Source organism: Anticarsia gemmatalis, chromosome 5, assembly GCF_050436995.1.
Source record: "Anticarsia gemmatalis isolate Benzon Research Colony breed Stoneville strain chromosome 5, ilAntGemm2 primary, whole genome shotgun sequence".
NCBI classification, from domain to species: Eukaryota; Metazoa; Arthropoda; class Insecta; order Lepidoptera; family Erebidae; genus Anticarsia; species Anticarsia gemmatalis.
The window spans coordinates 7001879-7124076 of NC_134749.1; the positions used below are offsets into that span (position 1 = coordinate 7001879).

General features: G+C 35.2%; 9 protein-coding genes across 17 annotated transcripts; 4 read left to right on the plus strand and 5 right to left on the minus strand.

The window, feature by feature from the left end:
• Window positions 1-3394: 3394 nt before the first annotated feature.
• Window positions 3395-9712, minus strand: Orc3 (origin recognition complex subunit 3). The gene is made up of 12 exons (XM_076114447.1): window positions 9580-9712; window positions 8977-9126; window positions 8374-8543; window positions 7889-7997; window positions 7299-7525; window positions 6564-6711; window positions 6227-6352; window positions 5364-5678; window positions 4905-5282; window positions 4462-4695; window positions 4018-4202; window positions 3395-3535 (listed from the first exon to the last, which is right to left on the minus strand). Exons 1-12 carry the CDS (start codon window positions 9604-9606, stop codon window positions 3439-3441), a joined length of 2166 nt encoding a protein of 721 aa, XP_075970562.1. The 5' UTR covers window positions 9607-9712; the 3' UTR covers window positions 3395-3438.
• Window positions 9713-11289: 1577 nt separating this feature from the next.
• Window positions 11290-26146, minus strand: byn (T-domain transcriptional activator brachyenteron). Its single transcript, XM_076114448.1, has 8 exons — window positions 25876-26146; window positions 16806-16967; window positions 14871-14991; window positions 14649-14792; window positions 13290-13566; window positions 13062-13178; window positions 12540-12879; window positions 11290-12111 (listed from the first exon to the last, which is right to left on the minus strand). Exons 2-8 carry the CDS (start codon window positions 16964-16966, stop codon window positions 11865-11867), a joined length of 1407 nt encoding a protein of 468 aa, XP_075970563.1. The 5' UTR covers window position 16967; window positions 25876-26146; the 3' UTR covers window positions 11290-11864.
• Window positions 26147-33017: 6871 nt separating this feature from the next.
• Window positions 33018-38019, minus strand: LOC142972983 (coiled-coil domain-containing protein 6-like). 2 transcript variants are annotated; one of them, XM_076114450.1, is made up of 10 exons: window positions 37774-38019; window positions 37567-37696; window positions 37200-37290; window positions 36804-36953; window positions 36130-36273; window positions 35806-35945; window positions 35426-35494; window positions 34575-34782; window positions 34197-34319; window positions 33018-34109 (listed from the first exon to the last, which is right to left on the minus strand). In XM_076114450.1, exons 1-10 carry the CDS (start codon window positions 37796-37798, stop codon window positions 33918-33920), a joined length of 1272 nt encoding a protein of 423 aa, XP_075970565.1. In that variant the 5' UTR covers window positions 37799-38019; the 3' UTR covers window positions 33018-33917. The 2 variants fall into 2 exon arrangements, with proteins under 2 accessions (XP_075970565.1, XP_075970564.1); XM_076114449.1 differs by having other exon boundaries at window positions 35426-35503.
• A 529-nt stretch (window positions 38020-38548) lies between these two features.
• On the plus strand, window positions 38549-54969 carry LOC142972987 (uncharacterized). 5 transcript variants are annotated; one of them, XM_076114453.1, is made up of 29 exons: window positions 38549-38682; window positions 40446-40594; window positions 40680-40907; window positions 41084-41194; window positions 42278-42394; window positions 42592-42813; window positions 43167-43337; window positions 43736-43864; window positions 44171-44323; window positions 44572-45179; window positions 46227-46324; window positions 46758-46903; window positions 46982-47104; window positions 47189-47291; window positions 47473-47590; window positions 47679-47768; window positions 47951-48017; window positions 48096-48221; window positions 48329-48416; window positions 50418-50521; window positions 51115-51316; window positions 51405-51642; window positions 51721-52190; window positions 52244-52386; window positions 52712-52821; window positions 53415-53511; window positions 53682-53804; window positions 53890-54061; window positions 54137-54969. In XM_076114453.1, the coding sequence occupies exons 2-29, from the start codon at window positions 40460-40462 to the stop codon at window positions 54664-54666; spliced, it is 5022 nt and encodes a 1673-aa protein (XP_075970568.1). In that variant the 5' UTR covers window positions 38549-38682; window positions 40446-40459; the 3' UTR covers window positions 54667-54969. The 5 variants fall into 5 exon arrangements, with proteins under 5 accessions (XP_075970568.1, XP_075970571.1, XP_075970570.1 ...); XM_076114456.1 differs by having other exon boundaries at window positions 52268-52386; XM_076114455.1 differs by having other exon boundaries at window positions 42281-42394.
• Window positions 54970-56414: 1445 nt separating this feature from the next.
• Window positions 56415-58411, plus strand: Zfrp8 (Zinc finger protein RP-8). The gene is made up of 6 exons (XM_076114451.1): window positions 56415-56748; window positions 56995-57174; window positions 57248-57403; window positions 57660-57758; window positions 57834-58133; window positions 58211-58411. Exons 1-6 carry the CDS (start codon window positions 56569-56571, stop codon window positions 58361-58363), a joined length of 1068 nt encoding a protein of 355 aa, XP_075970566.1. The 5' UTR covers window positions 56415-56568; the 3' UTR covers window positions 58364-58411.
• A 7-nt stretch (window positions 58412-58418) lies between these two features.
• Window positions 58419-59488, minus strand: LOC142972986 (transmembrane protein 242). Its single transcript, XM_076114452.1, has 4 exons — window positions 59295-59488; window positions 59058-59159; window positions 58852-58988; window positions 58419-58568 (listed from the first exon to the last, which is right to left on the minus strand). Exons 1-4 carry the CDS (start codon window positions 59347-59349, stop codon window positions 58419-58421), a joined length of 444 nt encoding a protein of 147 aa, XP_075970567.1. The 5' UTR covers window positions 59350-59488.
• Window positions 59489-59776: 288 nt separating this feature from the next.
• Window positions 59777-61426, plus strand: Dus4 (Dihydrouridine synthase 4). The gene is made up of 2 exons (XM_076114459.1): window positions 59777-60006; window positions 60235-61426. Exons 1-2 carry the CDS (start codon window positions 59882-59884, stop codon window positions 61274-61276), a joined length of 1167 nt encoding a protein of 388 aa, XP_075970574.1. The 5' UTR covers window positions 59777-59881; the 3' UTR covers window positions 61277-61426.
• A 1871-nt stretch (window positions 61427-63297) lies between these two features.
• Window positions 63298-71569, plus strand: LOC142973363 (uncharacterized). Its single transcript, XM_076115017.1, has 8 exons — window positions 63298-63502; window positions 66748-66858; window positions 66947-68134; window positions 68487-68651; window positions 69460-69680; window positions 70086-70171; window positions 70473-70640; window positions 71056-71569. Exons 2-8 carry the CDS (start codon window positions 66748-66750, stop codon window positions 71268-71270), a joined length of 2154 nt encoding a protein of 717 aa, XP_075971132.1. The 5' UTR covers window positions 63298-63502; the 3' UTR covers window positions 71271-71569.
• A 1954-nt stretch (window positions 71570-73523) lies between these two features.
• On the minus strand, window positions 73524-92462 carry Blimp-1 (PR domain zinc finger protein 1). 4 transcript variants are annotated; one of them, XM_076114461.1, is made up of 9 exons: window positions 92123-92462; window positions 79876-79956; window positions 79098-79352; window positions 78873-78989; window positions 78565-78606; window positions 77657-77805; window positions 77466-77566; window positions 75163-77376; window positions 73524-74912 (listed from the first exon to the last, which is right to left on the minus strand). In XM_076114461.1, exons 2-9 carry the CDS (start codon window positions 79882-79884, stop codon window positions 74584-74586), a joined length of 3216 nt encoding a protein of 1071 aa, XP_075970576.1. In that variant the 5' UTR covers window positions 79885-79956; window positions 92123-92462; the 3' UTR covers window positions 73524-74583. The 4 variants fall into 4 exon arrangements, with proteins under 4 accessions (XP_075970576.1, XP_075970575.1, XP_075970577.1 ...); XM_076114460.1 differs by lacking the exon at window positions 92123-92462 and adding an exon at window positions 83395-83519; XM_076114462.1 differs by lacking the exons at window positions 78565-78606; window positions 92123-92462 and adding an exon at window positions 83395-83519.
• Window positions 92463-122198: the final 29736 nt, after the last annotated feature.

Below are 122198 nucleotides of genomic sequence, written 5' to 3' on the forward strand. Positions count from 1 at the left end.
CTCGTAGAACAAGTCGTTGTTTATGATATTAGCTATCTAGTGTTGTGAGGTTATTGGATTAACTAAAAAAATAAGTGAGTACATGCAAAATGTAGCAAACGTTTTGTTTCAAAGGTCTAGTAGATGATTCGATCACACAATTCACACATATCGTTTTGCAACACATTTACACACTCATGCGATGGTAACACACCACAACTACACACAAAAATACATTACCAGTGGTGTTTTTTTTTTCTTTTAAAATATCATTAATTAACGCTCACATAAAATAACGTAATCATTATGAATACAAAATTAGATAAACTTTGAACTTTTAGTTCCAGGCAACATACCTACAAGTATTCGACACGGTCAAGCAGGTAGATTTTAGCAAGACATGCTGAACGCTAAGAACCTATTAAGACTTATTCATGTTAATTATGTATATCAACTTATTTGAATTCTATTATAGGTAATATTTTTTAAATCTAGGCCAATTTTCAGCAGCCATTTAATTCAATAATACTTTTAAGGCTTGGTGGCTATTGGTTATTATCGTTAACTCACAAGGTGACCATTTAGCATACCTAGACAGTTCTGGAGCAAATTGGTGATTCAGTTCCTTCATAGTTACTAAATCGTAGTTGTAACTATGAATGCATCCATAAATATATTTAAAAGAACACGTTAGTCTTAAAAACATAGATTATACTAACGAATTTGACTGATTTTATTATTGCACAGCTCACAAGAACCTATTTAATTATGTATGCATACTATTATAACACAAAAATGCAAATCGATTACCCATCTGATAAGTGACCCGATACTCATTTTATGACCAGGAATAAAACAAAACAAGACACAGGTCTCGGTTGCGAGAGGATTCTATCGAATTAATTTTGAAAAGGTCAAACTACAAAAAAATTGGCTGGATTATAAAAGCATACTAATAGACAAAAAATAAAAACAGGTGCAAATAGGCTAGAACTTGTCCCAAGTCGAAGACACGAATAAAAGTGATGTGCTCTTAACCTTTCCAGAGGTCGGATCCAAACTTAATATCGTGAAATTATAATTCAAGGTCGGCTTGTTTTTATGACAGATAGGTAGGTAGGAGGATGTGTATATTGCTGGTGTTTTATTAACTACTAATTAAACGACAAGGTCTTCTATGACCAATAGTACAACCAACAACCTCACCAACATACAATATTTTCAGATATCGTCCTCAATATAGACATGAAGCTCTTCAGTAATAATTACGTAAGCTGACGTTGATGTCTAAAAAAGTGGTTCTTGTTCATCTCAGTAAAAACCGTCCAAGTGAATACCGCATTTAAAAAAATACCATTCTTGTCCTACCTCCTGATTCTAACTCAAGCATAAGTTTAGTCTTTCGATGGATCCTAGAGTATTATTGCCAAAACAAGTACTACTTCTCTTACTAGTTTCACGGCTTATAGTTAATTTTTTTATGACGGTTAATTTTTTTATGACGTTTGAAACTTAATTTTATTTTGGTCTGCTAATTACAAATATTAGTGTGATGTTATTCAGCAAATTATTATGTTTAAAACTTTAACGTATAGGCACATTCAACGCAAAGAAAGCTGGAATTTTAATATATTTTATGGGAGAAATAAAAAAGGGGTTCCTAAAGTTGCTACGGCAAGGGAATATCGGATTTTATTAATAGATAGACGAATTTCAGGTACTTAAGCAAGAAGTTACCAACCGACATACCTACATACTGTTTTTAAAAGAACCGGCCAAATACGAGTTGGACTCGCGCTCAAACAGTTTCATACCATTATTTACAAAAACATCAAAAATAAACACGTTTGTTGTATGGAACCCCCTTCAATATTTATTAAATTCTGTTTTTTAGTATTTGTTGTTATAGCGGCAACAGAAATATGTAGATAGGTACCTACAGCATCTGTGAAAACTATCTAGGTTTATGAGACTAAACTCTGGCAGACAGACAGACAAACATCGAAGTCTACGTAATAAGGTCCCGTTTTCACCCTTTAGGTACGAGACCCTAAAACTGGAAATGTCACTTAATGACTTGACCATGACTCTATAACATGAGCAGTTCTACTATGTGCAATATTTCATACAAACTGGCTAATTAATTGAAACAATATCATAGAAAATACGTTATTGCAGATATACCTACTGTGAAGGCATATTTTATGTAATCATATTATGTAAAAACGGTAACTGAAATAGTAACCAGATAGAAAACTGAACGACAATAACGATTAATTATATAATTAATCGTCAAAGAATAATTTATTTTATAGTATATTTCCAATATTATTGTTTTCCATTTAAGAGTATCATAAAGACAAACTAAATATATTCAGTAAGTTTCATATTAACTTAAATACTTACATTTCTAAAATAGAGCTTACTTAGGCCGTTAGGTTCATAAAAATTCAACAAATTTGCATGGGCGATCGTCATTAGCATATACGCGACCAAACGACCACACCTGCCAATAGTCGATTCTACTGTTCTGTGACCACGCTGCATATAACGACTAACTTAAAGCGCCCATGTGCCCGGCGTCTTTCCGCCGTCGACAAGTTTTCTGTAGTTTTCATACAAATTTAAATGGAGGCTCGTAGTTGACACCGGTGGTCGCCATAAGATGCAGGTCGTCGTAAAAAGAAATAAGCCGGTGGTGACGTGACGACCCCATATCGATGATCATGAATCCCGGTCTAGCTAAATTTTTAATATACGAAACAGGTGCTAATATAAATGTTTTATACCTATTATGTGTCTATTCAAACAAGTAAGTACCTAAAAAATATTACACCATCTATCAAAACATTGTTCGCGATGTTGCTGAATATTTATTTTTTGCAATGCGTCAACAACTTAAGTGTCACGCAATATAAGATCCCACTTGTAATTGTGTTGTAATTTAACATTCATGACCACTAAGTTAGTATAAAAGGTACTTATATAGACAGTTACTCATAAATTAATGAGACCATCGTTTACTTTACGAGCCGCGACACGGGAAATCCTTACGGATTTTTCTTATAGAGGTTAGGTGGTCCAAAGCACGTGGGGTTTAGGACCACTGAACTGTCTTAAGAAAAAAACTATTTCCTAAATTTCTCATCGACACTCACTCGGCACTCGGGTTCGTTTCCCGAGTCGGGCAAAGTGGTATTAGTATTTTTTTCTTATTTATATGACAATATTTTTTAACAGATGCCTAAACTTTACTAACTTTCCCGGCATTTGGATGCATTTCACAGCAGTGTGTTATGTTAATAAATATTCAGGTACTTTCTGAAAACATAAAAATACGTTAAAGCATCAATGGGAATCTATAAAAATATCTATGTTTGGTTAATGAATATTTGTTAAGAAATACAACATTAAATATGTAAAATCGTTTAATAAATTACACACACGGAGAATACAGAATCACCAAGTGAGTCGCATGACGTGGTCAGTTTTTCTTTTGGACGACTTTATGAATCCTAGAAATTGTAGCTCAGCAACAGCTCGCGTGAATCTCAGTCTGGGAACAATAACGAGTCGTATGAATATTAGTTACACATTAAAATTTTAATATCAACACAGACGCGCGTGACAGGTATAATAAAACGTGCAATTTACAGAAAGGTCATACAATACGAACATTTTATTTTAATATCCAATTTAAAAAAAGTTACCATGTCCATCTATACCTATACTAAACAAATAGGTATTTAGAATAATGATCATTATGTTAATTAACGTACTTTACAAATCGAAACAAGTCTCATGAATTTAAAGAAGCCGAAATAATATATTCGACGCCGACTGGTATTATTAATATTTAGTTATAATGACAAAATCTAATAACTAGTAGTGTATCTATGAGCGCTTCGTGGCCGTGAAGAAGACATTGTACAAAACAAATAAATGTGTGTACGGTTTCCGTCCACACGCTAAGTGCGTGGCAAGTGTGGCTTCAAACTGGTTCACCAAGCAAAGTAATTCTTGAAGGCAAATACTCACTGTATATTAGGATCTTGGTGTCGTTGTTCATCTTCGTCATCGGGACGGATAACAGCTGCGAATGCTTGTAACCAGTCGTACAAGTTGATATGCTTTCCACACTCGCGATGTAGTTTATACGCCAAGCAGACGTCCGGTAATGTGTCTATAACACTGTCTGATGCCGGTAGGTAGCAACAGGAGCACTGTGAACAACAATTGTATGAGTAACCCTTGAGTATTAGTTGTAGCAATAACGCAATTTAACAATAAGTTTAAGTAAGCCAGAAAAGGTTTGTCTTTTTCTTAGTGCTGCGAATATTACTCAACTGCAAGATGCTTTCAAAAAAAACTAAATGAGTACACCTTACACGACACTACCTTACTTGAAAAAATACAGACCTTAACGTACAGGTGACGTAGTAGATACTAACTCTTTAAAATATATGTTTTTATAATTCTTACCTGCAAGTAGTGAACGGGGTTGCTGAGCGCTGTGTGAACAGCTCCACGTGGCGAGCCAATAATGTGCTTCTTTACATTGGATACTTCACTAAAAAACAGTATCTCATAGAAGGTTTGCGTGTGCGCCGGTTGCAGGCCCTTATGAAACACCTCCTCCAAGTAACTTACGAACCTACAACGAACCATCTCGAATTCCGATTGAACCTTATCTACTCTAGTAGCTTTTAGTAATTTCTGAAACAATTATATTTTATATGAATATAATTCATCAATTTGCTTAATATTCATTTGTTATAAGTCTAGCAGTCGTCTCGTTTCTTGTTTCCCAAAGAAAACAAAAAATAAACAATACTTTTAAAAAACCATTACCAACAAAAGACAGAACTATTTAGAACAGAGTCCATGCAAGATATCATTATTATTAATGCTGTATTAAGTCTTACCTCCTTCAGTTTGTATCGATTTCCCGGAACATTTTCATTAATACTATCAGTCTCTGGAATTACATTAGTGGTAGCCTCTGTATTGGCATTCTCGATTTGTCTCAAAAAAGTGAGTAAGTGAACTCTTAATGTTTTAGCAAAACTGTCACCCAAATCATTGTTAAGACATATGTTGTTCACATTATTTTTCATTGGTGACGACCTCAAAGGTTTGACTGGGGATGCAGATTGTGTGTAAGAGTTAATAAGCTTCAAAGCGTTTTTAACAGTTTCGACCAATTTAACCTGCGACTGGAAGTTTATTAGCTGCATACATTCTTTGAAGGGCTGAGTGTCAGTGATCCATTCCACTGCACATCTTGTGTAAATTTCACGTACCTTTAAAAAATAGAAGTTATTATTTCAACTGGGAATTAGATAAGTGTTATGTTGCTTCGTCGCGTAGTTGTAAATACTCACAGATCTCCCGAGCATATTTTTTGGTAAATCTTTAACAAGGATATTTAAAAGTCTTACACACATATAGAAACTGTGTAAGTAATCATGAAGTTTAATCATTTGTCTGTAAAGAGCATCTCTGAAGTAATCATCGTCTTCGAACAGACTGATTTTAGTTCTACAATCTTGTTGTTCTAAAAACGGCCTGAACGACATTAAATGTCGTATATTCTCTAGATCATCGGAGCTCAAATCCATAATCACTTCCTCGAGCATTTCCCTCTGACAACATAGCGCTTTTATGTTATCTCCATAAAAGTGTTCCATCATACAATACTGAAAATAAAAATTAAAACCATAAGTTGTCAAATATTATAAGATGCGGTCAGTTGCTACTCAATAATGTAGATATGTGTAATATAGCTCACACAATTTCAGCAGGGTCGAACAAGTTTGTCAACTGTTAAGAACTGTAACACTTTTCTATATCACAGAGCGCCAAAAATCGGAGCAGACGGCGTTTTAGGAAGAGACAATTTATAAATGACACCAAGGAATTATTAGATATATAATACTATAGATGCGCCTAAGTTATTATGATATACAGATACGTTATTTTCTTACCATCATTACCCTAAAGCAAATGATTCGAATAAAATAAATATAATTGGGCAATGGGCAACTCACACACGGTATTTTGATCCCAAACTAAGCAGAGCTTTTATGGTAGCCAGATAACTGATAAACGTACTTATATAAAACTAAATACATAGGTACTTATATAGACAAATTAAAATTCAGGCTCAGAAAAAATACTCGTGCTCATAACAAAAATAATCTAAATATTTACTTTTAGTTAAAAAATAATCATATTTTTTCATTACCTTAATACTTTGAATGAGACCTGTAACAGAAAAGTCGTAGAATAGAAACACATCAGTCAACAACTCAAATGCTTTCCCAGATAAATGAAATGGACTTGTATGTGTCAGAAATATATCCTCCAGCACCTAAAATAAATATGAAATACTTTAATAATTTTAATAAGCATGCCAAAGGAGAAAACAATTAAATCCTAATTTAAGTAGTTCCAGTATTTCGGCTCCGGCATCCATTTTAATTGAAACCAACTGAGCAGTTATTTTTTCTTTTAATGACAAAGTGTGTGCACAACTTATTACATTACATGTATAAATATTTAAGAACGAATTCTAATGTTACCTGATTCATGTACACTGGTGAAGAATGTGAGTGAAATACTTTAATCAGTAGCTTTGACGATACGTGATAAGGGAACGACTTGTGTAGTGCTGACACTGATGTCGCCACGCCAAACACAAACACTATTGGCAGTGTTGACACATATGAACTGAAAACAAAAACATGGTGTTAATATTTATACAATATGCATATAATGCTAGCGACTGTTGGTCCCATGTAATTGGGATGTACCTATTGCTATAAGGATCTTATCTTGTGTTATCTTAGGGGGTTGCAGTTAATGCCTGGCTGACACTTGGATCATTCCTGATCCTTTGTGTCATCATCCCCTCCTTCACTACTCTAGACGTTGGGCTCCTATGCTATATACTATCATACTATTGTTACTACTGTTACTGTTATTGTACCAAAATAAAGCATGTAAACAAACTAGAGACTAACATCTTTTGATTATGAATTCTGATTATCTGCTTATATGGTCAGCTAGCATTACTATGCTGATAATGCAGGGCTTAGGTTGGTTTCTGTACATGGGCTTTTATAAATTTTACATAATTGTACACAATAGTATTGGAGTTTGGTAACCTGCCCAGTGCCCGGTATCTGGTGATGGTCTCGCCGCCTATAATATAAGCCTATGTAACATGGCTGTACTTCATGCCTTCATCTTTCGTTATAACAGATGTGAAGTTATTTGTATGTTTAAATTAAATACCAATAAGGTTTTTACATTACCTCACAATCATGACAAAGTCTTGCAGCACATTGCAGTTAAAACTTTCGAAATCAGGTATTATTATGACCAATGTTTTAACTGATGGTAATCCTCTCTGTTTTGTAGGAGATCTTGATAAATACTTTGAGTGATACCAATTTTTAAGGGTCTTCATGGTGCATTGATTCTTTTTAATTTTTTTCATTGTACAATCATTCTCTTCTTCATCTTCATCATATGTAGTGTCCTGTAAATGAGATGTTATTACATTGAATACAATTTTTGAAAGGAAGGCTGTCCCCACCAACATATGGGATGAATAGCCAGGAAGAGAGAGATACAAAAATTGTATTTAGTGATGTTTTTTCAAATATTTTGTTTAGTTTCATGTGGATCCTTTCTACCAATAAAACGGTGTCAAGAATAAAATAATCCAAATATATTATAAGCTTGTTTTATGTCGGCTCAGCAAAGATATTACATATTGGTAAGTTGCAACACTTTTTTGAAGATTACAAAGTTAAGATTACATTGACATTAAATGTCTATGCTTTAATCTTTATCTTAAGAGTTACTATAGAAAAGGTGAAAAATAACTAGTGATACTCACTAGAGCTTGACTCCCATTTATAAGTTGCCAGACAGCATTTTCAACAAGGTGTTTAATAGTGGCTGCATCTTGTGAGTTCACCAGAGCAACATGTGGAGTCACCTCTTCTCTGTAATGTTAATACAAAAATATGTATTAATGAAACTGGATTACTAACTTAATTATTATTCGACTGCATGTTTGGTGCAACAGTTAACATGATCAGCTGACTGCAATTTTTGTATGTATTGTTGTAATTGAAATGTGGTGTATTCAAGTACCACCCTGGCAAAAAAATGTGTAATGATAAGCTTTACTTAGCCCGGAATCAAATGACCAAGTGAGAGTTGTCCAATTATATTTATATACTTATAATGTAATTTTCTCAGTAGTCTTACACTAGCTGGCTCCTTGATTTGTCCCTTATTCTGTTACTCTAAAATTAAGTTTGCAGTTTATTAAAGGTATATTAATATATTACAATAATATGATTAATGTGTATTTACCTTATAATATTAATAAGCGATGTGAACTGTGAGACATGGTCAGGCTGACTGACTCCAGTCAAGAGTGTGGCACTAGGTATAACTCCTAGTGAGGCAGATTCATGACCACAATTCTTTATGTGACTCACTACATCATTTAGGAGTAGGCTGAATGTACTGTTGTGTAAATTCTGAAAAGCAAAATAGAAACTATTTTGTTTATTTTATAACATAGTTACAGGTACAGGAGGTGAGATTTTTCTGGTATCTCTTTTTGTATGCTGTTTTTTTGGTTAGTTGGCACCTAGCAAGCTTATTGAAATATTGGTCTTATCTTCTTGTCTGCCACTGTGGCACAGAAGTGTATCTGACTACTGATCATGAGGTTCAATTCCCGGATCAGGCAAAGTAGTAGTGGTCTTTTGTTGCGTTTTTTGTTTCTCAATATTAGCTTACAGTTTTGCAACATGCCTTATAACATTAATTGGCTCTCCCCCTCTAATATGCAACAAACATTGCTAATGGCAAAATGTGAGTATACTATACCTCTGCCTACACCTATGGGTATGTATGTGCATCTTCAGCTGAATAAGATTTGTTACAATTTTATAGATTAAAACTTACTTGCAATTCTGTCTCAATCAGATTCCAATTTGCTGTATATGTTTTGTACCAAAGTTCCTTCATGAATATCTTTTCAAACAAGACCTGCTGACTCTTCTTTCTATTAACACTCTTGCCTTTCTTGAATCCATTAGGAAAAAGGAACACCCCCTATAAAAGAATTGAAAAAACATATTTTATTTTATTACATTCTCATACCAAATCGATTCTGGCCACTAAGACTCTAATTTTTGTGAATCTGTGAGATAACTACATCCATATCAAAGTTCTAAAGTTAAATAAATTTCTTAACTTTTTAGTATTGTCAGTTATTTAAACTGATGGTGGTGGTTGGTGAATATAATATTTTGAGCATTTGAATATAACCTGTGTGGCTTCTTAAAGGTACAGAAAGTCAAAGTAAATTAGAGAATCTGCAGTCAGTACCTACATGGGTAGCTTAGAAAATAAAATTATCAAATTCAATATATTATTATAACAAGTACAAATAACTTTGGTCAGATAAAATCGTTTTATTGTTTTGTTTATTTAAAACGCAGATAACTATTTATTTTATAGCTTGAATCACAATGTTATGGAATAAAGTATACAAATATAGAATACCTTCGAAACTGATACAGTAGACTCCATTTTTCGCGCGTCCTGCACAAATAGGATACTTTATTGATACACAAATCACAAATACACGCGCAGACGCAGGCTGCATCAATCATTAAAATTGACAGTGACATTGACAGTAATTTAACCGACTTAAATGACATTAATGACAGCTAACAGCTGAATTAAATGTTGCCAGGCCCGATATTTCGATTGCCGTACATTCGTACAATTAAAAAAATCTGTACCTACTGAATATGAGATTAATTGACATTTAATTCTTTTTTATTATTATTTTTATTTAGACTGGTTAATGAACAAATTAAATTAAAATAAAAAATAATAAACCTGTAGAATATTTTTTTGTTTGGCTGCCTGTCTCTCAGACAGTCTGTCTGTATGTTCAACTCTATGTATATTTGTCTGTATGTTCAAGTGTCACGTAAAAACTATTGGATGGATTATAAACTTTGATAATGCAAGCACTAAATCATTTCTTTATAGCCAAGTGGCTAAAATAGAGTAGAAGTGTATTGTATTTATTTTTGTGCGTTTAAACAGATAATTGAATTAAAGATAAGCAGGTAGGATTCATCCCGGAGTATCCAATTGGAGGTACCGTGTCCTGGCCACTTTATGGTGACTATTGAAGGAACACCGTCAGGTTTTTAGTCGGTATGCCCAAATTTTAAGCCGAAACGCCTAGCCGGCGGGAGAGCCCGACAGACCCCCGCTTCCTCCCTGGAGCGGGACATGCAGTAATGCATTTTCCTGACGAAAAAAAAAGAAAAAGTTAGGATTCATCCGAAATATTTGAGCCGATCTACCGCGATTGCGGTGCAGTTGGCATCAACTCGTTATCGCAGAACAATGCCATGTCTTACACATAATCAGATTAAACTCTTATAAAAATTGCATTGCAAAAATAATAAAGAGATTTAGATACACGTATTTTAAATAAAAATATGTAGGTAGCTACCTACTTATTACCTTAGAAAAGTGTTGCCTAACAAATCTGGAATACTCAGTCACCAGTTTGTTTGCTGTGTCTCGTTTTTTATGCATTGCGTATGATAATCGGGAACATAAATAGAGTGCTTAGCGGGGCAGAGGTGTTCCCGCAATTTTGGATACCCTATCGAAGTATTTCGTAGCAGTAGTAGCACTGATACAAAATCTGCATTTATTTTAGTTCAGTAATTGCTAATATGTTGTTATATTGAATATTTTCAAAATTATTGAAAAAGAAAAACAGTATAGTCATAACAGAAACGTGTATTTATTAAAATATGCCTGACATTTAGTACAAAATACTTATTTAATTTTTATAGGTAGGTGTAGCCAGATATTTTTTTTATTAGCTGTACCTATGATGTATTATGATATCACTTATCTATCAAATACCACCTGTATTTATGTACATTTAATACGATTTAATATGTAAAATGCCACTGACCTTCTTAATGTAATAGGTTGTGGCTATGTTTGAACACTGATAATTTTATCAACATGTCTTAGGTACAATTACAAGCGCAAATTAATCAGAGCATCAGTAACCACACTAACCACATAGGGCACATAGAAACCTGAAGTCAAAATACTAAAATATAAGCTCTAGCTCATCAATTACCTATGTATCATTTAGTGACGTCATGCGTATCAATATGAAAATAAAACATTTTATTTCTAGCTTCCCAAAAGGTTCGATTTTATTTTCATTGTGTATCAGATGTAGTGACATTTTAGGTAATAGAAAACACTTCCAACTTAAACTTACGTCCCCTTTATTACAAAACATGTTTTATCTATATATCAGAAAATGTATGAGAAACTAAGTACATAAGTATTGAATAGGTACCTTTAACGATATTAAACACGAGTTTATTTTAAAGTAATTTATTAAAACCTCTGATCTGGCGTCACTCCTAAAATTGTAGGAACGTACATAAAATGTTATCTAGGAAACATGTTACTGAGTATAAAACTGAGTGCAAAGGAGTGTACTAAGTAGACTACTTACTAAATTAATACTATTCAATAGAAATGTTTTTATTACATAAGTACTTATTATTGATTGTATTAGGAGCATCCATTAATATTTACAAAAGGCAATACAAATATAGTAAACAAGACAGTGTACAACATAATAATCCCAAGCTAGCCGATATATATTTCAGAAATGTCAATCTTATCCTAAAATATTTTTTACATTTTATTATTATAAAGACCTCGCAGCCCCGTAATAATTTAATATAAGTACAACTTTGTGCCTAAAATGAATAGGAATTTCGTCACTGTGTAGGTGAACGTGGTGGTAGAGCAGAATCTTCGCAAGGTGATTGTCGCTCTTCTTCAGTACTAAACTTATACTCTCTGTCGGCTTGTGGGTGTTCTTGACCTGGGGGCGTGGCACGACCCTCACCAGTAGTAGCTGCCTCTAACGTCGGCCCGGTAGGTCCAAATGACATGCCTTCTGGTCCGTAAGCTACCTCTCCCGTTCCGACGTATTCAGACGGCTGATAACCGTAACTATTCAAACTGAAAAGGTACATAATTTTGTATTTATTTTTAAGCAAGTATGTAACTTTTAGAACATAAAAAATGATAACCAATTGCGTCATAACATGATTGTTTTTTACTTTAATTTACTAACTCAACAAAACGAATGTTTTATAGTAAACTAAGTATGTTACACATCGAGATTCGAGACTCTTTCTTAAATCTTTCTTAAAAAGACAACTCCCGCACTAAGAATTGCTCTTGTGTCGCGGGGACTTTTACAAACATACAAACAACGGACACAAAGCACAACCAGACCCGAAACAATGATTTGTGGATCGCACAAATAATTGCTCCGTGTGGGAATCGAACCCACGACCTCCCGTTGCAGTGGTATCGGCGTGGCGACCTAAACCACTGCGCCACGGAGGCAGTCAAAACTTATGTAATTGGTTTTAAAGTATTACCTATTGGGCCAGTATGAGATATCTTCTATAGCATGATGAGCGTACGGTGCGTAGGCATGCTGATAATAGGGAGAGTGATGCTGCGTAGGAGTTTCATACTGCAGGGGGTACAGTGGTGCAGGGGCTGATGACGGCGCGGAGGTACTCGTCGGAGGAGCGGGCGCGTACTCGAGGGGCGCTGGGTAAGCATGAGGAGGGGTACGATATGGAGCCGGCGAAGTATTCGGTTGCGGTGAGCTGCTCCCTTGTGTAGAGCTCCAATAACCACTGCTACTAGCCCATGTGTAACTGCCGCTGCCATTCGGTGCCGTAGTTGTCCTCTCCGAGTTACTATAAGTAGCTGTAATACAAAAATATATTTTAATCGTAAGATTTTTTTCTGCATACTTATAGAATAGGAATATATTATTATCTACGTTAGAATGAAAATATGCGTAAGTTAAAGGTTGGAAATCTCTGTCATACTGGGAATAATAAAAATATATCGGGTATTTCATGCCAATAAATAGTTAGCTAACTTACACGGTGGTGATAAAGTCCTGGGTCGCGACGGCGGCCGCGGCGGGTATGGAGCTGGCCTCCGAGAAGCAGCATTGCTGCCTCCATAGAGTGACTGCGATGTCACAAACCATCCACCGACTAAAAAGTAAAATAGTAATAAATGTTAGTAGGTACCTTTATTAGGAATATTAGTCAGCTGTCCCTAATAAGTGTGGACACCGAAAATAATAATTAATCAATTTTGCTTACATTGTGGATATTGATGAGGTGACGAGCTCTGCTGAGGATAATGAGTACCCACGAAATCCCTTTGATAGTAACCTTCAGGTCTTTCCTTTGCATCCAAAAAAGCTTTCGCAAATGGATTGTATTTGATCTTCAGTGAGGTTACCTCCTCGTTCTGATAGGCGGTCACGGCTATGAATTGTGTTTCAGGGAACGGATACGTCATGATCCGTCGAAGATCTGTGCCGACTTTTACCAAGTGTACTCGAGGTTCATATTTATGTAAACTGTTCAACATTATCTGCAAAGCCCAGAGAAAATTCAGGTTACTGAAACAATCTTCAATCAAAACATAACTAGGTACTTATTTAGTTTTAATTTAATCTTTTGTGTTCACCGACGGAGGCTGAGAAATAATGTTTATGTAGATCACAGCTACGTCTAAGAATTAGTCCTTATGATAGCTTATGGCAAGCTGCTTCTACTCTAGTTCTTTAGTAGTGGTAAAATTTGGAATAGTTTACTAAACTAAAATAATATAATAATATGATTACGATTAAACGTCAAATCTCGGCATTGGCATACACGATTCAAGTAGACCATAATTAGTAGATCTATATATTTCCAAAATAACGTACGATGTATCAAATAGACCACTGTCAGCTCCGCTAGCCACGATCCTTGCATACAAGGGTCTCAACAAAGTTATTGGACTATAAAATGCAGTTGCAAATATTCAACTCACAAATGCTGCCTTCAAACTAAAATTTAAGATGTCAAGTTTTATTTTATTTTGTATGTACCTATAGATTATGTTATCGAATACAAAGAGAGCACCTATAAAATAAATAATGTCTCATCAGGCCATCCAACTTGTTTCTTAAATATTATGTGTAATGTAAACATAGCGCTGAGACAATAATTATTACAAATGATAGTGCGTACAGCACCCGCTAAACAGTTGGTAAAGCTACAGATTTCACACCGAGCCGTCAACATATGGATCTAGATGTATCAGATGTTTGCTTTCATATTCATTCGCACCACATACAACCGTGAGAACTGGCTTCTATGAACTAGCGGTAGCCACGAAATTGTGGCATACTCGCACCTCACAATCGAAACCTATCTGTCATAAAATTATTATTCTGACAATACTGTGAACTAATTATGCTCGGTCAGGCACATAATCAGCCGTGGACACCGCTATAAATATTGAATTAGTAATTTGTGTTTACTCCGCTTCTAATCATTTATGCTCAAAATATACAATGTAAATGTAACGTTTGTAGCCTTTCAAAGGTTATGAAATTGGACTATTGGTGGACTAAGACTATAACATTCTCAATAGGGCCTGCATAATAAACTAACAAGAATTATTACCTGTCCATTTCCATTGGTTTTATTAGTTAGTTTGACTTTAGCAAATGATATTGGCTCTTTCATCCAGTGCGCTCCAAAGTTGGGACTTTCAGGGTGAATGTAAATAGCATTTGAAGGCGGTACTTCTGCTTTTCCGCCAGGAACCTAAAAAAGAAAATAAAAAGTATAGCTTGCAATGCCGAAATGGTAATATAAGTATTTTATTTGAAGTACAATACCTACCCATTCTCCGTTAACATACTTCCAGCGATGAGAATCGACTTGAACAAACTCTAACAAGACGGTGTACATTGCCGTCGGATCCAAACCACTCGCTGTTACTTTGACTACGGGAAACATACGTCTGTAACAAAATAAAACGTTTTACAGCTACAATACGAATAATCATCGTGAATTTGTGGAACACGTAACGTGGTACAAAATGACATGATTGGTGATACATATCCATCATCCGATACCTCTCCTAAATCGGCTTGCGGCTATATTTATAGACACTCAAAGTTATTTGGCACGCGCTAAAATAGAAAAGTCAGGATCTTGATTTAAACAAGTAATTTAACGCACTTCGAGATTACATGTTTTGTAAATGGACATTGATGGTTCTACCATGTCCACCTTATTTAATTATTTTACAACTTTTCTTTTATTCAGTGCTATGGGCTGGGTTTGAATGTTGATAAGAAACATTAGAAAGATAAAAGATAACCCTTATTGTTATCTTATCTAAGAAATAGCCTGCGTCTCGCGGACAGGTAGTGGTCAAATAGTATTAAATAAAACGAGCAAATACGACTAAGTTTAGTAGAGTTCTCTATTATCCACTTCACGTAACTGATATGGTATGGCCCCTCGTACGTTTATAGACGTAGAAAGATCGTGAGCAGTATTCATTTCTAATTTTAAAGTAAATAAACATTTCGGATATCTATTACAATTAATTATCACATATTTAATTGAGATAGTCTATATTTTGTTATCAATAGCACTATTGAAAACAAATGAAGGGTGACGCGTGTTATATTCCCGTCGCCTCGAACGCTAAGATACCCAAAATAGCGAGGGCAAAAAATTAGGTAAAACTTAGTTTTTAACCTAACGTAACGCTTTGCACGTTTTTAATAATATCTAAAGACTAACTACTTAGTAGAAAGCCTTGTATGCAAAGTTCGCGGCAAGGTAAACAAAAATAAGTTAACATCAGAATATCAACGAGTAGACTTATGAAGCCGATGGTGACCTATTTGATGCAGCTACTTTAATTTTGAAAAACATAAGAATTATTCATTGTTATCTAGATAAACCGTGCAAAGGCTCTCTACTAAGTTATCACTGCGTAATTATCACAACATATCAAACATGCAGCGGACAACAAACAGCATTCACAGTAGTATTTATCACCATGCTCTAGAACTAAACGTCACATCGACAAGGGTAAGGGTTCCGTCATTGGTTCGGCATCGGGCGGTATCAGTTAGCCACCCAGCGTTAATGAGTAAGACCTACCGCGTTAATAGCTGAAAACTAGCCGCCGGTCGGCAAATTAGCACTGGCAAAATGCGACTGGATAAGTACCATCATCATTTTTAACGCTATTCAGACTTAGGACAACAATAGACGAAAACAACTATTGAATTAATGAATCCAGTTAGAGAACTTTAATACAAACATGTGTGTTATTGAAAATCTTTAGGAATTTGGAAAGCCTTTCTATGTTACTCGTAATACTATTTTCTACAATTTTCGTGCCTTGTTTTGGTGAACAATGTATGAGCTTGGGTCTCGCACTTTTATTTCTTCAATTGGTGTAAATTCTTTAGGAGTTAAAAACTCTGTTTACAATTATGGGAATGCCATGCAACTGAAAATATTATGTAATCAAAATAACCTCTTTGTTAAAGAATGTTTTTTAATCAAGTCTGACTAATAACGTAGACAAAAAAAAGTGTATTCCGGCGCATAACAACCGTCAGCCACATCTTACTTCCTTATACTTAGGTATGTCTTCGGTTAAAGGGTTAACTTATGGGTAAAACAGAGGAAGGTCTTAGAGTTTGTGACAAGTCGTGAAAGGAGGTAGTTCGAATTTATAGAAAAATCTTGATACTGTTATTAATTAAATACAAATAATACAATAGTTAAGATATCATATATCCTTACCGTCCATTCTTAGTGACGATCATTTCATTGGTGAGTGTCTGGAACCGGACCCATAGTTCTCTATCATCGAGTGCTACGTTGACTTCTCTCTCGCGGCCGCTGCGAGAGCCGCCGCCGCCGACCGTCGGCTCCACGGCACTCAGGATGTGCGAAGCTGCCATCCTGTTCAAGAAACCATATTATTATAAATAAGCGTCCGGCTGCCTGTTGGGCCTAAAAAATATTTAATTGTTGAGCAACTAATTAAAGTTACAGTTAGTGTAATTGTAGTAGTTGTTAGTTGAAAAATTAATGAAACCGCGCGATTAAGCTATTTTTCATACAAAATATTGAGAGATATTAAATATACAAATTTTAATACCTTTATTTATAAACTTGACAAGTAATTTACTTTCTGATGCAAAAAAAAACAATATTATTTTGAATACCTACTACTAAAGTTTAATGGAAAATCTACACATTACGACATAAAGCTCTACTGGAAAACTGAGCATGCAACGGCGACCGCGACGGTTTAAAGGAGTGGCAGCGGACTTTGACCCAATTTTACTTGATATAATTTGATGTGCAAACGTACTCGTAATTAACACAAACTGCATTTGAGAATTTACAGAGTTTTTTTCTTATTCGCATCCGCATGATCTAGGTACTTAATTTTAGTATCATTTTGTTCTTTGCACTCCATTAGAGATAGTTATGAAAACAAAACATGTAATAATTACATAGGTTAAACTTATCTGATAGCTAAATAGCAAACTTGTCGAGGTCTCACAAATTAGTTAAGATTAAATCTTAATCAATTTTGGGAAAAAGACAAAATATTTTTGTATTGTTCTATAAATCGCATCTTAGTTATTTGAGTAATATATGTGTTACTGCAAAAGCCCGAACGATGGTAAATCCTAAGATTTTCCGGTATAACCTAAGATTTACCAACTCGCAATGGTAAAAGTCCGAACAATTCTTTTAATTCGAACTTTTACCTATACTCACTTGATGATGTCGAGATGTCGCCGGAGCCCCGCTTCGCGGGGCTCCTCCTTCTGGGTGATTAAAAAAAAATAACCACGAAGGCTAAGGTGGGAGCTTCGCTTCGCTCGCTCCCACCTTAGCCTTCTAACCTAACCTACCCATGTCGCTTTGCCCAAAACTCCTTCTTTATAACTATGTCACAGTATATAATTATACCGTGAAATAGTTATAAACATAGTTATGAAGGAGGATTTTTTTATATATCGTAACATAGTTTTTAAACTCTGGCTTGTTCGGACTTTTACCATTGAGAGTTGGTAAATCTTAGGTTTTACCGGAAAATCTTAGGATTTACCACAGGTCGGGCTTTTACAGTAACATATGCAACAATTATTGCAAAATAACGATTAACTGAATATATTTAAAGCTCACTGTAACACAAATACTGCTTTTATAATAAAACTACACTTGTACCTATGTGTAATACTTGAAATCGAATCATGTATCGAATATGACGGTGATATTCCATTACGACATCAATGTTAGGTATCTATACCTACGCAAACAAATTGGCAACATTTGTCTTATGTAGCTACCAATGCTAACAAACATACTCATTATTTGACTTTGGTTTTTTCGAGTACATTGATTCGATGAACAAATAATTACGTCTCACGTTACGTTTGTAAAACGACATTTATTATGAAGAGTTTTTTAGATACTATAATAATATATTCGAAATTATAACGTACCTATTCCTGAATATGTGTTTCATGTCATCTATTGAAATCCTTTCAACTTTATTAAAACCAAGTCAATATACCACTTAACAGTCACGATCTATGTTTGAATTTGACATATTTTTGTCGAAAAAATTGTCTATTCAATTCGTTACGAAACTTAGTAAGGTGCTATAGAACGGAAGACATCACGAAAACCATTGGCAATAGCAAATAAGCCGGATATTTCATTGCGAGTTTGTCTCGAGCACGATCTCCTCGGCCAATGTTTATTGTACCTATTATCACCGGCTACGTCGGTTCAACGTCCCAATCCTTCACTTGGTATTTTTGACAAATTCAACTTCTCATTTATTATATACTTTTGTAAAATTTTAAACTCGTAATGCATTGTATTTAAATTGTTAAATTATATTATGATCGATCTTACTACACGCACATTTGATTTTCTTATTCTCAAACAAAATAAGGAGCAGTTTCTTATTAAGGAAAGCTTTAAATCTGAAAAGTATTAACTGAGATGTGAGAGTGCGTTGAAACAAAATAATACGATCTTTTCAGCTACTTCATCATGTATTTGAGGTAAAATGAGCTAAGTATATTTTCTTGCAAAATACTCCATTCAAATATTATTTCCAATCCGGGTGTCAAATTCTGAATTAGATTATATGATTCAACGGTTCTTTAGATGTAATAGTCATTATTTAATTTTGCTTTATTAAGTGAGCTAAAGTCCCCAAACCTCGCTTGGCCAGAGTGGAGGACTTAAACCCCACTCTCATTACGTTAGGTTTGCCCAGCAGTGGGACAGAAATGGGTAAAATTTATTTTTTATTTTTAAGGGAGCTTATTGTATATCTAATTTTTTCCTCAATACCTCAATAGATCCCAATTATTTATATAGGTAATCAATCACTTAAACATCTAACAATAACAAGTCTAATAATGTTGAAATGAAATACGAATGTTGCACAATTACAAGGAATGAATAATTAAAACAATATTATTTAGGTATAAAGTTTGCTCATAAACATGAAACAAAACATTTTGTTTCTAATATTATAATTATACAAAAACGTTATGCATTGCGAGATTCTCGAGACAGTTAAGCGAGATTTCTGCGTACAGTTTACTGCCAAAGTGCCAACGTAAAGTTTGATGTTTGTTTTAATACCAATGAATATTTAGAGTTATTATAAAGTAAAACGTAGGTAAGTACCACTAACGGATCCTTTATATTGTTCTCTATTAAGAAATTAGTACCTATTATAGAAATAAGTGTCAATTATTTTATATTATCCAAAATCTCAGAAGTTTTGCTTTAAATTTTAATTAAATAAATGAAATTGCTAGTTGATAATTCTTACTTGTTTTGCCGATGGATGTCTATCAAAAAAATTGGTAAGTCTTAGTCTATTGTAGGAATAGTGGACTTTACTCCTGATCCAAAACGTTGTGTATTTTTTTCTTCAATTCAAATAACAAGTTATTTTTTATAAATATAATATTATTCGTTACATTTGCTGTGACTGTTAAAATAAACTGACATCACCTTTCTCTTATGACACACCTAATTAGGGGTTCGAATAAAAGACATCAACGCGTGCCGCTTTCAACATTTAAGGAAACAACAACGACGTTGTTGCATTTTTAATCACTAACTCTATATTCAATAAGTAAATATTTAAATAAATAATATAAATATAAATAACCCAAATAATTTTAAAGTTTCGGTAGACTATTTGCTACAAATAGGGATTAGCTAATATATTATTTCTTAATTTTAAGATGAAATGAATATTGTATGATTTCCCTTTGTAAAGGTTTCCTATTTTTTTTTATTAAATATGCTTAATTGAGAGTTACTCTCAAATATTATATTATTTTTTATATAAGTTGGACGGATATTGTTTATATACGTTTAGAATTTTGTAGAGTTATACTACTCAGGCATAAGGCTAATAAACGTAGAGCAATAGTACCAAGACATCATAAATAAACTTTTATCTTGAGAGCCGACAAAGAACCTTCTTTAAACTCAAAACGAACATTATATAAAGTTAGACGCGACTTTTTTAACTACTTACTTCTTACATATTTCTATTTCAATTTTGATGAAATACGTTTTCTATAAACTTTTCATTAGAATTTGTCTTGTTTTGCCAAACACTTTTATGGACAAAGGCATGAAAATTTATTTTGAATTGTCTGTTCTAATTGTAACTAAACCTATTCCAGCATTTAGCTACAGAACAGTGTCTAGTAATTAAGGCGGACTAGTTTAATATTGTGTAATTTGTAAATGGCTCCCACTTACCATAAACAGACGTAGAAGGTAGTTACTTATGCATACGTTGAAAGGATCTTTTGTCGCTCACGTCAAAGTGAAGTTAAACTTTATTGAAAATTATATATTTATCATAAAGCCTCGGCAAAGGAGAAAGAACTCGTAATTTGTTTTACGTGCACATCACAGAATAGATCCGAAGGTTCGTATCGTATTCCTTCAACATTTAAGCATTAAACAACAAGAAAGCAACCAACGGGCATGTATAAAGCGAAGTAATTACAGCGTTAGCCCACTCGACTGCAGCGTCATTATTCATCGTTTTACGACTCCATGAGTTATAAATATTAAACTTAGTCGTATAGATGTACTGCGAACATTTTCTTTTTAATGGCGAGGTTAAATAATATGATGCGCGATGCGAATATTGGCCCCGGTTTCGGTGTCGGCCATCATAGACGCTCGCAACAAAATGTACCTTCGGAGCGCACCGAACAATGTGAATAGTTATCGCCTTTTAATTATCTGTAATAACGTTTTTATCTGTTGGCGCGTTGCTTCATCCCCGGAGCGGACGCAGCGAGCGCTAGGCGCGTGGAATGTCGCTTAATCGCGTCGCAGCGCCGACGTTTTACAGATCCCTATAAAATATCAAAGATAACAACGAGTGGCTCTGAAGGCTGTTCCGAGAGGAGCCTGTGTCCAGTGATTGGACGTTTATGGCATTCGCTTCGATAAATGTACGTATTATGTGTGCGGGCGGCGGTGTCGAGGCGCAATTGTCCCGCGCCGAGCTGTGCGCAGAGCTCCGCGCCCGAGCCCCAGCAGAGCAGAGGTGCTAATTATCAAATGCAAGACCGACCAAACCGATATTGAAACCATTGAAACAATACCTCTCGTGTTGTCTTTTCCAATTTCAAAGTTTGCAGAATAGCTGTGTAATGAAGGCCGAGAAGGCTATGCAAATGGAACGATGCCGAAAACTCAAGTATTTTAATGGTCTTGCGTCATCCGTGTTTCAAACTTGAATTTTCATTATCACTTTGCGTGTATACCTACTACCATCAACCTTGATATGTTAGTCAAACAATAGACTAAAATCAAATAACCGCAAGCCATGATAAATAAGATTTGAGCATACAAATAAAATTATACATATTTTTCAACTGTTGACCAATCGTTGACATTATATGTACATACATTTGTATCTGATTTCTACAGTGCTAATGGTCCTTTGAATGTTTTTTAAGTTGAAAGTATTCATTAAACTTATCTTGGGTACAACGAATTTCAGATTCTACTAATGAATCAATATCAATGATAATATTTGCTGAATAGTTTCGGTCCGAAGCCCAGTATGTATTTCAATTAAATAAAAATTTCGTAAGTGTAGAGACAAAGTTACGTAAAATACTAGAGACGAGACATATAAAATGTGTGTAGGTGTGTATTGTTGTTGATTAACATGAAACACACACTTCGCATTCACAAATGAAATCCAGTTTTACCACATTTTGATTTATAACGTTTGTCATTTTATTAAATTTTATTTGTTCAGCGCTATTACATATTTCGTATGCGATAAATAAACACATTTTATGCATCGCTGTATTTTTTATTAAACATTCATAATTATGTGGTGTATAAAAAATATACTTATATTTTATGTAAACAATGTAAATCAACATCCAAAACTTTTTATATTAATTTCTTTTACTGAACAGTTGTGGGCGGTAGCATGTAATATTCCTATACCTGAATACTAGGAAACTTTTTTGTTATTTGTATTCAGTGTAAATATTCAAATTCGGAAGCTGATAACCGCAATCAAACTTTTTTCGAGCTACATTTCAATTAAATTTTATTCCTCAATTCTGTGGTTGTCATAAAACTTTAAAGTTTGACGAGTAAAGCCCATTGAGGAACTCCGAATTGATATTAATTCAAATAACTCGGGTTAAAAAGTCAGGGTTTTATGCGTGTTGTAAAAGTTTATTGTAGGGCTTTGTGGCGAGCCGGACGCGCCGATAGGCCTCGCGGCCGATGACGGAACCTCCGCCGACGTCGTCGTCCACCGTCCGCCACCGCCGCACCGCCTTTGTGCCGCTCCGCGCCGGCCCTCGGCCACAATAACGCACGCGTGTCCTCACTATAAATCCCGACATCAGGTGCTACCTAACGCCGCATAGTGCACCTTTTATAGCTCACTAACTAAAAATCAAAGACAACCACCAACTCGGGCGGTTAAATTAATAGTCATGTAGCGAACCCTTATGATGAAAAACCTACTGTTAAATGTTGGCATTGCTAAGCAAAATTTAAACCACTTAACTATAGCAAGTGGCCGAAAATAGTTTTATATGTTATCAAAACATATCATAGTCACGACGTGTCACGATCGTGTTAGTCAATAAATAGACTTATTAGAGCAATTTTTTATGAAGTACATGAGAAGGTGTGGCTTGTGTTGTTTTCACAAAGTTGTTAGAGTAATGCCTTTAGTAAAATAACCATTTGGTATAGGTATCTAGTGACGATTGCGGAATATGAGAGTAACGAAACTTATCAAAACTTAACACCATTTGCTAACTTGTACTGTAATTAAAGTTTATTAGAGTGATGAAATGGGCAGAAATTTTAATAACTTCATCTCTAATTTAGCTGCAGTTTTAATAAAAACACAAGAGGCAAGAATTATACGTTTTGTATTAAACACATAACTCTACGTCTTTGAATGGAGAGCTGTAATGTAAGAACAGATTAATCGATCCTTCTGTTCCAAAAAAGATGATACTTCTATCGATAAGGAGAAATGTCATATATTTATTTTGTAATGGTATGTATCTATTTAAGTATGAATGTACGAGGTAAATTTATCACCACCTGACAACAGAAAACTGATCTCGACTAAAGATTTTAGGTGGGTGTAATGTTCATTCAGACATAATTGTCTACGATTAATTAATTCTAACATATATCATCTAGCTTAGAAGAAGCATTATTCTGATACTGTAATGAATCAAAATAAGACAAACTTATCGAAGTCACGAGAAGGTTCATTGATTTCCCTTTTTGATTTGATTATTTATCAAACTCAAACACTTGTTCAGTCTTTTGATTCCCTTATTCTTTCATTTAGAAACACATATTTGTAAATAAATTCTAAACTTAACTTTAGTATTACTTTGCTTGAATGATTGAAGATGTCAACAGCACTTAAATCTAAATGTTTCGTTGCCTAACCTCCATGGCGAAGGAAGGAACTCCAGCCAAAATCTCCAAAGTGACATTTTACCCAACAGCAGCGAGATGCAACGCAACCGTATAAGTACTTGTATAAGTCAATTGATGGTCACAAGGATATCCCGCCTAATTGACTCTTAAAACGAAACCTTTTTATGAGGAGCTAGCCCCTTAATAATATGCAATGTATTCATTTCAAGAATACTTAGGCATCCACAAAGTAGGTTCGTAATATTTGCCTACATTTTGATACATTGTAATCAATATAGCTAGTAAGTGTGTTAAGGATATACGACAAAAAACAATCAGACATAATCGACGTCTGCGATTGAAACTTATGTTTTGAACTAAAAAAAAATACCAATTGTTATATTATTAAGATAGTTTAGCAACTTGTAGTATGCATATAATATGGTATTAAGAAGAACACCCTACGTTCTAGAAAGAGAAGACCCCGCATTAGTAAGAGATTCAGAATATTACCCAAAGCATAGTACTTATTTCTTTATTTCTGAAAAATGTAGTCGCTACGTATTCTTTAGTTAAATTAGTTCAGCAGTGTTGCCTTTAGAGCGTAACAAACAAGCTGATACAGGTTTTTTCGCATTGTTATTGAATATAAGTGATTGCTGAGTAGATAGAGGGTTCATGGTCTATGTTTTAGTTCAGACCAGAACCGTCGTAAGGGTCAAATTTCCCACAACTCATATCGCCGTTAAAGTCGGGTGAAGTTGTGTTATATTTAAAGACTTTTTTCGACATCCTAACGACTACGACATTTGTCATATATTGTATCCTTGGCTTAATAGAGACTAGCAGAACATTTTTATAATGGATGGAATGGAAGTAACATCCTCAAACCAGTAAGTATCTGCAATAATTTACTGTTTGTGTTTCCGTTCATCTTTTCTTACTATTCTTTTACTGCCAATATCGTGAAAACAAATGTGAGAGAAATAAATTGAACAGATTTTCTCAAAAGAACAATTTCTCAAAAGAACAATTTTAGTCATCTTTTAATATGATAATGTCGTTTTTTATTGGTTATTTGAGTGTGGAGTATAAGAGTGTACACTGAACATTATAAAACACAACCTTTATGATCCCCTCTAATTCGCTGTAAGATATTTTATATTCCTGAAACGGACTCTACGTGTGCTTTCGCATCGGTGGAAACTATTCGATTACGTACTTCATTTAAAAACCACTACCGCATTAAACTGATTATTAATTCCTTAGATACTAGGGAATCAGCTTATCAGTTTACATTAACCAATCTCAACTAAAACTAAGATTAACCAGAAAACATTCTCCGACATGGAAATCAAACACAAACTCTATTATCAGAACTGGTGTCTCCGCCGGCCGTAATACAAAACGCAGTAAAAGTAATTTTGTAAAATTGCAACATAAAGAGAAAATATGATTTTCAAATGAGCCCCAGAGCCGTGTATTTAAACTGTCAATGCAAGAAGCTAATACGTTGTTCGATAGAGCAGGTCTGTAGTAAGTGGGTCTCTTTCATTGTTATCTACTACACCCAGTTATTACAGCAGGCTTTTATAGCTAATAATTTATTATATTATTGACAGTGTACATGACGCTTGTTAGGATTATTACATATTGTTTTGTATGACGAACAAATGAATGTGCACGCTCGTACGTCAGTCTGTTACAAAATGTACGAGCGTAAAAGTACACAATGTTACAAACAAATATTGGTATGCTAACAGAAAAATATATTTAACATGTGATTGAATTTAGATTATTTCCAGTCTTATAATACTTAATGTATTGGTGAATTATTACAATAAATATAATTTCTCACCTGTCGTCACCTGTTACTTTGTCCTCAATTTCGGCGGTTCAGACAAACACATTTAAAACTGAAAAATCCTGAAATCACTTTAGTTTACACTACACGATTTCGTCACAAATTCATTAAATACGCATAGTTGACACCGCTCTGTATCTGTTTAAGGAAATAATTGTCGAGATAATAGTCAATATAATAAAAATTGTCAGCTGTGTGACGAAAATTAGTTCCTGTTTTGTCACAAATCACAAATCAGTGCTGGCGTGCCAACTGCATGAGCAACTACCGCAAACTCGACCACACTACACTTCATTAGCGTGTATACAGAACATACATACCCACTACAATTTTACTTCATCATTCAATTATCACTCATATAGCAGCGAAGTAGAACATCATTTGGAGTAAAACGCTTAGATCTTCGACAATGCCTGGACAAACAATAATGAACCTTATGAACTAACGTTAGGGTTTAAAATAAGATGGGTTTAGGAGGATGATGGCAACAGGCAAACTGCACGAAGCCCCGCCTCTGACGTATTGACAAACAAACCGATTGGTGGTGAGCTGAGCGCTAGCGAGGCACTCCTGCGCAACATTGAGGCGGTCACTTAGATAACACTTGTATTTCCATTAAAAAAAACCTCCAATTACAGCTCTATTAAAATTATTTTAAACTAGCTGACCCGCGCAGCTTCGCTTGCGTCACATAAGAGATTGGGTCAAAATTTTCCCCGTTTTTGTAACATTTTTTATTGCTACTCTGCTCCTATTAGTCGTACCGTGATGATATATAGCCTATAACCTTCCTCGATAAATGGTCTATCTAATACTGAAAGAATTTTTCAAATCGGACTAGTAGTTCCTGAGATTAGCGCGTTCAAACAAACAAACAAACAAACAAACAAACTCTTCAGCTTTATAATATTAGTATAGATTACGTTACAGAATCAATACAGTTCCTATTGGTGATTCACATAGGTACCTAGTACCTACTTCCGTTATTATTACCCGACATGCATGCAATCTTACTAAATAACTAAAGTTGGAGATTTCTTTTGAAAAATAAACAATTAACCATACTTAAGTACTTACATTAATTCAAATCTTAAGTCAATTGTAAAACTAAGACTAAGACAGCAATAAAATTGAGGAACGCTGCACCTAAACTTGATCAACAAACAGTCTTCAAAATCTTCAAAATACAAATAATCTTGCTCTACATTATTGTTGCTATGACCATATTACCCGCTGAAATGACCTACGTAAGTTTCCAGACTTATTTTACAGAAACTTACTTAAAAGTTTCTATCTCTATATTTAAGTCAGGAGCACGTTGAGGTATCATTCAAGAAGCTATTAAAAATTTACGAGTATGTCCTAAAATACTTATCAGCGAAATTTCTTAATCCATTATTATCATCATATTTCTTGTCACACAGGTATGATATGCTAATATGACCATCAATGTGAGATGTATGGGAAAGTGACGTGAATGAGGCAAGGGAAGTTTGTAAGGATTGTACTAAGTTTCGTTCTTTGGTCTCTGCCCAACCCTACGGGGAAAAGGCGTGAATTTATGTATGTGTATTGTGTATGTAAATGCTCCTATAATATTTTTTTAATACATCTCTACTTTTTCATTAAAGACAACCACTGAGTTGTTATAGACTAATAAGTACATACATTAATTAGTACGAAACTGTAAGTGTACGAAGCACTGTAACAATCATAGATGAAGATATGTTTCAAACATTAAAACGATGTTTCATTTCAATCTGTCTAGGCTATCAAAAATTTGATCTCTTGAAACTCTATCACTAACATGAGGCAAGAGAAAAACAAATAAGAAAAATTTCAATTCTATGATCAGATAATTTCCCTATACATATAAGGAGCTAAGGAATTTTTGATGTTATCCTTTTGTAACAATAAACAAGGGGTATTTCATGTGTGATCTGAATGAACATATCGATGAATACGCATCAGCTTTCACAAAACGATATGATAGTTGCACGTCATGTGTACGTAAGAATATACCTCCCGTGAGGAGCTGCTGTAGACACCTAGTCAGCATTCCAATGCATTGGGCCCGCCTCACCCAGTTACGGTCTGCCGGCCGACCAAGTGCTAATTGGAAAAGGAAACCTCAAACAACGACCCAGCTCAATGCTCTCCACAGAAATGTTTCATTTTTAAACAGCTCAGTGACCGTTATAAGTGTTATAGTCGATAGATAGGTACACTCATTGCAGCGCAACAGAGTTCACTCGATGTTCATGTTATACATCTAGGTTAGTTCGACACACAATATTTGAGTTTGTAATTTTCTGTCTGCCTAACTCATGGATTCAACTAAAATTATCTTGAGGCTATAATGCTGTTTTTTATGTACTAAATTTTGCACTGACAGCTGTAAAAAAAAGGAAGAAAGAGAGGATATATTTTTACGAGATTCTATATTGTAATACTTCTAAGCACGCATCATCTGTTAGAATGCTTAAAAAAGGACTAAATCTTATTACAATATGTTCTCAACTCTTTATAAAGCGGGTCACGACTTGAAACTTGAACAAAATAATGAAAAGTTCGGAAAATAGACGTTTTCCTTTAAAATTCAATTCTTAACCTTCTGCAGTACATAGTTGGCTAATTGTCATACTGATATGCTATCACAATAGCTTTAGCTGGGTATATTAAAAATATCATGTTTGATTACGCTGAATGAGATCGAGGTACTTACCTATATACTTTTACCTGTTTACTCAGCGAATGTGCTTTAAAGAAAAACTTGTTTCCAAAACTAGCCGCAGTTGGGTTTAGCTCTGATCCTTTCTAAGAAACTACTGAACCGAAATTCTCGCGCGCCTGCCGCACCGGTTGTTTGCTTAGGGATACAAAGTGGACAATTTCCGAACATTAGTAGGATAACACAGACCTAGGTACTCATATAACTCATATAACATTGTACGATTTACCACGCATTTCTCAATCAATTAATATGTTGTCAAATTTGGTGTAAAGAAAAATCACTCTATTTCATTTCTCTAATCTAAAAATCCATTAACTATAAAAAGGAATAAGACATTTCAAATAAAAAATATCAATTGTTCTAATATTTTTAGCATTGTTGATTCGGTTTATTTTAGCCAAATTTTATCACTAAAATTTGGCTAAAATAAATATATAATGGCCTAAACATGTTCGTTGTCTATTTCTTGCAACTTTTTAAATATTGCCAATTAGGATACAGTGATACCTATGCGTCATAAATATTTTTTTGAATGATTTAGCGTCCGCTGCGTCAATAAAAATCATAAATTGGTGTTATCTGCAACTCTACTTCCTATAACAGTTTAAAACTTTGGTGTTTATTTATAATCTAAAATCGTGTAAGCAGTGAGTCTTACAAGGATTCATCACATTAGTACTCGTTTGTTAGACGAGCAGCGAAGAATAAGCTTGGAGCGTGTGTCGCTTGCAAGTCCACTCCGGCGCAGTGTTTACTCGGAGCCCCGTGCTAACTCTACCGTTTAAACACTACGTGCTAGCAGGGCATGAATTAACTTTTCATATAAATAAAATTCACGCTACTCTAACCTCCTGAAATTAACACCTTGGCGTAAATACTATTTAGTCTCGTCATCTCGTGCCATATCTGTCTTCTGTGGATTGTTGAATGGTCGTGCCTCGTTTATGGTTTACGAGATTACGTTGGCGGCTCTGTTTAATTGCCAGTTAATACGTATAAAGCCAATTAGACACCTATCCGACAAGCGTGACTGTGACCGCACGAGCTACTTTACGATTCTACACTCATTGTTGATTTTATTGATTCTAGATTTGTTACATATTTATGTATAGTCACCCGACGTCTCTAAAAATACAGAATTCTATATTTTTAGTGGTCTTTAACTTGCTATTTTTAATTGTTAGAAATTTGCTCACTTTAAGAAAACAGAATTTGGTAAATTAGCCGTTATTGTACATAGGTATCTAGTCTACATATTATACATACCTACGTTTTATTTTAAATACAGTTTGTAAGTAAAGCCAAATTTCTTTATTTGCCCGTTTAACTCAGACACGTTGCTCCTAAAAATTTTAATGACATTTCAAGCGTTAACAAAACGCTAAAGATAGCAGTTTCGGACTGTCATGATAGAAAATCAACATTTGCATAGCTCCATTTTGAATTCTCGACTTCCCAGATGTGCGTACATAACTACAGCCAATAGTTAGGGTTCCGTATTTAATATAATAAAATTAGGTACCTACCTATCTATCAAATATCTATCTTCCCAAATGGGTATTGATCCCTCGAAACTGCACATGATATTACTCAAATTTAGACTTCACGAACTCTACTATGTATTTGTAATTATTTCTTATTTGATAATTACTTTCGTTCATTTGGTAAGTATTTACCTACCTACTAACTTAGTCCTACTTGCAGCTTACGTTTACCTGAATTGTGTTCAACTTTATCCCTGATAGAGTTTAATTTACCACGTAGGTATTATCTATGTTGTTGTAACTGAGATTTTAGTTTCCAACAATACCAAATAAGCCCTAGTAAGATTCGACTTTTTTTATAGAATACATAAAAACATACTGAACCGCAAAAGAATGAAATCAGTCGCTTAAGTTTATTGAACCAAACGCTCGCTCTCACTGTCTCTGATTTTCTGTTAGCTCTACCTACTGCCTACCTCTACTTTACGATTCCGTGCGTAAACTTACAAACAAGAGTCTCGCCGTGTATCCGCCATACTCGTCCACTTTTGTGTTTGTACATGATGACATGAAACGTGTTCGATAATTATTGGAAGGATCAATAACGCTACAAGTATTCGTCTCTCTGTAAATATGTTTTATGAGTCTCGCCCGACTGCTTCGTACCTACGTTTCTATTTGAATGTTAATTTGAAACTCCGTTTATTTTAAACAATAATACGAGTATTAACGTGAGTGAACGTTGAGAGTTATCAGGCGATCGTTAAATGTATTTTAGCATGTTTTAACAGTCTGTTTACTACAATTACAAGACTAGATTACAATAGCTCGAAAGATGCCTTTTTAACGTCGTGTGTATATATTGCTGAATATTCTGATACTTTAGTGAAATGTTAAGGGCATATAGATACTTAGTTAAACTCTATTTTCTCAGAGCGACTACTGAACGCAAAATGAATGAAAACTCTACCTTTTTGAAAAGTAAAAATAATACTTAATAATTAATGTAGGTACAGTCTCAAGAAAATTGGAACATCTAATTCCAATTTTCCCACCCAATGGCGTGTTATTACGATATATTATTTAAATAGGCAAAAACTGTTGCCAATTGGTTAAGAATTATTTTTGATTCAAAACATAGTACCTACATATGAAGTTAAGTAGGAAGGGAAAATTTTTTGTTTATTTATATAGTAGTTTATTTACTTTAGGTATAGAGAAATACTGAAATACCCATAGATCTAAAATTTTAACGAACGGTAGGTAATCTAGGATTTTGTTTTTCTTCATGACATTTATTTTATTCAAGTAAATTGTTACTAAGCTTAAAAATTATCAAATTTGTAATGAGCAAAAACATCGCCGTGGGAGGTATTATGCAAATCAGTTTACCTGTAACCCTAGCAGCGTCCAACACAAATAGAAATATAATGCGTTATCCTAGTTTGCTTAGGTTTACGATGCGACTGTAAAATGCGATTATTTCTTTGACCATTCAACGCCGCATGATAAGACGAGTACGTATCAATAGCGCCGACTAGTCTTGTTACATTTACTTCTCCGGTAACCAATGTTTGCGGTTTAGAGGGTCTAAAACTAAAATGCAAATTGCGTTTACTAAATATGTTTTTGTTATGATTTTTTCTCTGGAAATATTAGTAGGTATATCGTATCTATGTCGTAAAGCAGGTCATAGGTATGCATAAAATATAAACTCGTAAAAGCCTGAAAAAATCTCAAGGAAACCTTACGTAATTGCGAGCTATTTAAAAAGTTCTCCAAAGAATGCAAAAATGTCTGCTGCATTATCATATCACTTATATTTATCAAAACTTTGAAAGATTAGGTTGATGTAAAAATAAAAATCCCAAGCATGAATAAGGGAATAAGCTCATAACTTTCTTAAAGTAGGCCCGCGGTAATGTAATATCGTAATTTTTCACCCCGTGAACTGAGTATTAAAATAAAATAAAAAAATTGCGAATAAAATGATGTCTATTTCCAAGTTGATTTGAATGTGCGATTTAGACATTCTAGTATTGACTGCACGAAACGTTTTCAGTTCGCTATAGCTTTTGCAAGCCGAGCCGGCAAACGTTCTGTCGTAAGAACACGATTCCAGCTCTTTTACTTTCATCAGAACCTTTAACAATCATCGTCATATTTTAGTTCATTAACATAAAACTTCCTCTAAGTACCTACCTATTGAAGATTAGTAAAATAATAGTAATTAACTAAGACGGACGCCAGAGTTAACTGCATTTTTTCTTGCATCTGGTACCAACAATTTGGATATAAAAAGCATGGAAGAACATATTTTTTAACTCGGTGTTTTAAACTATCCCCAAGCTTAAATTCATCAAAATTGATTCAGCGGTTTAGCCAAAAAACATAACAGACAGACGGACTTGCGCCATTCTAAGTAATACCTACATAGTGACAATTTTTACCCGCGACTCAGTATTGTCCAAATTTTTTACTTATACCTACTTTCCATAAGTATAATATTATTATGTCAACTTGCCCTAGCTCCTACTAATAAATAAAATAACAATAAAACTTATAACATGTCGCGAGGGTCTTCACAGCATTTCATTTTATATTCACGGGGACATTACACAAACGCCTAAGAACTGCATTTCGTAGATTTGTACTTACAGGTTTTTTATGTAAAATAATGGTGAAGCCACAGAATTTACGATACTGAGTTTGTACCGGCCACTAACAGCTTATGATTTATGGCTAGTCAACAAAAATATTAATTTGCAGAATTTAATACATCTAAGACCCGACCACCAAAAATCCGCGCGGACTAGTAGGACGATAAGACCCATGGAATAATTGCCAAATCATAGCGCTACTCAACTTTTGAGTCTGCAGTCTAAACAGTGCGAGGGGGTAAGAAATGAAAGCCTTCATAATAGTAATGCGTATATTTTGTTTTATTATAACATGAAAAAAAAAAGTTATGTGACAATTTGCATAATTGAATTGAGTCCGAGGACGGTCACTCACTACTCCTACTAGCATATATCGAACACAACAACTTGCCCTGCGGGCACAACACAACATTCGTAACATATTATACATTCCTTCACAAAAACATTGAGTAGGAGTAGTATTGCTAGACCCCGTGTGATATATCAAATAGCTTACAATCTTTTATCTCCTTCTCCTCAACTAACTTTACTCACAAGTGAATTTTATACACAGCCTTATGATAAAATAAATCCCACTGCCGTTAAATTTGAAGCCCGGTTATAGGTATATTTAAAAATGATTTATAATCAGAACTAGCTATAACTATCCTAATCGAAATTACAACGTAGCTCGCATAATTCTCCTTCGGATCACGAATACGTTCGTATTCCAGCGTTTCGTTCACCACCAATTTGATCGGTGAATGAACCTCGACCGTGTCGGAGGTACGAAAGTAATATTTCGGGAGCGTGCCGACTCGAGAGGGCAGTGAGCGGAGTGCGCGGGAGGGTCGGGTGAACGATTAAATAGTGACATCGCCGTCGGCGAGCGTGGGTCCGAACGATCGTCGGTCCCGCGCGGTCCGGCGGGACGAACGAAACGGTAGCCTGCCGACGAAACGCCGCGCCACCGCGACGCGGGCCAACGTTCGGCGCCGACGGGGAAGGGAGGACTAATTTTCAATCGAACGTGCGCGCCGCGAATCCGCGCCCAGCGATCGGGACTTCGACCTTCACCGTCGGCCGGCGCCCCGCGGACGGCGGTGAAGCTCGAGAGAGGGTCCGTCGGCGACGCTCGGGCTCGGCCTCGAGACGGGGCGGGGCGGACGGTGGCGGCGCCTAGTCCTTGGAGGAGGTGTCCATGGGGCTGGCGGGCTGCAGCAGCGCGGACTGCGCGGGCGGCGCGGCGGGCGCGGGCGGCGCGGGAGGCGCGAGCACGGGCGCGGCGGGCGGCTCCAGCGGCGCCACGCGCGCGCCCAGCGCCGCGCCGGGCAGCGCCGGCTTCACGAACCTGTCGCTGGTGCGCCGCGCCTGCGGAAACACACCATGAAGATCACATTTAGTCGGTTAATTTTTCTACATGGAACGCTATAACATGTCGATTTTTGTAACGCTCACCTGCGAGTTGAGATGGAGCGAAGGTCGCGACAGTGGCAGGCCGGACGCGTTGGGCAACAGCGGTGACGCGTACGGCGAGAGTGGCCGTGACCCGCCCGGTGACGACACGCTCCGCGATCGTGCCTGCGAAGTGGACGCGACGGTTCCTTTCGTAACTCACGTTATTTGTAGAAAATTTTCTAATTTTTGTAAACATGATTTTAACAGACTTCTACTTTATAGGTCTCAAATAAAGAACATGTTTATGAAAATCCCTTGTGGAAAACAGACAACAGACATTTCTTTTTCCGCCATGAGGTAAAAAGGTTATTATCTCCAAACTATACTTAATTCGATGACTAAGATTAGTATAAAAGGGAATTTCGATAAAGAACTTACACTCAAAGCTTCATTGAACTGCCTCTCCTCCTCCATTTCGAGCGAAGATTCACTCTCGGAGAGATGTCGACACAGCGCCTCACGTCGCTCCACCTCTTGTTGCAATTTCCTTTGCAAGCGTATATTCTCCTCCCGAATGTGTTTCTCTTCTAAAGCAAATCGGTGCATCTTCTCCTTGTTTTCATTTTGCGACACTGCCAGTTGATTCCTATAAAGATAATAATGTCAATAATATCCAAACACATGGCAGAAATAGTATGAAATGTTGAAAATCCAACAGATAACATGAAAACTTAATCAAGTTAAAGAAATATTTTAAATGAAGGCTTACTCTCATCTACAGTGACTTTTTATGCGGTATGTACAATCTACTGGTGGCTTGAGAAAAAAAAAGATCTATACCTCAAATGATGTATGTAGGTAGTGAAAGGTACTTACATTCATTTACAAAACAACAAAATATTCTTTTTGATGCTGCATTTGCTGGCCAGTTATAATAATACATATTATATCTTAGGTCAAGGGCAGGCCTATTAGAATTTGGTGATATTTTAAATCATATCAATCTCTTACAAATACTGCTAGTAGGTATACAAATATTTGTTTTGCCTAGTTACAAAATAATGAGAATATCTTATAATCACTGTCTGGCTCTATCTGAAGATGTGTTATTTATGACAATCACATTGGTTAGGCATAAAAAGTATAACAACATTTCGGCACACAAGTTAGATACTAAGAAAGAATGTTATTGTTAAATAAATAAATATCACTGGAACCTGTTATTATCGGGATATCACAGGATCATACTTAAACAGTTAAGGCTTATGGCTAAATAACATTTTACTCACCTTAATTTAACGACCTCAGAACGCAGGGTCTGAATATGATTGCTTAAATTGGATGCTGTATCACCATTACTAATGTCCCTAGCAAGAAAAATCTTCATTAATAATAAAACAATGAAATATTAAAATTGTAATCCACAGCATGCCTTACAATTAATTAATCATGCAGGAAATTTACAAACTTGTATCTTAACTGAATTTCAGAGACCTGATATATTATTCAATTAATAATATATAGAAGTGTGTTAATATTATTCAGAAATCTTTGTATGTCAAGCAAAGCAATATTTGCCAAATCTTTTGTTATAAAAAGTCATACAAAAAATTAAACAATAATTTAAAATAAAAACAATATATTTGTAAAATAAATATAAGATTTTCACCTAGGACTAGCTGGATCAGACACTGGTTGGTCAAGTCTTATTTGCAGTGAACGTTTTTCTGCCTCCAGCTTGTCCATGCGCTTCCACAGCCTGTTCACCAACGCCTCTTGTTCTTGTTCCAATGTGTTCTCCAATTCCACCTGGAATTAAAACAATTTAATTAAAAAGTGTAACGCAGTCATCAAGTGCCAGATATCATTTCGTTTGAGACTGTCAACATAATTTTACCGTTTTTTTTAGGAGATATAATGTAAGCATATAAATAATGACAAAAGCTACAAAAATATACTAAGAAAATTTTTGAATAACATAATGGTACATTACTTTTTCTCTGCGGAGCCTCTCTAAATTCATTTGCTTTGCAAGTGTCTCAGCTTCAAGTTTTTCTATTTTTCTCATCAATTTGTTGACCAGACATTCCTGTTCTTGTTCTAAAGTCTGCTCCAACCGACATTTTTCTTGGCGTAACTGTAAAACAATAGCACACTTCATTATAAATATGTAAGGACAAACAATGGTTTGAAGTACAAGTTAGGTAGAGCACAACATAATTGTTTATACAACACAAAAGGAGAAATTCATATATAATGCAAACAATGCAATCAGTTGGCAAATATCTCATTTATCCATCATTTCATATTCAAATAGCATTGATAACAGTATTATATAACTATTACTACCAACCATACAAGTGATTTTATTACTGAACACAACACAGTGATTGAAGATGAAGAAATGGATGAAAAACATAAAATTCGTATCTTAAAGATATTATTAAGCTAGAACCTCAATGTTTGTTTATCATATTTCAGAAAAGCTACACATAACTTTTTGAGAGCTATACATGAACACCTTCCTTGACAACCACTTTGCTTATCAATGAAACTTTCATGAAAATCCATTCAGTACTCTCAGATTTATTGCATATTGACCAACATGACAATGGACCACCAAGTAATAATAGATAAACAATTATAATATTAGATTGTAATACATGCCTGGTTCAATTTTCTGGAGAGATCATTTGTAAGGCACTCCTCTTCCCTTTCATAATGATGTGCCAAAGTCTCTTTTTCCTTCTTCAATGCCTGAATTTTCTTCAATAATGTGTTAGAAATGTACTCTTCCTCTTGTTCAGCCTTCGCTTGCTGAAAATATATAATTATATATTTTCAAATCTATATAAAACATAATAATCCATTAATCAATCACAATAAAAAATATAATGAGATTATGTAATATGTAAGTTAAAATAACTTTTATCATAATCATGTCTTTATCTTTTGACTAAGGTGAGCAGTATTAAAATAAGTTCTGGAAAATTGATTTATAAACAATATTATAAAAAAATAAAAATATGATATTCCATTGCAGACATGATATTGAGGACTTACAATTGAAACAGATGCTTGTCTCAAGGCACGATTTTCTTCCTGTAGAGCCTTCACACGGAGCTTGTAAGTGTCTAGCTCCACTTTCAGAACCCTGAAATAATAAATGACAAAACATTTTACATAATGATATTGTTTGTTACCTTAAATACTTAAACACTTTGGTGCAACTGCAGTAGATAGTTTTCTCTATATCATACTACATAGAGATACAACTATGCACACATGTAAGTGATACCTCTTCATGGAGTTCTGATATTAAGTTTTATCTTTACAAAAATACTTCAAAATACAACACAATGACTCATACAAAAATAACAAACACAAAAGATTCCAATGAGAATAATTTTCCAATACGATAAAAACATACCTATTTTGCTGCTGTAGAGATTCAATTCGTTTTTGTAGCTGGTCTCGAGAAACTGTGCTGGGAGGCAACATAGCTCCGCCATCCAGCGAGCTGGAGTCACTTTCGGAGGCCGAGTCCCCCATTTTATTACCTGCAAATAGTCTCCGTGAATATAACGAAATAAAATAGCCATATGAAAACTTCTAGTAAATTTTATCTGCAGTGTACCTGGCGAAATCACTGTATCATCCATTTGCACGAGTGATGAGGACGGCAACAAAATGTCATATAAGTTGGATTTTACTCCGTAATTCTTGGTTTGGACAAAGTAAATCTATTTTATACGACTTATATCAAAATAATACAGTAAGAATCGAATGAAACCGAATCAAAGTGAAATGTAATAAATTAAAACACATGAAAAACCGTATCGTTGTTGCAGTCTCAACTAGAGATGTGTATTGCCTAAACAGTTTTTTTTATGCAGATAATCTTTAGTAACCGGTTATATTAAAACCCATAACTTCGGTATTTACGGTTTTTCTGTGTAAAATATTTTGTAACAGGTGCATTAACACTTGCAGCAATAAATTGATTAGGTAGGGTACCTACCTATCCTTTTTGTAATTTTTTTCAATGAAATACAATTATGGAAGTCCAATAAAACTATGTAGGTACCTATTTTATTTGAGAAACATAATTATAAAGATCATGGCATTACCTACATATTTATGGCAGCTATCTAATGCAATTTTGCTACACAAAGTGACAACAAAATGTATTTATTGACTGATTTTTATATAATTTTCTATACAGTACATGATTTATATAAAAATTATTTAATACGTGTATGATTTAAATTTGATATTTTTTATTAATATCTGTGTAAGATATTATGTATCCTATTATCACTTGAAATAACGAGAATATCTGCTCACCGTACAGTTTAAAAACTCTTTATTTTTGTGCAGTAGTAACACAAGCCGTAAAAAAAAACATTTATAAAAAAGTGACACACACGCCATAATGTAAATTGCTTCTCGATTTGGCGTTTGAGTTAAAAAATTTACATTTTGATGTTAAAAATTCGTTTGCAATGTATAAATAAGACATTTAAAATGTCCCCAGTAAATATTGGTAAGAAGTAAATCAATGGCTAAGTTATAATCTGTGTACAACAATCTCATACCAAAGTATTTAGGTTGGATCAAAGGAATCGAAGCCATTTCGTTCTTTTCGTGTAAACGGTATTGAAGATAAATTTCTTATTGTTCTTACTGTTTTAATCGCAAGTGATTATGTTGAGCCGATAGGCTAGAAGTTTTATTCTCGAGGTGATGGTTGTGTCGTCGCCATAGTTAAGGTGTTGGTGCGATTTCAGAAGTCATTGCTGCTGTTATTGCACCGTATGTAGTGATCAGGGTGTATGGCATAATAACTGTCAGTAAGAAACCTGTGCTCCTTGCTATTAGAAGTTCTATGCTATATATCTGGCAATAACAATTAAAAATATGTCGAAACTGTACTGATAGATTGCTATTTAGACATGCCTATAAAGTTTTTTTTTACTTGTTACTTGTTGTAAACAAATCCTTCAGTGAATGTTGTAATGTCTTGAGAAACTGATTAAATCTTCAATTCATTGAAATAATTGTGTTAAATTATAATAAATTGGGTGTTCAATAACAATTTTAATTACAAACATGATTTTTGCATCAGATATTACATTTCTTACACTTGTGATATAGATTCAGTGAATCCTCATTTGAGAAACATGTATCCACATTTTTTCCCTTATTTGATCTTAGTATAAATACACTAAAAGTGGGGAAATATTATGATTTGATCTCTATAGCTGGTGATTTTATGGTAATGCAGTGAATTAACATAATATGTCTCATTTTTATGTGGAGACTTTAACATCTTAGTGAAGTTTAATGAAGCTAAAGTTATTGAATGATGTAGGTATTTTTTCTGCTTCACAGTTAAGATTTTGTCCATATTTATATGTATTGCAGTTCATATGAATGTCATATTAAGGGTTAAATCTATATAATAATGTCATGTGATAGTTTATACTGTATTAAGTTGTTGGTGTTTCATAAAAATATACCATTACAACTCTTAACTCTGTAAATGTGTGGATTTTAATGTGCTACTGAAACTGTGATAAAGTAATTGCAACAGACTTGAAAGAAATATTGCTAGTGTTTTCTTTCACACCTTTTATTAGAATTATGATAAAATTAAAACAATGTACAAAGCAGGCATTTAGATTGCCCAAAATTACATGAAATGAAAATAATTACTCTTTTGAAACTCATGTTCTATTTGATAAACACAGTAACTAGTTTTTCTTTACATCTATATTACCATAAAATCAAAGTTCTCTGTAACTTATCTTAATCTTAAATTATTCACAAGTTTTTAAGTCACTAGTGGTTTTGCAAGTTTTAATGGCCCAGTTTCAAAATACCATAGCAAGTTCCTCATCTTCCACCACAGAAAATGAGAAATCAAAATGAGATTGATAAGCACTTGAAATCATTTGGACTTTCAGTATTATTTTACAGTCATTATTTTTGCTCAATAGTATTTTCACCTTCTTGTGAATTCTAATCATTGAAAAGATTTTCAAATCAAAATATTGATTATTTAATATCATCTATGGATTAAAAAAGGGATTCACTTAGTCAAAGTAAACATGCAACATACTTGGAATATCAATGTTGACATTATGTTTTCCTCTTTTAATTCTCTTATTTAGTTATTAATTGTTTGTTGTCTTCACCAAACAATTTCAATGCATAATAGTTTGTGTAAATACAAAGAAATATAGAGTTGTTCTTATGTAAAAGAGTAGCAGCAATAAAATATTTTTAAAGATTTTGTAATTTCAGGCTAAGCGTAAGCAATGGCTCAGTATTACCAGATAGTTGGACAAGGACATTCATTAACACTTGAGGATCTACAAAGATATTGTCCAAACATATGCTTGGATGGCATTATAGTGAACCAAGATGACCAACAACAGTATGCACAACAACAAGTAATTTATCATTCCCTTATTTTTTACAATAACTGTACATTAGACTTCAATTATGTTTATAATATTTATTGTTGTTTATTATTAGGTGGTGGTACAGCAAGCTGATCCAGCACCAAGTGATATTATAGTTAGTGAAGGGGTGCAGCCTCAGCTGGTTGTGAGTGATGGCTTGCAGTACCAACAACAATATATCATTCGTCATGACTCATCTCAGCCGCCGCGCGCCGACTTCCAGCAGCAACAACAACAACAGCAGCAGCAACAACAACAGCAACAGCAGCAGCAGCAACAACAAGCATTACACAGACATCAAGTGGGTATTGTGCAAATGTTATAACAGTTTACAATGTCAATTTAATACACCACCTTAAGCTTCCTGTACAAAGATTAAGCTTTATTCTATTAAAGTCACTGCATCTATTAGTGACTGAGTATACATTCTATTCATAACAAATGTAGTGTAAGTTATGTCATAAAATTTATTTGTAGGTTTACTACACATCTGATTTACCTCTGGATGCTCAAGTTGTGTTGCAACAGGCACAACAGATCATTGATGCATCTATGATGCCACAGTCATCTCCCCAGCGCCCACAACATGTATGTCTCCTGACTAAATCATTGTGTACATTGCACTTTAGGAAATATGCATTATGGTTGTAGATCTCTTTAATATAATGTGCTTGGCATGTTATCACTTTTCATTGGATTATAATTTCCTATTTAGTTTTCTTGATCAGATCTTTTTAATTTACTGGTTTCATTTAATTTATGATTTAAAATTTAGTAGCCAAATATGTTGGAAAATAATTATTGTACAACAGACTTGAGTAAGTTAGGTACAGAATATTTTTGCCACCAGTACAAGCATTAGATGTAAAATTCTGTATGTATTTTGTACCCATTCACCCCTATCTGGTGGCAACTATTCGCAAAACTAGATGTTATATTATTTACGATTACAGGATAATAAGTAAGAGAACTCTTATTTATTTTAAGTGATTCCTTTGATACAGGAAGTAATCTAATACATTTAATTTATAACAAACTCTTTTTACGAAGCATTAGAGTGCTGAAAGTTACTAAAGCTAGCACCATCAGTTGTACATTTGTAATACACAATGTTAAATAGTGTTGATAAAGCTTTTATAAAGTCTGGGTTCACATGTCTAATATTTGGGACTATAACACTCATTTGCCTAACACCTGGATTCAAGCCTACACTAGGCATAAGAGCTTGGTCATTTGTTAACAATATTTTCCCTATTTAGGTAACTGATGTGCATTTTTGGTCTGTGGATGTGGTCATCTTAACAGTAGATGTAAATGTACCTTCTTTAAAGTTGAATGCTTTGCTTGTCTAACAGTATAATATAATCATTTCTCCATTGAAATTATTACATTTAACCTATTCTCAAATAGGATTAAAACACTGATCTATGTCTCACTTTAATTTTTTCTTTTGACTATAGTGGGTTACAATTTAATTTCAACCTCAGCATAAGTTCTGAATAATGCTTATGTGTTTTAATAATTTGAAACAGTATACATATTGTGTATACAAAGCTATGTTGCAAATAGTTTAGTTAAATATTGTAAAAACTGATACAGTTAGATAAAGGGGCATGAGTACTGTAGTAGTCGTCACATGTTATACTTATGGTAATATTTTTATAACACAAGCAGCTGGTAAGTCCTGCACACGTGCTCTCCCAACCGACTGTGATACATCCAGCTCAACAGCCGCCGCCGCAGCCCCCGCCCCAATCTCAGCCTCCACAGCATGCTCCACAACAAACGGTCGGTATTAACATAATTTCCATCTTGATGTGTAATAATCTTAGACGTATCTTATCATTTCTATAGTCCCAATTCGACTATTATTTCAGTCATTAAAAGTATGAATTTGATGACACTAATAAATTCTTATTGAATAGTAAACAATTTTTTAAATAATATATTAGTTAACTAAAAAATATAATTGTATGGCTTTCCAGCAAGCGCAACAACCGCAGCAGTTGTCGCGAGCGTCTCCACAACTCATTCAGCACCTACAGCAACAACATCAACAACAGATCCATTTACAACAGCTTCAACAACAACAGTTGCAGCACCAACTGCAGCAGCAACAGCAGCAACAACAACACCAACAACATATGCAGCCTCAACAGATTCAACACCAGCAAGTCGTTATGCATGCAGCCTATATCAACCAACAGGTGACTTATATTATTGAAATTTCGATTAATATTTATCTTGGACATTACATACGTAAAACTACGACTTTCTATAAGGGTAGGCAGAGACCAAAGAACTGTACTCGGTACGATATATTATATAAAATAAATACAAAAATAATAAATTTTTAGTTTAGATCTATATTCGGTCTCTAGGTGAAGAAAAAAAAACCATCAAAATAGCAATTTGGTTGTCTAGATTTCTTGTTAATTTCTCAAAGCAAACTTACCGAAAGCGGCCATTCCCAACAAATATCTTTAGTTAAGCTAGTAAATCGGCCTTACCCGTATATTCCGTGGATAAACTCGTTATTAATTAGTCGTTTTGTGTGCAGGGCACGGCGAACCGCGCGGCGGCCCCGCGGCTGCTGAACCAGACGCTGAACAGCAGCGGCGTGACGCTGGTGCGCGCGCCCGCCGTGCGCACCGTGCGGCCGCGCCGCCCCGCCGCCCGCGCCACGCACCCGCACCAGCCCCCGGCACGGATGCTCAATGCCATGCAACCGGTTAGTATTGTACTTTTACTACTAAATTGTAGCAGCTTTGTAGAAACCTACACACAGAACTGGAATGCTATGGCACATTGTTACGTCTATGAACTCGCATGATGCAAATCACTGCTATGTAATTTCTAGTGGCTAAGTGTTTCTTTCCATACACAATGTGAATTTTACAAATTCTTGCGATCCTTTATTCGAGTTCATAGATTATTGATGGGACATCGCATCAAATCGTGTTTCAAATTCTACGGTATTTCTAGTGTAAAAGATCTAGATGTAAATACATCTTAAAAGTAGCATATAAAGGAGGCAATCGTGGAGCTAATATCTAGGTAATTCCTGCACGTTATAGATGTAGATGAGTTTGATTAGTAATGGTAAAGATTGATGTGTTGCTGTCGCAGGGTCAGTCGGTGTCTCCGGTGGGCGCGGGCGTGGTACGGCCCGGTTCGCCGCGCGTGCTCAACCCGCAGGCTCAGCACGCTCAACATCGACCGCCCAGACCTCGCACTCCACTACATCATCCTCTACAGGTAATAAATATACATAGTGGTACCATACCTTTTTAATGCAATATAGTGGTCATAAAGGGCGTCTAAGTGTCGATTTCGTCCCCGCACGCCTTCTAAAAGTCCGCTTGGGTCTTGTGGCGTAGTAGTGTGTATATTTAAATATAAAGTCTACGGATATCAAACCATAAAAGATCGAGGAAACTTATGGTGCATAATTGTTCCCAATTTCTAAGTCAACATGAAAATATGCTTTATGCGCTCAGCTTCTATTAAGATTTTTATAGATTAAGCAGTTTCTTAAATTGCTTGCACATTGTCATACTTTAGCAACAACAACAACAACAGCAGCAGCAACAACAACAGCAGCATCAACAACAGATGCAACAACACCAGCAACATCAACTAGCTCAGCATGTTATCACCAGCAACCCGCAAGTCCATCAACAACATATAAATCAATTGAAACTCTCCACTCAACAAGTAAGTACAATATTATAGCCCTAACTGATACTAGTTAGATCACACATTTTATCCAAGTATGCTGACGGCAAGTAGCCATAACAATTATACATTATCCCATCGAAATAACAGGAAAAATAAAAAATATGACCAGTTATTGTTTTGTCAATATTCTCATGTAAAATTAATGTACCTGTTACCTGTAAAATAAAAGACGATTTTATAAATATTGTTACTTTTGTTAAATAATGTATAATTTATTATTTCAGCTTCTAAATCAACAGAACCAGGCACATGGACAAAGCACACGAATCATCACACCGCAGGGTACTATAGTGACGCAAAATTTAGCACCACAAATGCCCCAGCACACAGTAGTTCAAGCGAACCAGAGCAACGGACCCCTACCTCAAAACACGCTAACAACCATTCCACAAAGATCTTCACCACATCCACAACAGGTACAGCAAGTCAAGAAAGTCGTAGTTCAACCGAACAACGCCAGCGACATGGACGATCTCGAAGAGAGCATAACAGCTGCTATTCTCACCAAACACACAGTCACTGAAAACATGAACGCCTCGCCGCAGCAGTACCACACGCCGCCGGCGGCGATGAGGCAGGCCCAACCCGTACCCCAGACGCACCAGCAACTTAGTTTTAACTCACAGCATGGATACCAACAACAACAAATGAGCTATGAACAACCCCACTTGCAGCAACACCCCCAAACTCTCTCTCAGTTGTTAATGGAAACCGATTCTGAAGAAGACCGACAAGTATTAACGTTAACAAACGGCCAGAGGATAACTTTAGCCGAATATAAGCGTACCATTCAACAACCCTCGCGTACGCCCATCCAGCAACAACAAGCAAGGTAGTGTACAGTTTTACTTTTTATTTTAATTCTTTGTTGTGTAGTCTACATCCAATCAATATTTTTGAGAGTTTTCTGATTATTGTCACCCCCATAACTTATTTTAATCTGTATCCAATCTTGCATTGACAATTTTAATTTGGTCTGTTTTAAAGATATCTCCTGAAAAGATATTATACATTATTTTTTGTTATCTATTAATCAATAATTACATTGAAAGAGACTTATCTATCGGAAATATGTATTTACATTTGTCTTTATGCTCATAATCGATTGTTATCGCTATAAATACTGTAAATACAACTACCTGACCTGCGCTGCTTCGCTCTCGCTTTATAAATACCAGTTTGTGCCCGCGACTTCGACAGCATGAAAACATTTCCCGTAATACAAAAATATCCATGTTGATACAAAATCATCTTATCCGGTTTTGGATAGTAATGGCGAAAAGAGTACAATATTTTGTTATATTTAAACCAGATTCATATGTCCCATTCAGTATTCTCTCCCCATCCGATTGTTAATAAGGAAATGACAATGACATTATTCAATATGCACTCGTTCCTTTCACAGTCCAAAGTTAATATATAACCATATAGCGGCGTATAGGAATAAAACATTTGGCTGAGATTCCATTTCTTTCATTTGTTTTTTTTTTGTCGCTCTGTTAGCGTGAAAATATGAATGCCTCTCCTCGTGCTATTATCTATCACCTTGACAATTTTAAAATCAGTCCTGTTAGTTCCCGCTCACGGCACATACGATTTTAATATCCAGAATCATTATTGTTTGGAATGTTCTGCGGTATCTTATAGTAACTTAGAATAGGAAATAGATCGAAAGATCTCGAGGAATTCTTAGTAGGCTGTGAAGTCGCGGGTAGATGCTTGTAATAAAATAAATTTAATTTAAACACTGCAGTCCCTAGTATAAAATGAACAGATTGTTTTTTTATGGATTCAGCTTTTAATTGTAATACTGTTTATAGCCTGTTTATTGTCACATTAGTGTAGTATTTTCTAATGATTTCATATGACTTTGTTACAGAGAAACAGGCAGACAGACATTAGTGAGAAGTAAAGAACAGCAAAGGCCTGTACAGCGGGTACCTCCGATGCAAACACAACAGCAAACCCCTCAACATGGTATTTATAATTATTAACTGCTTTCTTTTTACGCGGACGTCTGTCGAGCGTACGAATATACACGATGTTCTTTGACCCCTTAGCGACGCTGACATTACGGTTGATTTTTCTAGATGTTATACATAACCAAAAGTGCGCTCGGCCGACGAGACGGCCGGTGCCGATGTCTCGTCTCGTTTGATCAGTTTATCTGTACTATGTCTTGTCACTTCACTGTTGATCAAGTTTGTGACTATATTTGAATGAAAAACCAAAAACTGCAACTAATCTGAACTTCTGGGGCCGTAAATGTTTTTCTGTAGAAGTCTAGTATTAGGATACACTGCAATTTCAATCATATTTCTATTTGCTGTGATGTCGATAAACCCCGCCTTCCAGTATCGTATTTGAACAACACATAACGACCGTTTTTTAGATGTATTATTTGTTGCAGAAAACAACGAAATGTCTGGACCTTCGGAACAGGCATCAGAACCACAGTCAGCTAAAATGTTAATTTTCCTACAAAATGGTGAACAGAGACTTATTACATTTACACTGCCAAAAGAAAGTTGTACCCTTCAAGAAGTTCTAGAACAGGTAAATACATTTTAATATGTTATTTATATAAATAATTTAAAAAGAAAAATCTTAATTTATATTATTATTTTTCCTCAGGTTAATGTTCCCTTTTCGGAGGATACCCATATACAATGTATGCAAAATACAAGTAGTGAAATCGATTATTTCGTATCAGTCGGCTCGACAACTAGGATTGAGGAGATGTTAGAAAATCACCCAGTATGTATACTTTCAAACATTATTATTATAAACGTTTGATTCGTGTTATAAAAGAATTATATCTAATGTCATTGTGTATTTCAGATGCTAGTAGGTGATATTAGTAGTAGGAATTCCCCAACCGTAATGTCCCAACCTCAAAGTAGTGAAATGTCTACACCTGAGAAACCCCAGTGCCCAGACAATGGTATGTAAAAATACAATTTAAATGAATATGTGAATAAGTAAGAAATAATCAAATATAGTTTCGATCCACAAGCAGAAAACGGTATCAAATGAAAAGAAAGACAATTTTGGAATACTAATGTGTGCTAGTGGCTTTCTGCAATCAATGTAGGAGAGAGAGTAATGTAATATTTGTGTTTTAGGTAACAACAGCCCAGAATCTCCCGGACCGCGATCGCCCCCACCTCGACACGTTGATGGCATGTTGGCTGTGTGTAAATTCTGTGGATACACAGGATATGACTTCAGCAGATGTGAACGGTATTAGCACATACATTAATTTACTCTCCCTGTTCTTGATTCCAATACCAAAAGTTTGTTGTACTATTGACAACTGTTTATGTTCTAGGTGTAAACGAGTCTTCACTGAAGAACCTAAAAGTGTACCTAGTAAAAAAGTAGAACAGAAGAAAAAGGAACCTGTAATAGAAAAGCATAAGTGAGTCAACATTTTTAGTACTATAGTCTTTTCATGATCAATACTTACCTGAGCTGTTCAATAAATTCAACTGCTTAAGAAATTAAAAATGAGAAACAACTTTGCAGCACACTGAATGTTTTGCATATTATTATTTTGTACCACTCTATCTATTTGTAGTTAAACATTATTCCTTATTCCAGTTCCTGTGGTGAGGGTATAAAATTAAATTTATTAAAGACCACAATGAAGACGCTAAATAATAAGACTGTGAGTATTACTATTACTTACCTATTTATGACTATACTATAAAGGCTGTTTCAATAAATCTCATTTATCTCTATGTAGCCTGTACAGGAGAAAAAACCGCCTAGAGTCAGAAAGCCCAGGGGGAAGCAACCGGATCCTGAGCCTGTTATCTTGACCTTGAGTTCTGATGAAGAGGATTCAAATAGTTCCATGATGAGTAATCAGGTAAATAGAAAGACAATTAATATACATAGTTTGTTTATAGCTAACTAATAGAGAAACCATAGAAGTGTACTTTTGTTTTTGGTATTTTATAACATCTTTATTTCTAGCATGAACAGTCTATAAGTATGAAAGAACCATCACTAAGTGAAATAGAAGGTGGAACCCCAGATAGCGGCATTGGAATGGATATGGATGGTAAGTAATATTCATTTTATTAACCCTGTATAACTAATAATAATGAACGTTAACTACAACTACGTAATTGAAGGTCATTTATTGGAGTCGTTAGTACTAATGCAGCCAATATCATAAATATTTTAAGGGCGGAAGTTTGAAACTCTACTTCAATTCATACTTACTTATTATCGAACTATCATGTTATAATATCGGATATACCGTAGAGTTATGAGCGTAACGCTCGTCATACCTGCCATATAAGACGAGAGGCCTTCGCTCCAATTTCCAATCAAAATATAATTTTGCTCAGATACAATCATACAAATTTTTGAATTATTTTTAATATCGTCATAACCCTGATGTCGATGATCCTAATAAATGCGCGCGAATAAGACTACGCGGATGTAGTGGGTACCATTCACTTTTTTGACGATAGTCACCAATTTTGAAAAAGTATTTTTTTATTCTTAAAATTTATTAGCAAAACCTTTCGTAATTCCTCATTCGCGTCTGCGTTTACTGCGATTGATTGTAAAAATGTGAAGGTAATTTTATAATAGCGGAATTATAATAATTTCACAAAGAAATCGCAGCGTCGGATTCATGGAAAAACAAATAAGCACACTGTTTCTTTTTATTTATTTTTTGCTTCAATGTAGAAAAATCCTGACGATGTTACACAGTCGCAGTCGCCTTTTGTTTGTTGGGACACATTGACCACCTTAAAAAGAAAACCGGTGTTCATCGAAAGTTTACTTTTAAAGCTGGCAACATTGTTTGTCTTTTAGGAAAACGAGAATGTCTTCATTTTTAGGTTTGACATATAGTCAGTTGTAATCTGTGCTGTGCCATAAGTTTATGAAAAAATATATTTTGCATCTGTGAACGCGAGTTGTTCGCGCAATGCGTCGTGTTCAGCGTACAAAGTTATTATTTTGTAATTTATTGTGATTTTATTTATATAATTAAGCTAAAATGTCTACAATAGCCACAAATCATGACAGAGGTAAATTATTTTCATGAGGTTAACCTTACTGTAATTTCACCGGTCGCTAATTGAGCCCATGACAAACGACCACTTTGACGATCATTCTTTATTTACGTGTGTTAATCAATACTCAATCCATCTCTAAAGAGATCTGATCATGTTTGAATCGTTTTAAACTGTTTCTGTGCATTTTGCATTACTGCATGCTACAGACATAGAAGCTAAGATCAAAATATAGATAGATATATATACATATAACTAGGCATTGCAAGCCTTCCGTCTTCTATGACTAAATAATAAAAATACTGAGCAAATCTTTAAATATAATTGGTTTTCCACGCCGTTTCTTGGCTATAATAATCGACAAGACTTTCTTTGCCTTTGGTATGATGTTAAAAAACTAAAAGTGTAAGTTATAACACATAAATATGTAGTTGATTACTTCTAAACTTTACAGGGTCTGTGAATCATAAAAGTTCAAAATTAAAGCTGTTTATAATATATTTTAGACTAACTAAGAAAGCATTGTCAAAATGCAAGCATGCCTCACAATCTGGCAAACATGTGAGAGATATATCTTTGGTATCGGAAACATATTACTGCAATAAACAACTTTTAATTTAAGTAAATTTTAAGATTAACTGCTCTGGCTTTTTGCAGTACCACTATCATAGGAATTGACCAGCTCTGTGATGTGGTTGGTAGTGTATGTGCTGCATTATTGGGATTAAACCTCTAGTTCAACCATAGAGTTGATTCCGAGTTTTTATCTGATGGATTTCTTAGTAATTGTCCAGAGTTAGAAAGTTGGAGTTCCTAACTCGGCAATTGTTTCTGATCCTGTGCACTCACGGGTTGTGTTAGTTATGCCCACTGTGGGCTATTAGAGTAATAGCATTCATAGCAGATGTGTAATACATATATTAGTCATGTTAACAAAATCTTGTAGATCTGGTTGTATTCAAACTGGCTGTAACCAAATATCAACAAGAAGAGACATTATACTTATCAGCTTTATGTATACTTTATAGATTGCAGTAGAGAAGAAATCATTAGCCAAAACTGTTTGCAAGTCACTTCACTCAACTGTCGTACAATCAGAATTGGATCTTATAGATACTCACCAAAAGAGAAGGTAATGATATTACTATGAATTATTATCTAACTGTAACTAACATTACATAAGTGGTTGCAGACTCGGAGGAAGTACACCAATGACTTTTCGAAGTTATGTGTGTTAGAAATAATTATCATTTGTTCCAACATGCCTGAGAGTTCTTTCAAACAGTTCTTGATAGTATGCAAAGTCCCCAACCCGCACTTGGCCAGAGTTGTGGACTCAAAGCCCAACTCCTGCCCCATGTGGGAGGAGACCCTTGCCCAGCAGTGGGACATTAATGGGTTACATTTATTAATTTTATAACTAACATTACAGTATTCTCAACTGTTGGTTTCAACTTATCGATTCCTATAACCAACATTAAACAAATTTTAGTCATGCAAGGTTTCATCATGATGTTTGCCTTAACTTTCTTAACCAACATAATTATTATGTATAATTTATATGAAGGCTTTGGTCTTAATTTTGGGAATAAGCTTATTAGTAATTAATCAAACTTGTGTTCTATAGTAACATTATTACATTTCCTTTGATGTTACTAAAAAATTGAAGCAGACACATTTCTGTATCCTTTATTGGTTTATATTAAATAACTTATTTCTTCACAGGTATACATATCAGCTAAAGGCATAAAAATTGTTGCACCTTCACTAAAAAATGAATCACGGGATGTAGCCTTACAGATACAGTTGAAAGAAGTTGTTAGAATATTGGTTCACTTTGGTAAAGGATTACCAGTGATTTTTTTATACACCATGAGCAAATGTGGTGTGTATATTAGGAAAGCATTGGATATGTCAGAGGAATCAGGTACTCCAGCTAGTATGATTTGTCTATTGATTTGTGTATTTTACATTTATTCAATCATTTCAATGTATTACATTTTTTATAATTTTAGGTCCTTACTATAATCCAATGTCAAAAATTGATCCTTTCAAGCGAATAACATTGCTGCCAGAGACTATATCGGAAGAGGCGAAATTGACTTTAAAAGCTTTATTTGGGAAAGTGATGGATGAATTGAATGCTCGAGAAGCCAATGATATTTTAGTGAGAACCTGTCCTAAAGAAAGCAATAATGTAACTAGAATGGCAACAAGATTGTCAAGTGCTTCCATTGCTTCTGGAGCTAAGAGGTAGGCTCCACTTATTGCAGCTAAAATATTTACTTCTAAAAGAAAAACTTGAAATAATGTAATTTCATGTGTTTACAGTTCCGGCCCTGCTGAAATTCGGCAAATATTAATTTATCCACCAGGAAAAGGTGGTATACCTATTAACACTGAAGACTACATGTGCCTGGCTCAAGATCAGTTCTTGAATGACGTCATCATAGATTTTTATTTGAAATATTTAGTTCATGATGTTTTAACACACAGTCAGAGAGAAAAGACTCATATTTTTAGCACATTTTTCTACAAAAGGCTTACAACCAAACCAAGTAAAGTAAATAAAAGTTCGAATCCTCACGAATGGGACAGTAGCCTAACTCCAGCTCAGAAGAGGCATGCAAGAGTTAAAACATGGACAAAAAATGTGAACATTTTTGAAAAAGATTATATTGTAGTTCCTATTAATGAAAATTGTCACTGGTTCGTGGCAATTATCTGCTTCCCAAGCTTAGATGGTTGCCGGAGCATCATAGACAATCGGCTAGTTACACCACAGGCAATTAAAAAGAGAGGTGAGTTGCTAATAGCCCTTTAAAGTTTTGTTATTCTATATTATCATTAATAGTTTGTGTTTCGTCTGTCTCAACAGAGCGTCGATCGTCTATACAGATAGGTAGTACTACAATCACACCACTGACCAAGCAGGAGCAGCTAACGTTAAATTGCGATTCCGACAACCTTAGCGAACGTGATGAAGCTGAAGCAGAGGTATTACTCAAATATTACTATTTATAGATATTTTAAATACGTATGTTATAATTGCGAAAGTTTAGATATTTGTAGGTTTGTTGCTCAAGTAGGTTAAAACTATTGTTTGAATCTTTTGCCTGGTCTCTTTAAATGTATTTCGTACACAGATAGTTTATAACCTGTAAAAAACAACACATGTTTGTGATGCTTTTCGTGCTGGAAAATATTTCCTAATAAAGCAAAGTTCGCGGGCGTAGCTAATAATATAGCATATTGCACAATATGTGTTGTAAATAAAAATAAACAAAAAAAGGTAGTACATAAAAATATGTTATCTTTACAGGAGAGTGATTTAGACATGCAATGTGATTCAGATGAAGAAGAACCTGAAAAAGCCCCCATAGAGAAGAAAGTTGAAATTCCAGTTAGTAGAAAAAGTGAACCAATAAAACAGTAAGTAAAACTAAAATGATCTCTAAAGTAATGTGTGTAACTAAAAAGTGCCAGGTTATGAGATTTAGTGATAAAGAATATCTAGAGATGGTGAAGAAGGCCAAAAATATTCTACTTGACTATATACTTCATTTGTCTATTATGCCTATTTTCAAAGTTTTTCTCTTGCTAAATGAAGTAAGTAGTTACCTACTTTTTCTTTTATTCTCAGACTAGCTGACCCGCGCAACTTCGCTTGCGTCACATAAGAGAATCGTAATTTTCCCCGTTTTTTAACATTTTTCACTGGTACTCTGCTCCTATTGGTCGTAGCGTGATGATATATAGCCTATAGCCTTCCTCGATAAATGGGCTATCTAACACTGAAAGAATTTTTTTAATCGGACCAGTAGTTCCCGAGATTAGCGCGTTTAAACAGACACACAAACAAACTCTTCAGCTTTATAATATTAGTATAGATCAGCAAGGATAACTTCTCCATATCAAAATATCAACCAACAATAGTAACATTAGGTTTGCTGTTGTATATAGCAAATGTAAAAATTATAGTATTCCAAAACCTATACCATAACATTTTCTCTTCTTTGTTGCAGACCATGTATACTAATATTTGATTCGTTAGCTGGGGCGTCTAGATCACGAGTCGTAGCCACGTTACGAGATTATCTCACTTGTGAATATCAAGCTAAAGTAAGTACATAGAACCTAAAATATTCTTGTGTCCATATTGTTTTCTGTAAATTCTTAATTTGGATTAATTTGATACTAATTTATTCCATGTTTTTTTTACGTAAACGTACGTTTGTATATTATTATTAGAAACATCGAAATACATTAATATAATATTTGTTCTGTTCTAGGTCTCACCAAATAAAGTTTTCAATAAGGACAATATAAAAGGGAGTTGTCCAAAAATACCACAGCAAAACAACTTCACAGATTGTGGGTTGTATTTGTTGCAATATGTTGAACAATTCTTTAAGGTAACCTTACGTAAATTAACCACTCAATCTGAAATACGTCATTCATATTAACATTTGAATTTAATTTATATGTTTGTTATTTCAGGATCCTATTTTAGACTATTCCTTGCCTATCAAACAATTAGCAAATTGGTTTGATGAAATAATAGTTACTAGAAAACGTGAAGAGATCTCAAATTTATTAAAAAATTTAATGCACAAATATAATCCAGATTCGCATTTGGCTTTGCCTGATATTACATTCCCCACATTAAATGGTAAGTAGAATAGAAACAAACTATATGGGCTACTAATAAGTAATAGAATAACTGCAAGAAACATTATTGTTTTAGGTAAATTAATTGAAACTGAAGAGCATGAAGATGGATCTGATGGTGATAAGGGCAACTCAAGTAAATTAAAAGCAGATGGAAAAGAGTCTGAAACACCAACACTGACATTTGTCAAACAAATGCCTACTGGTGACATAGTAGTCAAGCGTAACTATGCTGACTCATCAGACACTATACACTTACATCGTAAAACAATAAGACTTTCAAGTGATGCTGAAAATAGGTCTATGGTCCAAATCAAGCAGGAATTTATCAAGAAAGGTGATAGCGAAAATCAAATACTGATTCCTATAAAGTTACACGCAAGTGAATTGGTTAAAGACATTCAAAATACTTTAATAGTTAATAAGAATAATAAAACATTGGGTGATAAAAAACATGGTGTACATAATCAAAATGTAACCAATATGAATTGTATTCGACAGAACATGGGTGAGAGTGACAGTTCGTTTCTAAAGTCGAGGAGGGTAAACAAACTCGACGATGTTATGAATGACACAAGTAAAAAATTCAAAAAGAATGAATGTTGAAACTGGTTGCCTGTCCATATACCATGTCTATTAAATTATTATTAATTTAATAAAGTGTATAGTTGTTTTATGGACTTGTAAATATTAGTTATTAATACTATTAACAATATGTATTTAATACTGTACCTATTTTATAAAGATAATTGTAAAGATTTAAAATTTACTTGTGTATCATATTAGCTTCCACAAAATACAAAACTGAAAGTAAATTAAAATGTGACGTTATCTTTCGTTTTGTGATTTTTTTATTTAAATAAAGTTATTTGATAAGTTAGACGAAAAATTAAAGAAAATGAGTATACATTTTTGTGATGATTATTTTAGCAACTTAAATCCTGATTTCATGATGTTATTTGCGTCGTTTACATCATTGAAATACGCAGCAGTATGGCCTAATCAGACTAATTTTGATGGTTTTTTCTCAACCATTGCCATCTGTTTTATTAAAAAAAAAAAACAAAATTGAATATAACATTTTATTATGAATCATACAAACATACTGTCCTTCTTATAAATGTCATGAAAGCTCTGATTAGCTATACGGAGTTTCTTTTCCGCTTATATTCCGATACGGACAGACAGTATCAAACAAAACGCTACTACACTATTCGTAAGGCAGTGTTTTTTAAAGTTCTGTGCAGTATCACAGTCACATAATTATAAAATTAATAATATTATCTTTACTTGTTTTGTCTGTCCGTGTATTCGCGAAAACGCAATCTACCTGCTAAAAGGATTTTGACACGGTTTTCAACAATAGATTCCCAAAACGGTTCATCATGAGACATTGTGTTATAAAAACCGTATCATTCAGGCGAAACCGCAGGGGTAGCTGGTATGATAAAGGTATAGAGATCAGCCGGCGGCAACCTGTATGACCTATGTACCTATGTGAAAGTAGCAAGGAAAAATTATATGAATAGTAAGAAGGTGGCCGGCCAGTGTTTACTCGTATGTACTTATGATGAATGAGTGGGTGTATACGTATGAATAACGCCACGAATTCACGCCTGTTATACCCGAAGGTGAAGACAGAGTTTACCTCCCTACGTGGAAGACAAGCAACAAGAAGTACCCTTAGTCCACCGTTACTGGATCGTTTAATAGCTAGCTTTCAAAGGCAAGTATGCAAAGTAAGCTCATTCGTAGTTAATATTACCTTGGAGTCATCGGACTAAGTTTTTAGTAAGTGTGGTCGTAACGAGTAAGAGATTATAAAATACCTCTGAAAATAAGTTGCTCTACACATAAATAAAATTAAATTGTCTTAAAAACGCAACCCTAAATGTTACCTACTTTTCAATAGACTTAATCGAAGCTTCGGCACACTGCATATCGCTAACGTAGGTACCTTTTGTGTGGGTTGTATGCAACCTAACGTGTTGCGAATTCTGCGTGTTTTATGCAGCTCGATGTATTTTCAACAGATTTACGAATCTGTAGGCAATCTCATTAAGTACAATAAAGAGGGTGTCCTTGTTTTTACTAAAAAGTAAGTAAGTGCTCCGTTCTATTATAATGTACACTCACCATGATATACTTATGTTAACGAATAGTATTCGTTCCACTGTAAACTTAGGAATTTTTACCAAACCCTCCTTGTCTCGTTCTTCATTTTACAATGGAAAAAAAGTATGTGCTAAAGAAAGTTGTGTCGACGTATTTTTTCGCGACGTCTGATATTTATTTATGCGTATATTTTTTTTTATAATTTATGTCGGCAACACTGGTTATGTCAATTTTGACATAGTGTTATCTGATGTTTTGACTTTTTGACAACTTGGGGATAGCAGTGTACGGCAAAGGCATAGAGGATTATTATTATAATAATATTCGTTACTCATGTTGCTCGTATGATTTACGTTGAAAATACTAGCCCAGAATAATCACACCACCGTAATCATGGCTTCCACGAAAGTAGACATCGGTTTCTTGGAAGAAAAAGAGAATTGGCTGTTACATCCAAGATTCTTTCCCAGCAAAGTAGGAGGCAAACCAGCATGGTTGGATCTAAAGAATTTACGCGCTCCAAATGAGTTAATTTGTAAGAAGTGCAGCGACCCATTGGTTTTTCTTTGTCAAGTAAGTGCCTGTTAATTTGTCTTGACATAGGAAATAAAGAACTAGCATATCAAAGTGTAGTAATATTATTGTGTACATCGAATAGGTTATGTTTACTGTTGTAAAGTAATAATGTGTAAGTACACAAAATAGTTTCTGTATAACATCTGTGATAATTAAGATTGTACATTATTTGATATGTTATTTAATAGGAATAATATTGACTCAGCTGGTAGTTAAGTTACTAATGAAGTGCTCTTGTTGCAGATATATGCTCCATATGAAGACTCTGATGATGGATTCCACAGAACTGTATTCATATTTGTTTGTAGAAATGGATCATGTTGTCAAACAAATACTTCTGACAATTTCTTAGTATTGCGTTGCCAGCTTCCTCGTCAAAATGATTTTTATTCTTTTGAACCAAGTGAGGAAATAGAAAATCAGGTAAGAGATCAAACTATTAGAAAATATAAATTCTAAGGATGGGAGTGTTTTACATGATTGTGTTACTTTACAGGATTTTCCAATGGATGAATGGCCAAAACTTTGTGAGTTGTGTGGTGTTAAAGCTCCATCACATTGTTCTAAGTGTAAAAAGGTATATTACTGTAGTAGAAAACACCAAGTTCTTGATTGGCAGAAAGAGCATAAAGGGATCTGCCCAGAAATTCAGGTAACATAATATAAGTATTATTTAATTCATTATCAACAGACATAATTATGTTGGCCATTGATTTAGCTGTAAACCCTTAATAATACTAAGGGAAATATATTTGATTTTTGTTATTATGTTCAATGAAGCAGATTATTTCATATTTATTTGGTCTGGGAACCATTAGAAATCTTTACTAAAGAAAATCCACTGCAAATATTAAGTTTAAAATAGTTAAGAGGTCCATTATATAATGTTATGCTTTGTTTTGTTACAGAAAGCAAACTCATATAAATCTAGTAACTTCAAAGTTACACAAGCAGGTAAATCAATACTATTCAAGGAATGGGAGCTAATAGTAGACGAAGAAGATGAGGTTTGTAATTGCCTTTTGGGATTGATGATTTAAAAAAATTCTTTAATAAAATTACTGATCCCAAGCTTTTTCCAGGAAGATCCTAAAAATGTTGATGAGAATCAGGAAATGGAAAAGTTAAGAAAATTGATGCAAGAGAAAAGAGCTGGTACTCTCAGTAATGTAAGCAAAGATGAATTGGAGCAGTATACTAAAACAATGCCTGAAGACAAAGTATTCAATAAGTTTAGTAAAAGAGTGGCTCGGCACCCAGACCAAGTGTTGAGATATGATAGAGGAGGGAGCCCTCTTTGGATTTCTGGTAATACTGATAATAGTATCATCAATGTACCCAACTGTCAATTCTGTGGTGGGGAAAGACAATTTGAGTTCCAAGTAAGTATTGTAAAATTAATGACAGTTTTTATGGTTTAAAGTTAGTGTTACATAATATAGAAATTTTGTTGTTTCAGATAATGCCTCAACTTCTAAACTTCATAGATGTTGGCATAGAGCTCAATAGCATAGATTGGGGTGTATTGGTGGTGTACACTTGTAAAGCAAGCTGTAGCCAAGGACCTGCATATAAAGAGGAATATGTAATAAAACAAGATTTGTCCAACTAAACAATATACAGTGAAAATACAGCTAATTAATTATACTATATGTATAAATACAGTTTTATTTTTCCTTCACTGGTGGCTTCCCATATTCTTCTGATAAATATGTCATTAAATCATTTAATCCACTAAACTCTGTCCTGGACTGCGGTGGATTGTTCTTGGGTAACATTGGTAGTAAATTACCCATTTTTACTCTGAATTCTTTTAGCTGGAACATGATAATTAAAGACTATAGCAGTAATCTGACCAATATATTACATAATATTTTGTTAGATGATGGCGATGATGCACACTCAGCATCACAAAAATAATTTGATAAGTTGAACTGAAAAATACTTAATGTATTTTACTATAAATGTTACAATATCATTTTATCAATTATACTATCTTCCACTCAATCTTCCAATCAAGTAAGGGACATTAAGAAGTACTTTATTACTGATGGTTTGTTCCTTCTTTTTGTCTTGAATAAATAAAGAATTCTTTCTTACATCTTTAGCACCAGAGAGTTTCCATATCCCATAACATAAACATGTGGTGCCAGTTATAGCATAAAGTGTTCCCCAACCAAGAGCTCTTAGAGCAAGTATAGCACCAGCATCTGCTAACTCCGGTGAGCCATGTAATCCTAGAAAAATACTAAAAGTTAGGAATGGGTAAATTCATTTATTAAATTTAACAAGTATATGAATTTTACCTTTATTGAAGTACTTTGGGTCTGCTTTCTTTGCAGTTGACAATGTTGCACCGAAACCTACGAATGCAGAAATCCCAGCAACCGTCGCAAGGAATGCACCAGCTGAACAAAATATTCCTCATGATAAAATTGGTAAAATAATGTTTGCTGCCATTACAAGTACAAATTACTAAAGAAATGTATGCTAAGAATTAAAACTAAGGTTGTAATTTTAGAATATTTACGGATTTTACGTAACTTTTATCCGTTGGAGGCGCTCTTCTTTTTCCACGGAGTCTACCTGACTTGACATATCTATTCTTCAAAAAAAGCACAATAGTTCAATTCAATTTTAACACATTATTTCTTGCAAACTACGAAATGTTGATTTCAAACTATGAATTGAATTCACACAAATAAATATGAGAAATGAGCACACTGACAATTTTGACAATGACATCTGTCGTCACGTTTTTTACTAATAATTTGATTGAAAAAAAGCAATAGAAGTATGTAATTTCGACAATGATTATTTATAGGTTTTTTATTCAACCTTACAAGACGTACCTACAAGAATCTAGAAAAAAAATTAGATAGTCATATTATGAAAATGATTATTGTAGAGCTACAGACTCAACAAAATAGGAAAATAAAATCGATCCGTTTCGTGCAGAAATCGTTTTCTTGCTGTCATCTATGTTTTTGACGTCTCGTTATCTTGAATCTTGACTTATCTTGATATCTTGTTCGCGTTTATATGCCAATGGATGGTTTACGCCTTCGTTTAGTTCGAATTATTTATCGCTTTCTTATTGTAAACATATAAAAGGCACGCTCTAGAAATTATGATGAAAAGCAAAACAAATATTGTGGATTTGTTTGATGAAGCTAAGTCCAATAATAAGTATTTAAAAGTATGCGCGCCTATGGTACGATATAGCAAAGTTCAGTTCAGAACACTTGTTAAGAAGTAAGTAGAATTTTTTTGCAAGGCATCTAAGAATTTTATATTAATTCCATTAAAAACTACAATTTCCATATTTAGCTATAAAGTTCTGGACTTCTGGTATTCTAGTTCAATGTATTATATTATGTGCATAATTTTATTTGTAGGTTATACATGTGAATTTACTAAACATAAATATTTAATGTATTTAACTTTTAAAAGAGATTAATAAAAGGTTATTCTTTCTTACAGCTATGGAGTGGACCTGTGCTTTACTCCCATGATTTTGGCAGATTCATTTTGTCAAAATTCAAAGGCCCGCCACAGTGAGTTTTCTACAACAGCCAATGATACCCCTCTGATTGTTCAGTTTGCGGCAAACAGCAGAGAAGACTTCGTAGATGCCTCTAAACTGATTTATGCATATGCAGATGGAGTGGATTTAAATTGTGGTTGTCCACAGAAATGGGCTATGAAAGATGGATATGGTTGTGCACTGTTATCTAAACCAGAAGTTATACATGACTTAGTAAGAGGCATAAAGAACAATCTACCCAATGATTTTAGTGTGTCTGTTAAAATAAGAATATTGAAAGAATTCAAGAAAACAATTACCATGTGCCAACAATTAGAAAAATGTGGAGTTAGTTTTTTGACTGTTCATGGAAGGACACCAACACAAAAAAGTGGTGATAAAATAGATACATTTGCTTTACAAGAAGTCTGTGAGTCAGTTAAAATACCTATAATTGCAAATGGTGGTATAAAAACTTTACAAGATGCAGATAATTTGTATAATGAAATAAATTGTAATGGTGTAATGGCTGCCAGTGGACTCCTCACTAACCCAGGACTATTTAGTGGTGCTGAAAAGACTCCCCTTAGTTGTGTGAAATTGTGGATGGACATGAAAGATAAAGAAAATGAAAGAATAACATTTCAATGTTACCATCACCATTTAGTTTTTATGTTAGAAAAAGTTTTATCCAAACAACAGAAATCAGTATTTAATCACCTTAGTACATTTGAAAGTGTTGATAAATATTTATATGAGCATTTAATAGATTCTGTTGATGAGCAAATTTTGAAGTATAATTTTGATGAATTTATTGAATGTCAATTCTCTGATGAAATAACTATGAAACATTCCATAAAATGTAGAGGGTGTGGTAAAAGTATGTGTTATTGTAAATGTACTAAATATGATAGTAATACTAGTGATGGTAAATATTTTCAATCTTGTGTGACAGATTCATCAGACTATATGGACTGCAATATATTTGATGAGTCATAAATTAATATTTAAAATATGGGTACCTATATTTCTGTTGAACAAAAGTTGTTGTTTTATTATCATTATTGAGATTAATACACTATTTGTAAATGTTGACTATTTTTTTTAAAGACATTTAAGTAAATAAATAAATTATTAATTACATATTTATAGTCTTGTTTCTATTGTACCTCATGTTTCTGAAATTAGATATTAAACCTGTGAGTTTAACATCCTCCATAGCGCAGTAGTTAAGGTGGTCGCCACGCCACTACCAGTGCGTCGGGAGGTCGCGGCTTCGATTCCCACAAAACCAACGTTTGTGTGATTTGCAAATAGTTGGGGTCTTAGTTCGGGTCTGGTTATAGGTACTTTATATTAGTTACAGTAGTTTTAGTAGCTTTACATTAGTTATAGTATTTACTATTCATTAGTCACCGCGACACAAGACCAAAAAAAAACCAAGATAAAAAAAAGATATAAGTATGCAAGTTACGAAACTGTCAACTGTGAATATATCGTCATTTACTTAAGCTATCAAGCGAATTATTTTGATGACATTCGTAATACAACTTTTTGGCGGGAAGGCAGCCAGTGACTAAACACGAAAATTAGTTTATAGACAATAATATTTAGTATTCGCAAGTATATCGTTCGATGTACTTAAATAGTGGCGGCTAGAAAAGCAGCGAAGTTTGAGTTTAGTAACATATTGTTTATTTATTTTACTACTTGAACGTACTTTATAACCAAAACGTATCCAAGAAGATATTATATCTTTTAGGCAGAATACTAAGGGAACTTGCCTTCGTCGGTGCAGGTCAAAGAGGTCATGTTAGTCTGAACTACCTTTCTAATTTAGATATTATCTCCTTGTGTAATGATCAGTCGAAAAATGTATTCTAAGAAACTTGTGTGTCGACTCTCCAGCTTTAATTGCTGTGTTACAATTACAAGTTTACGTGTAACACTGAATGAGTTAAAAAAGCCTATTACGGGGCACATTAATTGCACCATTACGACGTTTACTTAAATTTTAACAGTGAGAACGAGGATATTAGATGAGCGTGACTCTTTCATTAATGACTGGAATTACTTAAGTATAGCGTCAGTTTCGCTAAAGTATTGTATATAGGAAAGCAATGGATGTGAAAAGGGGATGTGTGATGTGGCCTACCTGACAAGTAGATATTTACGAACCAAAATTATCCTCTCGTAAAATCCGAACCTTCCGATCAATTCAATAAGTACGTGTGCATCGTAGAGTCCCTGATTCTCTATCTAGGTCAGATAAAATGTAATACTTCCTTAATGCTTTTTCATTCTTTCTATTTTATTAGCAAGAGCAAAGCTGAGCTTCTATTAATGTATTTTTTTTCGTCAGGAATATGCATTACTGCATGTCCCGCTCCGGGGAGGTAGCGGGGGTCTGTCGGGCTCTCACGCCGGCTAGGCGTTCCGGCTTTTAAATTTGGGCATACCGACTCATTTCCTCTAAAAGATAATTATTTTTGCTCTAAGAGAATAAAGGAATCGATCCCACGACACCCGGCGCAGTGGCAGTGAGATGGCGATTTTAACCATTGCGCCACACGTCGGTCTTCAACAATAATTGTTGTATTCTAAAATTATTTACTTAAAGAACTCAACTGCCTATCAAGTACTCTGGTATCTTAGTTATTTTCCCAATTTTATTGTTTCGATATAGAGGATAAGATATTACCAATAACTTGTTAGATACTACCGCGATGTCAAACCGTCATGAACAAATTATTCATGCACTTAATAATGTTAGGTAAGTATGCATGACAAAGTAACGCCTAAATCTATATGACTAATAACTATAACTGTATATGTTTTGTTCCACACATTTGCAAGAATTTGCATAACTAGTTTTCAAATAAAAACTGAAAAGCTCTTGTTAGACATGTTCGGCGAAACAAGTAGAATTTTGGTAATATTTAGTAGGCAAACAAAACAAATATTTTTGTTGAAAGTTAAACATACGGGTTTAGTTGGTAAACGTTTAAATGTATGGAAAAACGCGAGCCATTAAAGTGGTAGTAAGATGGTCAACGCTAACACACATTGGAGCATGCGTGTTGAGCACACCCGTCAGTGTGTAGGACTCACGCGCAGACATTGGTTCGCACGGTCGGTCCCCTGACTGACAGTTCCCGCGCTTTTGGACAAATCTGTACCTATGTGAAAATAAAAGTTACATTTCGGACACTAAAATCTGCAATTGTGAGTAATATTATTACTATATTTTTTATTAATTTAATAATCCCCGCCAGTGGGTAATTAAAGGCACGTATTTTGGATTATTTGTTACGAAATAAAGAACCTAAACAAAATTGATATACCTAAGTAGTAATAGTAATAAAAAATGTGATAGTGTGCTTTAGGTATCCAAGGGAATTGGCTTTTTTAAACCATATGTTATAATGTAGAACTAGGCGCCTAATACTTACTTAAGCACCAACTCTGTGTTACCTTTTTTAACTTACCTAAGAACCATTAACTAGATATCTAGTTATAAATACTTAACTTTTGAGGCAATAATTATGTTGCAGTCTAAAATATTTATAATTTCCCGAAAAAATATTTCAGACACGTAAATTTATAAGAACCATGGATAGTTCCATCTTCTCATGGGTACCGATTCATTATTCATAAGCTTATGTAATCATAAGTGTATTTTCATAAATGATAAAACATAATATTGTTTAAGTGTTCTTAAAATAGTAGGTATGTCTTAAGTTAGTTTTTTCCCAAAATATTAAAATGCGTAAGATATCAAGCCATGTGTTGTCAAGTTTTATTACAATTAATAAAAGGCGAGCTCACTCTGGTCATAGTCAATTTAGAACTTAAAGTTTATTAGGATCCAGCTTTCCTGATTTGCGCGGCTACTGTTGTACTTAATAAGTTAAATATTAAGCTAATTATTGCGATAAACCGTCCGCCGACGCTTGTACGAAAGTTTCGATTTAGAAGAAGACAATCCATCTTCTCAGACAAAAGTCATCACTATTGAAAAAGTTATTTTATAAAGTTAGTTCACGTTACCAGTCAATTGTCGACCGAGTTTATTTTGTATATTTGAAGACTTTGATTTGGCGTCTCATCCAAAATCAAGACTTAATCCATTGATGGAATCAGTTCAAAGAGTTTAAAATCTGATTCAAATTACTTAATATATTCTCCAATTAAACGCAGGCACATGAAATAAAAAAAGATATTTGAAAAGGGTACTTTCTTTTCAAATAGTCTAGGGGTGCTAATTTAGTTTCTGTGCGAAATAACTATGTCTACTGTGCTTGGTAATGGTTCATAACGGCTTCCAGCCCGTAGAGGGAAAAAGTAAACGTTGTAAGATTTATAGAGAAAATAAGCATCATATTCGTGTTTTCATTCAAAAAAAGGCAGCGGCGATGCTTTAATTGCTTAATTGAATATTCGCATGCAGATAGTTATCAGATTACCTGACACGAACATACTCAAATACCTACGATTCTTCGACCAAATGGATTTTTCGAAAAAGCTTTGTTTATTCAATGAAGCGTGCGAGAGTTTTGATGATGATGTCAACCAATTGTCTTACAATAACATCAAACTGCTAATTTATTGCATCTATATATCGGCAAATAACTACACCGGGGGTCTAAATAAACACACACCAATGATAAGCATTAGAAATTAGCACCTTCACTTCAATAGATTAATTCAACTTGAAATTAACTTTCAGCAAACATATTTTTAGTTTCTCGTGTTAAGGAATTTAGGCTGGGATAGATATAAGCATTACAGCAGGATGTTTCTATGATGTTTTCAGAAAAAATGATAACGGAATATAATTACTAAGTAATCAGAACATTATAAAACAAAGTCCCTTTGCCAAAACCTGCCTTACGGATTTTTGTGAGATTTTCACCAACAAATAGAGCGATTCCACAGGAGAGTTTAAGTGAGTAATATAAAAAAAACATCTTTCCCGTCTTCACGTAGTACTTAATGATATTTTATACTTAGAAAGAAAAGAAAGAAAATAATCAACTTTAATAAACCTACTATAGTAAAATTCACGTTTACAGTGTAAATTGCGGTAAAGCTCCCGGTTAATAAAATGAAAATACAAGAACACCCGTTAGGTAAACAATACACGTCACGACAAGTAGGACAAGAAAGAGGCTTAAAATGTTTCATGGATCATGGGTTATTAATCTTAATCTTAAAACACCTTCGCGAGTTAATTGATATCGGCAAATCGGTAATTATCGTAACAATACGACAGCATCGATAGCATGTGTATTCTGGTTACTGGAATATGCTGTAAATAATTGGTAATGTACTAGAAACTAATCTGACCCTAGCTTTCTACTTTTAGATGTTAGATGTATATGTTTTGTTTTAGAGTTCAACCATTTCTATGTTACTTATTTGCTTGATTTAAACCATATGTTAAAGTGATTTTGGAACGAGTTTGTGAAGTCTTGTTTTATGTAGGGGTTGCTCACGTGGTCTATCATCACATATTTAAGTAGATATACTTGAGTGCTATGAGTGGATATTAATATGATGACATTAATATGACACCTAAGTTATATAAATAAAGAAATATATTGGCTGGGCATTTATGTAGCCAAATGGTTAAAGCCTTCTTTCATTTCAACAGCATTCTTAAACCAAATCTAAACTGTCAAATGTAAAACGGATGATGTGAGCAGTACGTTAATTGAAATAGCAAATATTGACACTCTCTCTGACCGCAGTTCACAAACGTGAATGTATTGCCTTCAAAATAAGAAGCGGTTGACTAGTTAATTGTCATCGTTTATACACAGACAACGTTATGAACTGATTTCGAATCTCAATTGCACTCTTAATAATGACGTTTTAGGTTAAGTATTATGTTCAAGGCGTATACTGTGTAGGAAGTGGATAGGTCGGTAAGATGATGCTTCTAATTTTCCTCTTGTTTGATTAGACCTATTTGCTCTACACTTTCACGAGTGGTGCTACTTTAAAAACGTTGACCTGGTCGTGTGTGTTTGATTAATTCTGCCTCTACTGGCGTGTGAGACATTGGTCGTGCATGACACTGCTACAGCACAGATACCGAGCAGAGGCATCTATTTGCACGATCGGCGAAGAATTAAAAGTGTGCCACAAACATAGCGTGTTTACAGACGTCCGAGTTTGGTTCCGCGCTCACCGGATCACTGTACAGCCCCATCCAATTTACTCAGAATTGCGTGGAAGAAATTCTAAAATTACTTATTTTTCTAATCCATTTTGTAACGGTGTGTTTTCACAGGCTATTATCAAGTATTGTATGCGTAAGATTAGGTGGTTCTATTGTAAATGTTTACAGTATATCTACAATGACTTCTCTTCCGATTCTCGTAATTAATGTAGTATTTAAAGTTATACTTATATTAGATTGTGAACTGGATAGTTAATTGTTTTCTCTTTCATTGATATTTCAGATGTGTGAATGGCTGTCGTACGGAGAGTGGTGCGATGTGAAACTTCTGTGCGGCGGCCGCGCATTCAGCGCGCATCGCGCTGTGCTCGCTAGTGTTAGCACTTTTCTCAGAGTATGTAAATATTTTCCTATACAATATGCAAAGCCTTAATTATATGCTCTATTATAATAAAGACTAAACGACCACCATTCCTTTACAGCGCATTCTACTTTCTTGTCCTGCAGATGAATCACCTACGTTTATTGTTTTGCCCGAATTTGACTTTGACGCCATGGCATCTGTACTTTATTACATTTATAATGGAGAAGTTATAGTACAAAAACAAAAGTTTGAAATGTTCTTAGATATAATAAAAGCGATGCAAATATTTATTGACAATCAATACTTGCCACAAACCACTGACCAAAATTGCAATGAATCTGATTCATGGATTAATAGTGAAACTGATCTTTCAAAGACGGCCGTATTTACTTTAGGCTCTGAACGCTCCAGAGATCAACGATACATCAATTTAAAGAAAGGCGATGAAATCCAGGATGTGCTATTACAATATTCAGTAAGCGACTCGGATGACAACGATAAGCCAGTACGAAGCCAGACTCTAAGTGAAGAGCATAAGTCTTCTTTAGGAAATCTGAAATCGCCATACGGAGACCGACAAAGGAACTCTTTTCTACGTGATTTATTTATCGAGACATATCCTCGAAACGGTAATGTTAACGGTCTGACAACAGGCGTGCTAGCAATATCAAATGAATGCTATCGTGCTCCGGCATCTGTGCTCTTGACGAATGCAAATGGCAAACATCTCAGCGCCGACGACACACTCTTAGAGCCATATAAAAAAACGAGCGAGCACATTAGTAATTCGCCTACAGTATTTCACCTCCGCAGACAGCAGCGATGCACTCGACGTGAACAAGATTACGGTGAAACTTCTAAAAGTATACATGACTCTCCTTTTGTTGGCGTAACTCAAAAGAGCACTGCCGTATCTTTTTTTAATAATGACTTGCAAGTGGCGCCCAAGAATAGGTGGGTGAGCCATGTACCTTTATCTACGAGTGGATTATTTCAAATAGGGTTACAGAAGCAACTTATATCAGGGTTGTACGGTCACACTTTAGATTATAGCGTCGCCCCTTCAATGTTTGATTCCATCAAATCTATGCACGCCCATAGAAATAAGGCTGCCTTATCAGAGAGACCATTCTTGACAAACTCAAAGGAAGATTTTAATAAAGACATGGAGACGACTGCAACTTCAAAAGTTACCATTTTAAACCACGTTCTAGACAGTCCGTGGAGTCCACGCATACCTAACAACTTCAATCCATTTCGCAGAAAAGTTGAGATCAGTGTTCAATCACAAATGTCCCATCAAAAAGTAAGTTCGATCGTATTATTTTTCTACATTAACGGACAATTTACACATTTGAAATATTATTGTGTGAAAAAGTTAAATATTTACAATATTATCCAGTGTAACCATGGCATATATCGTAAACATTTTATGTACTTAATTAAAGTTCAGGGTTTGATTCCGAGGTCGAACAAAGTGCTATTGGTCTTTATCTAATTATATAAGATTATTATCAATCAGGAATTAGGGTACGGTCCCGGTATATATACTATAATATATGCAATGCAATATTCGCCCCCTATTAGATGGGTCTACAGTTCTACACCTTTCTGCACTTTCGGGTATAAAAGACGTGATGTTATTTATAAATTTTCAGGAAACAGAAAACATAGTTCTTAATGACAGTAACAACAATGTAGAGAGTCCTCAATTATCTGCTGAATTAACTAACGTTGGGGAAATGCAAGCTGCCGATGAGACAAAACATACTACAGCTCCTGTTATTCGAGTTGAGGACCTGAAGTGCACCATTTGTAATCAGGTAAGCTGAGCGACCGTACATTATAATCATACATTTATTATTCTGAATTTGTACCTACCAGTGTTAAAAAGCTTTCAGCTGCAGCGGATCTATGCATATACTAAGATCAATTGCAATTTTCGATGTCATGGAATATTTAAAAATCAGATACGTCTTTCTGCAATATCGATTGCATTTCTTCGTCAGTTTGGTTTGCTTTCACCGTGTTAAGTGGAAATGTTTTACGCTAAAATGCATTTATATTCATGTAGTCGTTTGCATTCGCAGTTGAAATGCTACGGGCACTAAGCTGCTATTTCTCGGTCTATAGCGAAGTGGTCGAAGTTAGGATGCCTGTATAAACAATATATTTGCATATTATGTATTATTTTATTACCATTTTATGTTATTTGTTAAATGTAAAGTCACGTAACTAACGTGTAATGTTTCTTTGTAAGCACATAAATTATTGAAATCCATTATTCTGGAGGAAGTAGTTTTCTTAAGTTATATTATCTGCATAGAGAATTGAGTAGATGTTTGTTACAAGATTGAAAAACGATAAACTATTGAGGCCGAAACAATAGTTTTAGTACGTTATTACGTTTTTAAACAAGCTTCAATATAGGCATATGCAGTTTGCGCATAATATTCAATTATGAAGTCACTTACAGGTTTCGATGTCAAGTTTTCTCGTAGTGATATTTAATATCCTAAATTATTAGAATTAGAGAAAATCTTTTAGTTTTTTTTATTATTTGCTATCTTCAGTCATCTATATTCACTAATCTATAGCAAAGTTTTAAAATAATATTATTGAATTGACCAGGTTTTCACCAGCAGCGAGGTGCTGAGCGCTCACATGAGGCGTCACTCTACGAACGCTCGGTACACGTGCGGCGAGTGCGGCAAGACTTTCTCACAACTGAGGAACTTTAAGTACCACATGTCGATACACAGGGGCACCAGGGAGTTCGCAGCCACCTGCACCGTCTGCGGCAAGTACTTCAACGATAGAGGCTATCTTAGCAGCCATATGAAAATTCACAGGTTAGCATTATTAAAGTTCAATTTAAGCAATCTTCGTATTACTTACGCGGGTTTAGATTTAATTGTTAATAAAACTTATTTATTGAATATTAATTTAGCTCTCTTTTAATCACCTTGTAGGTATTATGTTAAGTATAGAGCATTTAAGTGATATAGTTGTACCGATAGTTTAGTTATCTGATTTCGAGTGTTTAATATTTTTTTTATATCTCGTTGATTTTTTTTATCTAAGAGTATTAACGATTGATACTTATATTATTTTAAGTAGTTTTTAATCATTACGAATTAGCATTTGCCAAGGCTGACAAACGATTTACCTAAAACAACTTCTTTAATTGAAATTATATTTGCGTTTACTTTAGCTCATTCCCACTTAATTCTAAGAATTTTAATGTTGTATTTCAGGAACAGAAAGGAATACAAGTGTACCCTTTGTCCTAAATCATTCAATCAACGAGTTGCATATAATATGCACGTGAGGATACACACAGGTAACGCTTTTCTTATTAGTACTTACACTTAGATACCATGTCTTACATTTGCATCAATTTGCCTACTACATTTCGTTAATTCAAAATTTCGTTACAATTTAAGTGTTAGATAACTATCACGTGTTTTAATAAATTTTTGGTTTCGTACTTTTGCGAATTATAGTAGGTTTAGATGATTATAATTTCATTAAGGCGAAGCTTGGAAATGAATTTCTTCGTGGTAAGAATCAACCATGCGATATTATTTTCCGTTGAATGTTATTAGGCGCCTAGGTTATATATTTTTAAATACATTTTTCAGGAGTCAAGCCACACGTATGCGATCAGTGTGGTAAAGCATTTTCTCGCAAGATGTTGTTGAAACAGCACCAGCGCACGCACTCGGGCGAGAGACCCTACGCCTGCCCGCACTGCGACAAACGATTTGCCGACCGCTCCAATATGACACTGCATTTGAGACTGCATACCGGTTCGTTTTCTACTTTATTATATTTATACATTAAATATATCATAGGTGCAGTTGGCAACAATCTGCATACCAGTAACCAGAGGTTTTACCCACTCTACCATACTCTAAATATTCTTTTTCGACGGATATGTCATGTCGCATTCAATTTAAAGATATTTTTGCGGTGGGCTGTTAATTCAAAATAATCGTTGTAATCAAGGTTTTTGTACTTATATTAAGTAAATCCATAATTATAATGAAAATGTGGTCTAGAAAAAAAAAGTGGAAAACATAACTATTGAATAATGTACTTGGAATTTTTTGCCTTGTTTTTATAGCTCTTACTTACCAAATAGATAGAACTTCAGCCATGTCATTGTTTGCACAGAAAAACTGACCAAAGTTATGTATTCAATATATCTTTGTATAATTTCAGGTGTAAAGCCGTTTTCCTGTACGTTATGTCCGAAGTCGTTTACAAAGAAACACCATCTCAAGTCGCACCTGAACTTCCACACTGGTTCAAAGCCTTACTCGTGTCCGCGATGTAAACTGGCCTTTACGCAATCATCCAACATGAGGACACATCTGAAAAAGTGCCGCGCCCCTGAACCTTTGCCGGGTGAAGAAAATACGCCGAATGTGTGCTGAGCTGCTATCAGGATTGGACAGTATATCAAGGATTTACTTGATAGACATTGATGTATAATTTCTAGCAGAGTAATCTCATTCCTTTTTTGAGTTAACTTATATAACAAGTAATAGAGTCTTTGAGGAATATATACTCCTTGGAAGCTTCTCCTTATCGTGAAGAGCTAATTAAATATTTCGTTCCTATTTTTTTTCTCGCAAGCTTTCAGTGTGTAGGAACTGAAAGAGTCTATCCTGTTATTCTTGTAATAATATTGTTTTGTATTGAATACATTAAATTATTCTTGTTATTGTATATACGTAGAGGGTAATAAAGTATAATAAAACCACTATTTTATATTTTACTCCCGTTTTAATGAATTTGGTGTTGTAAAATAATTATTGATCAAGGTGTACAAAATTACAGGCCTTTACAGTATGTAGGTAAGTTTCTGGCGCTTTAAGTAGTTACATTATTAATTACACTCGTTACGAGATTTATGCGAGTCCATTATATTTATACATAATTGTAGCAAAAGGTATTGAATACATACATTGATAACATTGCTTACCTTGCTGTACCAAGTAACGTATTGTACTTACATAGGTATGTATAGATTGTATAGCTATTATGTAACATCATCTCTCTTAGGTGTCAATTTTATACATTGATTTATAATTAAGATGACGTAGGTAGTGACTGATATAATATCATTAGAAGTACATAAATAATTTAAAATATACCATATTTTTATCCTCCATCGGAATTATTTACAGTGAAGTTGGCTAAGTACCTGTTTGCGCTTTACAAAAATATGAAATGGTCAAAAAGTAGTAAAATAAATAAACAGTAAACATGGTTCAGTGTACCTACGTACTTAGTAAATGTTCAATATTGATATTATATAAATCGTAGTGCGAGATTTGTGCGATTTTTCTATTTTGTTTTCATACAAAAATCTTTTATGAATATTGATTACATTTACCTTGAAATAGTAAACCGATGTATTTAGTCCCAAAGCTAGTTGCACAAGTATTCAGAATATTTTACATTTGTTGTATCTGAATTATTATGCTTTAACTTTAGGACCGTGGATGAGAATGGAAATTTAACATTGATAGGTTCTTTTCCTGTCTCGGTGTACGAAAGGAATATAAATAAATAAACATTAATTTAAAGTGTAACAAAATACTATAACTATCATATATGAACTATAAGGAATGACGAGAAGTTTAACAAGAATAATGTAACAATGAATTTCGTATTCCAGGAGACGATTGGCAATGTTAAACCTCCACGCACATGCACTTAGACTGTTATAGTTCAAGGGTATTATGATTTACATAAATAATATTATAATTGTTGATTTCGACGTTTCAATGTTTTTCAACAAGGATCCAATAAGAAGAAACCGTTCCTAGTTCATTATAATATATCGTTTGGAGAAACAATGCCATGTTTCTCCATATATCACGAATTGATACGTATACAAAATAAAAACTATCAATTTGATAGTTGTCGAAGTTAAATTTTGATTATACAATTTAATTTGGCTCATGCCAATTAGTTTCGTAAATTCAATTACCAATATGACCTGTTTGGTAGGTACATATTTTAAGAACCCTGTATTTTTTCTAAATTGTATAAATAGGTACTATGTAAGTTTAATAAAGAATTTATCACAAAGAATGAACTTGAATCTTAATAATGAAATTTGCAAGAAATCTGTAGACAGTTTCTTAAAAATTGTGTTAAAACACTTTTTAACAAACACTTTCTATGTTCGCTTGTCATGTTGTTTAAATTATTAGCATGTCTTTACAATTCTTTATTTTCAATTAAGACAATACGTCTCCTTTTAATGGTAATTCTTTTTAAGTTTAAATAATATTGTCGCAAATGATAGTTGATTAGTATCATGCTTAGAGTTTATGACACGATAGATGTGTAAGAATTGTAAAGTCAAACTATTTGCTGAGTTGTTAACGTCGAAACCAGCATACATTTTGAAATGATCGTTAAAAAAACGATATAATAGCCATACACTATTGTTGACTTTTACATTTTTTGTCCTGTAAACAGTACAAAATATACAGTTATTAAATCTACAAAGGATTGCGTGTAAAAATCTTATCCATATGAACAATAGAAATATACAAAACGCTATCGTTCGGTCGTACATCGCGTATAAACTATGCTCACATAATTACAAGCTTAATACGTTACGCACATGTCTACACAATTTACACGAGATGCCAACCAACACTTACTTACGTTTAATAATCGCCAAACATTACATTACATTTATTTATCTCAGCCTTTTCGAATAGGAGAATCATAATTACTTGGGAATATAAAATAGTAACTAGTAGACTCGGTGAATTAACATTACGATGTAGTACATGCCGGGCGGCGCGCGCACGCCTCACCGCACACGGCGCTCGCTGGCGAGTGCGCGGAGTGCGCGGCGCCGGCGCTGCCAGCGACCACTACTCTACGATGTGAAGCACCATTTGTTCTAGCGTAGGGATAATGTACACAATTTCTCAATTTTACTCTAAATAACATTAGAATTAAGTTCTCGCACATGTTATGTGCTTATTTTCCGATTATTCATTAGGAACAACAATTTAAAAATACTATACGCTCATCTTTTTAATTGTAACTTAAACGTAAACGTGCTTTTGGCACTTACCACTAATCAGTTGTTTGATAACATGTTCGGTCCGATTTGAAATAATTTCACAAAAAAGTATTCGCTCGGCACTTTTTATTGCTGTTCAGATATTCTTTGGTGAAATTCAATAATAGTAACGCTTTCATGTCCATGCTGATGTTTAACACTACTTACAACTCAAAAACAAATTATTGATTATCTTCAAACAAGTTAACTATGTTACGAAGACATTCTATCTGGAAGAAGGTACCTATATTTGTAATTGCATAAAAAATTAAATAAGTCGATGTCTCAAAATCCTATTTGCAATAGAATTCTAACTATACATATAAAATTGAGCATTAGTATAAACAAAGGCTGCTGAAATCTTGGATGTAATATTTAAATCCTTACCCTAATATGATACACTTTCCCAAAGGGGACTAACAAAACGCAAGTACTTAGTACTTATTAATATCGCATCGCACTTATATCTAATTATCATTACAAATGTACAACTTAAAGTTTATATCGTAATCTCATAGCCACTGCAAGGGACGAGACGAAACACTCGTCCGAAAGTTTTTACGAAATACTTTCGTTTGATCACAAGACTGGAATCACATGATGCGGCGGGGAAACACGCGTCCGATGAGTGCGCGACGCACTATATACTCTCAGGTGCACTCTATGATGAGCGGCTGGTTGGACTCGATGACGCTGGGGCGCGGCTCGCCGCCCGCCGGCCCGTAGTGCTGCGGCAGCTCGTGGTCGGGCGGCGGCAGCGCGCGGTACTGCGCGTGCGCCGCGTGTGCCGAGTGCGGCGACAGCGGCCCGTGCGACGTCACCAGGTGCGGCGTGGTGGTGTGCGCCTGCCCTCCCAGCATTACCTCGCTGTGCGACATGACACGCGCCCCACCGGCTCCCACCAGCCCTCCTTGCGATGGAGAGTGCACCTCGTATGCCTCATGCCCCTCTCTTTCGTGGCAGTCTTTGTCGACGGAACCTGCAAAGTGCACGCGAAAATGAAATCGGCCGCGTTCAGCGAGAACGCAAGTGAAAGTTGCGGTTCACCTACGAAGAGAAAGTGCAGAGCGCTGCAGTTGCTCTCGCGACTGCGATCACGTTAATTCTCTTTCGTTTGAATTGTATTTTAAAAAATAATAAATTACAATATTTTGTAATAAGAAAAAAGTGAAACGTTAAAGTGAATACAAATAAATATTTGGACTGCCTCAGTGATAAATGTGACTTACCGATGCATTCAGTGTTTGCTGCGTTGGCTATTGCTAATACTTCTTCGATATTGTTTGGTTTACAGCTCGTAGTTTTCCAGTGAGTGCGTAGTCCAGAGGCACTGATGTATTTCTTATCACAGCCTTGGCAAACGTACGGTCTGTCATTTGTGTGTAGCCGTTTGTGAAGTTTTAAATGAACGAATTGTGTGAATTTCTGCATGCATAAGTCGCACGCATAAGGCTTTTGACCGGAGTGTAAGCGTAAGTGCGTTTTTAAATTCGATGTTGAAGAAAATCGTTTCTTACAAATATCACATTGATGTGGTTTCTCTCCAGTGTGCACCAGATGATGTTTCTGTAGATGCGCTAGTTGAGTGAACGATTTATTGCACACATTACATTTGAACGGTCGCTCTCCCGAGTGCGTTCTCAAATGAACTTTTAAATTTGACAGTTGTCCAAAAGTCTTACAACAGACATTACATTCGTAATGCATCTTTCCATCTTTCTTTTTGAGAGGATAAGGCAAACTTCTGTATCCTCGAGAGGACTGTGAGCCAGGACTGATCGGCGCTACCATTAGTCCGCACGAACCGTCGGGACTGACACTGCCATGCTGAGGCACCATCTGATTGTTTGCGTTAGAGTTGTGAATTAAACTCACTTGTGAACTGCTATTTTTCATTGTAATCACACTCGTTGATGATGGATAATGATGATTGTTTGGAACGTTCTGAGATCGTTCATATTGGTGGGTTGATGTCACCGGGGAGTAACTGCTGGGTGGAGATCCAAGTTGAGTTATTAAAGTTGTGTGTGGAGGAGAGTACAAATTGTACGGATAGTTGGGATAATGCTCGTATCGCGTCTCTCTTATTTCCCTTATTTCACGAATTTCCCGGATTTCAGTTGTATGCGGAATCGTGTGTGGTGGTGATGAGGAGTAAACCGAAGCTGCGCTAGGTGCCGGCAGTTGTTGGGGTAATGGTAGTAACGATGGTAAAGGTGTCAGATTAGAACTAGAGTCCGGGCTGCAGGCGTTCCCGTATCTATGGCTTTTCTTATACGAGTAAGCCATCTCGGTTGGTGATGACGGCGGTGGGGTCGCATTTGGTTGACGACGATTTGGATCATTATTATTTGTATCTATTCTGCCTACATTTAAGATCGTCTCCAATATCCTCGTATGTGGTGGAGAATATCTCATGAAAGCTGGCTGGGGTGTAGGTGAAATCGTTCCATCTTCATAGTAGGGTTTATTGAGTGGCACAACTGTATTTTGAGAGGATTCTAATACTATTACAGTGGAAGTAGCCGGGTCACGCCTGGGAGGCGATAAATTTTGCGGAGTATTTGGCATTTCTTCAGCAATCACCAGCTCTTTTTCACTTTCGCAGTCCATGTCCTTGTGATTTTGATACTGATATGCTCTTGGCATCTTGATTTTTACTTTTCTATATTCATTGCGATGCATATCTTGATCAATCTTTTGGACTATTACTGTTTCCTTGGGTTCATTTGTTTTATTTGAACAATCGAGGACATAATTCTCTACATCAGAATCACTGGAATCCTCTGGCGGAGTAAATTCATCGTGATACCCATTACTGTGGTAACCCTCATCAGATCGGACTGATCCATCGTTTGGTGTTAGCTGATGTTCATAGTTGGGACCGCCACAATGAGTAAGGACCGGAGACTTATTTCCTAATTTTTCTTGATTGCTTTGGGCCATTGGCGACGGGCCTCGCATGTCTCTCAAAAGTTGAGTTTGAGCGGGGGATCTATTGCTCTGAAGTCTGGGATTCTCGAGCTGATGTATTACTACTTGAGATGTACTCTCTTTATGTTGATGAATAATTAAAGTAGGATTTTCTCTGTGTAGTTTGACTGGCGAAGGAGAAGGCATCAGGCTGTTAGGTGATAATGAGGTTCTTTCGCTTACAAAAGAATTTTCCGTTTTGTTATGGATTACATTTGTGGAAATATCAGTTCTGATTGCTCTGTCATTCTTGTTGACGCAGTTGGGATCTTCGCGTAGAATAGTTGCCGGGCTTTCATGGAATGGTTTATCAGTCGGTTCACGTTTTCGCCGGCGGCTTGGAATCTCAGTTTCAAGAAGCTCTTTAGTATTTGTTAATCCAAGAACATATTTCATATGGTTAAAGGCAATTTCAGGATGTACAGGTGCGGGTGGAAAACCGTAGGCCTTTTTGAAGGATTCTTCTTTGCCTGCAAATAAAAAATTGTTGTTATGTATTTTCTTTCACAACATAAACATGGTGCGAGTCAATAAAACCAAAACAGCAATAAATACTTACAGATAGAATAAGTTGCCCTCTCCGGGTCGATGTCGTAACCCAACCTCGTTGCAAAATCCTTACAGTACCATACCATTAGCTCTTCGTTAGGCATAATGTCTCTGAAAATAAAAAACCATAATGTTATTAACTTTCTCTTATACTTGGGAGTTAAGTTATTTGTGAAAAAGTGACTTGTGAAGTGAATTTACCTGATTGTGTAAAAGTATATGTGCTCCTGATGTTGACAAGCGACGAGGTTCATCACAGAGAGTGAATAAGCCGACGCGACGTATCGCATCCAGTTCGCCACGCTCGTGTCTGAACCGTCCAGGTAATAATAGTCACTGTCCTTGAATATCTGTAATTAATCAATAATTCCAACTATAACGCTTACTCTTGCACTTATTGAATTATATCTACTAACAATTATTTGCAACTGTGTATCAAAAGGAACAATCAAACACTCGAATTAAACGAATACTGTTAATTTACATTTTTTACAATAACAAGTCGTTAATATTTTCATAAAATGTAGTATTTAAAATGAAATTGCAACTTTCGCTATTGTTCTTGTTTTGTAATTGCATAGTTGACGTTACATTGTATTGTCTAGTGGTACAAGTATATGTTGTAACTTTGAATTAGCTGTAACATTGCAATTATTATTGACTGATTAGGATTACGTATAATTCAAATCTAACTTATATCACTGAGTTAAACACATGTTTATTGGTGCACGTGGCACGTGCAGGATATTTACAGAGCGCGTGCAACTGATAGCGACACGCTTGTATTATACTTGTAGTGGTGGGGAGTCAAGGACGAGATGCAATGTCACTCAAGAGGTAATATAGGACGCGGAAGATAACGCTCGTTGGAACAATCAACTCTATTTAAACAATACTACTAGTTCATCTAACAGTGTGACTACGGATATCAGTGCTGTGTGACAACTTTACAACGTTGCATACTATGAATGATTTTTACATAAATATTGACATTGATATAACAGAATTGCCCGTATTTCAAATTATCTATAAGCAGTTAGAGATTGCATTTATTTATTTACACGTTATTCCACCATCACCCTAAGAATGAAAGTAAAACCCGATCTCACCTTAATATTTCCATAAGTATGATGTCTCACAGTTTCCTGTACCTGGCCCAAAGAGAGAGTTCGGTTAATTGAAGGAGAAAATAATAGTGCATAATTTATACGGATAAATGATAACTTTGTACGATAGAGGGTATTAGTCTGTTCAACAGAGGATAGTTTGTATATTGTTGTAGAGAGCTAATAGATTGTGCTGATGAAAATATTTACAGGTATTAGGCCTCAACCAATCTATGTTGTCTATTGTAAAAGCGAAGCGGGTTGCGATTACAGTGTATTTTTAAAAAGAATAAACTATTTGTAACACTCACCCTCCAATAATATCGCCAGGAAACTTTGTCATTGGGTTTGTTAGGGGTTCGGGTTCCTTCAAAGGGTCCGAACCGTGTTCCACGAGGGATCACTCCTATGCTCCATACACCTTCAGTCTGAAAGTCACTTGTTATTAATACATTGTAACTAATTCCTTTCGGATTTACGATAAATAATGTAGCTTATTACACGGTTATAGACGAGCAATTAAAATGCTAACTTACCGGTGTGTTTGGAGTAGATAATACTGCGGATGGTCTGAGAGCCAGGCTGCGCGGTAGAGTCCTTTCAGCCCGGCTCGGCGTGCCGCGCTCACACGGCACGTCGGGAACTATGTACACTGTGAGCCTTTCGAACTCATCCTCGCGCATGCGCGTTACATCATAGGCGCTAGCGCTGGACACAGCGCTCACGTCGGCTCCTCCCGGACTCCCAGTCCGACCCACTACTGTTGTGCTTGGAACTTCTTCACTTGTTGACTGTTAATCAAACAATAATTTACAGTCAGTATTCATTTACACTTCACTTAATAAGCTAAACCATAAGTAAATGTAGCCTCGCGTGCCGAAACAATAATTCTGTCAAACTTTTCAGCGTCAAAATCTAGCACCTTTTACAGTCGAAGTCATTTTCAGACCCAAAAATATGCAAACGGCGTCGTAACGAAATGCATTTTCCCTCTTTACAGCCGTGTGCATTTCCTGCCGTGTCGTTTGACTTTGAGTGTTATTTTCCTACAGAAAGAGTTTAGTTTTCTAAGTGCGAGGCGAGAAGCGACGTTCGATAAAGGGGCGGCGCCACTACTGACCCAGTTTTGTGATAAGTGCGCACTTTCCACTGCGCACCAACACTTCCCCTTTGCCTATTTATATTTTAGAAAATTTAATTGAACACTTAGATATTTCATTATAAAATTAGCTCGCAACTTCAACCATAAATAAATACATAATGATTGCTGATGATTTAATTTATTTATTATAAGAGCAGTATTTTTTTACTTACCAGTCTCATTTTGATGTATTTCTGTAGCTCTTTAAATAAGTATTCTCATAATTATTTTCTACGTATTGAAGTAACTTGTACCTGAAACAAGGCGAACACATTATTAATCACATGTTTTAATATTATTTCATGGAGATCTTCCCTACATATTTTTTTTATATAGAGCAAAGTAACTATGTATTTTTTTTAGTAACGAATCGTCAAAGATACATTATCAAGAAAACACAGTATTTTACTCAGAGCCCAAATTGAGTTGAACTTATAACCCTGGTTGCACCACTTTTGAATAAGTATTGTTAGCTTATCAGGTGGAATTTTGATGGTTGTTTTCGTACATTCGCAATTTCTGATAATTATCATTGTATGCTGTCAAGTCTGGTCGTCATGCTGTTGCAGTCATGTTGCTGTCATGCTGTCAGGCCTTTCATATTTTTATTATTAAGTTAAGAATATGAGTAACATGTTCAAATCAAACTCATTGAACGGATCAATAATTTAAAATAGAAAATACTGATTCGATTTCAAATTAGTTGACGAGCCTGCCGGAAAAATAGAGGGAGCGTTAGTTAATTTATGATAGAAACGTTAATGAATTAGTTTATATTTAAGATGTATAGCAAAATTATCGCTTTTTGCTGTTCTGACGGTAGATGTATTGAGTATTTGCCAAATTGGCAATACTCACGTGGAATACGGAATCGGGAACGGGAACTTGTTTATGTTTAGACTTTGATAATATGCTTGAAACAACATGTTTACTAATAAACACCTGCGGGATAAGCAATGTTGAAAAGAAAAAATAAGAGACTGAAGTTCGAAAATCAGTTCTATACATTTTGGTCAAAATTAACCAAATGAAAATAAACACAAAAAGCCCATGTCAATAAGCGTGGCTTGCAGAGATGCGTTTTAGTGCGGCCACTGGATTGTAGTGGACCTGTCCATAAAAGAATGCATTCCCGTCCATGTTGGCGCAGTGAAGCAACATTGAAGTTGAACATTTCATTGCATAATTGCGGAAGCGAGGCGGCTCGCGGCCGACGACTCCTCTCGATGAGAACTAAAATTTTGTTTTCCAAACCGGCCCCATTTGACATTCAAATTGTTGCGCAAGCGCCGGCACGAGCACCGTATTGTAAACATTATGCGCTGCATTTGTAATGGTTTTATGTATGAGTTTTGTAACCGATGTGGTGCATCACTAAGTATCTATTGTACTTCTGTACCTTACGTATACCTTCTATTTTTATATGATATGGAGTGCGTAGGATTACACGTAAATACATTATAATTATAATAGAAGCAAAGGCCACGGTTAGGAAAAATGGTGACAAGGTAAGTGCCTTGTCCTTGTTAACAAGGAATATAATTACTTAAAAAAACAATAGACTTTTTTTAAGAAACATGAATCTTTAATGCAATGTGGTGTTCAGTTAGTGAATAACTTTATTATTATTGTTCATAAGGTATGATAACGTATGTCGTAATTTTTCATAAAGGCAACGGACGTGGCTTTAATTCAATGATAAATATTTATAAGCTCTACATAGTGTACTAATTAGTTTGAATCAGACAAACTTAAACTTGCTAGTTGGTTTAAATGATTAATTAGCGCTATAGTTTTGGATAATAATATAATAATGTAATGTATGTAGTGAAAAGTTGCGTAAGGTGCGGTGTGAGGCGGGGTGGTGGGGCGCGGAGGGAGTGCTGCACGTGACCGTGAGTGCAAGTTGCGCAATGCGTCCGCGCAATGTCACTCGCTGCACGCAACCCCACCCCAGCAACTAGCTTCTACATACTTTGTATTCCTTATCAGAACACTTACTCCTATCTCCTATTAGAATGATATATTTTGTATTTTCTAATCTTACTGAGTTGCCGTACCTATTTGCACAATTACGTAAATGTTATTCCGACTAATTACTTTTACTTTTTTATATACGATCTTCTTGGTTTAAATGGCGAGGTTATTAGAACTAAAACTGAAATTACAGGCAGTGTATATGAAGAGAGAAAGAACATTTTCGATATTGCTAAAGGAAGCTCAAAGTGGTTCTTGTTCATGAAACATGTATGATTATATTTAACATTATTGAGTCGTGAAAGCAGTAGTGGCATGGAAAGCGATAATATTGCGCGCGTCGCTGAGCGCAGAGCTATCGTACAGTAGCGCACGGCGCGATCGGTGCGCATCGCCGCGCGCGCACCAGGAAGCAACCTTGGCGCATGATGCGCTCGCTCTTGAACTTGCCCTTTACGCCAGCACGTTGCGACGCTCGCCGCTCTAGGGTTAACACCTACATATTATATGTTCCGCCATTTAAGTAAACAAATATTTAATGTGCATTTATAATGCGGACTGCTCTTGACAAGGATTATGTGTAATAAATTTCATATTCATGAAAATGCATACAATACAATTTAAATATTTCATATTAGGTTAAACATTTTTTGGACAATTGTTGTATTTATTTTTTACTATCATTATGATAGAATGAGCTACAAGATTTAGTTATTGGCATTTGTAATGGTAACGAACAACAACTAAACAACCCTAGACATAAGTGCATAACGTTAATATTCCACGTTATTATTCAGTGATTAATGAGACATGATACATTGATTGTTTTGATTTGTTCGAACTTTACAAGGTCTCTCTATCTCTAGTCTCGTTTCCTCATTGGAGCTCTATTTGATAACTGTAGTTATCAAAGCTATTATCGTAACTACTTAACGTTGTCAACGATTTATGTATGAATTAGATCTATAGATTTTAACTACATAAGTAATTCTATATTACGTATGAATGAAAATATTACGGATTAACTTGACTAATTCAAATAATTATTGGTCGTAAACGTAACGAAGAGACATGAAAGCAAAGTAATTTAACCGCAATAAGGTTCCGAAATTAAAAATTGTTTGTACCCCAAACAAATTAGTTAACACAATATGTATAACAGATTACAAGGTCAACTTAGGGAAGTTTAATGAGAGTGATGTTGTAATATATGTATGATTATTGCACGCATAGATTATATAGCCATGAGAGAGTGCAACGGGAACACTAACCTTGCAAGCTAATAATACATTTAATACGTAGATATTTCTACTACAAATAGACGCGTGTACCTAACGGCTACAAAGATTATGGCATTATATATTATATTTAAAAGCGGAGTTGAGTGCTCTAAAATGCATTTAGCATGTACTAAATCACTTGTTACACGGAATCCATTTTAAAATAATTTTTAATCACTTGAATTGTTACTAGGGTTTCGCTGGAATAATATCCAGCGTCACGCAACTATCTCCATAATTTACAGAAATTTAGTACTCATTAGAATCTTTTCGTTAATTGTCACATGTTAAGAGTAGAATAGGCACTTCCGGGAATATTTGGAGTATTTATATCTCGATTAACTAAAGAGACCGACGCGACGCTTCTTTTAAATCCACAAATTAACAATACAATATACTAATACGGAAATGGTTAAAAAAATAAGTAATACTTACAATTATAAATATTCATCGTTCAAGGCATTCTTGATATACTGTTAATAGTTTACGCGTTTACGCTTTTACTACCGCGAATAAACAATTAGTAGTATCGTCTTTGGTAAATGAATAGTGTTAGTCTGTGCATGTGCCTGCGAGGCGGGTGGCGACGTCGAGCGACTTGAGGTACTCGAGGAGTATGCGGAGCGCCAGCAGTGGGACGAGGGGCCGCAGCCGGCGCGCCGCTCTCATGTCGGCGCAGCGGCCGTGCTCGGGGGCGTCGCGGCCGAGCGGCCGGCTGCTCGCGCTCAGCGGGGCTCGCGCGCGGAAGCGCCCTGGTCCTCTCGCCGTGCTCGCCGGCGGAGCGCAGCGCGCATTATGCAACGCGGAGGCCACCGTGCTGCCGACCTGCCTCACGTCTAGCCGACGAGCGCGTCGCACTAACCCGCCGACGCCGCGCCGCTATGCCCACCGACCTAGATGCACTTTTACGACGCTGAGAATGCAATCGACACACATATTCGCGTCTCGTTCCGATAAACGCATCGACGACGAAAGCGGCCGGTGACGGAGAATGCGGACGAATTTGACAGCAAATGCAGTGAGTACGTCACGTTCGCGCCTCCTATTCTCTTATTAGACGAGAGCGGGACGGCACAGCGCATTGCGACCGCGGGCTGCATTCAAGTTCATTACTTCCGTAGTGTGGCGGGCGACCGCGGCGGGCGCCCTGACCGTGCTCTCGATCCGACCCACCACTCTAGTGGTGATGATCGCGAGAGTTGCCGCGGGAAATTAACACTCGAATGACACATTAACACTATCATCATTTTTATTAATATGCCGCGTAACTTTTTTTAAATATTATAAAAACAATTAATTTTAAACCACAATAATTCCTTGTCTTTGTTTTCTGAAGACAATGAAGAGAGAAGTTCAGAAAGGATAGGTTATTAGAATTTGGAAACATTAGAAAATTATGCATATCTGTTTTATGTTGTAGATTCATTCTTATTGCTTCTAACAGAGCACATTTACAAATTGAGAAAAAATAGCCACTTACATAAACGGTATGACAGTTATCTTGATGCAAGTTACATCAATTACAATGTAAGTTATTTTTATTCGTTAAATAACAACCGTTGCTTGTGAGGTGCTAATTAATACGAGTTGAAAACAACGGGGCAGCGGGTGTCGTGAGAACGGCAGCGAAAGCCATGCCAGGGCGGGCGGCGGCCGCCTGCGCGCCTCCCCGGAACACGCTTTCACTCTCACGGGTCGTCGACACAGCCTGCACATGCACCCTTACCCACGATTCTCGATCCTATCCTCTATCTCATAGTAAATTTAACTACAGGATATTTTTTATTCTTAAACCGATATAAAACAGTACTTATTTTATTATTTGCTACGTCTAATTATTTTGAAATTTGAATATTGAAATTTTCGTGGTAGGGGTTAAAACATCCCATTCTCCTCCACCACGCCGCACCCTGCCGCCTACTATTATCCAATATTGATTTCACTATTTACAGCCTGTAATCTGTTAACAGCTGCGAACTGCTCTGTGGGTACAAAAGATCCCACAAACACTACGTATTTAATTATGATATTTTTAATAGACAGAAATATTACACGTTTGTCTATCATCAGGTTGCGTAATTAGATATATGAAACTACATTCGTTTTTGAAATCAAAAACTAAGCATAAAAATTTACAATGTAACATATTTGGGATACATAGTATTGAGTACTAATCCTTTGTGCTGGCGACTCTATAGCCCCTAAAGCTTTATGTTTTCACCCCTCGCAAATCGCAATCACGACCTACCATAACGTCTGATAATATCCCATCGTCCGCGATCTACCCCAAAGTGTCACGTTTTTCAGACTTTGTTCGTATAACGCACTCGTCACAAGCCCTATCGATTGAAACGCCTTCAACTAGGGGTCGAGATGTAGGTTTTTGTGTCTCTTTGATAAGTATAGATAATAAGACTTATCTGATCTAATCTAATATATTTTTTAACAATTATTTTAATTCTTAACAACATTTTAAATTAGAATAGAATGTGTTGTGGTTAAGTAACCAGAAATATTTTGCTATGAAAAGGTTTTTCGTAATATTCATCTGAAAATAATAACTGAGTTTATCAGTTTTTATCCTGTAAGGCTTATTAGTAAGTATCTATGAGGGTACATATTGGTTGTTAGTATAAGTTAAATAGTTTCTGACATTATAACCTCTCTTGTATAAGTTGGATAAATGTTTAATCGATGAATTTTTAATCGAACGTTGGCTTATTTATAACGATATTTGTAAAAACAATGTTCTTTTAAAGGGACCACTTGTATCCCGCGAGACATTATAGTGCGTTTAAAAAACGAAATTATCCGATTCTCGGTCAATTAGAGCGTGAAAAGCGAAGCGCATCAAAGAAAATGCAGTTTTCCAGCGGCGGCGGAGGCTTGAGCGGTATCAAAACACTGAATCTTCCGGGGTGAACGGCCGCAGCCGCCTCGTCCCACTGCGCTAGCCCCCGCCGCCCGGCGTCGCGCGGCGTCTCGCTCGCGCCTCACCCGCGCCTCGCCCGCGCCTCACCCGCTCGACGACGCGACGATCCGCCCGCCGTGCGAATAAATCGCACGCTGCGCTCGTGTGTGCCGGGAAATGCGTTTACTGTACGAGTATTGGGCACACGGTCGTTGACATCACATCACAAATTTTCTTCAGAATTGTAATAGAAACTAATATGGCTATTTATATTGTAACTCTAGAAGCTGTACAAGATATGTAACAATGTTTTACGCTCTCTAGCATAATTTATTATTTTTGATGGTATCTCAGTAATTATTCAACAACTTCCATACATATATCATTGTTGTTATATATTTGTATCCAGCTCATAGTCAGTTGTTTTCATAAATTCTTGTAAATGTAAACAACTTTTAAGTGTTGTTTTTATTGCTTAAGAATTTACGTTCAGTATTTTAAACATAGGTTTAGATCGATTGATATTTTATATTAATGTCATATTATCCTGGCTGGGAACTGTGACATAACTTGGTCATTGATCATTGGTTTAGGAGAATACGTAGCTGTTTTAATTAATTAGACGAAATTTTAATAGAGGCATAAACATATGTGCATAAATACCAATTTTAAATGTTTTAATTGGCGAATTAAATTAACGTACGTAATGGTTATTTATTCCTAAGTTTTAGTAAAGCTCTTTCGTCTAGTCGCATGGCGACTTGTAAATAACGAACTAAAATTATGTTAAATATTTTATTTATTGCAATAAATGTAATCATTTTCGAGTTTAGAAAAGACTAATAACTAATCATTTGACGTATTTTGAATGCTGTAACTTTAAACACATTCAATCTGTCATTCTTGTGGAGGCGGGCGACGAGTTAAAGTTTTGATGGCATAAGGACTATTGATCCTATTTAGTATAATGTATAGGGCTCGTCTATATCTGTGCAAGTGCTGGTGCCCGCAGTGCAAACTCGATTTCCCCCTTCTTGGGGTAGGCTTCAATACTCATTCATGCGTTTTTCCCGCTCTGGCAGGGTGCAGGCGCATAGTGCGCTCCCGCTCGCTACTCTTCCGCGTTGATACCGCTACATACGCGCATGCACTACACCTAGCCCAATGCAGCGAATTTTGCGTAGGGTCGTTGTCCTCTCCTACATCTCTATCAACATAGCTAGTACGTAACCGAATGTTCCGATAAGTCTGGTTAAATTTCTAATCCTCCGCCACGCCACCCGCCGCTTCACTTCTCTGTGCAAGTTTTTTACGAATTGTGAGTACTTTTCACTTTTAGCACAAAATGTGCAATTTTCTTTGTCGGCTCATTTGTTTAATTGTTCGCAATAACAATGAAGGTCGACAAGATAGCAAAGGTGTTTTGTCAGACAATGAACCTTCGAGGTTTTATGGCCAATTACGTCAAAATAAATAATAGGACGCAATAAAAAATACCATTTGCACAAATTGCATTTTCTTGTTTTTAGCAAATTGAATAGTTTAGGTTTTTTAGGAGAAAAAAAAACGTAATGGAAACAACAATGTGTCAGTGTCGTTAAAAAATGCAAGTCTTGGAAGGACTGTGGACGGTTTGAAGACATTCTCTGGGTAATAAAACCTTATTTTTTAATTACACAACTGTTTTGACAATAGTCACTCCAAGGTTAGTTAGTAAATTACCTATTTTAACCGAACGAGAATATACTAATGACTTAAAATTATTTTATGGTTTAAATGCTGTGTTTATGGCGTGAATGATGGACATGGTAGTGATTGTTAGTCCTTGCGTGAATGATCGAAACTATAGTTTAAAGCTAAATCAGTGCAGACAAGTGTTAAAGTACTAGACTAGAATGTGGCTAGGGTCAAAAGCCGCGCAGTATGTCAGCGTTTAGTATTCCGTGAGCCCGAGCTCGGGCCGGCTAACGGGACTGCTCGACCGTCTACTCAGGCCTTTACTTTCATCGATCGAACAAACCGCATCGACGGTTTACTTTCCTTTGTTAGTTTTAGGTTCCGTACGCTCACATTATCGCTTTTTTATCTAACGATATGTAGAACATAACATTAATAATAACCATTTTTAAAAGATTGATTATGTCGATACAGTTTTGTGAGTATTAAAAATATTATGCTAGAAGGTTTTCTATATACATTTAATGGCCTAATTTTACCTTATTATAAATAGATTATTTACGGTTGCTACCAATGAAAGCCCTAAAATAAAAAAAATAAAAGGTACATCAAGTGTTTGGTTAAATCGCAGGTAGGGACCGGCAGCCGAAAAAAATATGACGGGACCGTAGAGCCTTTGTACGAGGAAGTCCCGTTAGATCTGTTTGAGACGACTATCAACAGAATATGAAATATGATCATCTGTTTATTGTTGCCATACATGCACCTGCAAAATTGTTTTCTAGTATCGTGAACTTGTCCTGTTATGTATGTGTCTATGTATGTATGTTCGGCTAACAGGGTTTACAGCTACAGTGATTCATATTGTGAATCAACGCGCATAGTAATACCGCTAAGCAAAAACAGCGAAGTGATCAACAACAGGACTTGGGTTACAAAACTGCATATGTATGCAGTTGTGCGATCCTAGCTTCTTAGAATGTAGAGGTATGTGTAAGGCACTGAATTGTAAAATAAACTTTTAGTTGTAATAAACCAGTAGGCAACTGATATGGGAAAGAGAATACATGCAGGAAAACGGTACTGTTTCGTTTACACGATGAGTCACCTAAGGGAAATGCTTAGATGGTCGTACCGCTTATAACTTTATGTTGCATTCTAAAGTGTATTCTAAACAGCCATCATTGTTTCCAATGCATTTGAAAAGTTCACTGATATCCAAACGTTTCTCACAGGTTGAACACATGCTTTTATTCATACGGTACCTATTGCATCGCACTACCGTTAGGTCGTGTCGATAAAAAAACAAAATAGGAGGGTGAAATCAAAGGCGGACGCATCGACGCCTGCAGGCTTAATCCAAACGAGCGTAGAAATATTCTGTTCAGGAAAACTGTTACATTCCGTTCATCTTAACATTAAGATAGGTGACTAATGCATTTACTAACGATAACTTTTCTACGTAATGCAGTCCTAGTCAGTATACAAGGAAATGAACTTTTTGTTTTGAGTGATGTAATAATTATTTATAGAAGACGAAATACGTCAATTGATTTGGTGACATTGTTGTTAGTAATCATAGTACTTAATCTACTATGCAAGTGATTTTATTAGGTGCGGTAACGGTCGGATGACCACCGGAAGGCTCATGGCATACATATTATAGTTACTCATATGCATGTGGGACAACTTGTCATCGTTATTTTAACAAACACGTGCTCAATGCACTTCCTGCAACTTTACTTTCATAACATAAACAGAATAATAAAGAGTTTATTACGTTAAACCTTTCAATACTTGATGTGAAATGGATTCTAGGTGTAGCGATGCATAGATATGCAGTGCTTACTTATTTACATATATTGCTTACTTGCTTATAAACTCTCTTTCTCGATCATTAACCTAACTCATAATATCAGTGTTTTTATAATGATACTAGGAACAACTTATTCTTGATAATTTTACTTCCTGAGAACCTAAGCATAAAAAATGTAGAGACAGTATTTCGTTAAAATCTAAGTATGTGGCAATAATTATTAGCTTTGATCATAAAGTACTAAAGATCTCTTTGATAAAAATACGGTGAATTGCTATCAGCATCAAAATAAACATTGTTATTGTAAGCTTGGGTCACATGTGTTGAAGGGACGAGGCAGTCAAGCGAGAAAAAGGTTATTACTTATTACATAATGGGTGCGTGTGCGCCCGGGGCTTGATACCGAGGTACCGTTGTTCGAACAGGTTCCACGCATTGCCTCCCCCCGCAAGCCCACGCGCCCCGCAGCTCGCCGCGCGTGCCTCGCAACCAACATTTACTTTCTACCCATCAAGGACCTTCCTGGCACACCCACGTCAACACTAACTGAGCCCTAATAATGATACTGACCTAACACTTTAATCTACATCCGATAAAAGAGTAACTACCAGTTAGCAAGTAATCGTTATGCTACACAATGCAATGCTATGTAGAGAATTATAGTGTTATACTTATGCTGAATTATTAGTCTTATATCACTGATGTGATCATAATATTATTTACAATATCTGTTGACAATGTCATTGACCCCTTAGAAGCCATTTTTGAAATAGTAAAGTTCGTTGATGCCTTTATATATTCGTTTAATAAAATGGCATTATATTATTTCGAATTAACGGCCGTTTTCTTTTGTGGGATTTAAACAAAAGAAGATCTCAATAAGAAAGTACAATGGGTAATAGAAGCACGGCTTCATGTCAGTAACAACATAATATATACAAAGCTATGTAAAGCCCGCGTCATACATGTTGACAACTAGTGTCAACGCCCATCAAGACTCAGAGCTATTTTTCCAACGTCTTCATTGTTTATGTAATTAGGCTTCTTGTTCTTTAAATCATATGAGGGAAACATTACCATATGCTTGCGTCACAAATTTTCAGTCTAAATCTTAACTGTATATTTTTTTTTACCAAAGTGAAATAAAATTAAACTTTATGTTCAGCGACTTAAATGTAAAAATCGCATGAGCGAAAGCGTCGAGAAGTGGGGCTGAGTCGCGAGCGCGCGGTTCAATGACCGAGTTTTCACGGGTTTGACAGCCTTCTGTTATATCATCGGTCGTTGTCATTGTCATTGCCGAAACATCGGTGAGTGGCGCGCATGCTAATTTGTGACTTTGGCGTTCACGATTGAGATGTATTTCGCTTGTCGTTGTTCTCGTTTAGATTATTATTTTTCTCTCCATACACATACGTCTTCGCGCTTCATGTAATACGCAAATACTTAAATATATGCTTGTGTGCGTTAATTTGGCCTTCAATTTTATTTGATGTGCTCAAATTGAATAATATGCAGTTTTGTCGTGAAGGTCGTGAGCAATACAATTATTTTGTATAATTAATATATTACCTACTTATGTAAATTTAACTTAATGAAATATGACTATTTCTAATTTTTACATAAGCTGCATCTTAACAAAATATGGCGTTATTGTGAACAAAATAATTGTAATAATAATTATTATTTTTAATGTTCATATATGTACATATAAAATGATATTTTTGTTTTGTGGAAAAATAATGTAATAGGTATTGAGGTCCAAATAATTATTTCGAAATAGATTTTATATGCATTTAAATCTAAAGAGAAATGCATAATTTAAAAAAAATATTGGATAATACGGTGACCTTGATATTGGTATTGAATAACAAGTAATGGAGTTAATCGGTTGCACATCTGTGAGATGGACGCAAGGGTGGGATTACGTAACGTCGGCGTAGGTAGATCACGTGTGCTCACTTCGCCTTGAATTTGAACTTGGCCAGTTCAAGGCTTTGTTTTTGCGCAACCCGGGACGACGCAATAACAATAGGTGCGCGTGTGTGCGTGATAACTTCGCATGTTATGATTTCTGTAATTACCGCCCAAAAAACGTGAACTCATCTCCAAACGTGATATTTCCAGCCGCTATTAATGTTTATATAATAACTGCTAGGATATTTTTATTGTAAATGTGTTAGTTTTATTAGTTACGGATTATCACATTGGCATTTGATTTGATTTTTAAGTGACGCAAATTTTAAATGCCAAATTTTAGGTTATTTATATAGAAAAAAAAAAACAATACCAATGAGTTCTTCCATTTGTTATGTTAACTAGTCTACCTGTATTATACTAACTACATTTATCTAAATACTTTTTTACTTTTCCCGATCCAAGTAAGCATATTAATTATAAAATATTAAATAATGTTTTGAGTATATATTTACAAATACAACAAATATATTAAGATTTCGGTTTGACATTGCTAATTGTTAACATTTTGCTGTATTTGTAAAGTTAGAAGAAAAATATTTAAGCAGAGTGGTTAGTTTAAGAATCTTAGTTTAACTGTCATTAATATTGTTAGTATGTTAACTTATTACTAAGCATACATAAATATTTATTTTATAATAGACCTTGACTGATTAACATGAGTAAAACGAAGACGCGCGTTGATGTCTTTTGAGTGCACGAAGATATTCTTAAGTAATCCAATTATTGTACATAATTATGTGTTAGTAGTTATTAGAATTCAATTTATTTATAATACTAACCATTAGGCGTACAATCCTCCAGCGATGAGTAGTTTGAAGATAATCCAAATTGTAAAATCCTAATCGGAAATGTTTTGTTTATGTTTTCACTGTCACTTAAAATAAATCCACATCTCACTGAGAACCGTCACTTAAAATTAGAGAAAATTATAAAAATAAGTCTTATCTTGAGATCTAAGTTGCTTTCAGTCTAGTTAAATGCAGAACGTCACTTGAGTATCGTAATATTAGAGGGTCATGTTGGAGCGTAGAGCGACACGGCGTGGCGCACCGACACCTCCGGATAACTGATAAAATATAGCTCGGTTCATGGTCGGAGACGTCCTTCCTGCGCGACTACCCGTGTACAGCGTCCGCCCGCCTCGGTACCTGCGCCCGCGCACCGAGCTGCTCTTCCGTACTCGCCGCGAGCGCGGGTGAATGAACTGGTGCGCAAGAGCGAGACGGAACACCATGGCTCAGGCCCCCGCCCGCGCACATCTCACCTCCCTCGCTCACACCAATGCCATGGTCGAAGCTGACAGTGAATCTTACTCCTGAACCGACCAGATAATCTAGTACAAGTGTCAAAATCATGTTACGCCCAATTTACATTTTGATTTAGCTGAAACTGAAATCAGTTCACAGCACTCGGACAATATGGCCGCCGACGTGCAAATTGAATTCTGCTCTCATACGTATGTGTGAGATTTCAATATGTCAATGCAGTTGTTAGATTGCACTTTGGACTTTTAGTTACACTGAATATACTAGATGCTAAAGAAGCATATATGTAAGAGAAGCACTAGATAGTATAAGATTAAAGGTTAGAATCACAAAATCACTAGCTATTGCAAGACCTACTTAAATTGGCTTCACTATCTGATATTATCAGCCGAACGTTATCTATCTTATTCAAATATGTTTGGCACAAAGTGTTCAAATTGGCACTTGATCGACAAGTTTGCATTTTTACTAAACATTTAAAATTTGGATGTTTTTTTGCATAATAGATGCGAAGTTACTGAAATGTAATAGAAATATTTATGGCTTTTATTAACATATCTGTATGTTTAAAACAATCTCGAGTCAAGTGTGTCTAAAATCTAAATAACGAACCGCTCATCAACTCATAAATACCTCGGTTAATCTTTATCAAAATTAGCAATCTAACCAGAATATCAGTCAGAACCAATAAAGATTACATAAAATACATTCCGGAATTTGTACGTAAAGGTCATTTACAAAAATGTTATTTTAACTTATCTATGTTAATCATCTTAGAAAATATGTATCTATACAATACCTATATAATGTCATATAAATGCTACGAAGAAAGATTTCATAAGTTTAGAGTCGATTTATATCTTATGAACTTTATCTTTATTAATATCATAAATGTAGGTCGTAAAGTTAGTACGTACTAGTAAAAGTTTCCGCAATCATCTTAGATTTCAAGAAAGATAAAGAGTAATCCATCAATGTTATCGGCACCTCAACCAATCATGTACACGCTCTCTGAGTATTTGATGATAGCATACACATATATTCGTAGAACAGGTCACTCGGAATCTGTAAGTCCGAAAGGACTCTACAAACACTAAGATCACCAATACGATGGAAACTTGGACCAAATGTCATCTCATAATTTGTCAATGTGATTCACAGATATCGAATATATTACAACTAGAAAATTAAAATTTGGTCTAATTCTATTTAAGTAGAATTTTTACAATAGTAGTCCGGAGTTCTGTAACCTGCCCGGTATATGGCAATAAGTTCGCCCCCTATTACATGAGACTAACCACTTGACTTCTGTCTACACCTTCGGGTGTGACAAGCATGATGTGATGTGTGTATATAGAATACTAGCTGACCCGCGCAACTTCGCCTGCGTCACATAAGAGAATCATAATTTTCCCCGTTTTTGTAACATTTTTTACTGGTACTCTGCTCCTATTGGTCGTAGCGTGATGATATATAGCCTATAGCCTTCCTCGATAAATGGGCTATCTAACACAGAAAGATTTTTTCAAATCGGACCAGTAGTTCCCGAGATTAGCGCGTTCAAACGAACAAACAAACAAACAAACTCTTCAGATTTATAATATTATATAGTATATAGTATAGAATTTAAAATTGTTTCACTGTGTCAACTAAGTATTGCACCGACTGTGCTGTCTATCTGTGTTATTTGTAGAGATTACATTATGTTGTACATGTTAAGATTTCACTGCTAAATCGCCGACTCGTTTTTAAAACAAATTTACCACGTATATAGTAAATATCCCAGAGATTTTTCAGAAGTAAATTTTTTTACTCCCAAATAACACATGAGCGGTATTTATGAATAATAATAAAGAGATGTCATCCAATATAAGGTTAATAAGTAACGCATAATAATATTCTCTTGAAATATTAGATTACTCTATAAGGGTTGGTATGTGATTCATACTTTCATGTTTGTAAACTAGTCTCACTTGGGGCCTTGTTATAGTAGACTCACTAATATAATTGACATATTACTACTTTCGCTACGACAGTCTAGATTTCGCTAGGTTTTGCAAACACTTATATAGATCATCATAGAATCAGTTAAATACAATATGTCATACCATCTAAATTATGCTTTATAAATGCAGAAAGCTAATTAAATTTATTCATACCTGGCTTCTGATTTCCTATTGTAAATGCATAAAGCATCTTATGTATTTGTTAACCCAGTTTAATAACTGTGTAACTATCAACATTCGTTTGATAGTTTTATTAATATCCAAAAACAAAAATCCAAACTTTCGCATTTATAATATTACTTTAGATAAGTCGTTTATATTATTGGATTAGTTAAAAAAGTTCAAACTTCCATAGTTTGAAATCGGTTAATTAGGTACTAACAATAGTCTATTTATTTAATGGTAAGATATTCTTGAACAATTAGAAGAGTATTAAGAAAATGTTTAGCTTTCCTACTCTTAATCCTTCCTAATTTCTGCTTTGTATATTTACTTGCTTTTAATCCATGATAAGCGAAATACGATTAAGAGATTAAATTAAATAGATTGGCGGTATTTTAAATACTAGTAGGCCGGTGTTGCGGTCCGGTACAAAAACATTTTTTATTTGTGTTAAAATCCGAAAGAGAGTTAATCTTATTTCCGATTTTGGGATTAAAACGTACGACGCGACTTAGGATTGTTTTTGCGACATTTAAAATCGTGAACTAGGAGATTTAGTATGATCTTAAAACTTTTAAATGGCCGCAATTTGCTTAGGTAGAATTAGTAGGATTTTTTTAAATTTAATCGGTTGCTACTCCTGCTTCCTGCATTATGTACAACAATATTATGTACAACAATCGTATGAACCATCGAAAGAGGTAACTTAGTCTTACTAAACATTTTATTTCAGCGACTCTGCTTTCAAAAACAATGAAGTGAACCTGTCATAATCGTATTGCCTAAAAATAACATTTTTGATGATCTATATCATTATTTTGTATGATAAAAGCTAATAAACAGCGATAATTTATGTACCCGTTTGTGTACAATACTTATTCGTTATCTGAAATGTATTAAGTAGTCAAAGAGTGGTCGCACGTTGGAAATAAGCAAACTATTTTTTCTTCCATGCCAATAGTGCTTCATCATTCTACTTATGACAAACTTATGGCGAAACGTGACCGGTGTGAATCATGTTCTAATATTATAGTCCCGACATGGGTTTGTGTTACACAATCTTTCCTCAGAAAGTAAAATTATGTATAAAATGAGATAAAATTTACACATACTTACTCATATTTATATATCCTCATATTTTATTTTTTTATAAAAACTCGGTGTTCAAATTTTTGGATTATATACTTGTATACAACTTTATATACCTCAACAGGTGGTTCACCAAGAGATCGCGTATTTTTATAGGCAGTAGCAGTGTAATCAGCGAGAACCCCAACTTAAGCCAACTTACATTGTATTGTGTAAGTGATACAATGAAATTATTGATGTGTATCAACAAACATCAACAATAAAACGTTGCATATGTCTTCCGCCGCGCAACTATCAGCCGCGATCACGTCCGCGACAAAGAGGTAAAACCTTAACTTTATAGAATGAGACTTTACAGTTACGTCAGGCCCATTACAGGAATATGGAACATCTGAACGATAAAAAATACATTATATAAGCTAAATCGCGGCCTTAATCGCAGGCTTCTATCAAAAGATTTGCTCTACCTGCCGAACCCTTAAGTTTTTTTTAAAGGGTGGCCGTTATAATGGCACTGTAAAAAATCTAACGGTCCCTTTCCACCCAAACACACATTGCAACGACAAAAACACAATGACATAGAAACTTTTATGTTTCCTGCGACAAAAATAATATTGCAATTTGAGAAATGTAAAAAATGTGTTTGCTTAAAAAACGCAAAGAACGGCTTACTTATTGTTTAACCATTTTCGAAAGTGATTGATTAGTTAGTCCTTGGTTTGCGAAAAAAAACCTTAAATCAATGAAAGAGCGGTTTCACAAGGGTGTTTGTTACAGTCAAGTATATATAAAGCTGCGACTTTATCGATTCGGTATAATGATATAATCTCCGCTGACTGTTGCAGATTAGAAACAAGATTAAGTGAAAAGATTAACCAAAGAATTAGACGCATTATTGTCAAACCCGCATTCGTAGTTGTGACTGAGTGCAAGAAAGAGTTTTATTAGGCAGTAGCCGTTGTAAAAAGAAAGGGGTGCGCTCTCAATTCGTGTCATTGTTTAACTACTGACCACCCTCAGGGCGGAGAATGTAGTTGTAAATAGTCTGACGACTTTCTCAATGATTTATTACAACAGTAGCTGTTTCACACAAAAGCTATTCCTCTTCTAATGTAACTGATTGTACATACAGTTTTTTGTGTTCCTGTGTTCAAATCTTTTAAAGAAAAGTCATTTACACAAAGGATTTTTGTATAAATATGTAATAAAATTTGCATTTCCACTCTTTGTTCTCGACTAGAACTCGATAAACATCTAGGAGCGCAATTAAAATTCCAAATCGCATTTAATTTGAACGAACTCGAACATCAGCTCTTGTGTGTTATGTAAAAAGCTGAGCAAGGTACCTAATACAGTGGTGTATAATAGACGTGTATTAGGAAAAAAAGAAGTGAACGCCCAAACTGGCCAGTTGGAGGCTCCCCTCCAACGGCCGGCAGGACGCGATCAGCGATTTGGGAGCAATGTCCTCGACCTTGAAAATAGATGAACTTACGTAACCGCCGCCGCCCGAGGGCACAGAGCCTCCTCCACCAAATATTCCTTGAGTTTTTGCACGTCCCGACAGATTACAACAACCTATGCATAAAAAACGACTAACTCTCGACCAAAATTATATACGTAGTAGATACCTACCTAAACGTGCGAGTTACTTACAGATAGGTTACGTACATCATAGATTTAACGCGTTACAATTCTATGGCATTCTTTTTGGGATAATTTTTGAAATTTTCAGCTCATTTAGAAACTATAATTTGGTGTAGGATATTTGGCTGAATCTGTATTTAAAACCTTTACATGTCTAGTTGATATGCCACGTGGATTCCTCACATAGCCTTAATGCAAGCAGGAAGTAAAAGTGTCGTTTAATTCATATTCACTAGCTTAAATTACAAAATCTTAGTAAAATTTTATTCTCAAAACATGTTTTTAAAATTATGGTCTCTATATTACATATTTAATAAACGAATATTAAGTAGCAAGAGTATACAGTAGGAGAATTTAACACCCACACTTAGTTATTTTATTAGGTGTCTCCTATTATGGCAGAAGCTTGTTTGTTGTTTATGTTTATTGAGCTTGTGTCTGATACAAGCGTTCTCTTTCTCTTTTCCTCCTTAGGCTCTAATAGAATCATAATATCCAGGCTAAACCAGGATTAGGAGAGTGCAATGCTAATGACTAACCAAGGGATTTGAGAATTTACAAGTGACAGTTGATAAACAAGGCTATTTGAAGAAAGCTCAATGAAGAATGTTTGAATATGTTTGACATTACTCGTATTTAAGATATGACAAATAATTCAAAAATCTGCGAAAGTAACAAATCTTGTTGGAAATTAAATTCATCATGTAATATATTTCATTGCGTATTTGTTAGCCTCGTCGTTTTTATTAATAATATGTGTATTAGCTTCAAGAAAGTTTATTGTTTTCTAACAATAAAACAGTATTGAAACGATGGCTTTTTAGTCGATAACTACGGAGATACAATTAAATAAAAAAAATCACATAAACATTCTCTAACAACGTGTTGGATTAGGCATTGTGGATCTATAGCCGTTTCAACAAACCTAAAAAATATATAACTATAAGATAAGAACGTATAATATGATACTCTATGCACTATGCTGTATTAAGTTTCACTTAATCTAACAAAATCGATGATTTTTAGTTACTATCGAAAATGAAACACATTTACTAGTATATAATGCCCACTAAATGCCAGTGTTACTTGAACTCTTCTAACACACCATAGGTATTAATTCAAAGACTTTTTATACTGGTCATTTCCTTTAATTCTAATGCTGGTCTGTAAGTAAAAGTTAGTAATAGACCGTGAAATATTGATAAAGTCAAAGATGCTATTTTATTACTTTACAGGTTTACTGTAATTATACCGAATGTGTTTTTTTTTATTTATTTTAAAACCGTGTCTATGTTTAGCTATGGTGAAATAATTTCTTATTCCGGTAAAGTATTTATTTCTTGTGTTAAATACATAAGAAATACATTTATACATTTTAACTTTAAACTTAAAGTATTAAACGTGCCCTAACACGTGTACCATCATTAGATACTAAAAAAAGAGTAAGCAAATCCAGTTTGTATTTTTTCATATCATTATAAGTGTAAGTAACATCATCAATATGAGTACGTGGATATACTGACATGACCATAGTCAGTATCAGCAGTATCGTCAAGTTGCTAGTCGGGGTGATGTCATAACCAAAAGCAAGAATGCACAAAAAAGCCATTGTGTAAAGAGTCGTGAGACTAGCTAGCTCAAGTCCACGAGCGTTGAACTCTTTTGAGTGCCGAACAAAGTCAATGTCTGCTATTAGCCAATTTATATGACGAACTAACGACGACGTTAGAATTGCTTTTAAAAAATCCACACACACATATACTATTATATATATGTATAAGTAAGTTTAGTGTCTTATTCACCGCTGTATAAAATATTCTTCGTGAAAATGGAACACAATGAGCGAACTGTTTTCCACACTTGTATCCAATCTGTTATGTATTGTGTGAGGATAACATGCATGTAACCCGCATAAGTAGAGGTTTTTGACACTTACGACAAAGACCGTGAATAATAATGGCATGTTTAAATACAAATAAAATTAGTTTTCGTAAGTGTTGTGAAAATGCCGTATTGATTTTTCAGTGAACACTTTGTTACATACACTTATGTACATACATGTGTTGGGAGGCTATTAAACCGTAATAAAATTTAAATTTTACACAATACAATTTTAGTAATTTGCAAGAATAATTACGCCGAAGAGCAATATGCTATCGTTGAAATACTAGAAGAGATAACACTTCATTTAGATCTTTGACTATCTTATACATCTAAAAATCCACGTCGTAATTCCAAATCATTTGATTTTTCTCTCAAGTTTTGTCTTCAAATAGCAGTGAGTATTAAAGTAGCAATTCGCAGAAGGTAATTACACTTACATAGTTGACTGACCTTTGTACCAAAAAGTTTAAATTGTATCCGCGTGTCATGTTTCGTCAGTGGCAAGCTAAGATAATCTTCTTCATTGCTACCATGTATACATTTGTTGGAAAACCTCCTTAATTGCCCATGAAATATTCAACCATATTTATTATATGATTTTATGTTAACAGAATGTTTTATTTTTAATATTTTAAAATTCATCATAGTCGTGAACTCAGATATTATAAATGTTAAGATACCTAGAAAGATTCAATACCACCCCGTGGGGTTAGTGTTCACAAGCGTGACCGGCTTACCGTGACGTTTTGGGTTGATTTTTCAGTTTTGCAATACTAGGTTATTTTGACCTGAATTTATAAATGATAGACTGAACAAAATAAATTATTTTAATTTGTCTAATTTAATGTTTTAATCTAATACAAATAGTATTCTACATATATGTGGCTGTAGAGATAACAATTACGACAACGATTTTAGTCTATAATGTTTTGTAGAGGTCACTTCATCACTCAAATAATAGGGATAAGTTTCAACAATGCAGAAAGGTTTTTTAAAGGATATAAATAGTAATCATGTAAATCTTAAACTGATTGATTGATCAAGGTCGAAAACGTTAACAGGAAACCGGATTGGTGGTTTGTCGAAAGATAGGCACCCATACGTAACGTCCGATACAACGAAGCAGATGGAACTTATTATTACATTTGGGTTTAGGGTGCACTACCTATTTGCAAATGATTTTGTTTCTTCATATCAATAGACTTAAATATTTCCTTACCGGTAAAACTCAATATACTAGTATTCCTTGTCTTTAATTCGGATTGAAGCCAAGAATAAGAGTGAATATTACAAATGAAACGAAATAAGTATCGGTTATAGGTTTTTCAAACGCTTATTTTTTAAGTCCAGTTTTCGCTAATTATGATATTGATTATCGTCGCTTAAGTTCTATCAACACGTAAGTCATTTTTAGCAACTTTCAGGAGAGACAAATTTCAATTTCATCTTCAGATTCTTTTGCCAATTACATCAAAATGTCAAAGCTGCTAAAACATTACTTACGTGATGATAGAATTTAAACGTTATGTCATAATTATTGTATGCCTGAAAGTTAGGGTGTTTTTTTCTATTTTACCTTTAGTAACTGTTACTAAGATAATCCTCTTGCCAAATAAATGCAAAACTATACACATGTAGTTGAAATAAAGAAGAAAGTATTATGCGGTTATGTATTGCGATCACACATAGAAGACTCGAGGTCAACGCTTTTGGACTCGAGATTAATGCTTCGATAAGAACTAAGTGGATCAAACAGCGCTACGTAATTGTCTTATTATGATGTTGCATTCGCAAAATATTGTTGGAGATGTTTGCGTTAGATGTTTATACCTCTTTATTTTGTTACAGATTTGATCTCGTGATAACATGTGCAGTCGGAGCCTCTGTCGTACCCTTTGTGAGGTTTGTCTTTTGTTTCTGAGTTAACACAAAGCTTATTGCACACAATTACATTTCCTCACGTCCTCACAACACACGTCAATTACATGTTGCTTTTGGGGATGTTACTTTTTGTTTTATGTCATATCAGATGGTAATTTGTTTCGTACAGAATAAAAATCGTGCTTCATGAATCAGACTGTTCACTTTTGAAGTTCTATTCGCTTTGTCTTATGTAAAATGGCTGACTAAGATCCTCGAGTGAGTTGGCTAGGAAAACTGCAAATTCCTTAATATTATGATTCCTCTTGATTCCGCGGAGATACCAATGACGCGTTTTTGTGTAGTGGATAAACCGACTACAGCTTTCAGTATTGGCGCTTCGAATCGCGCAAACGATTAAGCGCCGACCCTCTTTGTATCCTCGGTAAAAAATGTGGAGTGTGTCGAATTTGTGTGAAGATAATGAAAATGTTATGTAGGTATGATTATTATTGTAATGAAAAAAGGAATCACCGCTTCGTTAAAACTTCATACATTGTAAGTGGTACGAGGACTCAAATCCTAATTATACCATTAAATATTTCGTCGAAAATATATGCGATTGAGTTAGTTGATGTAGAATATGTATTAATTATTATTTTTCTTAAAATTAACATTTTTCTTAAATTTACCCATCATAACTTTTCTTAAAATTAACAAAAGTTTTAAGTTTTAAATTTGAGCGAAGCTAAAAAGCGAATACTATCAAGCATCAATAGTACTCACAAGTTACGTCATTGACTTAGATAAAGCTTAAGGTAGGTTAATCATTAAAAGCTGGTAGTGTTGATTTTAGAATAGAAATTGCTGCTGGAATAAGAAAATTCTTAGTGACATAATTTTAAAGGAAAGTCTCTCTACTTAAGTGGAAATCTAGTACATATAAACAATTTTACTAGCTTATAATTTTTTCTTGCTATTGTACTTTTATTATATATTATACATTTGCACATTTTAATTTAAACTATTGTCATTGTAGTGTAATATGTAATTTATGTTATCTCATTCGCGAACTTCTTTGTACTAATTTGGAGGAAAAGTTATTAAATTATAAGTTGGTATGAGCTAGTTCAACCGTTGTTGTATCAGATTTATGCATGCAATTACAAAAAATCTAATAAAACGATTAGTGGAAATAAGAAAGGTATTGATTGTGGGTCGCCTAGAAGTTTTGTTTGAAATTTTCATAATTAAGTTTATTTGACGCACAACTTTTACAAATTTGGTGGCATGTGTTTTTATTGAGTGATAGTTGCATAGAAATAATTGCAAGAAAATATCGGGCGAGGTATTGCCTAGTTTTCTATGCGTCGAAGTTGAACGCACGGCGGCGGCAGTGGCGGCGGTGGCGATGTGCGTCGAGTCAAGGTAAGTGTGCCGACGGCCGGGTATGACCTAGTGCGGCTCCCCCTCCCTGCTGCTCAGTTCTGCACTCGCGAAAGTTCAACGAACCTCCAGCAGAATTCTTACAGGCATACGCGACGGTTACATTACCGGAAAGCAGTTGCAATCACCTACATGCCTGCAGCATCGGCCGTTCAGCGCACAATAGGGACCCATACCAACCTTTCAGCGAGCACACCAAAAAAACAAACACAGCCAATTTTTCGCTAGGCGACGTTGAATAATACTGATTCCGGTTTGTCTACATAATGTGAATACAATTAAGTTATTAAATAATACCGTATCCTTGCGAATAAACGTAGTAATTATGGTAAATTATGAAATAGTAGGTATTATTATATTATTTATTCACAAAAATATATTTATTTTGTATCCAAAGTATATGCAACCAATTATAAGGTAAAACTTAAACGCCAGATTTGTTTCGTATTGTAAAAATCTGTTTCTTTCGATCCATTAATGTAAAGTTCAGAACAACTTGTAATTCTATTAGACATTCTATGAATAGTGAGTGAGTAGGCGTTAAAAGCTTCGATCAATCTCTACAAAATTAAATATACTTTTGTTTTAATAAGTTAAACAAAAGGACATAGCTAATAAATTCACTGTTTTAAAAAGTTTATATATTACTAACATGTTGCCAGTATTACTCGTATTTCTCATCTCACGGCGTCCAAGTCAACATATCAAGACAGGCGGTAGCAATAAGCGTTTCTAATCAACCTTTACTTAAGCTAGCTCTTAGCAAATAGGACAAGGTAAGAACGAGTTTTCCTCTTGATATGAAACAAACCGGTGTGTAGAATACTAGTATGAGTAAGAGTGAAGCAAAGACGTGGGGCTTTAACAGAATTTCGTGGCAGAATTATGTTAATTCGGCTTATTATGTCACTGAGTTGGTGGCGGCGCTGCGGCCGCGGAGTTTCGTGAATCATGCGCACACGCACTACACGTATTATACATACACCGTTATTACTTTCTACGATGCCATTGGATTTTACTAATTTCCAGTTTTGTGCTCGAGATTTGTTGTTTAGCTTATAGTTTAACGTATGACGGTTTTAGTTGAATCGCAAGTGAATTCGGGATTATGTAAAGAATATTTTTATATAGTGTAAAATCAGTAATTGGAAGATGAAATGAGTCACTCTTAAGAACTGTAATTTCTTTCTGACTACTTTCCTGTTACGCAAAAATATTTCAACTTTGTCGTAACGATTTATTTACTGAATCATCTGTTACTTATTAATTATCTTTTGAATGTGACTGAATGAATGGTAATGCACAATTGTCACCTGCAGGTTTATTCGCAATTGTAATATTGATTCGAATAAAATCTAGCTAATCAGCCTAGCATTTCTTTCAACTATGTTTGAGTCGGTTTCCAGCCTCACCAGATGCAGCTGGATGCTGTATCTGGACCTGCTGCCTATCGGACCCCAATTACGCAGTAATCTTGATACTTGATAAAAATGATATATTGTTTCTGGAGTCTTTTGATAAAAAGTCGCCATGTCAAATCTAAACTATGTTATGATATAAGTACTCAAAGATTAGTACACCGGAGAAAGCTTATTCAAGTTGATCTACATAGTTATTATGATGGTGTTGACAGAGTACGGAACAAAGTTTTGTATTAGATAGTGTTCATGTATGTTGCTAATGTATGAGGTGTAGAGTGAAGAGTGTGGTGGAGGCGGTGGCGGTCCGGCCGGCGGCCGCTCTGTAACGGCGCGATCGGGGCCGATGAACGCTGCTGGCCTTATTCCGCCAAACTATCGCAAGCGAGAAACGCGACGCGTACTTTCATTGTCACCTCACTGTACGCACACCACTACTTACCACATAAACGAGCCTCTCTCAAGCCTAGTGATAAATGAAACACACTTTTAAATCTTGGTCTAGTTGCAGATCATCAACTGTAACATTTCATTGACTAATCTGTTACGGTAATTTAAAAACGAATTTCCTTGGATATAATTAAACTTCTAGATAGTAGTAGTAACGATGTGTCCTTTTATATGTAGTTAATATTTGATTGTCATGACTTCTTGTAGAAATGTTTTTAATCGTTAGTGAAATAAACTTAACGTATGAATACGTGCTATCGCTGAAAAAGATCTTTCGGATGAGGTCAGCTACGGTATACGATTGTATTGCGAAGGCTTCGCGTTGGTAACAATGGCGCAACAGTCGCTGGCCGCAGCGCCGCCGTCGCTCGCGCCGCTGCGAGCCTGTGACGCACACACTCACTGTCAAGAGCAGGAACAAATATTATATTAATCAAAATTGTGTACAACCTCTATAATGTAGGTCAGGATTATGTAATAAATAAATACTTTGTTGATATTGTTTCCGAGCATAAGCGTTATGTTTATTCGTGTTGTTGTCAGAATTTCCACATTTTCATTTAAAACGTATATTACTCAGCTTTCTGTTCGAGCCTTTATATTATTATTCTATTCACCTGCTTTGCCACTGATAAGTCCCAATTGATATCTATATTCGAGGAAAAAAATGTTATATAGAAACTCTAATAGCAATAAATTAATTGCAAAACAGGGCAACATTTTCTTATTCCCCGCCTACCTTTATTTACAAGGAATGGTAATCGCCGTTGAGATTGTGGTTCTGTAGTGATATCTTAGGACAAGCATGAGTGTCTGTTTCTATACAAGTATGTATTTAGAAGCATTTATGTATGTTTACCACTTATCTGGTTACCATAGTACAAGCTCTGGTAAGTTTGGAATCAGATGTCCAATGATAATTTATTTATTATTTATATAGTGAGTCATGAAAATAAATCCCCTACATTTGTTTTTACATCAATACAAGGAAAAAGTCCTTTCACTTTGCTACTTCAGAATAAGTCCAATGACGTCGACATTATCGTTGAACATCTCATTTCGGTTTTCCTTGATGATTTCATCAAGTGTTGTTTACACGAACGTGAATATTATTCAAATTAGCTATTACTAAGAACATTTACTCTACATCATTCAAACAGTCATTTACATGATTAAGTTCAATCTTACCTTATCAAGTCTGTATATCTATGACTTCTACATAGCATTCTTCTTAAAAACAGCCGTGATAGCCGAGTGGTTTAAGTCGGCACCTACCTCGCAAGTGGCCGCAGGTTCGAATCCGAGGCAACACACAATGACTTTTCGAAGTTATGTGTCTATTAGAAATAATTATATTATTACTTGCTCTATCGGTGAAGGAAAACGTCGTGAGGAAACCTTGCATACATTGCATGTTAAAATTTGTTTAATACATTTATTGAGGGCATGCAAAGGCCCCAACCCGCACTTGGCCAGCGTGGTGGGCTCAAGGCCTAACCCCTCCCCCTCGTTTGAGAGGAGACCCTTGCTCTGCAGAGACAGTAATGGGTTAAAAAAAAACTTTACCCTACTTTATTATAGAAAAAATCTATTATCTATTTAATGTGCCCGTCTCAGAAGCAGTAAATAATAAGTGCACTTGTGATCTGGTACGATATAAGACCGACATGATCGAAAAGGGGTAAAGTGTATGACCGCCAGTTCCAACTAAACGCGGCTCGGACGTTAGTAACTCGAATGCCCATAGTTCGAGCAAAGTGTATGCATTGCAGTGGGACTTTCAGCCGCTTGCTCACAGAATAAATGTTGATTATAAGAGCAAATACGCATTTACATGTATTTATATATTGGTGAATAATAATTGTTACCGTTTCAATGTTAATTCATGGTTAATAATAATAGTAGAATAACGATCAAACACCTTAAAGTGATTATTTATAGATTTAATTCGTTAATTTTCAATTTTGTAATAGATAGGTATGGGTTTGCTGTTAGTTCTTTTCCTGGAATACAATGTTAAAATTATGAATGGTAATATCTCTATGCCATCAAAAACATTCTGTAAAAACCTCAAGTCTCGCCGTAAAAAGTTGTGAGATCTATATAATACCAAGTCGATTAATCTATTTAGTCTCTACTTAAAGGACCTTCTGTCTTAAGTTATTACGTATGTTATTATCATGCCAATTTAAAAAAAATACCTCTAAAACAAATAGACCGACCTGGCCATCGCATGATTTGATTATTAGTATGTATCACACTACACAGCACGACGAGAAGTTAATGCTCCTGAAATGTTAATGGCGAATTTGTGTTTTCTTGCGATGACCAAGTCGATCTATTTGTTTTAAAGGTATTTTTTTTTAAATTGGCATGATAATAACATACGTAATAACTTAAGACAGAAGGTCCTTTAAGTAGAGACTAAATAGATTAATCGACTTGGTATTATATAGATCTCACAACTTTTTACGGCGAGACTTGAGGTTTTTACAGAATGTTTTTGATGGCATCTCACTTCTTTTTGTAGAGCGAATAGAGCAAACATATGTAAGTCCAATTTGTATGGAAAGCCGTATTTTTTCATTATTCAACATATTTTCCTATGGAATGTTGTTCAGTTTCATGGGCTAAACACCCTTACCCACCCTATACCCGTTATGTCTCATATAGTAGATACATATTTACACCTATTTATTTTATTTTCTACAGAAATAACAATTTAATTCATTAACTGCAAATGTAACCTTGTAATCTTATACATTTATATGGGATTACAAAGTTATTGTTGCAGTTAGTGTATTTAGAAAACTTGACCGAAATTAGAAAATATTGAATTTTTCCCATGATTAAGACACTAAACCCTATTTGTATTCTAAATTTTAAGCTTCTAAGTCTGCTAGAAGTACCTTAGACTTTTGATGATCGGTGAGTCAGTGAGTCAGTGAATCAGTGAGTGACAAAATTCAAAATTTTAACAAGTTGTCATTCTTAAATTACTGGTTCAAATTGACTGAAATTTTAAATATACCGTGTTTATACAATGACTGATTAGTTGCTGAAAATCCAGGCTTCTTGTTTTATCCACTACGAAATTATAGGGGTGTCAAAAATAGCCCGAATTGCTTCGAGAAAAGGATGTTACGGCCGTGCCGCTTTTTTTTTGCTCGACTTGCGGGTGCACTTCCGTGCCCCCAGATTAGGTAATAAATTCATATTTTTAACATTCTTTATTTTCGTCATATCATGGCACGGCATACTCGTTATACATATAAACGTTATTGGTTGGGGTACTTACTTTCTTATAATTAGTCTAGCCTGACCTTGTTTCTACAAGCCTATATAAAATTTACACGTTTTTCCATTTCTCTCTAAGTTCGTGTTGGTGAGTGAAAACCGCATGGCCGTGCGGACGTCATTCCACTTTTCCGAGGCGTCGTTGGTGATTTGTAAGACAACCAGCGCAAGTTGAGCTTCATCATTCAGCCCAGTTCCTCTTGAGGTATCTAATAACGACAGCGCAGGGGGGGAGGTGGCAGTTCTAATGACGCTGGCTAGTCTAGACGTATCCGCAGAAGCGAGCGACGACGCGCCGCCGATGCATTTCGCCGCTGCAGTGTGCAGTAGGTAAGTGTGTCAATGCACTCTAATCCCCCCTTTGCTTCTCTCTGCAATCACTCATGACAAGTTCAACTCGTCTAGTCTCCCCGAGCCCTATGTGGAACAAACTTGCTAGCAAAAAATGTTAACACTGAGAGATTGATATACAATACACAATTAACGTCATCAATATTCATATTAAAGTTCTTGCCACACCCTCGAGGTACCCAGGTGCGATATCTATCATTTCTATTGATAAAGGGTAAATCTACAGCTGAAATAGACGAAGCGACAACGATGATAATATTTCGACTGACTTAAAATTGTTTTACGCATAAAATTGCAAAATAATGGCAGTCAGTCATTGGGAGGTATAATAAACGGGTTCATTACCCTGTCTCGTTTTCATTAGCGTGCGCCACGGGCACTGGTTACGGCTGAAAAACTTTCATGTTACAGCGCACACGTCTTTATCAAGAATCTGCCCAATGCTGCATACTCACTGCTTACTGATGAGATCGAAACTCCAAAAATGTTTGAGATAATCTGTAACGTATCTTATAATGTGTTGGGTATTTTACGTCTTTAATCCTTTTTTATATTATTTTTTGCAATGAGATAAAAATAGTGGACTTAAAAAAAGAATCTTCTTCAGAAACGCAAAATACGACTAATGCTGAGATTTTCGTCAAATGTCATAACATAGCAATAGGATAACATATAATTTTCATAATGTATGTACATTTCATTGATAAGGAACAAGTTTTGATGGACATACAACTAGAATACACTTGTGTATAATAACTCAAATGCATTTAGAGACACGTTACATTCTTGTAATTAAGCAAAACCTACTTTTTGCTTTAACATATTCCGCGCTGGTAACATAAATATTACATTAAATTTAACAAGATTTACGTATTTTCTTTTAATGCGGAACACAATGTTGTAAATCATGGTGTTAGGGTTACACGGACAGGTGGGTGCGCAAGCGCATTGCGCCGAGTTTCCTATCCGTATCTAGGCGAGTGACAGTAGCGGCTTGCGAAAGTGCACATAATTGGATCGGCGCTTTAGAAAGGGGGTTATGAGTTTGTAAGTGCAACGAACTCGCGTGCATTTCATCGGGAAGATGCAGTGCACTCCGCGGCCGTGGAAAGCGCGCGCTTCCAGGAATCAACTACACGTCGATACGTCGTCGCGCGCTCGTCACGGCTCTCTCGCCCTGCCAGCGCTTAAGGCGAAAAGTGAAAATAATTTTACTAAACACCAACATCTCTTTACCCACTACGTGGATTTCTTTTCACACTCTTAACAACAAATATCAGTTAACATTTTCTAGTACGCCTTACCAAATCTTAGCTCAACCTAATCTAATAAGTATGTCAAATAAATGGAACATGCCGGTGATATTACGTAAAAAACCTCATCACCTGGCGCATACGCGCGTCCTTAGTGAGATACAACAAAAAACACAAGCTATTATATTCATTATGCAACTGTTAAACAAACGCAATATAACGGGGCCAAAGGGTTACGCGACCATATGCTCCGCGGCCCGAGTGCCGGATATGGGTTAAGTAATCACAGGCTTTTTTGCATCCTCTCTATCAAACCCCTTTCTTTTGTTAGTGTCGGTAACAGTACATTTCATATAAAAAAGGCGACGTATGGGTGGTATAGTGGTATGTTAATTGAATCGGTTACAATCGATGCCATCTTAGTTTGTGGACCGCCTAGCTGATGTAATTTTTTGCTCATCGCTACAAATCAACAGCTGCTTTTTTATTTAATTATATTTACTCCTTTTACAGACTGCGGTATTTGCATCTGTTGCCTAGGCGTCTTATCGGAGTTCGCACCGTAATAATTAGGACAGATTGTTTCTGTTTATATTTTTATTATTTCTGAAATATTACAAAGTAGTTACCATTATAATCTAAATCTTGCACAGACATCTTACTAAAAAAAATATACATGCACTCATAATATCACGCTTGTTATATCTAAAAGTGTGAGCAGAGGTGTATTAGATACCTCCACGTTTAACCATGAACAATGTCCCATATAATACGAGCGAGCCAATTGCCATAAAGCAATTTATCATGACATAATACTTTATTATGTCTTAATTTACATTATGAGGATACCCATATATGTAGCGTATTTTTTATAGACTACATAATATATTATCAATATTAAAAGCATGATCGATGAACAATACTTTTTTAGTTTTTTGGGCTGTATATTATGTAATAAAACTATTGCGAAAAGTTATAACAAAAACAGGTAAAAATCAGTCGAATAACTAATTTATATTACAATTACAACAACGTCATAAGTTTCAATATCCCGCTCCTTACGGTCTATTGGCTGACTGTCGGTTCTTCTTTGGTGTGCTAAAGTATCAATTCGTGAGGAATGTATGAGGTCTATGGTGGAGCGCAAATTATGGGCGGTCGTGGTGCAAGTAGTATTTTCAGTGTTGTACGTTTGTGCTTGAAAGTGGCTTAACAGGTCTTCTTATTGTAATATCATATTTTTCAATAATTCTCTATCTGAAACAAAATAAAATTATTTGTTTTAAGAGCAGTGATAGCCGAGTGGTATAAGTTGACACCTCCCACGCAAGTGGTCGCAGGTTCGAACCCGAGGCAACACACCAATGACTTTTCGAAGTTATGTGTGTATTAGAAATAATTATCACATGCTCCAACGGTGAAGGAAAACATCGTGAGGAAACCTTGCATGCCTAAAATTTGTTTAATACATTTATTGCGGGCATGCAAAGTCCCCAACCCGCACTTGGCCAGCGTGGTGGACTCAAGGCCTAACCCCTCTCTCGTTACGGGAGGAGACCCTTGCCCAGCAGTGGGACATTAATGGGTTAAATTTATTATTTATTAATTTATTTGTTTTATACTTAAAAGTCAATCATGTAAAGTCTCTCTATGTCAACTAAATTAACTAAAGATTATGAAACAACAAAAAAAACTGATCATTTAAGAATTATAAGACATTTTATTTTACCTTAACCACAAATACTACCTGACTCGAATATAAACAAAAAGTGTTGACCATCCCAAGATAATATTGTATTTAAACCTCAAATTGGTCACAGACCGAGGAAAAATGAGCGGTCATATATCTTCCTAATCTTTTGTACTTAAGGGTCCGTTCGTTCTGAGAAACAGCTATTACTATAGATCCCGGTTTACAAGAGGAACTGTTAGTTTGTAGCGGTCCCCGCATGACGGCAAAAGTGCATTTTTGTTGGAAATGCAGCGTGTTGTTGTGACGTCACAGAACGCACGTCACACGCCGCGCTGCCTCCCGTTACTCGCACAAAGGGCTCGTAAACAAAGGACCTCTAGTTTGACCACAAAGTAGCTGCTGACTGCACATTGTTTACAGCGTCGACGCTATAAATCAATCACTAACGGGAAACAATTGTTTCTTACTTAAAATACACGACTTGAAACTGCGACTTATGTAATGTTCAACATGTTTTATTGTTTACTTTGTTTTGTAGCATTACTTATTTAAATTGTACCTATCTCAGATTTATCAAAAGATTAAAAAATATTTATTAAATCTCCATTTGAATGTGTTTAAATATGAAGTGATTGAATAAATTACTTAGGAAAGTATACTTCTTTTTAATAGAAGCAAGCGTGATTAATTACAAATAGAAAATACCTAGGTAAAGTGAGATCAAACGTACATAAAATGGAATAAAGATGTAATCGAGTTACAATAATATGTTAATGCATAACTGTATGGTAATGCATTCAAGTTCAAAAATAATTGTGTCAAAACATACATCATAATAACTTGTAAAATATAAACAAAAAGTTATAATTAAAACGAACCGAAAAAAGTTAGTGAGGCGTCATTAAAAGTGAACGCATGCCTCGGATGGGTCGAGGTTGAAAAATGTAAAAAGAAAGGACCAGTCCCGTTAGAATCCCGACGTCCCACGGCAATGGTTGCTCCGATAGATAGGTCGGACAACGGACGAGTACGTGCGTCACATTGGTTTGTTGATGAGTTACTTTCTGTTGCGTAATGTGATGCACATTAGGGCCACGACTCCTCGTGCACTCCTCTCCACTGCCTATAAGAATCACCGCACGATTATGCGATAGTTCACATAGATAAAATATATAAACGCAAGTATGTGCAAGCTATTAAGCCAAAGTAAGAAATATTGAGATCAGCGGCATAGTTTTTATTAATTTTATATGAGTGATAATACACTTGATAGAGTTAATTAAAGTTATATTATTATGTAAATTCCACAACTTTATTTATTTCAACTTCTAACTGCAACTTCTTTAAAGGAAACATACTTCACACAAACTACAGGAACCAATCAGTTATAAATATTATTTCATGTTGATATTTCCATGAAACTGGTATCTCAGACATCTGTACCATCCATTTTGATTCTTTTACAAGCAAGTCTTATGTTTTATATCTCCATTTCTCTGTGGAAAGCACTTAAATGGAATTTTCGAAATATAAAACGTTCATTAATTTCCGATGTAACGAGATGGACTAAGTGGTCAGGTGGCAATGGCCTGTTTATGTTGGGATGCTCCGACGCATTTCCTGGCCGCGCGTCGAAACGCTCCTACTTCGTATTTTTAAGTAACCGAACCAAAAATACAGATAAGATAACAGATTCAGTGTTACTGGATCACCGCGTTAGCTCAATGTGTCAAGTTTAGCACCTACATCGCGTTCTACCTTCTAACGTCGTACGTTGTATCCATATCGTATTTATATTCCTTTCACAAAATTTCATTAAATCCGAATATTGTTATTGCTTTTATTATAAACGAACTGAGCAGATGGGTACATATTTTCTGTTTTGAATCTGCAAGTAAGCTAAGAAACATCGTTTCAGCTCCTTTAATAATTCATTATTTAGTAAAGATTTGGTGACTGAATTGACAGTAAATAAAAAAAATATATACTTCCTAACTTTTAATTTCTTTATAAGTTATTTGACATTAATTGTAACTTGCTTTATATCATACTTGTAAATAATAAAACTCTTAAATTAAAACAACAATAATGGTTTAAACCTAAAAGACTATTCACAATATAATCTTATAATGCGTTAATAATTAAATTAACTAAAGTCTTTTAAAAGCCTAAGAAACTAATCTATAAATAGCATCTTTTTAAACTGTGACAGTGAATCAGTATCAAGCTTGATGTTTATAGTTCTAGTTCCAAATAGAGAACTTACTTTTTTTCGGAAGTGAGGTAACAATTTTCTAGGTTACCGGCTTCAAGTTCGAATCAATAAGTTTCGATGCTAATACCATCTAAACAAATAAACTACACATTGTTTAAAATAGATTAGCGCAATGCTTTCACCCGGTAGGCACTTTTAGCGATCAGCAATTAGTGATGTGCGAGGCAACGTAAAGAAAAGTCATAGACGTAGTATAAATTAATTCTTTTTCTAGAAAAGTGGCGCAGTATATTTCTCGTGGGCGCCGTGCGCGACGCGCGGCGCTAGCGTCGCTCGCCGAGCGCATTGCTAGTAGGAAAGTTGTTTATGACGTCGGAAAGTGTCACGTTGAACCATGGTGAACCGCGACCGGTGTCTTCCGCGGTGCCTGGCCTACTCACCAAATTGTCATTCTATCAATCCGTCACCATGACTTTATCTTCGCCATCTGAAGGGTACCTACATTTGCAATGCTCAAAAACGTGTCGTGCTCTTACCGTTGAACGATATTACCCGTCACATTCACCGTAAGTCTTCTTTGTCCTAATGAGATTTGCCAAATGTACTGGCATTCTTTTATGTCACCGTTTTGAGTCCACGAAACTCAGTCTTATGTTGCTTGTTACAGCATCATCTAGATAACATTCGAATAAATTTTAGCAGCTTAATTCTAGCTAATTCTAAAGTTTGATGATGAATTTGTAAATAATTTGTATTAAACATTACACGAATCTATGTATTTATTAAAATATCATGTTTTCACACTGACTTCAATGAAAATTACAAAGTGAATTTTTCAAAAAGATTACGTCATACGTCATTTCCGGGAAAAGAATAGAAAACATGTACTCATAACATTTTCTTAGAACTGCTAAACCAAAAAGCCGAAGTAGCTATTCTTAATTATCTATGGCATGACATACTCAAAATCCATTTTCGCCACGTTTATTTCAGCCGTCGAAGATTCTAGAATTCTTACTATACATTATTTCTTGTTACAAAAATCCTTCAGTGTACTCGTATATTATGTTAATGGCAGATATTTTAAAGCATAATAGCGATAGTTTTGTTCTAAGCGCTGTCGGTTTGGGGGCGCTGCTGCTGTAGCCGTGACGCGAATCATCGACCTCTCGCGCCATTTGTAATGTTCGGTGGCGAAATAGAGGTCATTGACAAGGCCTAGCTTACACCACTATTATTCCATTTGAACAGCGCGTTTATTCAACGTTCTCTTCCCACTAGTTCAGTTTTCTTTCTAATGAAACAGGTATCGGGACCATTAGAAACATAATACGTGTTAATGAAATCCTTTATACTTTTTTTTGCCTCACATCCGGCTCATGCGAGTTTGATAAATATATCAGCCATTGTCATAATTTTGGCATTATTAATTGCAATAAAAGAGTTGGCTAAAAAGCTCGAATTTCATCAATATTTGGATTATTTTCACGCGACCTCATTGAAGTAGTGTAAAATCATTTGTTAAGCTGACATGTTGGCAGAGCTTTATGTTTTTTGTCGATAACTTTGGACAATGGTTTGGTTTATAGCTAGTCGTGATCTAAGTTGGCGGAATGGGGGGCGCTCGGCCCGCAGGGGGTGGGGGGAGGCGGCACGCACACTACGCCAACGAAACGAAAATTTGTGAGGTGAACGAACGCGAGTGGCCGCGCAACCAAACGTCAGGTTGATTCACTTTTCATCTACGCTCACTCTGTTATGGATATTGTAAACTTCTTTATTTTTGATTTGATGAAAACTCACTTTTTAGTTCTTTGCTGTGTCCGTTTTTTGTTTTATAGCACTGTAGCGCATCGGATTAAGTACTATTCTCAACTTGAGAATAGATATATTATATGATTAAGATATATTTAACATTTACGCAAGTATCAATCATGTAATAAGTTCATAGGTACAAACATTTCAGAAGAAAATATAAAACCTTGCATTATATTTCAACCACTTATTTTAGTAGAGTTACAGAGCCTATTTTTTGTTGTTAATCTGTGGCTTGCGTCCAGAACTAATAGATTAAAATAGGGTCGTTCGATTCTTAGACTCTTAAACACGTGAATTTCGCTTGCAATAAGTAGGTATATACATAGAAAAGTCACGTTATAGAGTAGGGTCTCTGTATTAATTTATTCAGCAAGTGAAAAAAACTATTTACTTTAAAACTAATAGTACAAACTAGAATCAGGAAGTACGAGCCACTTAGCAACAAAAATCTGAATGATATTTTGTTACCATAGAAACAACGTTTTCAATGAATAATCAGCTGTTAGTTAATTTTCAGTTATTCCGATCAATATTCAATGGGGAATGTTCTGAAGGCAGAACGATCACCTGTGCATACAGTGGATGGACATTTTGTAATAAAAGTGGTAACGCGCAGAGCATGAGTTTTTACTTTTATCGAGCATGTGAGCGCGGCGCGCGGGTCAACGACCTCGCAGTGTCCGCGTTTGGCGGGAATCTACAGTTTGCGAGCGCGCACTTTTCTGTTCCGCCACGTGATGAAAACTGATGACGATATGTTCATCGGGAGAGAATGTGTTACCTGGGTTTTTACTTCTTGTCAACTCATTATTAGTGAATCATCATTCAAAAACAATGACGAAACACATTATTTATGACAAATTAGCTAGAACTGCTGTACAAATATTTGTAGTGTTGTTAAACTTACAATACATATTATGTTGTATGAGAATAAACATAATTTTAAATCGTCAATTTACCAAGTTAATATTTGGTCAATCAACTTCATTAATTGCGGGTACAGATATTATCTACTATAACGGCAAACGTAATAATTAAATGGTAGTTACACACATATAAATGCATGTAAATCTTGATTAAGAATAAGATATAAAATATAAAAGTGTGCGCACGATAGAGATAGCTTCAAAGTTAAGACGAACAGTAATATTGTTTGCAGCTTAAGTGTGAGAAAAGCATTTATATAAAAGTTCATGACAAGTCAAAGTCAATGACTGTGGGATGAGTGAGGAAGTGACGTATATTTATACACTTATTAATTATGAGTTATAGAGAACATTTAACTGTATAAGCAATCAAGCGCAGGGTAGTGTTGTACCGCGCTCGTTGATGTCGTTTGTATAGCGCTTGCTCTAGCGCCTATTGTACGACTTTCGTCTTTGTTTCATTGAACTTTTAACATTACTCATGCTAGGCTTATTTATTCGCATTTTAAGTTCAGTTGTACTATTTTTGGGGCATGTAATTTAGTTAATACTTTCTAGTCTTTAACTGAACGAGTGTGAGTATTCTAACAACTTCAAAGTGGTTATTTAAGCAAAATCACTAACTCAATCATGTTCTATGAAACTATATTCATAAAATAACTTAATTTAACAAGTAATCTGTTAAGTTCTGGCAATGGTTTAACTGCCCACGTCAGATTCATAGTTTCTAGAGGCAATACACCTTTTTTGTTATCGTATAACTAATATTTCTATATGAGTTTAAAATACAAAAGGGAGAGGTAAATAGAGTACTGGATAATGATATGAAGTAACGATGAAGTGATCAAGTGACGTGTAATGACGCTAGGTATATTGTAATTAACGTGTCGGTTCACGTGGCGGTGCGCGGGCGCAGCTCTCAGCGCAAAAAGCGCAGTTTCCGCATTGCGCGCAGAGAGCGGCGGCCGGCGCGCGTTGCGCTGCAGCCTGCAGGTTACATTTCCGCGCCGCCTGCTACACGAGCCACAGGGAAACACAACATTTTTTGTTGCTAACAACATTCATAAATATTATAATCATCGTAACATAACAATCTCGATAGCTTTTTGCATAAGTTCAAGTAGAGGTGCTTTGTAACTGAAGGCTGCTACAGACCGGATGTGCACGCGTCACGTAATTATGCGTGCTCGCATGTTTGTAATATATGAAATTTCAAAGCAGATGTCAAGTCGGATGCGTGGCGTGAGCATAAATGTTGCGTACAAACGCGTGTGTACACGCATTATACCTTGGTTTAACTCTTGCGTTCGGAAACGTCTACTGATTGCGAGTTGATTCAAATTAAGGGAGTTAATTCGCATTGTCATAATTTCGATTTTTTTACATAACAAGGAGCTAGAATCGCATCGATGATTAATGTTGCCAATGATATCAACATGAACACTCAATATAAATAAGAATGTCAATATTAATACACATATGGAACGCTAACGGTAAAGCCGCATTTAGAATGTAGGTACACAATATGGTTAATTACTAAGCCGCTATTGAATTCTAAATGCTGAAAACACATTTCCATACAACATGTATTATGAATATGTATGTGAAAAGTAATGAGTTGCGAACATTCAATATGTTATAGGAAAAAAAAATATCTAGAGATTGCAAAGCGTACTCGGATGTGATTCCCGGTAGTTGTATAAATAGCTCAGGGTCGATTTATGATGTACTTATCAACATGATAGTGATGTGGTCGGTGTAACAATGCGTAATGTGCATGTGCCGCAGGTTGACGGCGACTGTCGCCGGCGGCAGCTAGCGGTTCGCAAGGTTTAGGTTCACTCGGGTTCATTGCCATAGTTTTGTAACCCTTCTTGTGTAACTCGCTCTCAGCGGCCCTTCTCGCGCGCCTCTCACTTGGACTCATTATTGCACTTATTTACTTTTCTCGAAATATCTATAAGGCACTGGTGACGCGGCACCCCCTCGTTGCTCACATCGTCACGTCGGTTACGGTTCAAGCTCGATGTTAAATAATTAGTATCTGTCCTATCTGTACTCTCGAGTGAGATGTGTGACAGAACAATTCAATCTGTAGGCTGACGAAGCCGTGGGAGTTTGATTAATAGTGTAGGTTCGGTCGCCATTTGTTTAATTATACAGATCCTCTTTTATTGCAAGCTATAATTCATATTTTCTACATTCATTATAGAACAGTTACAGCCAAGACAATGTTATTTTTAACGTATTTTTTTGCGCTTTCTGAACTCAGGTTGAACTTTAAGCAAGTAACACAATAGATATCTTAAAAGAGATTGGAGTCACTCTTGTATACTCTTATGTCTCAATATTATGGAACACAAGCACTAAATTATGCCATGCTCGTTGATATAAAAAACAATCTGTATATTTTTCAGAATTAATGTATAATTGTTTATAGTCGTACAACAATCATTGCTAGTTATAGTTAATAGTCCAAAAGTGTTTAGTGTTAACATGGGTATATTAGTGATAGTTAGAATGCGATGATATGTTACATAGTGTGGGTATAATATACATGCGGAATGTTTAATTGAGCAGTCGTGTAGGCTGCGGTTCCGCGTCTAGCGGCCGTCGACCCCGCAGCCTTTCGAGAGTATCGAACCGCATGGATTACGTCACCGCGCAAGCCTCCCCCCCATTGCCGGCTTGATCACCGCGCCGCGACGCCTAGTGCCAACTGATCAACATCATGGAATATTCCTTTACTCGACTAATAGCCAAAAAAATGTTCCTAACACTTTTTGTTGAAGGTTGTAAACTCGTACTTTGTATATTAAATTCGAAGGTTAAATGGCGATAGTTATAGAAATGTTACCCATGTTAAATTACTTGCGTTTTTATAAAGTATAATAATAGACATCATGTTCTTGTGGTTTTTGTACTTCTTGATTTCTCTTGACTAATAGATAATTTAGTATTGAAATGTAGGGTTCGTAGCATTGTAACACCGCGTGCTACGCCGTAGTCGTTCAGACTCGTGCAATAAAAGTGTAGCGCTCTCAAAAATTTTGAGCACAAAGTTTGGCGTTGGAACTTTCGTTGGTTACGCTCACTCAGTCGATAAGGTAAACATCATCCACAGTCAGCGGCAGTCATCGACCTGTGCCGCTCGCAAGGCCACTCGCTTACACAACTCGCCACTAAAATTTTATCGACTCACTACTTTTGGATGCCTTTAATTTGTTTACCTTAATCGTTCGATCGACCCTTACTGACATTGCATAACCCTAAGTGCGGACAGATGACAAATTATGCAAATGATTTTGAAAGATATAACTGTACGAATAACAGAACTGTTCTCCTTGCAGTTCCATTTGAATGTTGAAAAGCTCTTTGTTTTGAGCGAGCTCGTAATGGCAACTAAACAACAACGTTGTTCTCAATACGGTGAACTCGAGCGATCGGTGGTATAAGCGAGCGGTGGCGCGGCGCGACCAACCAACAAAAGTACTTTCGGCCGAGTAACGGGACCGCGCGGAGAAATGCTCTACGAAATCGAAACACGCGGTCCCGTTAGACGGCCCTCGCCCTCACAGCCTGCCGGGATAATCTTGGTAAATCACAGCCGACGATCCGCCGTTACTACTATTACTGCTCGTAATATCCGCTGTGCTGCTTTACGACATACAATTTTCATACCGACTTTAGTACTAACATTCGCTAAGTATATCGATTTAGTTCTAGATCCACTTAATCGTGTTCAGGATTGAGCAGCTAAATGACATAATCGATTGTAATTTTTGGGTAAAATTACTATTACAATCTTTTTATCATCCTAATATCAATATATCAAGAACTTTTACAGGATTATCGGCCGTTATTTGAAAAGGTAATGATTATGACGTAAACAAGGCTAATTATTACATGATCGCGGTCATTAGGTATGTTATAATTTCTATAATCGGAACTAATATTTACCGAGCGTATATCAATAGCGCAAGTAAAGTATGTCAAGTAACCTCGTAATAATGCAAAGTTTTCTAAAATAAAAATAAAATAATTTAAAACATTTTGGTAAACCTCGAGTAACAGAGTCGCACTTCGCTAGTAGCGCCATCTGTTGAGATAACTTGAAATTGTTTAGCTCTACCACGCGCTACAGCTTTAAGCTCTTACGTAGTGGGGTAGAGTTACTACTTAAAGCACTTTCAGTTGTGCGACCGTAAATCGATAGGTGTCGACACAATAGCCATAATATATGATTTTTTAGTTATTTTAATCGAATACTTTAAATTATAATACTGTACAATGATCAACAATAAAGTTGACAAGAATTTATTCAGAGTAGAGCTTAGTTTTAATAATAGAATTGCATATGTTATTTGACATAATTAATACGCACTTAAATAATAAAATAAATTAAAACTAGATGGCGTTGTACCAAATGGAAGGATTTTTTTATTGCGAGCAAATTGTAACGGTGAAAGAAAGGTTTGTTTGGTTTCATAGATCTTAAGCTTAGCTTGTCGTATTGATGTTAACAAAAATAAATAAAATTTTCGATACTTCTTTATTGTGCTTTTACTTTTATTCACTTCGATTAACTTTTATTGCACTTGTTAATAGTATTGAGCGTTGAAAGTCATTTGTTTACATGTAATAAAATGTTTCTCCTATGTTATTATACACTCTGTGTCTTTATAATATAGAATGAAATATAACTAAATTGAATTTTTAAGCAATTCTGAAGCACTCCATTTAAAATAAGTATTCACTCAAAAAACTATGAGTTAATATTAAACAGACTTTGGAAATAAGCATTGAGTATTGACATAAATAATTTTATTGTGTACCTATACGGTTTTTAATTCATATTAAATCTGGTACCTAATAATTTTGTTGTTGGTCAACAGAAGAACTGAATACACAGGCAGTGGAATTAAATATATTTATTAGTCTTACTACGATTTTTATAATAATGCCTGTCCAGTATAATAATAATAATATGCATTAAAATACTACAATTTAACGAATTCACAATAATTTATAAGATCCAAAATATAGGTCTTTTTTGTTCCGTGTTGGTTCATTACACTTTGCTTTAAAGATGAAAAATAAAAAAATGATTATTTCACAGTACAATAAAAAATATTTACAAAACATATTTACTGACGTGGTAGAGTATAAAAAAACTCAGTACCCAGTAGCGTCATTAATCATATATGGTACATAAGGGTGGGTACATGCAACGAGTGGTTCCTAAAACGCGAACGTTTTTTATCATTTTTGTGCTTTATTTAAAAAATAAGCGAATTGATTGGCTGCGCGGGTCGCGGAGCTGGCCCGCGGTGCGCGCAGCGTCCCTCCGGCCGTCGACCAATAGCGACCAAGGACCTTGCGAGGGTTCTCGCCCTTTATTACGATACAAAAAATCATATTGTTCTACACAGCAAAAATTTGGCATCGAAGCAAATTGATAGAATTGTGCGAAGTTATCGATGCTATTTTATATGATTTGTACTTAGTTTGATTATGATACAAATTGTTATTTTACTCCATAAATGCGAAATTGCTGTGAAATAATATACAAAATAAGATATTTGAAGCTCAAATAATAATAATTATCATTATATAGTAATGATTCGGAATGTGTGCAGAGTCAGTGAAAAAACCTTTCTATTAAAATGATTTATGAAACGCCTGAAACACATTGTTTTATTTTGAAAGTTCCAGAAAATAAGATGATCAGTTTTCGATTTCTATCATTAAAAAAATCTATACTAATTCATAAACTTACCATACAAAACCTCATATGTAAAAGTTACTGAACTGCATATTATATCTAATATTTGGACCGATTTTGATAAAAAAGACTGACTTATTCATTAAATACCCAATCGAAGACATAAAAAACCTTTTAAAAAATAAAAAAAATAAACACATAAGTAAGTAGTGATACAATAATATTCAATAAAATACCCTTAATTTAAACATAAGAGACTTGTTCTATTTGTTTAAATATGAATGTGTTTGGTCAAATAAATACTGTATCGCGCCTATACGGTTTTGGGGATAACAGGTGTGATTCTATGT

Coding starts and splice junctions, on each gene's coding strand:
- Orc3 (XM_076114447.1), bottom strand. CDS start 9,606: ATGGAGTCTACTGTATCAGTTTCGAAG. Junction 7,998..8,373: donor TCGCTTATTAATATTATAAG/GTAAATACACAT, acceptor TTAACATTACAG/AGAAGAGGTGACTCCACATG. Junction 6,712..7,298: donor GACTTTGTCATGATTGTGAG/GTAATGTAAAAA, acceptor TTTTGTTTTCAG/TTCATATGTGTCAACACTGC.
- byn (XM_076114448.1), bottom strand. CDS start 16,966: ATGGCAGCTTCGCACATCCTGAGTGCCGTGGAGCCGACGGTCGGCGGC. Junction 14,793..14,870: donor AGTATGTTAACGGAGAATGG/GTAGGTATTGTA, acceptor TTTCTTTTTTAG/GTTCCTGGCGGAAAAGCAGA. Junction 13,179..13,289: donor ACCTCATCAATATCCACAAT/GTAAGCAAAATT, acceptor TTTACTTTTTAG/TCGGTGGATGGTTTGTGACA.
- LOC142972983 (XM_076114449.1), bottom strand. CDS start 37,798: ATGGATGATACAGTGATTTCGCCAG. Junction 36,274..36,803: donor TCTCCAGAAAATTGAACCAG/GCATGTATTACA, acceptor ATTGTTTTACAG/TTACGCCAAGAAAAATGTCG. Junction 34,110..34,196: donor CGCTCCATCTCAACTCGCAG/GTGAGCGTTACA, acceptor GTGTTTCCGCAG/GCGCGGCGCACCAGCGACAG.
- LOC142972987 (XM_076114453.1), top strand. CDS start 40,460: ATGGCTCAGTATTACCAGATAGTTGGACAAGGACATTCATTAACACTT. Junction 40,595..40,679: donor AACAGTATGCACAACAACAA/GTAATTTATCAT, acceptor GTTTATTATTAG/GTGGTGGTACAGCAAGCTGA. Junction 43,865..44,170: donor CACTACATCATCCTCTACAG/GTAATAAATATA, acceptor GTCATACTTTAG/CAACAACAACAACAACAGCA.
- Zfrp8 (XM_076114451.1), top strand. CDS start 56,569: ATGGCTTCCACGAAAGTAGACATCGGTTTCTTGGAAGAAAAAGAGAAT. Junction 57,404..57,659: donor GGATCTGCCCAGAAATTCAG/GTAACATAATAT, acceptor GTTTTGTTACAG/AAAGCAAACTCATATAAATC. Junction 58,134..58,210: donor AAAGACAATTTGAGTTCCAA/GTAAGTATTGTA, acceptor TTGTTGTTTCAG/ATAATGCCTCAACTTCTAAA.
- LOC142972986 (XM_076114452.1), bottom strand. CDS start 59,349: ATGTCAAGTCAGGTAGACTCCGTGGAAAAAGAAGAGCGCCTCCAACGG. Junction 59,160..59,294: donor GCGCCTCCAACGGATAAAAG/TTACGTAAAATC, acceptor TATTTTGTTCAG/CTGGTGCATTCCTTGCGACG. Junction 58,989..59,057: donor CCCAAAGTACTTCAATAAAG/GTAAAATTCATA, acceptor GTATTTTTCTAG/GATTACATGGCTCACCGGAG.
- Dus4 (XM_076114459.1), top strand. CDS start 59,882: ATGATGAAAAGCAAAACAAATATTGTGGATTTGTTTGATGAAGCTAAG. Junction 60,007..60,234: donor TTCAGAACACTTGTTAAGAA/GTAAGTAGAATT, acceptor TCTTTCTTACAG/CTATGGAGTGGACCTGTGCT.
- LOC142973363 (XM_076115017.1), top strand. CDS start 66,748: ATGTGTGAATGGCTGTCGTACGGAGAGTGGTGCGATGTGAAACTTCTG. Junction 70,172..70,472: donor GCACGTGAGGATACACACAG/GTAACGCTTTTC, acceptor TACATTTTTCAG/GAGTCAAGCCACACGTATGC. Junction 70,641..71,055: donor GCATTTGAGACTGCATACCG/GTTCGTTTTCTA, acceptor GTATAATTTCAG/GTGTAAAGCCGTTTTCCTGT.
- Blimp-1 (XM_076114461.1), bottom strand. Junction 78,990..79,097: donor TATCTACTCCAAACACACCG/GTAAGTTAGCAT, acceptor AGTGACTTTCAG/ACTGAAGGTGTATGGAGCAT. Junction 74,913..75,162: donor AGCAAACACTGAATGCATCG/GTAAGTCACATT, acceptor TGCACTTTGCAG/GTTCCGTCGACAAAGACTGC.